Genomic DNA, 139,752 nt, shown 5'->3' with positions numbered 1-139,752 from the left:
GCAAGCCAACTATAGTTCTGTAAATAAAGTTAGTTTTCTGTTTAAATAATAGCTTGTCAATTTCCTTTTAAGACAACGGGACCCTCCTGATTCATTAAGGGAAGCCAGTTGATGGAATCTTTTAGGATTCCAGCAAAGCTTTCCAGACTATCTCTCCCAGGATCCTTCAGGACAAACTGTCCGGCCCCAGCTGGATAAACGCCTTGTGATGGGTGACAATGGGCTCAGGGGTCGGGCACAAGGGGTGACAGTGACTAGGGTAGAATCGGGCTGGCACTGGTCACTAGTGGGGTTCTGCAGGGCTCCATCCTCGGCCCTGTGCTGCTCAACCTCTCCATAAATGACTTGGACACAGGACTGAAAGAGATACTGAGCAATTCACAGCCAATACAAAGTGGGAAGAGCTGTTGCCTCCCTGGAAGGTCTGAAGGCCCTTGGAGAGACCTGGACATAGGGGAGAGAAATGGACAATCACCAACCATGTGGAGCCCAACAAACACAAGCGATGGATTCTGCCCCTGGGATGGGGCAAGCCAGGATGTACGGACAGACTGTGGAAAGCTCAGCCATCCTGGACCATGGCCAGTTGGATCTGAGTCAGCACTGCCCTGGCAACTTCCTCCTGAGGGGCAGCTCGGATCTCTGCTCTCTGGGACCAGGAACAGGACCCAAGGCAACGGCTGGAGCTGTGCCATCGAGGGTTATGTTGGATATCAGGAACAGGTTCTGTTCTTTGGGAAGCTGGCAAAGCTGTTTCCTATCAGAGGTGCTGAGGAGGTCCCTCTGCACTCGGAGCAGCCTGAGGAAAGGGACCCACTCTGGAGAAGTTGGTGGAGAACTGTCTGCCGTGGGAGGGATCCCAGGCTGGGGCAGGGCAAGGACTCCCGACTGCTCTCCCTGGCAGCAGCAGGAGAGGATGGTGCTACGGTCCGCTTATTAAAATTTTTGGAGAGATGCCTCTGCCTGAACTGAGGTACAACTGAGACCATAAGCCAAAGTCAGTAGTATGGATTTTATTTAACAGTAAATGAGAGAGAGAGAGAGAGAGAGACAGCGGGGGAGGAATAGAAAGTGAGGTGGAGGAGGAAAAGTGAGTGACAAGAGGCAGATTAAGTAAAAAATCTCACCACTCCATAGATCCCAAGGGCATCCCGTTGCTCCTTTCCATCTGGTCATCTGGGTGGTGAGGGTTCCCCCATGAGTTCAATGGATTAATATACGTTTTGGCCATGTGGGAATGCCCAGGTACCTCCCGGGGGAGTGAGGGCGGGAGCAGCAAGTTCGACGCCGTCTCTCACAACAGGCTCTGGATCTGTTGCATCACATGCAGTGCTCTGGTGGAAGGCCTCAGGAAATGAGTCTGAGGAGCTCTGGGGGTCTTTGATGGTTTCTGACCCCTCTTCAGCTGCTCCTCACATGAATGTCCCATGTGTGTGGCCTTCCTGAGGTGGGGGTTTTTACAAGTGAGCCGTTTTGTGTAACGGAGGATGGGTGTTCACTGCCTCTGACCAGAAGTTGTGGCAGACACCGAAAACCTCTCCTCCAACCCTTTGGCTGGGGGGGAGCATGTGCAAACCTCAGCAAACTGGGTCTGTGGGTCGTGGCCTCTGCCACCCCAAATGCAACCAGAGCTGATTTTCAGGACAGTTGCTGGGTTTGGCTTTCTGGGGGGATGCTTTCTTCTCCCTCAGCCTTGTTTACTTCTCTCTAGGCCTCAGATAATTGAACAAGAGTGTCACCTTTCTGTTATCTCAGGTTCCCTTAGGCGGTGTAACTCACAGTCCGAAGTTCCCCTGAGGAGGCATCCTCAGGGAGGGGTGGGCTTCGGTGGTCGCAGCTTCTTCATAGAGTTTTGCCGTAATGGGCAAAAACTCCTTCAGAGCAAAGTTTAAGCCATTAAGCACAATGTTTCAGTCTCTCACGGGTGGGAACGGAGGGCGGTGGGGGTGCAAGGCGTTGGCGGCGGATGTGGGCGGATCGCGGCGGCAGCTCCTCCCGGCCCGCCGCGGGCGGGTGTCCCTTGCAGCGGAAGCGGCGGCGGGAGCGGCCGCGTGGTGCGGGACGGGCCCGGGGGCAGGTGGGGAGGCCGGGAGGGGTCGCGGGGCGTCTCGTTGCTGGCAGGGGCCGTGGGCGGGGAGCGGCGGGGCCCGCGGGCACGGAGCCCCCGCGGGTGCCGGTGCCGGGACTGTGCAAGGGGCCGCTCCAAGGGCGCGGTGCCGCAGCCGCTGCCCCGAGCGCGGCGCCGCCGGAACGGCGCGGCCCAGAGCGGAGCGGCCGGGCCGGGGAGGCGGCGGCGGGAGGATCGTGAGGCCGCTGCCGGCGCCGCCGAGCCGGGGCCGCGGGAAGGGCCGTGCCGGGGCGGCGGCGGGGGCGTTTTGGCTGCGGCCGGCGGCGCTGGCTCCAGCGCCGTGCCAAGGGCTGCGCTGCCGGGGCACGGCTGCGGCCGGAGGGAGCGGCCCGCGCTGCGAACAGCGGCGCTCGGCTGGGAGGGGAGGGCCGGGCCGGGCCGGGCCGGAGGAGGCACTTCCCGGGCCCGGGATGAGCGCTGGCATGTATTATCTGAGCGGAGCTGATGTCTCTCACCGCTTTAGCTCTAGAATTACTCTGAGGCCCGGGAAGCTCCCGATCCCTCCGGCAGTGGAGCTTTTTCCCATTGTGGGATCGAGTCCCCGTGCCAGACCTGGACCCAGCTTGAGGAGAGGGGGGCCCGGGTTGGGATCTGCCCCATCGCCGCGTGGGGCAGGTGCAGTTGTGGGCCGAGTCGTGCGTTTTGTGTCCACGAGGGGCTCTCACCTCGCCCGAAAGCCATGGTTTGGCAGTTGGTGGCCAGGTGCACGTGGGAGCGTTGACTGGGGGCGTCCCTGAGCCCCCGTGTGCCGGCTGAGCTGTGCACGTTCCGCCTGCGCAGCTGGGCTGCTGCAGCTCCGGGTGGGAGTGCACAGGAGGGAACTGGCACCTCTGGCCAGGCTGGCCCTAAACCTGGAATGTTTTGTGCTTGTCGCAGGTCTCCGCTTGAGCCCGGGACGTTCCGGCCAGCCCAGAGGTGTGATCCGGACACACCACCTGATCCTGTCCGGGGCTGGGGTTGGATCCAGCTGCTCCCAGCCTCCCATCAGGCATTTGGAAAACCGGGGCATCCCTCCTGCACTCCGTGACCCAATGGAAGGGGCTTCCCCATAAACCTTGTCCACAACTTCCTGGGGAGCTGGGAATGCACAGCACGGGGTGTCACCCACTCCTGGGGAGCTGCCAGCTGAGTCCCTGGGGCAGAACTGGGAACAGCTCTTGCTCCAGGGACAAGCTGTGGGATGGCTCACATCCCACTGATCCTGGGAGCTCTTGGATCTACCCCTGCACCCCTGGAAAGCTTTCCCTTGCAGTCAGCCCCACTTGATTTTGGGTGTTTGTGCTTCATGTGCACTCCACCCACACCCTGGGGTGCCTTGGGATCCACCTACGCTCTGAGGGGCTCTGGGGTGCCCTGGCTTGTGCTGGGGATGCAAGGGAAGCAGAGGGTCCTTGGGGAAGGTGCCCCCAGTGAGAAATGGGGAACAGGAGCTTGTGTGGCTGTGCCCAGAAAGCTGGGAGGGGTCTTGGGAAAGGGGTGATGGTACCAAGAGACCAGTAGAACCCTTCCAGGGAGGAAACAGGTTGGACATTCCATAGGGAAGCTGGGCCCTGGCACCAGCGCATCAGGTGCGGAGGGTGAAGGAAGCAGGCAGAGCTGCTCTTCTGCGGATCCTGCTGCATGGGATGTGACAGTGGCCATCCCATGGGATCAGCACTGGGGAATAGCAGCTGGGGAGAGGAGTCAGGGCCAGTGCTGCTCCTTTGGGCTTCCCTTGTCTCCCTCCTGGGACAGGAGTAGGATTTGGAAGGGATGTGGAGCTCCAGCTCTGCTCCATGCCTTGCACAGCTGGGAATTGCAGTACAGGTGCTTCACTGCCCTTGGAATCACCTTCTCTTGTTACCACATGAGCCACATGGCTCCTCCTCCAGCCCCAGCTCCTGCCAGGCCTCCTCCAGCCCCTCTCTGTCCCTTGCCAGCTGCTCCTCTTTGGCTTTCAGCATGTGGCACTGGAATTTCAGCTCTGCCTTTCCCAGGGATGGGCTGGGAAACCCAGTATGTCCCCTGCCCTGTCCTGGACACTCTCATGACATCCCAGGGTTTGGGATCCTCAAACAGGGATCTTGCCCTCCCCCACCTGGGATTTTGGCCTCTCAAACTGAAGGTTGGGATCCTCAGACTGGGGGTTGGGACCGTCAACCTCTTGTCTTGAGAGCTCATTCCCCAGGCACCAGTTTCCACCCTAAACTGAGGGATTTCTATTTTTCATTCCAGTTTCTCAGGGAGGAGCTGGGGGTGTCTGCAAAAGGCCGATCCTGGTCCCGACCAGCAGAACTGGCGCTGGTTTGGAGTAGGGGGTCAATGGGTCGGTGATCACGACCCCCCGTTTTGTTGGTTATAAAGCGGCTGGTTTTGCGCTCGATGGTGGATTTTGGGGGGTGACACCCCGATAAAACTGGGGGGATGTGTAGGGGAGGGCTTTATTTGAGGGCACAGAGAGAAAAGGGGTGTGGGGCACCCCAGGGTGGGTTTGGGATCTCCCTTCGGTGGGGGAGGGGGTTGGAGGGAGCCCAGCTCGAGCTTTGGCGTCTTCAGGGGGGGTTTGGCATCTGAGGTGGTGGCGCCACCTGGCGGCTGCAGGGACCCACGGCCAGATTGGGGGTCCGGAGGGGCTTGGGGGGTCCCTCCCAAGTGGGGGATGCGCTGCGAGGACCTTGGAGACCCCAGGATGTAGATTTGGGGTTCCCAGGATGGGGGTGGGCCGCTGGGAGTGGGGTCTCTCAGGCACTGGGGCCTCCTGGTGACTGGGAGGACCCAGCGCTGGGGTTCCCAGTCCTCCTCACCGGGGCTGCGGCTGGGGACTCCCAGCCTGGGGTTTGAGGCTTCCAAGGGTGGATTTTGGGGATGCCCAGGACATATTTGGGGGTTCAAGGGTGGGTTTTGGGGGTCCTGGGATGGATTTTAGGGTTCCAGCACCCTCAGTGCGAAGTCCAGAGCTGGGGCGCTGTGGGTCAGACACCCCATGGACACCACGTCGATGTGGGGCCCCAAGAACTGGGGGAGGGTCCCCAAAACGATCCCCCCGCTGGCCTCCACGGTCACCCCGGGGTGAGCGGCCTTGACCTGCGCCGCCACCGCGTGCAGCTCCTGGGGAGAACACCCTGTTAGCAGGGAGCACCCCCTCCCCAAAACTGCAGGGGGTGCAGGGGAGAATCCCCCACCAAATTGGGATTTCTCTGCCCAAATCTGCCTGATTTGGGTCCCCCCCATAAGAAACTACCAATTCACGGATTACTCCACCCCTTGACCTCCAAAATTGGGGGGTCCACCCCCAAACTCTCCAAATCAAGAGTTATCCCCCTTAAACCAGAAACCCCACAAAACTGGGGGTTTGCCACCCAACATCTGCTCAGTTGGGTGCCCCAGCCACCCACTGACCTCCAGAACAACCCCAAATTTGGGCTCTCCAACCCAGAACTCTGGAAAATTGCAGTCCCCCCACCTAAACGCCTCAAGTCAAGGGTCCCTCCACCCAAAACCCCCCCAAATTGGGATTACCCAACCCTTTGACCCCCCCCAAAACTGGCATTCCGGCACTTATCTTTGGGGCTGTCCCACATTTACAGCAGATTCCCATTTTACTAGTCCAGCCTCACACCTGGGGGGTCCTCCCATTCTTAGGGGCCCCTCCCAGATTTTGGGAGCTCACTTGGTAGGGACAGAGGTCAAATCTATGGCATTACCCACCTTTTTTGGGAGATCTGTGCCCCATTTTTGGGGTTTATCCCCATTTTGAAAATCCAACCTCCCATTTTTGGGATCCAGCCCCACACCTGGGGTCTCCCCATTGTTGCCCCCCCCCCCCCCATTTTGGGGCTCACCTGCGGGGCCAGGTTGTCCAGCAGGACGATGTCAGCCCCCGCCCCCGCAGCCGCCAGTGCCTCAGCCGCGCTCGAGCACTCGACCCCCAAGCGGCGGGTGAAGCCCCCGGCCCGGCGCACCCCCCAGATCATCTGGGGAAGAGGGCGTCAGGGGGAACCCCAGAGCGACGCCCAATCCCTCAGACCCAATACGGGGCGGGGTAAAATGGGGGGAGGGGCACTAATTGACTTAAAATAAACCCCCCATCGCCCCCCCACACTGATCCCTCAAATTGGGGTCCTCTCCCCAGATCCCCCCAATTCAAGGGCGTCCCCCGACCCCAAAACTGGGGTTGCCCCACCTACAAACACCCAAATTTAGGGTTCCCCAACATAGGGCCCACCCCCATTCAGGGGTTACCCCCCAACTTCCCTCCCAAACAGGGACCCCTCCCATGCATCCCAGACTGGGTCCTCCCACATCAGCCCACCCCCAGAATACCCCAGTCCAAGGGTCTGTCCCAAAATTGGTACCCCCTTCAAGTATTGGTGCTTCCCCATCACCCCATCACTCCCTCCAAAATCGAGCCCCCTCCACCAAAATCCCCCATTTCCTCCAAACCTCGTGTTCCCCCCCCCCCAAGACCCCCAAATTTGGGGTTGTCACGCCTGCCGCCCAGAGCCCGCCAATTCAAGGGTGCCCCCCCACCCACCTCCCCCACAAACTGGGGCCCTGCCCCCCCAATCTCGGGGTTCCCCCGCCTCGCACCCCACACTCCAGCGGTCCTGCCGCCATTACCGCCCAAATTCTGGAGTCCCCCCACACCCAGAAGCCCCCAACTCAAGGCCCCCCCCGCCACCGCCCCCCCCAATTTCGGCGTCCCCACCTGCTCGAGCCCCCCCGCTGCCGCCGCCAGCGCTCGGTGATTGTCCTTGAGCAGGAGGAGTCCCCCCAGACCTCCCCGGTGGGGGTCGGCGCCCCCCACCCCCAGCGCGTATTTCTCCGCCAAGCGGAAGCCGGGCGTGGTTTTCCGGGTGCCCGCCACGACCCCCGCCCAGCCCTGTGCCCGGGCCACCCCCACGGCCCTCGCGGCCATCGAGGCCACCCCGCTGCAGCGCCCCAAAATATTGAGGGCGACCCTCTCCCCGCCCAGCACCCCCGCGGCCGGACCCTCCACCTCGGCCACCAGCGCCCGCCCGGGGGGCAGCGCCGCCCCCTCGGGCACCCGCCAGGTGACCCGGCACCCCGACACCCCGAAAACGGCCTCGGCGAAGGGGGCCCCCGCCAGGACGCCCCCCGAGCCCCCCCCGCCCTTGCTGAGCAGCTGCGCGCGGGTCGCGGCGTCCCCCGCGGCCGCCACGGCGGCGTCCGGCCAGGGCGCGTCCTCGTCCAGCCACGCGCGCGCCAGGGAGCGCAGGCGGTGCGGGGGCGCCGGGGGGGCCCAGCCCCGGCCGGGGGGCGCGGAGCGGGGCGGGGGCGAGCGGGCCATGCTCCGGGGGCCTGGGCAGGGCGACAGGGGCGTCACTGGGGGCCTGCGGAGAGGGATTTGGGGCCCTGGGGAGGGGTCTTGGGGGGCTTATTGGGGTCCTAGGCGCCTCCCGGAGAGGATACTGGGGTCCGCGGGGGGGGGGTTTCAGGGATATATTTGGGTCTGGAGGGGATCTGGGGAGTTACTGGGGTGTTGAGGGGGAAATTTGGGTTGGTCTTGGGGTGGGGGGGGGGGAGTTGGGGGATGCGGGGATCCTTGTGGGGAATTTTGAGGGGATGCTGGGGTGCTTGAGGGTCCCAGGAGGGTCCTTGAGGGGAGGCGGCTCCGGGGAGGACTTTCAGGGAGACACTTGGGTCGGGAGGGGATTTGGGGGGTTATTGAGGTGCTGAAGGGGAAATCTGGGGCGGTCTTGAGGGGCTGTGGGGGATATTGGGGTCCCTGGGGGAATTTTGGGAGGGGTCCTTGTGGCTCCTTAGTAAGATTTTGGGGGGGATCTTCAGGGGTTTTGAGGGTCCCAGGAAGGTCCTTGAGGAGATATGGGGGTCCTGGGGAGGGGTTCTTGGGGCCGTTTGGGAGGTTATTGGATCCTGGGAAGGGGATTTTGGGCGAGTCCTGGAGGAAGCCTGGAGGTCCTAGGAAGGTCCTGGAGGGGATATTGGGGTCCTAAGGGGGTTTTGGAGAAGAGTTTTGGGTGCAGGGGGGATTTTGGGGGTTATTGGGGTCCTGGGGTGGATTTGGGAGCCCAGGAAGGAGATCAAATGTGGGTCCCCCTGCCCCCGAATGTGGGTCCCCCCTGCCCCCCTCGTGCCCCTTCCCCCCAGCTCAGGGGGTTCAAAGTCCGGCCCGGACGGGCCACATCACCCGCCCCTCCCCCCTTCCCTTCCCGAGACCCCCAACTGGGGGAGGGGAGCCTCACTGACCTGTCGAGAGTTGGAGGCGACTGAGGCCCGTCTTGGGGGTCGGGGGGGTTCTTACCTGGGGGGGCGTGGCCCGCCTCGCCCCAACACCTCCTCCGGGCTGTGATTGGCTGCCCCAGGGGCGCCCACCCCCCAAAAAATCCCCCAGGCGGTTTGGGGTGGGGGAGGGGAAATTCCCTTGATTGACAATAACTGAGCGAGGCCGGGGGGCACGGGGGGGCTTTGGGGGACACTTGGAGAGGCGCCCCATGACCGGGGGGCACTGGGGGGGTGGTCACATCAGGTGACACCGGGTGACAACCTGGCCCCCCCATTCAGCCCCTCCCCCACCCCATCGCTGTCACGCGGGGGGGGTTACGGTGGCGTCGGGGGGTGCCTGACACATGGGGGTGACAGGAGGTGACAGGGGCAGGGGTGTTCCTGTGGGCGGGGCCGGGGCCGAGGGGCGGGACAAGGTTGGGCTGAGGAGAGAAGATGGAGATGGGGGGGGAGAGGGGACCAAAGGGATACGGGGTGGGGGGGACAGGGAGGAGATGGAGGTGACCAGGCTGTGGTGGAGGGGGCAGCAGAGGGGACATGGAGATGACAGTGGGGACAGGGACAAGATGGGACCCGGACATGGAGCTGGGGACATGGAGAGGACATGGAGATGGTGGTGGGGTCATGGGGATGGGGGTGGTAACCAGCAGGAGATGGTCACGGTGACAGCAGGTCATGGAGGTGACACAGAGGTGGTCAATGTCACCTGGAGGTGGTGGTGGGGACATGGGGACAGTGGTGGGATGAGGGGTCAGATGGTTGAGGGGACCAGGAAATGATGAGGGGAGCAGGGACGGAGGAGACAGGGTCAAGGACACCTGGAGATTGTGGAGGTGACCAGGACATGGTGATGGCACATGTGGAGGGGACAGGGAGGAGGTGGAGGAGACAGGAAGATGGAACTGAGGACGTGGAGATGGTCGGTGTCATGTGCAGAGGGTGGTGGGGACGTGAGGAGGACATGAAGGGGGGATATGGGGATGTTCAAGGTGAACAGGACGTGGTGGTGGGACATGAGGAGGGGACAGGGAGATGGTGGTGGGGACATGGAGATGGTCAAGACCAGCTGGAGGTGATCAAAGGGACACAGGAAGGGAGTGAGAGAGGACAGGGAGGAGATGGAGGTGACCATGGAGGTGACCCATGAGCAGAAGGCAGGGTTCGGGTGGGACACAGGGCCATGGGAACGGGGGGATTGGGGATGGTGGGACACGGGGCTGTGGGGACATGGGGACACGTCCTGCCCCTCCCCTCCCCTTCCAGGTACTTCCTGGCGATGAACTTGAGGGTCTTGCCCAGGAGGATGATGGCGAACGAGAGCTTGAGCACCATCAGCCAATGTGGCATCAGCGACAGCGGCGTCAGCTTGAGCATCATCTGGGGGGACATCGGGGGACAAAGGGTGGAACCCCTTGGCCAGCAACCCAAACCCCATGGCCACCAAACCCAATGGCCACCACCCCAATATCCATGGCCACAGACTCCACACTCATGGCCACTAGACCCATGTTCAGCACCCCTGTGGCCACCAACCCCCACCCCTTCCCTGGCCACCAGACACCATGGCCACCAGCCTTATGGCCACAAACTCCACAGCCACCAACTCTGATGGTAGCCAGCCCCTCCATGGCCACCGCCACAATCCCTATAGCCACCAACTCCCCATGGCCACCAGACCCACATCTTGATGCCCACCAGCCCCATGATGACCTCCCCAAAGGCCATCAACCGTCTCTCCATGGCCACCATCTTGGTGGCCACCAACCCCTATGACCATAATTATTGATGGCCACCAGCCCCCCCAAGGCCATCAATCTCCCCATGACCGTCGTCTTGATGACCACCAACCCCATGGCCACCAGCCCCACGGCCACCGTCCTGGTGGCCATCCTGCCCCATGTCCCTCCTGTGTCTCCCTCTGACACGCAGGGGGTCAACGGAGAGGACGAGGAAGGGCAGGGACGTGGAGAGGCAGATGGAGCCCATCAGCCAGATGTTCACCCAGCGTGGCATCCAGGCCAGTGACTGGTTCTCTGACAGGCTGTGGGGGACATGGGGACATTGGGGGATCACCATGGGGGGAGCGATTGGGAGGTCATCATGGGGAGGGACGTGGGGGGACACGGTGGGAACAGAGGACGGATGGAGCCCATCAGCCGGATGTTTACCCAGGGCAGCATCTGATTCTCTGACAGGTTGGGAGGGACATTAAGCGGTCGGTCACCCTGGGGGGGAACAGGGGGATGAGGGACACCACCAGGACACAGGGGGACATGGTGGTGGGAGACATCTGGGCCGGGGATTGGTTCTCCCAAGAGGCTGGGGGGTACATCAGGGACATCTGGGGGTCACCATGGGGGTGGGGCACACAGCGGGACATGGACAGGGGATGGAAGGTGGGAGAGAAGGGTGGGTCACCATGGGTGAGGACATGGGGGGACACATTGAGGGAACATAGGGGCATCATGGAAGGGATGGTGGTGATGGTGATGGTGGTGGTGGTAGTCGCGTGATGATAACGATGGAGTTGGGTGATGAAGATGGTGGTGGTGGTGGTGATCATGGTGTTGAGTGATGAAATGTTGATGAAGATGATGATGGGTGATGATAATGGAGGTGACGGTGGCGTGTGGATGATAGTAATGACGATGATGGTGACAGTGGTGGTGATGATGATGGTGTTGTCAGTGTCATGGTGATGGTGTTTATTGTGTTGAGTGGTGATGGTTGTGTTGGAGCTGACGGTGGTGATGATGGTGTTGGTGATGGAGTTCACCATAGCGTGGCTGACAGCATGAGTGATGAAGATGAGGTACGTGGTGGTGATGATGGCCATGATGATGGTGTGAGTAGTGTCATGGTGATGGTGTCAATGGTGTGGGTGATGAAGAGGAAGGTGATGATGAAGAAGATGACAGTGATGATGGTGCTGTTGGTGTTGTGGTGGTGTTGATGGTGTTGGGTGATGATGATGGAGGTGTGGGTGATGATGCTGCTGATGATGTGGGGGATGAGGGTGACGGTGTGGGTGGCGGTGGTGATGAAGATGATGGTGATGACGAAGGCCTCCCCCACTACTTGTTGAGGGCATTGCACATCTCGATGGGGACCAGCACCGACAGCGCCGTCGGCACCGGAGCCTCAAAGATGTCGCAGTCCAGACCCTCAAAGACCACGTTGTGCCCTGGGACCTGCATGAAGTGGGGCTGGGGGGTCGCCAGGGGGCCCCTGGGGGGAGGAAGCCTTGGGGACACCCAGAGGGCTGGGGAGGCTCCACTGGTGTCGGGATTAAGGAGCAGCAGCTGCCCGTCCCAAACACTGTCACCGCAGGAGGACTTTGCCATGAGACGAGTGCAGGACGGAGCACAGGAAGGCGCTGACTCCAGGCCTGGCAGAGGTGAGATCTGGTCGGCACATCCTGGGAAATACATCCCCACAAAAATTCCCACTGTGGCACAGCACGTAAAGAAGCAGCTGCTCGTGCACGTCAGCGGTCACACAAAGCTCACCTGGGTTATGGCACAGGCGCTGCTGCCACCACCGAAGCCCCCCGCAACCCTGCCTCGGCCCACAGCTGGACCTTGGGCGGGAAGTTCAGCCCCCGGGGTGGGAAGCTAAGATAAGATCAAGGTGGGACAATTGTCCGGGGATTATCCCAGACCTCGGGGGAGGTAAACAAAGCTGCGGGAGCAGAATGGATCCCTGGTGGTGGGCAAGGAAAGGCAACCCGGCACTCGTGCTGGAATCATCTCCAGCTGGGTCAAAGGGAATTCCAGAGGGGCAGATGGCGACCACCAACTCCCGGCCACCGGCCCCAGAAACCTCCGGCTGAGGAGAAGAGACAGCCTGAGCTGGGACTAATTAGCACCCGAGGCCATTGTTTAACCAATGGCATTAGAGAGCTGTGTAGCCCATGAGCACTCATTCCTCAGTTTGCCGAAATGGATAAACAGGGAGAAGTTCAGAATGACCTCAGGACCCCCCACTACCGAGAAGCGCCGGGGGAAGAAGGACCAACAATGCCTCTGGATCCACGGGTGGTGCTGACCTTCTGACTGATCTCTCTCCCTCCCTTCTCCCTCTCTGCCCACCCTTCCTCCTTTCTCTCCCTCACATTTTATTTTTCGGTAAATTCCATACTATTGACTTTGGCACATGGGCCCATTTGCCCCTAAATTTGGGCAGAGGCACCTCAATAATGGGATCTGAACAGCCGGGGATCCTTTAAGCGGCCTTAACCCCCTCATTCCCAAAGCCATGTGCCCAGGAGTGCTGACCCTTGGGCAGGGGAGCGCTGTCGCTCCCAGACGGACCAGAGGACCCAGGGCTCCAGGCCCCTGTCCGTGATCCACTCCTGCCCTGACCCCAACCTGTGCTCCCTGGGGATTGGGCTCCCAGAGCCCTGGGCAGAACCTGTTTCCCGCTGTGCCCCAAACCCTGGGGGCTCCAGAGGCTGCCCTGGCTGCCCCTTGTCCCTCCCAGCTCCAGGGGGACATTCCGGGGTGTCCCACCCTGCTCTGCCCAGGGCACATGGCGGGGGCAAGGGGATCTCCTGTGCAGAGACCCCTGGGAGCCCCCGGAGTCACTCTGTTCATGGCAGGGGAGGGACCGGAGACTCCCAGGTTGAGAGAGGGACACGGGAACACACACAGGGACACGGGAACACACAGGGATACGGGAACACACACAGGGACACGGGAACACACAGGGACACGGGAACACACACATGGACACGGGAACACGCACATGGACACGGGAACACGCACATGGACACGGGAACACGCAGGGACACGGGAACACACACGTGGACACGGGAACACGCACATGGACACGGGAACACACACATGGACACGGGAACACACAGGGACACGGGAACACACACATGGACACGGGAACACACACATGGACATGGGAAAACACACAGGGACACGGGAACACACACATAGGGACACGGGAGCACGCACAGGGACATGGGAACACACACATGGACACGGGAACACACACACATGGACATGGGAACACACACAGGGACACGGGAACACACACATAGGGACACGGGAGCACGCACAGGGACACACAGAGTTGCTTTGCTGTAGGGGTTTATTGATTACTCCAGGGAAATTCCCAGGGCTCCCAGGGGATCAGGGGGGGTTATCCAGGGATGATCATCTCCTCATGCTGCTGGAGGGGGACAGGACGCGAGTGTCACCACCAATTCCAGTCCTGAAAGACAGAGCCCAAATCATGACCCCCAGTGTCCACTGGGACACAAGAGGGGCCTTGTCCCCACCCCTCTCTCTGCAGGGACCTGCGGCAGGAGAAGGGATTTGGAGCCCCGGATGTACCTGGGACAGGACTTGGCTCCTGAGATCCTTGTGGCTCCCAGAGCCCCTCACCCTGGAATTCCCCAAAACCTCCCAGAGCCCTCCCTGCTCCCACAGGGACACTGGGTGTCCCCAGAGCCCCCCAGTGCAAGGAAGCCTTGGGGACAGCTCTGTCCACCTAACCCTGGGACACGGATCAGGGACAGCCGCTGCCACGCCCCTCTGCCATCCTCAAGCTCTGCCCACCCCAGAGGGCTCAGGGATCCGCCCTGGCCCCCGAGGATCTTTTGTGGGGCTGGAGACCCCCCGAGACTTCTCACCAGGGCATCCAGAGGGGCAGCCGGGCATCACTCCCGCAGAAGCTCCACCTGCTCAGCCACGGGGGGCTGGGGAGAAAGACGGGGTTAGAGCAGCACCGGAGGATACTGGGGCATGTTGGGAGATACTGGCACATGCCGGGGTGTACTGAGGCACAGTGGGGTGTACTGGCGTGCACTGGGATGCCCTGGAGGGTCATGACCATGACAGGGGAGGCTCTGGGCCCAGCAGAACTCTGGGTACCCACCTCAGACCGCTTCACTCGCTGGGTGCCCTTCTTTACCTGTAGAGATGAGGAGATGTCACTGGTCACTGGAGTGTCCCTGGTCCCAGCAAGGCATGGGGGGACCCAACTGGCCCCCAGTTCCCACACTGGTGCCCCAGTTCCAGGACTTACCTCAATGCATCCACCTCGGCCTCCTACTACGCTTATCTGCAGAAGCAGAACAAAGGTTTCGTCTGGATTGGCCCTTGTGGGGCTCGGGGGGTCACAGGTGTCCCCAAGCCCCCGGTCTGAGGGGGAAAATCCCTTCTGCTCCCCCCCCAGTCCCACTCCGGCCATTCTCACCTGATCCCTGTTCCTGCAGGGACCACGGTGGGGATGGAGATAAGGAGAGCGAGGGGAATTCGGGGCCTCCAAGGACGAGGGGAACGGAGTGGGACTTGGGGGCCCCAAAGACAGTGAACTGGGGGGAACTGGGGGCCCCAAGGGATGGGGCTGGGGAGTGTGGGTGGGGAGGCAGAATTCCAGTGGGGGGGGACATGGGGGCTGAAGTGAGGGGTGGGTGGGGGCAGGAGAAAGCGGGGACAGAGGACCAAAAGTGATGGGTTTGGGAGTGGGAGTCAAGGAGGGGGACTTGGGGATACCACTGTCATGGACGAAGAGAAAGGGAAAGCACTGGAGGGAAAAAGGAGAGGAAATGGGCTGGGCATGATGCTCTTTGGGGTTGACTGGGGTGCACTGAGAAGGGTGGGAATGCAATGGGCACCCTGGGGAAGGTGCAGCCTTGGGAAGCTCTGTGGTGTACTGGCATGCACTGGGGTGCACTGGGATGCCCATGGCCATGAGAGGGGAGGGCCTGGGCCCAGCAGAAGAACTCAGGGTACCCACCATTCCATTGCTAAAGCCACCAACTTCCTGTGGAGAGACCATGAGATGTCACCGGTCACTGGGTTGTCCCCAGTCCTAGTAAAGGCTGGGGGCGACCAAACTGCCCCCCAGTTCCCACACTGGTGCACCCAGCTCCAGCACTTACCCCGGCACATATAGTTCCACCACTGCCATCAAAGGTGGCCTGGGGAAGGAGAGCAAAACGTTGGTCAGGATTGGCCCTTGTGGGGCTGGGGAGGGACACAGGTGTCCCCAGCCCCCCCGGTGCATGGCTGTCCCCTGCTCTGAGCAGGGGTTGCCAGGGGATTTGGGGACACACTGCAGGGTGAAAGGCAGTGGACTGAGGGGAAACACTGGATAGAAGACCCTGGGAATCATCCGGGGCGGGGTGGGGAAGAATTTCCCAGTTGGTGCCAGTTCAGCCTGGCTTGGGACTGGACCAGTCCAGCCCAGTTTGGCCAAGTTCAGCCTATTCTGTGCTTTAATGAGTTTGGACCTCTTGGTCCCACTTCAGCCTAGTTTGGGGTTGGCCTTTGTCCTTGGGCGGGAAACAGAGGAGATGCTGGGGAGATGCCCAAGGGGACCGAGAGGATGGGATGGGATGGGATGGGATGGGATGGGATGGGATGGGATGGGATGGGATGGGATGGGATGGGGGACACGGAACGGGGTTTGGGGGGAGCCGGCCGGGAAAGCGGTGGGGCCGTCCCAGGGAGGAGCCGAGTCCGACCATCCCGTGGGGAAGCCGGGCTCTGGCACCAGGAGTTTACTTGCGGGAAGGGGAAGGACAGAGGGAATCGTGGGAAGGAGAAAGCGGCACCGCCCGGGGCCGGGGAGCCCGGCGGAGCCCCTGGATTGGGAAGAGCCCCCAGCCCCGAGCCCACCCCGTGGCCTTGGAGCCTCACCTTGGCCTGTGCCGGGAGGCACAGCAGGATGGAGAAGAGCAGGGCCACACTGAGCACAGCCACCTTCATCTTCCTCTCGCACTGGGCAGCGCTGGCTGAGGCTGCACCGGGCCAGGAGCACCTTTATCCCTGCCGGGACTCCTCCCTGCACCCTCCCCGACAGCCCCCAGGCCAAAGCCCGGCTTGGCACAGCCCCCAGCCCTGGCCACAAGCCCGGCCCTGGCACAGAGTCCATCCCACCTGCGGCACGCATCCAGCCCCTTTGCCCGGCATCCCTCCAGCTTCCTGCACGGGGCAGCTGCCCCTGGAAGGGCCCAGGCCCCTGCGGGGGCCAAGGGGGGCGGGCTGGGAGCCAAAGGCAGCTGGGGACCCTGTGGGGACAACCCCCACTCCAACACCATCCATCCTCCTGCAGCCCCCACAGCCAGAACCCCCGCTGCCCCTTCCCTTCCAGAGCTTTCCCTGTGGGACAGCCCAGAGCTGAGCCCAGCCCCAAACCCGGCACGTGGCAGAGCAGAATTGTCCCTCTTCCCACTCCAGCCCCTTGGCTGAACGGGGGGCTGGACTGACCCCTCTGCCTGGGGCACCAGGAGCCCGGGATCAGGGCAAACAGGGAGGTGGGAGGGCAGCGGGGTCACAGGCAATGGGAACAGCCCGGTGGCTGGGATCTGCAGGCTCTGGAGGCTCTGGGGAGTGCTGGGGAATGGTGGCCCTGGGACACCAGGACTGGGCTTGGGGCAGTGCTGGGGTGGCCGCAGTGCCCGGCTCCAGCCCATTCCCGGCACTGCAGCCCCAAACTGCTCCAGGCCCCCAAGGGAGGATCCCCTGCCTGGCCCCCCCGTCCCACCCAGGGCCACCGTGTCCTGCTGGATCCCCCCCATCCCGCTCTGCTGAGCTGTCCCACACGGGGGTCCCAGGGGCTCTGCCCCCAGCAGGGCTCTGGCTCCAGACTGGGCTGGCACTGGGACACAGCTCCTGCAGCGCCCTGGCACCAGGGATGGCCCTGTCCTGCCCTCGGCCCAGCGCCGGCCCTGAGCTGGGGCTGACCTTCCCAGCCGAGGGTCCCTCGCTCCCGTCCCTGCTCAGAGGCCCCTGTCAGGGTCACCCCCGAGGACACAGAGCAGGGACAGTCCCTGCCCGGGGCTCCCGGGAGCTGCCGGGGCCTCCATTCTCCACTGACACCTGTGACATTTGCAGGAGATGTTCCCTCCTCACGGGACACTGACCACACAGAAGGGACCTGTTGTGAGGCACCTGGGAAAACACTTCAGACACCTGCCCTGACTGTTTGCGTTGGATTTTCCCAAGGAGCCAGCAGTGACCTGGAAGATTTTCCTTTTGCCTGTTTGTGCTTTGTGCCTCCTTTGTTGGGGAATTGAGGAGCGTTGACCCTGGAGAGGCCCCGGGACATTTCCAGCCCCTGGACACCAAAGGTGCTGTTCCAGATGATCCCAGCCATGGTTTCATGGGCTCTGCACAGATGTGCTCCTGTTTCCAGATCAGCAGCCTGTTGGCACATGAATATGTTCCTGGTTTGGTGTCTGACAGAGAGATGGGTTCGAGAAGTGACCAGGGGGGTCTGAGGTGCAGCTGATCCGTCCTGGACTGTGCCCCTTCCTCTCCCTGAGCTGGACTGCACGGACCTTGGGAACTTTCTGGTTTTCCTGTCATCCTTTCCATGGGATTTTTTCCACACTTGGGTTCCAAATCAATTTCTGGCCTGGCCATTCTCCTCAGGCTGTGACCACAGGGAGGTGGGTCACAGGGGGAAAAGAGGACCCTGTTCTCCCCACATTTTACATCTCCTTTCCAAATTTCCCAGAGCCCTCCAGTTCCCAGGGTCCCTCAGTAGCTGCAGTGTGGGGGAGAGGGGAGGAGACAGGACAGGAGCAGGGGGTCTCAGTCCTGTTGCACTGCTTTGGCTGGGATAACTGGCTGGTGAACAGTTGCTGGCCATAGCAGTGCCTTGCCAGGTCTCCCCACCAGTTTCTATGGTTGTGCCATGTTCCTGTTCCTGCTGGAATCGTGAAGGTTGGGTTTGGGCTGCAGTGGCTGTGCTCAGTGGGGGCTTCTGGGAAGTGCTGTAAAATCCTGTCCTTGGTCTTCCTCAGGAGTTGGAGCTCTGTGCTGGGCCATCCCTCTGCTTTGGGGATGGAGACAATTCCCAATTTCACTTTTTGCCTTTTGTCCTCCAAGATGTTTTCAGCAGAGGACACAGAGAATGGCACCGGCCCCACCTGTGCCTCCATCGTAGGTGTGCTCTCCCTGATTCCAACAATTCTTCAGTCTTGAACGTCCTTGTGAAACTACAATCCTCCTGGTGTTGCTTCTCAAGATGAGTTTCGCAGCTTTTCCTAAGTTTCACCAACTCTTCAGGAAGATCCCCCAGGGATTTGCCCCACCCCAAAGCAGTGTAGTCGTGGCCGGCAAGGTGGGGAAACACAGGCAGGTCCCTCTGAAGGTTGTCACTTCCAACAGCCTGGGACTTCAACCTGAGTGAGTTCAGGAGGGAGGGAGTGTCATGAGGTTTGAACCAAGGGAGCTCCAGCCCCAGCTCTGCCCATCCTGTCCCTGCTCCACATCCAGGGAGGGGAAGAGGGCAGCTTTGCATCTCCAGACACACAAACACCAGACCATGCACTGGCTGCCCTGGAGCCAGGAAGGATCCATGGAAACACAGGCTAACTTGGGAGAGATGCAAAAGGATTTCAGCCACTCTCTAGGAGAAAACCTCAGCGGGTTACTCCAATGCTGGATACTGGGGCCATGGGTAAGGAATTTGAGGGTATGGAGCCCAGCTGGGGATTCCTTGCTGGGGATATGGGTATTGACGGTGGGATTGGGAATGGGGCAGCAGTCCTCAGCCTCTGGAAGCAGCTCCTGCTCACTGGGAAGGACAGGAATCTCTTTGAGGAAGATTTTGCAAGCTCCTGGTGAGGGATGTACCCAGGATCCAAGGGAATCACCTATGGGGGAGGCAATTTACAGCAACCTGGAGAACAATCAGCCATCCCAATACCTGGATGGAATCCAGCAGATGCTCTCCATGCAGAGAGAGTTTGTGCAAAGTGCACTGATGTTGTTCACCAGGAGAGTGGAGATAATGAGCTGGACAGGCCACCCAGCTCCAGGAACTGGGAATGTCACTGCCTCCCTCGGGAATGTGTCCCATCTGTGGAGAAATTGTCCCTACAGTTATCCCAGCTTTTAAGGAAGGATTTTTTTCCTGCTCCTGTTGACTGCTGTCTCATCTATGAAGAGTTTCTGTTCAAGGGAGGGGCACCGTTGGCACAGCCCGTGTGTCACCCCATGGTTCTGTCTGTGGGACAGGGGGTTGGACATGAGGCAGTGGGACGGGGAACCTCCCTGGGGACTGGAAGCTTGAGTACAGAACCTCAAAGGGGAAAAAAAGTCAAAAAGCATTTTTCCAGGACAGTCCCAGAATCCCAGGATTGCTGCAGTTGGAAAAGCACTCCAAGACCATCAAGTCCAAGTTGTGCCCGATCTCCATCTTGTAACCAGCCCAGAGCCCTGCGTGCCACATCCAGACCTTCCTTGGACTCCTCCAGGGATGGGTACTCCAAACCTCCCTGGGCAGCTCCTGCAAAGGCCTGACCACCCTTTTCAAGAAGAGATCCATCCCAATGTCCAACCTAAAACTGCCCTGGCCCAGCCTGAGGCCATTCCCTCTTCTCCTGTCCCTGTTCCCTGGGAGCAGAGCCTGACCCACCACCTCCCCCCCAGCTGCCCCCTCCTGTCAGAGAGTTGTGCAGAGCCACAAGGTCCCCCCTGAGCCTCCTTTGCTCCAGGCTGAGCCCCTTTCCAGCTCCCTCAGCCGCTCCTGGGGCTCCAGACCCTTCCCAGGCCATGCTCCAGCCCCTCAAGGCCTCTCTGGCCATGAGGACCCAGAATGGCATACAGCCATCAAGGGGCCTCAGCAGTACCAGCACAGGGACTGTCACTGCCCTGGTCCTGCTGCCACCCCATGGCTGGGACAGCGCAGGTGCCCTTGGCCTCTTGCCCACCTGGGCACACCTGTGCTCATGTTCAGCCACTGTCACCAGCACCCACAGGGTCTTTTCCAGTTTTCCAGCCCATCTGCCCCAATCTGGAGCATTCCATAGAGTTGTTGTGACCCCAGTGAGAGACCCAGCACCTTGCTGTTTTGACCATCACACCTTTGGCCTCAGCCCATCAATCCATCTGGCCCAGATCCATCTGAGGAGCCTTCGTGCCCTGCAGCAGATCCACAGTCCCACCCAGCTTGGTGTTTTCCATTAATTTGGTACTGGTAGACTATATCAGCCTAAACCCTGTTCCAATGTAGAGGAGATTTGGAAACAGGAGCCCATGAACCCATGGCTGGGGTCATCTGGAACAGCACCTTTGGTGTCCAGGGGCTGGAAATGCCTCTGCTGAGCAGCTTCACCTCCCTTTGGCCTCTCCAGGGTCAACGCTCCTCAATTCCCCAACAAAGGAGGCACAAAGCACAAACAGGCAAAAGGAAAATCTTCCAGGTCACTGCTGGCTCCTTGGGAAAATCCAACGCAAACAGTCAGGGCAGGTGTCTGAAGTGTTTTCCCAGGTGCCTCACAACAGGTCCCTTCTGTGTGGTCAGTGTCCCGTGAGGAGGGAACATCTCCTGCAAATGTCACAGGTGTCAGTGGAGAATGGAGGCCCCGGCAGCTCCCGGGAGCCCCGGGCAGGGACTGTCCCTGCTCTGTGTCCTCGGGGGTGACCCTGACAGGGGCCTCTGAGCGGGGACGGGAGCGAGGGACCCTCGGCTGGGAAGGTCAGCCCCAGCTCAGGGCCGGCGCTGGGCCGAGGGCAGGACAGGGCCATCCCTGGTGCCAGGGCGCTGCAGGAGCTGTGTCCCAGTGCCAGCCCAGTCTGGAGCCAGAGCCCTGCTGGGGGCAGAGCCCCTGGGACCCCCGTGTGGGACAGCTCAGCAGAGCGGGATGGGGGGGATCCAGCAGGACACGGTGGCCCTGGGTGGGACGGGGGGGCCAGGCAGGGGATCCTCCCCTGGGGGCCTGGAGCAGTTTGGGGCTGCAGTGCCGGGAATGGGCTGGAGCCGGGCACTGCGGCCACCCCAGCACTGCCCCAAGCCCAGTCCTGGTGTCCCAGGGCCACCATTCCCCAGCACTCCCCAGAGCCTCCAGAGCCTGCAGATCCCAGCCACCGGGCTGTTCCCATTGCCTGTGACCCCGCTGCCCTCCCACCTCCCTGTTTGCCCTGATCCCGGGCTCCTGGTGCCCCAGGCAGAGGGGTCAGTCCAGCCCCCCGTTCAGCCAAGGGGCTGGAGTGGGAAGAGGGACAATTCTGCTCTGCCACGTGCCGGGTTTGGGGCTGGGCTCAGCTCTGGGCTGTCCCACAGGGAAAGCTCTGGAAGGGAAGGGGCAGCGGGGGTTCTGGCTGTGGGGGCTGCAGGAGGATGGATGGTGTTGGAGTGGGGGTTGTCCCCACAGGGTCCCCAGCTGCCTTTGGCTCCCAGCCCGCCCCCCTTGGCCCCCGCAGGGGCCTGGGCCCTTCCAGGGGCAGCTGCCCCGTGCAGGAAGCTGGAGGGATGCCGGGCAAAGGGGCTGGATGCGTGCCGCAGGTGGGATGGACTCTGTGCCAGGGCCGGGCTTGTGGCCAGGGCTGGGGGCTGTGCCAAGCCGGGCTTTGGCCTGGGGGCTGTCGGGGAGGGTGCAGGGAGGAGTCCCGGCAGGGATAAAGGTGCTCCTGGCCCGGTGCAGCCTCAGCCAGCGCTGCCCAGTGCGAGAGGAAGATGAAGGTGGCTGTGCTCAGCGTGGCCCTGCTCCTCTCCATCCTGCTGTGCCTCCCAGCACAGACCGAGGTGAGGCTCCAAGGCCACGGGGTGGGCTCGGGGCTGGGGGCTCTTCCCAATCCAGGGGCTCCGCCGGGCTCCCCGGCCCCGGGCGGTGCCGCTTTCTCCTTCCCACGATTCCCTCTGTCCTTCCCCTTCCCGCAAGTAAACTCCTGGTGCCAGAGCCCGGCTTCCCCACGGGATGGTCGGACTCGGCTCCTCCCTGGGACGGCCCCACCGCTTTCCCGGCCGGCTCCCCCCAAACCCCGTTCCGTGTCCCCCATCCCATCCCATCCCATCCCATCCCATCCCATCCCATCCCATCCCATCCCATCCCATCCCATCCCATCCCATCCTCTCGGTCCCCTTGGGCATCTCCCCAGCATCTCCTCTGTTTCCCGCCCAAGGACAAAGGCCAACCCCAAACTAGGCTGAAGTGGGACCAAGAGGTCCAAACTCATTAAAGCACAGAATAGGCTGAACTTGGCCAAACTGGGCTGGACTGGTCCAGTCCCAAGCCAGGCTGAACTGGCACCAACTGGGAAATTCTTCCCCACCCCGCCCCGGATGATTCCCAGGGTCTTCTATCCAGTGTTTCCCCTCAGTCCACTGCCTTTCACCCTGCAGTGTGTCCCCAAATCCCCTGGCAACCCCTGCTCAGAGCAGGGGACAGCCATGCACCGGGGGGGCTGGGGACACCTGTGTCCCTCCCCAGCCCCACAAGGGCCAATCCTGACCAACGTTTTGCTCTCCTTCCCCAGGCCACCTTTGATGGCAGTGGTGGAACTATATGTGCCGGGGTAAGTGCTGGAGCTGGGTGCACCAGTGTGGGAACTGGGGGGCAGTTTGGTCGCCCCCAGCCTTTACTAGGACTGGGGACAACCCAGTGACCGGTGACATCTCATGGTCTCTCCACAGGCAGCTGGTGGCTTTAGCAATGGAATGGTGGGTACCCTGAGTTCTTCTGCTGGGCCCAGGCCCTCCCCTCTCATGGCCATGGGCATCCCAGTGCACCCCAGTGCATGCCAGTACACCACAGAGCTTCCCAAGGCTGCACCTTCCCCAGGGTGCCCATTGCATTCCCACCCTTCTCAGTGCACCCCAGTCAACCCTAAAGAGCATCATGCCCAGCCCATTTCCTCTCCTTTTTCCCTCCAGTGCTTTCCCTTTCTCTTCGTCCATGACAGTGGTATCCCCAAGTCCCCCTCCTTGACTCCCACTCCCAAACCCATCACTTTTGGTCCTCTGTCCCCGCTTTCTCCTGCCCCCACCCACCCCTCACTTCAGCCCCCATGTCCCCCCCCACTGGAATTCTGCCTCCCCACCCACACTCCCCAGCCCCATCCCTTGGGGCCCCCAGTTCCCCCCAGTTCACTGTCTTTGGGGCCCCCAAGTCCCACTCCGTTCCCCTCGTCCTTGGAGGCCCCGAATTCCCCTCGCTCTCCTTATCTCCATCCCCACCGTGGTCCCTGCAGGAACAGGGATCAGGTGAGAATGGCCGGAGTGGGACTGGGGGGGGAGCAGAAGGGATTTTCCCCCTCAGACCGGGGGCTTGGGGACACCTGTGACCCCCCGAGCCCCACAAGGGCCAATCCAGACGAAACCTTTGTTCTGCTTCTGCAGATAAGCGTAGTAGGAGGCCGAGGTGGATGCATTGAGGTAAGTCCTGGAACTGGGGCACCAGTGTGGGAACTGGGGGCCAGTTGGGTCCCCCCATGCCTTGCTGGGACCAGGGACACTCCAGTGACCAGTGACATCTCCTCATCTCTACAGGTAAAGAAAGGCACCCAGCGAGTGAAGCGGTCTGAGGTGGGTACCCAGAGTTCTGCTGGGCCCAGAGCCTCCCCTGTCATGGTCATGACCCTCCAGGGCATCCCAGTGCACGCCAGTACACCCCACTGTGCCTCAGTACACCCCGGCATGTGCCAGTATCTCCCAACATGCCCCAGTATCCTCCGGTGCTGCTCTAACCCCGTCTTTCTCCCCAGCCCCCCGTGGCTGAGCAGGTGGAGCTTCTGCGGGAGTGATGCCCGGCTGCCCCTCTGGATGCCCTGGTGAGAAGTCTCGGGGGGTCTCCAGCCCCACAAAAGATCCTCGGGGGCCAGGGCGGATCCCTGAGCCCTCTGGGGTGGGCAGAGCTTGAGGATGGCAGAGGGGCGTGGCAGCGGCTGTCCCTGATCCGTGTCCCAGGGTTAGGTGGACAGAGCTGTCCCCAAGGCTTCCTTGCACTGGGGGGCTCTGGGGACACCCAGTGTCCCTGTGGGAGCAGGGAGGGCTCTGGGAGGTTTTGGGGAATTCCAGGGTGAGGGGCTCTGGGAGCCACAAGGATCTCAGGAGCCAAGTCCTGTCCCAGGTACATCCGGGGCTCCAAATCCCTTCTCCTGCCGCAGGTCCCTGCAGAGAGAGGGGTGGGGACAAGGCCCCTCTTGTGTCCCAGTGGACACTGGGGGTCATGATTTGGGCTCTGTCTTTCAGGACTGGAATTGGTGGTGACACTCGCGTCCTGTCCCCCTCCAGCAGCATGAGGAGATGATCATCCCTGGATAACCCCCCCTGATCCCCTGGGAGCCCTGGGAATTTCCCTGGAGTAATCAATAAACCCCTACAGCAAAGCAACTCTGTGTGTCCCTGTGCGTGCTCCCGTGTCCCTATGTGTGTGTTCCCGTGTCCCTGTGTGTGTTCCCGTGTCCCTGTGTGTGTTCCCATGTCCATGTGTGTGTGTTCCCGTGTCCATGTGTGTGTTCCCGTGTCCCTGTGCGTGCTCCCGTGTCCCTATGTGTGTGTTCCCGTGTCCCTGTGTGTTTTCCCATGTCCATGTGTGTGTTCCCGTGTCCCTGTGTGTTCCCGTGTCCATGTGTGTGTTCCCGTGTCCATGTGCGTGTTCCCGTGTCCACGTGTGTGTTCCCGTGTCCCTGCGTGTTCCCGTGTCCATGTGCGTGTTCCCGTGTCCATGTGCGTGTTCCCGTGTCCATGTGTGTGTTCCCGTGTCCCTGTGTGTTCCCGTGTCCCTGTGTGTGTTCCCGTATCCCTGTGTGTTCCCGTGTCCCTGTGTGTGTTCCCGTGTCCCTCTCTCAACCTGGGAGTCTCCGGTCCCTCCCCTGCCATGAACAGAGTGACTCCGGGGGCTCCCAGGGGTCTCTGCACAGGAGATCCCCTTGCCCCCGCCATGTGCCCTGGGCAGAGCAGGGTGGGACACCCCGGAATGTCCCCCTGGAGCTGGGAGGGACAAGGGGCAGCCAGGGCAGCCTCTGGAGCCCCCAGGGTTTGGGGCACAGCGGGAAACAGGTTCTGCCCAGGGCTCTGGGAGCCCAATCCCCAGGGAGCACAGGTTGGGGTCAGGGCAGGAGTGGATCACGGACAGGGGCCTGGAGCCCTGGGTCCTCTGGTCCGTCTGGGAGCGACAGCGCTCCCCTGCCCAAGGGTCAGCACTCCTGGGCACATGGCTTTGGGAATGAGGGGGTTAAGGCCGCTTAAAGGATCCCCGGCTGTTCAGATCCCATTATTGAGGTGCCTCTGCCCAAATTTAGGGGCAAATGGGCCCATGTGCCAAAGTCAATAGTATGGAATTTACCGAAAAATAAAATGTGAGGGAGAGAAAGGAGGAAGGGTGGGCAGAGAGGGAGAAGGGAGGGAGAGAGATCAGTCAGAAGGTCAGCACCACCCGTGGATCCAGAGGCATTGTTGGTCCTTCTTCCCCCGGCGCTTCTCGGTAGTGGGGGGTCCTGAGGTCATTCTGAACTTCTCCCTGTTTATCCATTTCGGCAAACTGAGGAATGAGTGCTCATGGGCTACACAGCTCTCTAATGCCATTGGTTAAACAATGGCCTCGGGTGCTAATTAGTCCCAGCTCAGGCTGTCTCTTCTCCTCAGCCGGAGGTTTCTGGGGCCGGTGGCCGGGAGTTGGTGGTCGCCATCTGCCCCTCTGGAATTCCCTTTGACCCAGCTGGAGATGATTCCAGCACGAGTGCCGGGTTGCCTTTCCTTGCCCACCACCAGGGATCCATTCTGCTCCCGCAGCTTTGTTTACCTCCCCCGAGGTCTGGGATAATCCCCGGACAATTGTCCCACCTTGATCTTATCTTAGCTTCCCACCCCGGGGGCTGAACTTCCCGCCCAAGGTCCAGCTGTGGGCCGAGGCAGGGTTGCGGGGGGCTTCGGTGGTGGCAGCAGCGCCTGTGCCATAACCCAGGTGAGCTTTGTGTGACCGCTGACGTGCACGAGCAGCTGCTTCTTTACGTGCTGTGCCACAGTGGGAATTTTTGTGGGGATGTATTTCCCAGGATGTGCCGACCAGATCTCACCTCTGCCAGGCCTGGAGTCAGCGCCTTCCTGTGCTCCGTCCTGCACTCGTCTCATGGCAAAGTCCTCCTGCGGTGACAGTGTTTGGGACGGGCAGCTGCTGCTCCTTAATCCCGACACCAGTGGAGCCTCCCCAGCCCTCTGGGTGTCCCCAAGGCTTCCTCCCCCCAGGGGCCCCCTGGCGACCCCCCAGCCCCACTTCATGCAGGTCCCAGGGCACAACGTGGTCTTTGAGGGTCTGGACTGCGACATCTTTGAGGCTCCGGTGCCGACGGCGCTGTCGGTGCTGGTCCCCATCGAGATGTGCAATGCCCTCAACAAGTAGTGGGGGAGGCCTTCGTCATCACCATCATCTTCATCACCACCGCCACCCACACCGTCACCCTCATCCCCCACATCATCAGCAGCATCATCACCCACACCTCCATCATCATCACCCAACACCATCAACACCACCACAACACCAACAGCACCATCATCACTGTCATCTTCTTCATCATCACCTTCCTCTTCATCACCCACACCATTGACACCATCACCATGACACTACTCACACCATCATCATGGCCATCATCACCACCACGTACCTCATCTTCATCACTCATGCTGTCAGCCACGCTATGGTGAACTCCATCACCAACACCATCATCACCACCGTCAGCTCCAACACAACCATCACCACTCAACACAATAAACACCATCACCATGACACTGACAACACCATCATCATCACCACCACTGTCACCATCATCGTCATTACTATCATCCACACGCCACCGTCACCTCCATTATCATCACCCATCATCATCTTCATCAACATTTCATCACTCAACACCATGATCACCACCACCACCACCATCTTCATCACCCAACTCCATCGTTATCATCACGCGACTACCACCACCACCATCACCATCACCACCATCCCTTCCATGATGCCCCTATGTTCCCTCAATGTGTCCCCCCATGTCCTCACCCATGGTGACCCACCCTTCTCTCCCACCTTCCATCCCCTGTCCATGTCCCGCTGTGTGCCCCACCCCCATGGTGACCCCCAGATGTCCCTGATGTACCCCCCAGCCTCTTGGGAGAACCAATCCCCGGCCCAGATGTCTCCCACCACCATGTCCCCCTGTGTCCTGGTGGTGTCCCTCATCCCCCTGTTCCCCCCCAGGGTGACCGACCGCTTAATGTCCCTCCCAACCTGTCAGAGAATCAGATGCTGCCCTGGGTAAACATCCGGCTGATGGGCTCCATCCGTCCTCTGTTCCCACCGTGTCCCCCCACGTCCCTCCCCATGATGACCTCCCAATCGCTCCCCCCATGGTGATCCCCCAATGTCCCCATGTCCCCCACAGCCTGTCAGAGAACCAGTCACTGGCCTGGATGCCACGCTGGGTGAACATCTGGCTGATGGGCTCCATCTGCCTCTCCACGTCCCTGCCCTTCCTCGTCCTCTCCGTTGACCCCCTGCGTGTCAGAGGGAGACACAGGAGGGACATGGGGCAGGATGGCCACCAGGACGGTGGCCGTGGGGCTGGTGGCCATGGGGTTGGTGGTCATCAAGACGACGGTCATGGGGAGATTGATGGCCTTGGGGGGGCTGGTGGCCATCAATAATTATGGTCATAGGGGTTGGTGGCCACCAAGATGGTGGCCATGGAGAGACGGTTGATGGCCTTTGGGGAGGTCATCATGGGGCTGGTGGGCATCAAGATGTGGGTCTGGTGGCCATGGGGAGTTGGTGGCTATAGGGATTGTGGCGGTGGCCATGGAGGGGCTGGCTACCATCAGAGTTGGTGGCTGTGGAGTTTGTGGCCATAAGGCTGGTGGCCATGGTGTCTGGTGGCCAGGGAAGGGGTGGGGGTTGGTGGCCACAGGGGTGCTGAACATGGGTCTAGTGGCCATGAGTGTGGAGTCTGTGGCCATGGATATTGGGGTGGTGGCCATTGGGTTTGGTGGCCATGGGGTTTGGGTTGCTGGCCAAGGGGTTCCACCCTTTGTCCCCCGATGTCCCCCCAGATGATGCTCAAGCTGACGCCGCTGTCGCTGATGCCACATTGGCTGATGGTGCTCAAGCTCTCGTTCGCCATCATCCTCCTGGGCAAGACCCTCAAGTTCATCGCCAGGAAGTACCTGGAAGGGGAGGGGAGGGGCAGGACGTGTCCCCATGTCCCCACAGCCCCGTGTCCCACCATCCCCAATCCCCCCGTTCCCATGGCCCTGTGTCCCACCCGAACCCTGCCTTCTGCTCATGGGTCACCTCCATGGTCACCTCCATCTCCTCCCTGTCCTCTCTCACTCCCTTCCTGTGTCCCTTTGATCACCTCCAGCTGGTCTTGACCATCTCCATGTCCCCACCACCATCTCCCTGTCCCCTCCTCATGTCCCACCACCACGTCCTGTTCACCTTGAACATCCCCATATCCCCCCTTCATGTCCTCCTCACGTCCCCACCACCCTCTGCACATGACACCGACCATCTCCACGTCCTCAGTTCCATCTTCCTGTCTCCTCCACCTCCTCCCTGTCCCCTCCACATGTGCCATCACCATGTCCTGGTCACCTCCACAATCTCCAGGTGTCCTTGACCCTGTCTCCTCCGTCCCTGCTCCCCTCATCATTTCCTGGTCCCCTCAACCATCTGACCCCTCATCCCACCACTGTCCCCATGTCCCCACCACCACCTCCAGGTGACATTGACCACCTCTGTGTCACCTCCATGACCTGCTGTCACCGTGACCATCTCCTGCTGGTTACCACCCCCATCCCCATGACCCCACCACCATCTCCATGTCCTCTCCATGTCCCCAGCTCCATGTCCGGGTCCCATCTTGTCCCTGTCCCCACTGTCATCTCCATGTCCCCTCTGCTGCCCCCTCCACCACAGCCTGGTCACCTCCATCTCCTCCCTGTCCCCCCCACCCCGTATCCCTTTGGTCCCCTCTCCCCCCCCATCTCCATCTTCTCTCCTCAGCCCAACCTTGTCCCGCCCCTCGGCCCCGGCCCCGCCCACAGGAACACCCCTGCCCCTGTCACCTCCTGTCACCCCCATGTGTCAGGCACCCCCCGACGCCACCGTAACCCCCCCCGCGTGACAGCGATGGGGTGGGGGAGGGGCTGAATGGGGGGGCCAGGTTGTCACCCGGTGTCACCTGATGTGACCACCCCCCCAGTGCCCCCCGGTCATGGGGCGCCTCTCCAAGTGTCCCCCAAAGCCCCCCCGTGCCCCCCGGCCTCGCTCAGTTATTGTCAATCAAGGGAATTTCCCCTCCCCCACCCCAAACCGCCTGGGGGATTTTTTGGGGGGTGGGCGCCCCTGGGGCAGCCAATCACAGCCCGGAGGAGGTGTTGGGGCGAGGCGGGCCACGCCCCCCCAGGTAAGAACCCCCCCGACCCCCAAGACGGGCCTCAGTCGCCTCCAACTCTCGACAGGTCAGTGAGGCTCCCCTCCCCCAGTTGGGGGTCTCGGGAAGGGAAGGGGGGAGGGGCGGGTGATGTGGCCCGTCCGGGCCGGACTTTGAACCCCCTGAGCTGGGGGGAAGGGGCACGAGGGGGGCAGGGGGGACCCACATTCGGGGGCAGGGGGACCCACATTTGATCTCCTTCCTGGGCTCCCAAATCCACCCCAGGACCCCAATAACCCCCAAAATCCCCCCTGCACCCAAAACTCTTCTCCAAAACCCCCTTAGGACCCCAATATCCCCTCCAGGACCTTCCTAGGACCTCCAGGCTTCCTCCAGGACTCGCCCAAAATCCCCTTCCCAGGATCCAATAACCTCCCAAACGGCCCCAAGAACCCCTCCCCAGGACCCCCATATCTCCTCAAGGACCTTCCTGGGACCCTCAAAACCCCTGAAGATCCCCCCCAAAATCTTACTAAGGAGCCACAAGGACCCCTCCCAAAATTCCCCCAGGGACCCCAATATCCCCCACAGCCCCTCAAGACCGCCCCAGATTTCCCCTTCAGCACCTCAATAACCCCCCAAATCCCCTCCCGACCCAAGTGTCTCCCTGAAAGTCCTCCCCGGAGCCGCCTCCCCTCAAGGACCCTCCTGGGACCCTCAAGCACCCCAGCATCCCCTCAAAATTCCCCACAAGGATCCCCGCATCCCCCAACTCCCCCCCCCCCACCCCAAGACCAACCCAAATTTCCCCCTCAACACCCCAGTAACTCCCCAGATCCCCTCCAGACCCAAATATATCCCTGAAACCCCCCCCCCGCGGACCCCAGTATCCTCTCCGGGAGGCGCCTAGGACCCCAATAAGCCCCCCAAGACCCCTCCCCAGGGCCCCAAATCCCTCTCCGCAGGCCCCCAGTGACGCCCCTGTCGCCCTGCCCAGGCCCCCGGAGCATGGCCCGCTCGCCCCCGCCCCGCTCCGCGCCCCCCGGCCGGGGCTGGGCCCCCCCGGCGCCCCCGCACCGCCTGCGCTCCCTGGCGCGCGCGTGGCTGGACGAGGACGCGCCCTGGCCGGACGCCGCCGTGGCGGCCGCGGGGGACGCCGCGACCCGCGCGCAGCTGCTCAGCAAGGGCGGGGGGGGCTCGGGGGGCGTCCTGGCGGGGGCCCCCTTCGCCGAGGCCGTTTTCGGGGTGTCGGGGTGCCGGGTCACCTGGCGGGTGCCCGAGGGGGCGGCGCTGCCCCCCGGGCGGGCGCTGGTGGCCGAGGTGGAGGGTCCGGCCGCGGGGGTGCTGGGCGGGGAGAGGGTCGCCCTCAATATTTTGGGGCGCTGCAGCGGGGTGGCCTCGATGGCCGCGAGGGCCGTGGGGGTGGCCCGGGCACAGGGCTGGGCGGGGGTCGTGGCGGGCACCCGGAAAACCACGCCCGGCTTCCGCTTGGCGGAGAAATACGCGCTGGGGGTGGGGGGCGCCGACCCCCACCGGGGAGGTCTGGGGGGACTCCTCCTGCTCAAGGACAATCACCGAGCGCTGGCGGCGGCAGCGGGGGGGCTCGAGCAGGTGGGGACGCCGAAATTGGGGGGGGCGGTGGCGGGGGGGGCCTTGAGTTGGGGGCTTCTGGGTGTGGGGGGACTCCAGAATTTGGGCGGTAATGGCGGCAGGACCGCTGGAGTGTGGGGTGCGAGGCGGGGGAACCCCGAGATTGGGGGGGCAGGGCCCCAGTTTGTGGGGGAGGTGGGTGGGGGGGCACCCTTGAATTGGCGGGCTCTGGGCGGCAGGCGTGACAACCCCAAATTTGGGGGTCTTGGGGGGGGGGGAACACGAGGTTTGGAGGAAATGGGGGATTTTGGTGGAGGGGGCTCGATTTTGGAGGGAGTGATGGGGTGATGGGGAAGCACCAATACTTGAAGGGGGTACCAATTTTGGGACAGACCCTTGGACTGGGGTATTCTGGGGGTGGGCTGATGTGGGAGGACCCAGTCTGGGATGCATGGGAGGGGTCCCTGTTTGGGAGGGAAGTTGGGGGGTAACCCCTGAATGGGGGTGGGCCCTATGTTGGGGAACCCTAAATTTGGGTGTTTGTAGGTGGGGCAACCCCAGTTTTGGGGTCGGGGGACGCCCTTGAATTGGGGGGATCTGGGGAGAGGACCCCAATTTGAGGGATCAGTGTGGGGGGGCGATGGGGGGTTTATTTTAAGTCAATTAGTGCCCCTCCCCCCATTTTACCCCGCCCCGTATTGGGTCTGAGGGATTGGGCGTCGCTCTGGGGTTCCCCCTGACGCCCTCTTCCCCAGATGATCTGGGGGGTGCGCCGGGCCGGGGGCTTCACCCGCCGCTTGGGGGTCGAGTGCTCGAGCGCGGCTGAGGCACTGGCGGCTGCGGGGGCGGGGGCTGACATCGTCCTGCTGGACAACCTGGCCCCGCAGGTGAGCCCCAAAATGGGGGGGGGGGGGGCAACAATGGGGAGACCCCAGGTGTGGGGCTGGATCCCAAAAATGGGAGGTTGGATTTTCAAAATGGGGATAAACCCCAAAAATGGGGCACAGATCTCCCAAAAAAGGTGGGTAATGCCATAGATTTGACCTCTGTCCCTACCAAGTGAGCTCCCAAAATCTGGGAGGGGCCCCTAAGAATGGGAGGACCCCCCAGGTGTGAGGCTGGACTAGTAAAATGGGAATCTGCTGTAAATGTGGGACAGCCCCAAAGATAAGTGCCGGAATGCCAGTTTTGGGGGGGGTCAAAGGGTTGGGTAATCCCAATTTGGGGGGGTTTTGGGTGGAGGGACCCTTGACTTGAGGCGTTTAGGTGGGGGGACTGCAATTTTCCAGAGTTCTGGGTTGGAGAGCCCAAATTTGGGGTTGTTCTGGAGGTCAGTGGGTGGCTGGGGCACCCAACTGAGCAGATGTTGGGTGGCAAACCCCCAGTTTTGTGGGGTTTCTGGTTTAAGGGGGATAACTCTTGATTTGGAGAGTTTGGGGGTGGACCCCCCAATTTTGGAGGTCAAGGGGTGGAGTAATCCGTGAATTGGTAGTTTCTTATGGGGGGGACCCAAATCAGGCAGATTTGGGCAGAGAAATCCCAATTTGGTGGGGGATTCTCCCCTGCACCCCCTGCAGTTTTGGGGAGGGGGTGCTCCCTGCTAACAGGGTGTTCTCCCCAGGAGCTGCACGCGGTGGCGGCGCAGGTCAAGGCCGCTCACCCCGGGGTGACCGTGGAGGCCAGCGGGGGGATCGTTTTGGGGACCCTCCCCCAGTTCTTGGGGCCCCACATCGACGTGGTGTCCATGGGGTGTCTGACCCACAGCGCCCCAGCTCTGGACTTCGCACTGAGGGTGCTGGAACCCTAAAATCCATCCCAGGACCCCCAAAACCCACCCTTGAACCCCCAAATATGTCCTGGGCATCCCCAAAATCCACCCTTGGAAGCCTCAAACCCCAGGCTGGGAGTCCCCAGCCGCAGCCCCGGTGAGGAGGACTGGGAACCCCAGCGCTGGGTCCTCCCAGTCACCAGGAGGCCCCAGTGCCTGAGAGACCCCACTCCCAGCGGCCCACCCCCATCCTGGGAACCCCAAATCTACATCCTGGGGTCTCCAAGGTCCTCGCAGCGCATCCCCCACTTGGGAGGGACCCCCCAAGCCCCTCCGGACCCCCAATCTGGCCGTGGGTCCCTGCAGCCGCCAGGTGGCGCCACCACCTCAGATGCCAAACCCCCCCTGAAGACGCCAAAGCTCGAGCTGGGCTCCCTCCAACCCCCTCCCCCACCGAAGGGAGATCCCAAACCCACCCTGGGGTGCCCCACACCCCTTTTCTCTCTGTGCCCTCAAATAAAGCCCTCCCCTACACATCCCCCCAGTTTTATCGGGGTGTCACCCCCCAAAATCCACCATCGAGCGCAAAACCAGCCGCTTTATAACCAACAAAACGGGGGGTCGTGATCACCGACCCATTGACCCCCTACTCCAAACCAGCGCCAGTTCTGCTGGTCGGGACCAGGATCGGCCTTTTGCAGACACCCCCAGCTCCTCCCTGAGAAACTGGAATGAAAAATAGAAATCCCTCAGTTTAGGGTGGAAACTGGTGCCTGGGGAATGAGCTCTCAAGACAAGAGGTTGACGGTCCCAACCCCCAGTCTGAGGATCCCAACCTTCAGTTTGAGAGGCCAAAATCCCAGGTGGGGGAGGGCAAGATCCCTGTTTGAGGATCCCAAACCCTGGGATGTCATGAGAGTGTCCAGGACAGGGCAGGGGACATACTGGGTTTCCCAGCCCATCCCTGGGAAAGGCAGAGCTGAAATTCCAGTGCCACATGCTGAAAGCCAAAGAGGAGCAGCTGGCAAGGGACAGAGAGGGGCTGGAGGAGGCCTGGCAGGAGCTGGGGCTGGAGGAGGAGCCATGTGGCTCATGTGGTAACAAGAGAAGGTGATTCCAAGGGCAGTGAAGCACCTGTACTGCAATTCCCAGCTGTGCAAGGCATGGAGCAGAGCTGGAGCTCCACATCCCTTCCAAATCCTACTCCTGTCCCAGGAGGGAGACAAGGGAAGCCCAAAGGAGCAGCACTGGCCCTGACTCCTCTCCCCAGCTGCTATTCCCCAGTGCTGATCCCATGGGATGGCCACTGTCACATCCCATGCAGCAGGATCCGCAGAAGAGCAGCTCTGCCTGCTTCCTTCACCCTCCGCACCTGATGCGCTGGTGCCAGGGCCCAGCTTCCCTATGGAATGTCCAACCTGTTTCCTCCCTGGAAGGGTTCTACTGGTCTCTTGGTACCATCACCCCTTTCCCAAGACCCCTCCCAGCTTTCTGGGCACAGCCACACAAGCTCCTGTTCCCCATTTCTCACTGGGGGCACCTTCCCCAAGGACCCTCTGCTTCCCTTGCATCCCCAGCACAAGCCAGGGCACCCCAGAGCCCCTCAGAGCGTAGGTGGATCCCAAGGCACCCCAGGGTGTGGGTGGAGTGCACATGAAGCACAAACACCCAAAATCAAGTGGGGCTGACTGCAAGGGAAAGCTTTCCAGGGGTGCAGGGGTAGATCCAAGAGCTCCCAGGATCAGTGGGATGTGAGCCATCCCACAGCTTGTCCCTGGAGCAAGAGCTGTTCCCAGTTCTGCCCCAGGGACTCAGCTGGCAGCTCCCCAGGAGTGGGTGACACCCCGTGCTGTGCATTCCCAGCTCCCCAGGAAGTTGTGGACAAGGTTTATGGGGAAGCCCCTTCCATTGGGTCACGGAGTGCAGGAGGGATGCCCCGGTTTTCCAAATGCCTGATGGGAGGCTGGGAGCAGCTGGATCCAACCCCAGCCCCGGACAGGATCAGGTGGTGTGTCCGGATCACACCTCTGGGCTGGCCGGAACGTCCCGGGCTCAAGCGGAGACCTGCGACAAGCACAAAACATTCCAGGTTTAGGGCCAGCCTGGCCAGAGGTGCCAGTTCCCTCCTGCGCACTCCCACCCGGAGCTGCAGCAGCCCAGCTGCGCAGGCGGAACGTGCACAGCTCAGCCGGCACACGGGGGCTCAGGGACGCCCCCAGTCAACGCTCCCACGTGCACCTGGCCACCAACTGCCAAACCATGGCTTTCGGGCGAGGTGAGAGCCCCTCGTGGACACAAAACGCACGACTCGGCCCACAACTGCACCTGCCCCACGCGGCGATGGGGCAGATCCCAACCCGGGCCCCCCTCTCCTCAAGCTGGGTCCAGGTCTGGCACGGGGACTCGATCCCACAATGGGAAAAAGCTCCACTGCCGGAGGGATCGGGAGCTTCCCGGGCCTCAGAGTAATTCTAGAGCTAAAGCGGTGAGAGACATCAGCTCCGCTCAGATAATACATGCCAGCGCTCATCCCGGGCCCGGGAAGTGCCTCCTCCGGCCCGGCCCGGCCCGGCCCTCCCCTCCCAGCCGAGCGCCGCTGTTCGCAGCGCGGGCCGCTCCCTCCGGCCGCAGCCGTGCCCCGGCAGCGCAGCCCTTGGCACGGCGCTGGAGCCAGCGCCGCCGGCCGCAGCCAAAACGCCCCCGCCGCCGCCCCGGCACGGCCCTTCCCGCGGCCCCGGCTCGGCGGCGCCGGCAGCGGCCTCACGATCCTCCCGCCGCCGCCTCCCCGGCCCGGCCGCTCCGCTCTGGGCCGCGCCGTTCCGGCGGCGCCGCGCTCGGGGCAGCGGCTGCGGCACCGCGCCCTTGGAGCGGCCCCTTCCACAGCCCCGGCACCGGCACCCGCGGGGGCTCCGTGCCCGCGGGCCCCGCCGCTCCCCGCCCACGGCCCCTGCCAGCAACGAGACGCCCCGCGACCCCTCCCGGCCTCCCCACCTGCCCCCGGGCCCGTCCCGCACCACGCGGCCGCTCCCGCCGCCGCTTCCGCTGCAAGGGACACCCGCCCGCGGCGGGCCGGGAGGAGCTGCCGCCGCGATCCTCTTCCATGCGCCCCCACTGGCCTGCATTCCCATCTCAACCACCTCCATCTGCTCCCATCCACCTCTGGTCATCCATCCCCATCCCATCGGCCTCGTTCTCCCTTTATCGCCCTCCATGCCCATACCATCCCCATTCATCCGCCTCCATCCCCATCTCAACCGCGTCTGTCCCTATCCACCTCCATTCCCATCGCAACCTTCTCCACCCTAGCCGGCTCGATTCAAGTTGCCTTCATCCCCATCCCAATTGCTTTCCTCCTGATAGGAGAAATGGGTGCTAATGTCTTTACGAAGGACTCGGTGTGGAAGAATGGGTGCAGGGTTCTTCACTACTTTTTGCACGTAGGTAAAACCTTATACAATGAAGGCTTTGTTGCTTTTGTGAAATCATGGATCATGCCTGTTACTTCCGCTAAGTAGAAAACGACTCTAGGAAGGAGACACAGCTGAATTAAGGGTAGAAAAACATGTGCCAATTTGAACAAATTTGGAGGAAAATATCTTTTGATAGAAGGCAGGCTACAACCATCCCTTCCCCACCAGGTTCAGGGAAAAAAAATTTTTCCTCCAGCAAAAGTGAAAGAGATTAAAAACTATTTAACCAACACACAGGAAAAAGATAATAATGCTAAATAATAAAACCTCTCACTGTGGAGAGAAACCTCGGAATATTTCAGAGTCCTTCTGTAGGTGTGGTCTCTTTCCTCCTCCTAGGAGCTGGCTCGGTGTGGGCTCACCTCCGGGGCCTCGGTGGAAAATTCCCCGATGTGTTCTGATGTTGAAACAGTCCAGAAGAGAAGGGAAAAACTGAAATCCCAGGAAAACAAAGTTCAACTGTCTGTCTCCCTCTGGAGAAAAGGAGTCGAAAGCTGGCTGAAAAGCAAGAAGGGCACTTCCTCTGCTCTTGTTATCACAACAGGAGAACATAGAGGAGTGCGTATCTGTGTTCTTGAACTACTGTTTTGAAAAGTTCATTCGGTTTTTTCTCTTCCCTCTCTCGGGCTCAGTTTAAAGGCACAGAATGGCACAGAATTAATTTCTGGGCATAGAGCAGCGATACGGTGAAGGGGCAGTCAATAACTATCTCATGTAAGCACAAGTTAACTATTGGGAGACAGCAAATGTTAGTTCAGACAGAAGATGTTAATTACAAAGCCTGAGAAGCCGAATTCACCCTAATCTTGTCAAGATAGAGGGGACAAGGATTATCTCAGAGACCGCTGAATCATTCCTCAAAGGACTACGCATGCCCAGGGAGAAAGGTGAAAAGTTCATGAGAGGATGACTACTGGCCTTCATCAGAAAAGACCCCCGAGGAAGAGGAGAGGTCTTCCTCAGCACGACCACCAGGACACACAGCGCATGTGTGGCCCATATGCTAATGACTGCTGATAAATAATTTGTATAACCACGCCTGTCCCAAGGAATGTGATGAATATTCATAATTTAGCCCATAATACTGTGTTGTAGGGAGCACCGGTGTGTGTGTGTTTGGAGGAGCGATCCCCACACACCCGGCACGCCAAATAAAGCAAATACCCACTTCTCTGACTCTGTCTCTGAAGTGTCTCCTAGCCCGGTTGTGGCATGATTCAACGGGATACACATCATAAAGTCATCCCAGGACTTTGACCATAACGTGTTCACATCGTGGTGTATGGTGGTTGGTTGAATTATGTTTGTTGTGCTTTAAAACTATGTAAACTGATAACTGGCTAACTGCTTAAAAACACCAGGTTTTTGCAATAAAGTGGCTCTCCTTTGCACCTGCCTGGGGACTCTGCATCACTTCTTATCACAACAGCTACTGTCTTAGAAACGAGCATTAATGTCTTTGAAATGGGTCTTAATATCCCTATGAACATCCACTTGCTTAAGTTTGTTACAGCACTCAGGTGGTTTGACAGTTTGAGCTCCTGAACTTCAGGGTAATAGGACAAACGGGTCTGCACAAAGTCTCTTGCAGATGGTCTGAACTTCAGGGGAAAACGGCGGCACATGTTCAAGGGGGGATATGGGGTCAGTGGTTCGGGAAGGCTGTGCCTTCCTGGTACCTCAACCGATGGGGAAAGGAAGAGAGCAACATGCGGCCGGGAGTTTAGGATAAAAGGAGGCTGCGTCCTCCAAAACCGAGAGAGAGACCCCACGGGCGTGTGCCCCAGTGGACTCTCTCCCTTTATTCGAGCAAAGTTGCAGGACTCCTCTGTCTCCTTTGTGGACACTGGCTTTTCACAGTGTGGCTTTTCGGCACAGCGCCCATCCACTTCCATCCCTATTCCATCCTTCCCTGTCCATTCCCAGCCCACCCCAGTCCCACCCACCAGCCTGTCCCACACTGAGACTGGCACATGGCAGTGGATCCCACCAGTGTGCGAGGAGTGCGAGATCAGCCGCCCCTGCCCTGTCAACACTGACAGCTTTTGTTGGGGCCTGGCAATCATTCCAGAACAGGACTTTTCCAGGGAAATCCTCTGTGCTGCACAAGTCTTGTTCCTGGCCTGCATCAGGGCATCAGGGCGAGGCCCAGCTCAGCCCACAATGCGATGCCCAAACCCAGCCCATTTCCTGCACACTTTTCCACTAGATCAGTTCATTCAGGTTCCCATTGCCTCATCCCACTCCTTTCCTCCCAGGACACATGCATCCCCTCTCACACACCATCATTACCACTCACCCATAACAAGGAATTCTGGCTCAAGGCATGAGAAACATGGATTCACTTTAGTTTTTATTTAGATCTGGCTGTTGAAAGGCTCCAAACCCACAGTGTTTCCTATGGATGTTGGGAACTGGGGCCCTGGAGTCTAAGTGCCAAAGCCAGCTGGGCCCCTCCACAGGAGGAAAAGTCAGGTTTTTTAAGTTCCCTGAGGTTGATCCAGTTGCTATCACCCAAGCCCCGGGAATAAACAAAGAGAGCCTATCCGTGCCATTAAAAACATGGAAACACCCCAAATCCGACTCCTGGGATGTGCTGTATTTTTGCTCTCACTGTTAAAAATAAATTTTAAAAAATGAGAATTTGTTTCACTCTTTGCTCATCCAGGTTTGCTGGGGAAAGGTTTTGTCTCCTTTGCTGCTGAAAGCCAAAGGTTGATTTGGGGAGAGCGATATGATCCCTATGGGATTTAGGGATATTTGAGATATTCAATCAGTGGGATGGGCTCAGGGGATGGGTGGGGTCCCAGCGCCTGTGCTGGATCAGGCACCAGAACAGGAGTTTGACCGAAAAGGGGTTTTCCCATGTTTTTCTAATGGAGAAATGCAGCACAATCCCTTTCCCTGGAATACTAGGCCTGGAGCTGTTGCATCCCTCAGGCCTTGTACCTGCCCAGATGCTCACGGGCGATGATCACCCGCTGGATCTGTGCCGTGCCCTCGTAGATCTGTGGGGAGAACCAGAGATGGGTGAGCCAGGAGCTGGGAAAGGTGTTTGACCAGAGTCTGCACACCTGTGACCCCTCCCTGCACTAAGCCGGGGGCAGGAAGAGGGAAAACTGGGAAAAATTAGTGTGACAATGACCCATAGCAGGCAATAAGCACATACAGGTGTGTGTGTTCAGTGCAGCAGGGATCCAGGGACTCCCCAGGTATCCAAACACCCGTGTGTGCCTGGCACAGGAGAGATCCAGGGATTCCCCAGTTACAGCCCAGGGCAGCTTCAGGACAGTAGAATTTGGGCATTTCAGTGTTTCAGCTCCCAATCCTGCCCAAAGTTGCTTTGGCAAATCACTCCCACACCTGCAAATCCACTTTCTTTGCAGTCACAAAATCAGGGTAATACTCCCCAAACTGCACAAAGCTTCTCCAAGTAGAGCTGCTGGAATTGTAAGGTCCAACCCCTTTCCCAGGTTCTTGCAGGGATGGAGTGGAACAGGAAAAACACCTCAAATTTCACACTAAATCAGAGTAATTTGAACAATTTCAAAACCTCAGCATGCCTGGCCATGCATTGATGATGGAACTGTGTGATGGAGGATCTTGGTGGAAAACAACCCCAGAACAGGAAAAGAGCCCGATTCTGACAAAGTCTCATAGCTTGTTCAGTCCCTTCCTGGCAGGACTGAAATCAGGACTGAGAACTTCTCAGTTCCAAACATCTGCTTTCTGTCCTTGGAGAAGGAAAAATTCCTGGCTGGTGAGAACAGTTGGAATTTTAAAGTCAGCTGTAAATGGAATGTCAACCACCTGGAATCTCAGCAGCTGTGGTCACTTGGTGACAGGTCAGGGCCATATATGTTCCCTGAGACCTGTTTGGATCAGTTCCAGTCAATCATGGTTAATGTTGGAAAGAGGGAAAAGGTGAAGGTCGCTGGGTTTCCTAATGAAATTAATTCATTCCTGCTGAATAACAAACTGGAACCAACAGAGGAATTCTGGCATGGAATAATTTCTTGGCAATAACACTGCAGAAAAAGCACTGGGGATTAGGGATGTCTGTGGGCTGAAAATGAGGAAATATGACTGTGTTTTGTTCTTTTGGAAAAGAAACCAATAAATAAATATCTGAAGAAGTGAATCACCATGGGCTGCGCCTCATGGCTGTTTCTGCAGCACACAGAGGGTAATTAATGCTAATTAGTTATTTCATGGACCTCAGTGCTGGTGACATCTCAGCCAAAGTACCTGCCCAACGAGTGGTAACTTGAGAACTTCCCTGATTTAACGCCTTTCAGTCTCCAAATATTTTTAGCCTGTGTCCATCCTGATTGCAATTAATCACAATTAATTACTTTGTACTGAGTGCCCGCATTGCCATGGAGACCCCTCACTCTGTTGCACTCACCTGATAGATTTTGGCATCCCTCATGAGCTTCTCCACAGGATATTCTGTGTTGAAGCCATTGCCCCCAAAAATCTGCACAGCATCAGTGGCCACCTGGTTGGCGACGTCCCCAGCGAAGGCCTTGGCAATGGAGGCGTAGAAGGTGTTGCGGCGGCCAGCATCCACCTCCCAGGCTGCACGCTGGTACCCCAGCCGGGCCAGCTCCACCTTCATGGCCATCTCTGCCAGCAGGAATGCCACGGCCTGGTGCTGGGAGAGTGGAGATCCACCACGTGAGCCTCAGAGGGCTGCGACACCGCAGGGCAAGGAGCCTTCTGCTTGGGATCATGGAATTGTCGGGGTTGGACACGACTGTTAAGATCATCAAGGCCAAGCCTCACCCCGGCACCAACATGGTCATCACTAAACTGTGTCCCCAAGTGCCACAAAGATGGGGACTCCACCACAGCCAGGCCTTTCTGGGAATAAATCTTCCCTAATATATAATTTTATCTTCATTTCTTCATTTGCAAATTCAACACATTTGGGAAGTTGTGCTCAAGGAGTTTTATGGAACTGGGATCTGTGTTGGATCAGACTTTCCCATGTGTAACTCTAAAGCTCTTGGACGCACCTCCACAATGGGTTTCCCGAAGGTTTTCCTCTCCAGCGCGTACCTCGTGGCCTCGTCAAGTGCTCGCCTCGCCAGCCCCACAGCCCCCGCTGCCACCTGGGGAGGCACAGTGCAGGATGAGCAGCAGAAATTCCTGTTAGTTTTGTGAACAGCCCATTCCTGCCACTCACCGGGGGCCTGGTCTTGTCAAAGGCGCCCATGGCGATCTTGAAGCCGGCGCCCTCTGCGATCAGCACGTTCTCTTTGGGGACTCGCACATCCTCAAAGACGATCCCACGCGTGTCCGAGCAGCGCTGGCCCATGTTGAGCTCCTGGAAAAGGGAGGTGCCACTGAATCAGCTTCTTCCCAGGTACAACCAGTTCCATCCTTTAGTTCACTTAAACAATAAAGGAAGCTTTTTTCCCTTAAAAAGCCACTTCAGTTTTAACTAAAACCCACCAGAGACAAGAAATACTAGTTTGGCCTCCCCAGCCCAGTGAGTCCCTGACCTGTCACACCTGAGCAGGTTACTGCCTCCATGTGGGAGATCAGTTCTGAGGCTGGAATCCCTCCTTTGGCTTTTTCTGGTTCAATTTATCCTCTGGAGGATTCAATTCGACATATAATTCAAATCTATCCTCTCATATGGGAGAGAAAACAGTCAAGAACCCACTTGGAGCAGCTGCGAGACACAGCTGTGCTGCCAAAAGACAAATTCATAAGTAAATCAGGTTTTCAGGTTCCAAATATAAGCAGAGTGAGAAAATCAGGACCTCCATGGTGCCTTACTTGGGCAGGAGGAGCTGAAATTGCAGCAGACGGCTGGTTTTGGGGAAAGTTCTGCCAACACCTTCACTCCCCCTGGACATTAATTGGTTCTCGGCAATTCCATGTTCTTAAAGGTTCTTTTGCAGCTGGGCAAAATTATCTGCTTTAGGCCCTTCTGAGTAATTCTTTATCTGAATTCATACAATTATAATTCTATCATCATTGTATCTAATTATATATATTACATATAATTGTATATTATATAATTATCTTACATATATTATGCATATATAATTCCATTAAAAATATATCTACATAAATATAATTATTAAATGTGTCTTATGAACAGTTTCTGGGCACTGTGAGAATTCCAATATCCCTGTCTATGAGCCCTGACAAGGCTCAGCCATTTCCCTTTCATGGCAATTCATTGTGTTATTGGTTCAGGAAGGAGCAGTAATTCCTGATGATCACCTTCCTGCCAATCTGGATCCCAGGGCTGTCGGCCTCCACGATGAAGCCCGTGAAGGCTTTGCTGGCTGGGGCCCGGTGGTCAGGATCGGTGCGGGCAAGCAGGAAGTACCTGGGGAGGACAGAGATGGGGGCTCAACTCATCCCCAACAATCAGATACTTCATGGCAAAAATGCCAAGTGGTTTTGTCCATATTTGTACTGTACAGGAAATAGAGTGGGAAGGTAACAACCCTTTTTAATTGGCCCTTCCAAAAAAAACCCAAATGAGGGGGAGGGAGTGCGAGGAATGTCAGTGTTGTCTAAACATCTCTTCCTGCAAAATCAAGATTTAATGAAATTCCCTCAGGTAAACCTGCAAAGCTTCTCCACCTTTTCCATGTGTCTGTAAGTCTCAATATCCCACTCAGCCTCCCAAATAGCCCAAAATAAGCCAATTCCCAGCACAACTCTAAGCATTATTGTACAGGGAATGCGGCATTGTGTGCAAGGCCTTTTCCTCTTGATTGCAAATATTTCCATTTTACTCTTCCCACTATCATTTGCAAATGAGGTTTTTGTATCAGCAATTGCTGTAAATCCCATTTAGGGGGGTCAGGAATGTGCTGGCAAAGTCTCTGTGATGGTTCTGCCTCGGGCAAGAAATAAAACAGTGAGAAATCCCAACTTTCATAGATAAATGTATAAAGTTTTTCCTCTTGAACTGAGAAGAGTTTGTGTGTTGGGGTGGGGAGAGTGTAAGCCCCGAGGAAGGGTCTGTACTGCCCTCCTCAGACCCTGCAGCACAGCCTGGGCTCTGGGACTCCTTGGAAATGTATTACCTTAAGGCAATTACATCCCAGAGTTTTTCTGTTTTCCCGATGAGTGGAAGGCATTCCCGGCTGAGTCAGAAGCAGCTGATCCCTGTCTGGGAGCCAGGTCAGGGCTTGGTAACCTGAGCATTTTGGAGTTGAGCCTGAGTAACTCGCTGTCCCAAAGGGAAAGCAGAGGGAATTGTGTCTGGTTTCAGCCCAAATGAGCGGCATTCTGAGCGAAGCTGTGACAGCATCGAGCTCTGAGGTCATTAGCCCGTTCCCTCTTTGGGCACCCCGCAGCACTGGGGCCACTGGTGCCTCTTCCTGATGAACTGGTGGCACACTGGAACACCCTGGCTTGTGACAGGCCCTTAAAGAAACCCCAGTATAGACCAGTATGCCCACAGAGGGAACGCACCAGTTGGCCTTCCCACCATTGGTGATCCACATCTTCTGCCCATTGATGATGTACTCATCCCCCTTCCGCTCCGCCCGAGTTCTGATCCCGGCCACATCCGAGCCCGCGCCTGGCTCCGTCACACAGTAAGCCTGGAAGAACAGCCCCCAGATCCCAAGGAATTTACATTCTGGGTTTGGGAAACCACAAAATCATTGTGGAATTGTGGGCAATGACCGACCTCGGTCACACAAACATCAGAGGCTCGTCATTAATTAACTACGTTAAATAATGGGATTCCCCAATCAAACACACATCAGGGGTTCCTCTGTCATTAATTAATTAATCAATGGGATTCCCTGGTCACACTCACACACATCAGGGGCTCCTCTGTCATTCTGCCCAAGTATTTTTTCTGCTGCTGCTCGTTCCCAGCGATGATCACAGGCATTTGCTGGAAGGGAATGTTCAGAGCATTAACCCATCACCTCAAGGGCCCAGAGCCCAGTTTGGAGGACCCAGAGGCCAGCCTGGAGGACACAGAGCCCAGTTAACGGCCCTAGCCCCAGTTCCGGACAGGTGCAGGACTCACCCCCAGCGAATTGGCCTCGATGGCCGTCTGCACCCCGGTGCATCCGTACGCCAGCTCCTCCGTGATCAGACATGCCTCGAAGGTGCCCAGCCCCAGCCCACCTGTGGGGGGACAGGAGGAGACTCAGAGGGGTCTCAAGTGCAGAATATTAATGATTTACAAGCATTTATTATGCCAAATGTCCCCCATGGGCACCGAGTTCCATCAGATGTTCTCCCTTGGGAACGCCTTGGGAAATAGCATGCTGCCAGATTGATAATTTTGTTATTTGTTTCTTTTCATTGCAATCAGATGATTTAAAAATCCCATTTCACCACTCTCAGGGGGGTTAATTTTGTGCTCAAGGTGGGACAAGTGGCACAAAATGGCCAAAAGGTGCCACCAGGATCTGCCACTACTTTACATCTGAGCATTCCCTGGCTCTTGGGAGGCAGAAAAGGGCCACATGGGCTCTGATGTCTCACAAAACTATCAATTGTATCCCTCAAATCCCTTTTTCCAGAGGCAGGCAGACACCATTTTACCTGGGAAGTTTGAATCACTTCATGCCTTTCCTGTGTCCATCTCTTTTCCGATTTTGAATTTCATTTGAACATTCAGTTCAAATGACCTTCTCCCACAGCTCCTCACACCAGCCTCAATATTTCCACACCCACCATTAGTCTCATCAATACCTCGTTTTTCAGGCTATATAAGGATATCCAGCCAAATTGTGCTGATGATTTCCCACTATGAAACTTGATGGCTTTTCAAATTCATTCCTGAATTTTGAGTGTTTTGCACCCACCCGGCCCCTCACTCTCGCTACTGGGGGTCGGACAAGGGGACCTCTAAAGGCCACTCTTGATTCAAACCTTCCTATGATTCTCAGGCTTTGCTGCAGAAACTCAGTTTTTGATACCAGATACACCAAATCAGTCAAAAAAACCCCATCAGGGCCTGCTCTGGACACTTCCCAACTCCACTTTCATGTAGAACAGGGAATCTGAAATGTAACATTTTTATCCATGGCTACGCACCTGCTGCACCTCGGCTAAACTGGTAACTGATCCTCAGGAATGAGCCCTTAAATTGCTACAGCCTGAGGCAGGATCAAAGTAAATCCTTGAATTCTTGACATGGGAATCATGGGAACGGGGATCGTGGGAGAAAATCCAGCCATAAGTTACTACATCAGGATCTAATTCCTCGCCTGATCCCAGCCAGCCTCATCACACCCATGTGGGTCAACCTGCCCACAAATTGCTTTGGGATTACTCCAGTGTGCAACAGGTAATTTTTTATGTAATCCATAATTTCACACCTCAGTCTCCTCCAAGGCCTTTTCTTTGGTTTATTTTAGGGATTAAAAGGGATCACACTCACCACAGCTCTCTGGGATGTGGGAATTCATCAGCCCAAGCTCCCAGGCCCGTTTGATGAGTGGCACAGGATACTGAAACAGGGAAAATCACGGTTGATTATCAGAGGTAACATTTCAAATTTTGCGTAAAGAGAAAAATCTGTTTTTTCCCTCCTGTGGGGTGGATTTACCTCTCCAGTCCTGTCGTACTGTGCAGCAACAGGAATAATCTCCTCCAGAGCAAATTTCCGGGCAGTAGCTTGGAATTCCTTCTGTTCATCTGTCAGTTCTGTTGAAAAAATAAGGCAAAAAAGTCATAAAGAAGCTCAACTTCCTCCTTCCGTCTGAACTGCCCTGAGCTCTGAGCAATGCCCACAACACCATTAGTTACAAAATTATTCAAAAACAACTGGAAATGGAGCAGAAAGTGCCAGGTAACAAAATGTTTTTACCAAAAACATCTGTCAAGCACATGCTGCTGTCCCGGAGAATTTGCTGTAATAGCCCAGGTATGGAGAAATTTCTGTGTCACATCCCTGGATGCACCATGTTGCCCTGGTGCTGCTCATGGTTAATGTACTGTTTAAAAGCGAATGGGGGATCATCGCTCAATGCTGAGGCTATTTGGGCAATAAAAAAAGCTCAAGATGGTTACAAAAAAGAAGAAAGTCTCTGAAATATCACCCCCTGCCCTGGCTGTCTTGAACTGGACAGAAAAAGGGCTTTTGGTTTTCCAATAGTTTTTATAAAAAGAATAGAAATCTATTCCAAATAAACACCTGTCTGGAAAATTCCTCCTGAACTGCAGTACTGTTGTTTGGTTTTTTGGTCAGTTGTTTTGTTGGGGTTTGGGTTGGGATTTGTCTGGTTTTTTTGGTCCTTTTTTTGCTTCTTTTCCCCCCGCACTGCCTTTTGTCCCTCCCTGTTCCCTCCCTTCCCACACCTGCTGCACTCACCGAAGCTGAACCCATTCCCAGGTTTGCTCAGGTGCACATTTTGGGCAGGTTTGCTGGAGTGCAACCTCCAGCCAGGCCAAACCAGGGTTCGGAGCAGCTGCAGCAGGAAAGGACCATGAGAATGAGGGAATATCCTGGACCAGAATGAGGGGCCTGTCCTAAAGGTGCCAGCGCAGCCCCACAGCACAGCAAGGGACAGGGGCTGTGACAGGTGGCGCACAGGGAAAAAAGGTACTGTCAGAGAATACGGAAAATATCTGTAAAGCCAAAAGGTGAACTGTGGGGAGAGCTGGGATCAAGCATGGAATGCTGAGCTGCTGAGACAGTGCTTATGCACAGCTTGGGGGTGTCCCCAAGGTAAAGTTTTATCTGCGGGGTTTTCGCAAGACACAAGTTTTGCAAAACTGTCCTTTCTCGTCCAGGTTTTCCCTTCTTGCCTGAGCTTTCTTACCAAACTGCTGCCACAGGTGTGCAAGGAAAACAAAACAACACCAGGAAACAACCCTCCCAAGTGTTTTAGACCTTGTTTGAAGTATAACTGACAAAAAAAAAAAAAAACAAGTATAAAAAAAGACAGGGTATTGTAGTCATGGGGGGTTTACTTGTTTGGGCTTTGGTTTAGTTTTGGTTTTGCTGGTTTTTCTCTTAAGGATGATCCAGTCCTATGCAGCTTCTCCACCAAAACATTTAGACAAAACTAGGAAAAGCCTAGGATTCTCAACAAGGCTGAAGGTGACACACACACACACACACACACACACCCACACACCGAAGGAGCTGCCAAGTTTGTGTTTGAGATGTTCAGTCTCATGGTTCTCTTGCTCCCTGGGGCTGGGCAAGGTCAAGGGCATCACTGAGGTGACTCTGGACACATCAACACCCCTGGAAGGCTGAAGGTGAGGGATGGGCAGGGGAATCTCCCCGGGGGAAACACAGAGTGACAAGAGACCAAAGTTCTCACACAGGGATGAGGCACTGGAGCCATGGGGGTGCCCCATCGCTGGGAGTGTTCCCAGTCAGGTGGGATAGCACCAGGGAGCAACCTGATGTAGCTGCTCCAAGTTGGCAGTGGGGTGGGACTGGGTGGTCTCTTAGATCCCTTCCCACCCAAACCAGTCTGAGATTCTGTGTAAGGATCTGGGCAAGCACCTGCCTATTCCATCAGCCTCGCTATCCTCTCCACGCTGCGACCCAGCTCCTCGTGCCTTCCACCTGCTCTGCCCGCACTGAACCTCAAATCCCGGTGCCAGGAATATCATCCATGAGATCCCCTGCCCTCGGGCACAGTCGCCCCCGTCGCTCCTGCTGTCACCGTGACACTTGGGGCAGGTGGCCACATCCCACCGGGGGACACTGGAGGGACACTGGATGGACACGGCAGAGCCGGCGACCTTCACCTTTCCCCTAATTCAGGAATGACGGGGAGAACTGGAAGTGCCGACGCAGTTCCCGGGGAGGGCGACCGATAGATCCCGATATAAGTAATGTTCCCAATTCCCAACGGGGCGGGCACCGACCCCGGGGGGAGAAACGGAGCGGCGCGGGAGGAGCAGCGCGCACCGATCCCGAGTCGGGACCCCCGGGATTGAGGTTGGCAGCACCGCCTCAGCCCCAGCACGACCCCGGCCCCGTCCCTCCTCCCCTGGCTCCCCCCGTGCCCCCCCGTGCCCCGCTCACCCGGCCGGCGCTGAGCGCGGACATCGCTGCGGCGGCTGCAGCGCTGCGGGGCGGCCGCACCATCCCCGCCCCCGAACAGGGCGGTGCTCCCCGAACAGGGCGGTGCGGGGTCTCCTCCGCGCCCCTTCCCCTCCTCTGCCCCGTTTTGTCGATGACAGAGAATCGGCTTTTATTTCCCTTTTGCTGTGTGAAATTTCCCCCGAGATGGGTTCGGGTCCCGCTCGCGGGTTTCTCACGGAGAGTTTGGGTTAACGCGGCAGAAACGGGCCCGGGTCCCTGCCTTGGGCAGACACTTCTTGGGTTAAACCAGCAGGTTAAAAAAAAACTGATCGTGGTCTCACACAGGCTTTGCTCCGACCGCGGCTGGCTTTTCACTCCGGTATCGGTGGAATGGCGTGTTCAGAGACGGGAACGGAGCCGAGGCAGTGGCTGGAGCCTCAGGAGAGGCTGAGGGAGCTGGGAAAGGGGCTCAGCCTGGAGAAAAGGAGACTCGGGGGGACCTTGTGGCTCTGCACAGCTCTCTGACAGGAGGGGGCAGCCGGGGGGATCGGGCTCTGCTCCCAGGAGACAAGGGACAGAACAAGGGGAAACGTCCTCAAGCTGTGTCAGGGGAGTTTTAGGTTGGACATCAGGAAGAATTCCTTCATGGAAAGGATTGTCAGGCCTTGGAAGCGGCTGTCCAGGGAGGTGGTGGAGTCTCCATCCCTGGAGGTGTTCGAGGGTATGGCACTCAGTGCTCTGGCTGAGTGACAAGGTGGTGTTTGGTCAAAGGCTGGACTCACTGATCTTGGAGGTCTTTTCCAACCTTAGTGATCTGAAGATTCTGTGACTTTTTCTCCCTGTAGTTAAGTAAAAGTTAATTTGTAACTTTATGTTATTCCAATGTTTAATGAAGATTTTAACGTGTTCTTTCTGTTTTAAATCCAGTCTCAAGCCCACAGGATGTGTGGATTTGGGGCTGTTAAACACTCCCTATCCAGCACCACAGGTTCTGATCCACAGGTCACATTCCTGACTGCAACTGGGAGATCCGGAGCAGCCCAACTTCTGTCCATGGATTATTTATCCCTTACTTGTACAATTCCTGCACACTCCTACGGTTCCTCAATGCTCCTCAGGTGATTTGTCATCACAACAGCCCCGGGATGCAGAGACATTTCTCCATCGCATTAAAGAGAAAGGTTCAGGTGGGTTTTCTGATGAGCAGGGTGGGTTTCACTGGAGTTCACGAACCAGGATCACACTCCCCAGAATCACAGAGGCAGGTAGGGAGCTTCTGTATCCCTATGGAAAGGGGCACAGGTAATATCTTCTCTCCTGGGTCACAAACAGCTGCAGCTGCTTCAGGTGCCTGAACAATGTAGGGACACCCCCACCCAGGATGTTCCTGATGCAGGAAGGAATTTCTGGACAACATGGGCAGAATTGAGATGCTATTTCCAGGTGCCTTCAAGACCGGTATCAATAGCCTTCTGGAAGGAACGAGCTCCTGAGATTTGCAACCCAGATACAAGCTGGTACGGAGGGGTTCGAGGCACTCCAGGTGCAGAAGGCATTAATGTAGCTGGAAGCAGGAATGCAGGTCCCAGTGTGGATAAGGGATCATGGTCACAGGATGGAGGCTGGTCTCAGGATCAGGCATCACATCCACGGGGTGGGTGCTGATCCTGGCATAGGGGATTGCCATCATGGGGTAGACACTGATGTGGGATGGGGGTCCTGTGCAGGGGAGCTGTGGGTGACTGCCTTGCTGGTGGCAGGTGAGTATCTGTCTGTCCTGTGCCTGTCTGTGTGTCCTGTGAGTATCTGTCTGTCCTGTGCCTGTCTGTGTGTCCGCGTGGCTCTGAGACACCTGCTCACCACAGCAGGTTGAACCTGCTGGGGGAGAGGCTGCAGCCATACTGGGCTGGATTTGCTGGCAGCTCCGGACACCCACTCTGCAGCTCCCTCACCCCCACCCGGGTGCCTGGACCCAGCTCCTGTGGGGCAGGATCATCTCCCCTGCTCACCTGTGATTAGTTCTGGCTTTGCTGAGCAGTTTTTCAGTGGTTCTGCTCCCCAATCCCACATTGGATGGAACACTGATACTCTTCTCCAGGCATCCAGAGAGAAAAACAGCCCAGGCAGAGCATTCCACAGGGAATGGCCCTCTGTAATGTCTGCTTCTTCTCTCTGAAGCAGCCGAGGTGGCACAGAGGTGGCTCAGAGGTGGTAGCTGTGACTCCTGGAGTTTGGAGGGGACAGTGATGGGCTATGATCCCATGACCCCAGAGCAGTCCCCATGCAGAGACTGACCATCATATTTCCTCTCCAAATTTACCTTCCCACACATCATGCCCAGACTGTCCTTCTGAGTCCTCTGTCCCCTCCGTAGTGGACTAAGGGTTCCTTGGGTCCTTCCCAAAGCCATAACTGAGCCCCCCCAGCCTGCACCACCTGCCCCAGCCACAGCCCCTTGGATCTCCTTGTTCCTGCACAGCTGGAAAATGTCCTGTGTCACAGTGTCCCGCAGTGGTAGGGAGGAGAAGAGAGATCCAACAGGCAGGAATTGTGCAGCAACATTGATTTATTTAATTATTTTACAACTCTCTTATAGACTTTTTTCTTCAGTCTAATTGGTCAAAGGATCAGCCATCCCTTGGGGTGATTGGCTAAAATCCTAAAACATCCATTGTCAAAATATTTTTCTACTGTACCATAAACAAAGCTTTGCAAGGTCACAGGTGTTCATAGTTTATAGAACTCTACAAATATCTTCTGTGAGAGAGAAAAGTCTCTCACGGGACTTAAAAGAAGCAAGAAAAATTCTTGCTAGCAGCATATTTGTATCCACAGTCCTGTTCCCATGGATATGAGCAGGGTCCTCCTCTGTATCCTCCTGCATGTGACCGTGGCTCTCCCACCAGGAGCTCAACCACAGCAGTGGCCCAGGACATCTCTCTCTCCCTCCCCAGAGATTCCTCAGGCCAAGGCATGTGCTCAGACTGGCCAAAGTCCCAGACACACACCCCAGCCTCCAATAGACCCTGGGGAGGCCACTGGAAGTGACTTTGGCTGTGACTGAGCTGGTGCCGGGCACATCCATCCCAGTGTGGTCATTGTCTCCCCAGCCATGAGAACGGGCTTGGAGATGCCCATCTGCAGGGGCAGGGAATGCAAGATCCCCACTGCTCCCACTGACTCCTTCTCCATGGCTTTTGAAGCAGAGGGTGGGGAGTGGCTGCAGAGGATGGTGTTGGATCCCACGTGTGCAGGGCAGCAGGGCTGAGTGTCCACCCTCTTAAGCTGTGCTCCAGGAGATCACAATCCATGGCAGCCAGCTGTGGCTCTCTTCCCACCAGGTGCTCAGCTGGAACAGACCCAGACCATGGACCAGCACATCCCCACCCCCACACTGCCAGGAGCACAATCCCATTTTGGACTGACCAGCACATCTGCCCTGGCACTGTCCGGAGCACAGCCCCATTTTGGACTGACCAGCACATCTCCCCTGGCACTGCCCAGAGCACGGCCCCATCCCAGGGTAGGGGCACGTCCATGGTGCTGCAGGAAGGGACAGCCTCTCTGGTCCTGAGAGAGGGGGTGTTATGTAACACAGAATAGAAATTTTCAGTTCTCCTGAAATTGCTGGATAGAGCTTAAAGACTAACTAGCAAAAAAGATAAAAGGATGTAAAGGTGTGCACACAGGATAATAAATGTGGATGGAACCAGTGGAGAAATAGATAATGAGGAACACAGTGGGGTTTTTGGCAAGATTATGTAATAAGAAGCAACAGTTCCTTCTCCTGTGCCCCCATCCCTTTGAGAAGGGTGAGGGAAGGAGCAGCTGGAGTGTGTCTGGCCAACACCATTGTACCTGAGCCATAAGAATACAGACTGTGGATCTGAGCAATGCTGGGATAAAGGTGTGGCTGGGCCACACCATAGAGCTGGGATGTATTCAAAGGGAACAAACTGGGTTTAGGGGGCTCTTGACCATAAAAGGATACTTTGAGGAATGGGATGTTCCCCAAACAACCACCAGACACCACTGAGAGACCCCCTACTCTGATGTAAGTGAATTTTCAGAAGTGATTAAATATGTACGTGAATTTGTGGGAATGTTTAGCAAATATGTGTTGAGTTCGGGAAGTGGGATGAACACGTATTAGTGACATAGATACCAACTGGTGTGTGAGATAGCTGGGGGTGGGTGATCCCAGCGCCAAAATAAAGCTAGACATGCTTTTAATATAGAAATTATAGTGTTCGAAAGTTTTTCCCGATGGTTTGGTGACAGGAGTGCTGAGGAACAGGGAGACCACGGCCAGGTGAGTGAGGCACATGGAAGAGGCTTGGTGCTAAAAGGGGATCTTCAGCAAGGGCCTGGAGAGCTGCATGTGGAAGAAAGGGATGAAAAATAAACATCTCACGGAGTGCTTGGACATGGACCCACCGGGCACGGCCCATGCCGCGACTGTCGAAGGTGCCGCCCTCCATCGACGGAGGGGAAGGGAGGTGGGGTGGGGGGGATGGGATGGGGATGAGGAGATGGCAGCGGATGTGGGCGGATCGCGGCGGCAGCTCCTCCCGGCCCGCCGCGGGCGGGTGTCCCTTGCAGCGGAAGCGGCGGCGGGAGCGGCCGCGTGGTGCGGGACGGGCCCGGGGGCAGGTGGGGAGGCCGGGAGGGGTCGCGGGGCGTCTCGTTGCTGGCAGGGGCCGTGGGCGGGGAGCGGCGGGGCCCGCGGGCACGGAGCCCCCGCGGGTGCCGGTGCCGGGGCTGTGCAAGGGGCCGCTCCAAGGGCGCGGTGCCGCAGCCGCTGCCCCGAGCGCGGCGCTGCCGGAACGGCGCGGCCCAGAGCGGAGCGGCCGGGCCGGGGAGGCGGCGGCGGGAGGATCGTGAGGCCGCTGCCGGCGCCGCCGAGCCGGGGCCGCGGGAAGGGCCGTGCCGGGGCGGCGGCGGGGGCGTTTTGGCTGCGGCCGGCGGCGCTGGCTCCAGCGCCGTGCCAAGGGCTGCGCTGCCGGGGCACGGCTGCGGCCGGAGGGAGCGGCCCGCGCTGCGAACAGCGGCGCTCGGCTGGGAGGGGAGGGGAGGGCCGGGCCGGGCCGGGCCGGAGGAGGCACTTCCCGGGCCCGGGATGAGCGCTGGCATGTATTATCTGAGCGGAGCTGATGTCTCTCACCGCTTTAGCTCTAGAATTACTCTGAGGCCCGGGAAGCTCCCGATCCCTCCGGCAGTGGAGCTTTTTCCCATTGTGGGATCGAGTCCCCGTGCCAGACCTGGACCCAGCTTGAGGAGAGGGGGGCCCGGGTTGGGATCTGCCCCATCGCCGCGTGGGGCAGGTGCAGTTGTGGGCCGAGTCGTGCGTTTTGTGTCCACGAGGGGCTCTCACCTCGCCCGAAAGCCATGGTTTGGCAGTTGGTGGCCAGGTGCACGTGGGAGCGTTGACTGGGGGCGTCCCTGAGCCCCCGTGTGCCGGCTGAGCTGTGCACGTTCCGCCTGCGCAGCTGGGCTGCTGCAGCTCCGGGTGGGAGTGCGCAGGAGGGAACTGGCACCTCTGGCCAGGCTGGCCCTAAACCTGGAATGTTTTGTGCTTCTCGCAGGTCTCCGCTTGAGCCCGGGACGTTCTGGCCAGCCCAGATCTATGATCCAGCATTTTGGAGTGTCCCCAGGGCTGCAGGTCCCCGTGGGGTGTGACAGGTGAGGTTTGGGGTGAGCCAGGTGCTGGCGAGGTCCCTGTTCCCAGGGCTTTGGATGTGCAGTCAGATCTGCAGCCCCTGGGAAGGTGTTGCTGGGTGTGTGCTCAGGCTCCCTGTGGCTCTCCTGGGCTCCTGTCAGCTGCAGAGGCATTGATGCGTGGGGAGGGAAAGGATAGGGACCGGGGCCTCTTGTTAGTTGGGGTCCTTTTGTGTCTGCAAAACGTGGGTTGGGCATTTGTTGCTGTGTTTTGCAAGGGAATGCGGCCCTTTTTTTCCTGTTCTATAGCTATTCTTTGTTTTGTTTCTACTTCCTGGGAGACACAGTGATCCTCATCCTGACTTAGACCGGGAAAAGTCCCTGCGCCTCGGGTCACTGCAGGGAGGAGGTGGTGCCGAGGGGGAGGGTCTCAGGGGCTTCACCAGGGTTTCACATGGGTGTCACAGGGTTGTATCCGTAGTGATGGTGTTCCCTGTTCCTTCCCTTGTGGCACGGGTCCTGTGTCACACAGGAGGTGTTGGTCCCAGCCCCTGCTGATGGGTGTCCCCTGTCCCGCAGGGGGTGCTGGTCCCATGCTGGTGTTCTTTGAGGCCCCGTCCCTGTTTCCCACCCCCCCCTTCCTTGCAGTGAGTGAACAAACAGGCACAGAGACTTGAGCAGCTGGGGGGGGCACTGGGGGGAAACCAAAGCCAACCTATGGATATTCCTAATCCAGAGGAGACAGCCTTTATTCTTCCCACCCTGTAAAGGTCTGGAAGTCTCTGCTCTTTGGGAAGCTGGCAAAGCTGTTTCCTATCAGAGGTGCTGAGGAGGTCCCTCTGCACTCGGAGCAGCCTGAGGAAAGGGACCCACTCTGGAGAAGTTGGTGGAGAACTGTCTGCCGTGGGAGGGATCCCAGGCTGGGGCAGGGCAAGGACTCCCGACTGCTCTCCCTGGCAGCAGCAGGAGAGGATGGTGCTACGGTCCGCTTATTAAAATTTTTGGAGAGATGCCTCTGCCTGAACTGAGGTACAACTGAGACCATAAGCCAAAGTCAGTAGTATGGATTTTATTTAACAGTAAATGAGAGAGAGAGAGAGAGACAGCGGGGGAGGAATAGAAAGTGAGGTGGAGGAGGAAAAGTGAGTGACAAGAGGCAGATTAAGTAAAAAATCTCACCACTCCATAGATCCCAAGGGCATCCCGTTGCTCCTTTCCATCTGGTCATCTGGGTGGTGAGGGTCCCCCCATGAGTTCAATGGATTAATATACGTTTTGGCCATGTGGGAATGCCCAGGTACCTCCCGGGGGAGTGAGGGCGGGAGCAGCAAGTTCGACGCCGTCTCTCACAACAGGCTCTGGATCTGTTGCATCACATGCAGTGCTCTGGTGGAAGGCCTCAGGAAATGAGTCTGAGGAGCTCTGGGGGTCTTTGATGGTTTCCTGACCCCTCTTCAGCTGCTCCTCACATGAATGTCCCATGTGTGTGGCCTTCCTGAGGTGGGGGTTTTTACAAGTGAGCCGTTTTGTGTAACGGAGGATGGGTGTTCACTGCCTCTGACCAGAAGTTGTGGCAGACACCGAAAACCTCTCCTCCAACCCTTTGGCTGGGGGGGAGCATGTGCAAACCTCAGCAAACTGGGTCTGTGGGTCGTGGCCTCTGCCACCCCAAATGCAACCAGAGCTGATTTTCAGGACAGTTGCTGGGTTTGGCTTTCTGGGGGGATGCTTTCTTCTCCCTCAGCCTTGTTTACTTCTCTCTAGGCCTCAGATAATTGAACAAGAGTGTCACCTTTCTGTTATCTCAGGTTCCCTTAGGCGGTGTAACTCACAGTCCGAAGTTCCCCTGAGGAGGCATCCTCAGGGAGGGGTGGGCTTCGGTGGTCGCAGCTTCTTCATAGAGTTTTGCCGTAATGGGCAAAAACTCCTTCAGAGCAAAGTTTAAGCCATTAAGCACAATGTTTCAGTCTCTCACGGGTGGGAACGGAGGGCGGTGGGGGTGCAAGGCGTTGGCGGCGGATGTGGGCGGATCGCGGCGGCAGCTCCTCCCGGCCCGCCGCGGGCGGGTGTCCCTTGCAGCGGAAGCGGCGGCGGGAGCGGCCGCGTGGTGCGGGACGGGCCCGGGGGCAGGTGGGGAGGCCGGGAGGGGTCGCGGGGCGTCTCGTTGCTGGCAGGGGCCGTGGGCGGGGAGCGGCGGGGCCCGCGGGCACGGAGCCCCCGCGGGTGCCGGTGCCGGGGCTGTGCAAGGGGCCGCTCCAAGGGCGCGGTGCCGCAGCCGCTGCCCCGAGCGCGGCGCCGCCGGAACGGCGCGGCCCAGAGCGGAGCGGCCGGGCCGGGGAGGCGGCGGCGGGAGGATCGTGAGGCCGCTGCCGGCGCCGCCGAGCCGGGGCCGCGGGAAGGGCCGTGCCGGGGCGGCGGCGGGGGCGTTTTGGCTGCGGCTGGCGGCGCTGGCTCCAGCGCCGTGCCAAGGGCTGCGCTGCCGGGGCACGGCTGCGGCCGGAGGGAGCGGCCCGCGCTGCGAACAGCGGCGCTCGGCTGGGAGGGGAGGGGAGGCCCGGGCCGGGCCGGGCCGGGCCGGAGGAGGCATTTCCCGGGCCCGGGATGAGCGCTGGCATGTATTATCTGAGCGGAGCTGATGTCTCTCACCGCTTTAGCTCTAGAATTACTCTGAGGCCCGGGAAGCTCCCGATCCCTCCGGCAGTGGAGCTTTTTCCCATTGTGGGATCGAGTCCCCGTGCCAGACCTGGACCCAGCTTGAGGAGAGGGGGGCCCGGGTTGGGATCTGCCCCATCGCCGCGTGGGGCAGGTGCAGTTGTGGGCCGAGTCGTGCGTTTTGTGTCCACGAGGGGCTCTCACCTCGCCCGAAAGCCATGGTTTGGCAGTTGGTGGCCAGGTGCACGTGGGAGCGTTGACTGGGGGCGTCCCTGAGCCCCCGTGTGCCGGCTGAGCTGTGCACGTTCCGCCTGCGCAGCTGGGCTGCTGCAGCTCCGGGTGGGAGTGCGCAGGAGGGAACTGGCACCTCTGGCCAGGCTGGCCCTAAACCTGGAATGTTTTGTGCTTGTCGCAGGTCTCCGCTTGAGCCCGGGACGTTCCGGCCAGCCCAGATCTATGATCCAGCATTTTGGAGTGTCCCCAGGGCTGCAGGTCCCCGTGGGGTGTGACAGGTGAGGTTTGGGGTGAGCCAGGTGCTGGCGAGGTCCCTGTTCCCAGGGCTTTGGATGTGCAGTCAGATCTGCAGCCCCTGGGAAGGTGTTGCTGGGTGTGTGCTCAGGCTCCCTGTGGCTCTCCTGGGCTCCTGTCAGCTGCAGAGGCATTGATGTGTGGGGCTCTTGTTAGTTTGTGACCTTTTGTGTCTCAAAAATCCAGGTTTTTGTTTTGTTGCTGTATTTTCTGCTGGTAATTGAGCGTTCCTTTATTAAAACTCTTTTTTGTTTCATTTCTCTCTTCTGCGTTGGCAGAATGATCATCATGTGGGGAGGAGGGAGAGCTCGGGAAGGATGGAGGTGTAGGGAGAAGGTGCTTGTAAGACTTGTTTTACTTCTCAATATCCTCTGACTTTTTTGGCAATAACTTCAGTTAACTTTCCCAAGTCGAGTCTGTTTTCCCAGGTATCAGTGAGGGATTTCTCCCCATCCCCAAAAGGCATGAGCCTTTCCTTATATTTTCTCTCCATGTTGAGAAGAGCAGTACTAAAGCAGTTTTCCTGGGTACCTGGCATCCAGCCAGTGACAGATCACAAGAGGGACCCTGACACACTGTGGCTTTGTGGTTTTGTATCTCTTGTGATAATGAGGCAGGCAAGGCAAAATAGGGGCTCCTGAGCCTCTAGATCCAAAATATTCCCATCTAAATATGGGTGTGTCCCTGCTAACAGAGGTACCATGTGTTCCCTCTATTCCCGGGTTCACGTGAATCCTTTCAGAAGTGCTGACACCACCAGGCAGGACCCCTGTGGACCCTTCCCAAATTCAACCACCTTCTGCATGGAGCAGCTTTTCCTGGAAGGGATGAGGCTCTGGGGATGTCTTGGGTTGAGGAAACCAGCCCTGAGCACTGGCCAAGCTGCGCTGGTGAGCCCACAGCTCCAACAGCTCCCAGAGGCAGATCCCCCCATCTCCAAGCCCCCTCCAGCTCCCAGTGCAGCCTTCCACTCCAGAATTCCCCTGGAGCTGACCCCAGCCTCAAACCCAATATCTCCAGGTGTCACTCTTGACTCCTGTCAGATCCTTTGGCTGAATGGGGGGCTGGACTGACCCCTCTGCCTGGGGCACCAGGAGCCCGGGATCAGGGCAAACAGGGAGGTGGGAGGGCAGCGAGGTCACAGGCAATGGGAACAGCCCGGTGGCTGGGATCTGCAGGCTCTGGAGGCTCTGGAGGCTCTGGGGAATGGTGGCCCTGGGACACCAGGGCTGGGCTTGGGGCAGTGCTGGGGTGGCCACAGTGCCCGGCTCCAGCCCGTTCCTGGCACTGCAGCCCCAAACTGCTCCAGGCCCCCAGGGGAGGATCCCCTGCCTGGCCCCCCCATCCCACCCAGGGCTACCGTGTCCTGCTGGATCCCCCCCATCCCGCTCTGCTGAGCTGTCCCACACGGGGGTCCCAGGGGCTCTGCCTCCAGCAGGGCTCTGGCTCCAGACTGGGCTGGCACTGGGACACAGCTCCCGCAGCGCCCTGGCACCAGGGATGGCCCTGTCCTGCCCTCGGCCCAGCGCCGGCCCTGAGCAGGGTGTGACCCTCAGGCTGGGGCCAGGCTGGAGCCCAGTTCAAGATCCCTCCTGGAGCAGGAACCCGTCAGGACATGGGGTCCCTATAAGGGTTGGGCACAGATGCAGCTGTGGCTGCCTGGGACCTGTGCCAGCATCTTTCCAAGCAGATTCCATCCCTGCCTCTGGAACAGTGCTGGTGGGACCCCAGGCCGTGCACTCCAGTGAGATTTGGCTGCTTATGGAGCCCCAACTGCTGGAGCCTTTCCTGATGTCACAAGAGTTGAGGGCATGTCTCTTCATCTGGGATAAAAGACCCCAGAAATCCTGAGGTGCTGGAAGGGATCCATGACCCTGGGACAGAAAGTGGCTGTGCATGGACAGAACCCCCACACCTCGGTCAGGGATTGAATTCCCTCGCCAGGTCAGGAGCTGAATGACCTTGAGATGACCATGACCATTAAATGAGTGTGACATGATAGTGATAAGAAGATGACCATGGGATCGTGACATGAGATGACTACGACACAACCATGAGATGCCTGTGACAATGAGATGACCACAACATGACCATGACCAGGAGACGAGCATGGCATGACCACGATCCGAATCCACCTCTGAGTCTTGGGAGGTCACCCAGGGTGCTCCAGTTCCAGGGACTTGCTTTGCCTGACTCAATGACCTCTATTTTTGGCTTCCCTGGATGAGCCACCCCACCCCATCCTTGCCCACAAGTTCATGTTGCCCAGGCTGGGACATCTCGCCATCTCCAGGGCCAGTGGGGAGATCAGGTCCAGCACTTCAGTGGACACTGGGACCAGAACCACAAGGACCGTTTGGAGCTGCCCTGCCCCTAGTCGCCCTGGGAATGACCTTGACCCTGGAATGACCTTGGCCTGACTCCCTTCTCTCTCCCACCCCAGTTCACCACAGGACAGGGGAGTCACCATCAGCTTTTATTACCCCCCAATAAAAAAGTTTCACCTTTGAGCCTCCCCAGGTCCCATCTGGGACCCCCCAGCACCCAGAGAGCCCCCCAGACCCTGGGACCCCCCAGCACCCAGGGGCCCCCCCTAGACCCTGGGACCCCCTAGCACTCAGGGGACCCCCTCAACCACGCTGTGGCCGCAGCTTCATCTCGGTGAAGGGGATGGAGACGTCAAAGCCTTTCCAAGGGAACCAGTGGATGCCCTGTGGGGAGGGGGGTCAGGACCCCTGTAGACTTCCAGAGACTCCGGTAAGGCCCCACAGACCCACACAGACCTCTACAAACCCTATGCATCCCTATAGACCCTACAGACCCTATAGAACCCCACAGACCTTCATAGACTCCTATGGGCACTCATGAACCCTCACAGATCTCCATAGACCCCCCAGAGACCATATAGATCCCCACGGACCCTGTATCCCACAGAGCCTTATGAAACCCTACAGACTCCCATAGACCCCCACAGGCACCTATGGACCCTTAGAGACCTCCATAGAACCCCCACAGGTGCCCTCATATATCCCCTGCCCCCCCAAAGGCCCCCTAGACCTCCCTATCCACTCCCATAGCCCCCCAAGACTCCTACAGCCCCCTAAAAACGCCCAATAGCACCTTGCAAAGGCCCCCCAGACCCTCCATACCCCCAATCCCCTACTCCATGGCACCCCCTCCCCCGGTACCTGGTGGTCTCGGGGGGTCCCGTAGCGCCCGTTCAGGTTGGCGTAGTGGCAGTTGCGGTACCACCAGGCGCCCCCGTAGGCCACGGCGCAGGGGGGTGGCCGGGGGCGCCCCAAGGGGTCGCGGCGGTCCCGAGGGTCCCGAGAGTCCCGGTCCCTTGTCGAGAAGGGGCTGCCCGAGTGGTAGGAGAGGGCGTCCCCTGCGGGGGACGCTGTCAGCGCCCTCAGGGACCCCCAAACCCACCAGGAACCACCAAAACCCACCAGAAGCCCCGAGACCCCCAGGGACTCCAAAACACCCCAGAGACCCCCACCAGGGACCCCCAGATCCGCCAGGGACTCCACAGACCCCTGCCAGCCAGTGGGCCCCAAAACCCCCAGGGATCCAAAATCCCACCAGGACCCACAGACCCCCCCCAACGTCCCAGGGACCCCCGAGCCCCGCCCCGCGCACCGGCGGTGCCGCTGAACGCCCCCACTCTGAGCCGATATCGCTCCTCGGCGCCGCCGACAGCGAAGTCGCGATAGAGCGCGAAGGCGGAGTCGCGGGCGGTGCGCAGGTCAACGCGCAGCTCCGTGGGGCCCGCGGCCGTCAGCTCATGCAGCGCCTCGTTCCCTGCGCCCCAAAATCGTCCGGCACCCCCAGAACACTTGGGGACCCCTCAAGCGCCCCCCGGACCCCTCGAGCCCCCCCCCCCCCGGAGCTCCTGGACGCCCCTTCCCTCCCGAAACTCCTGGAGACTCTCCAAGTCCTTCCAGGACCTTTTGGGCCCCAGAACCTCCTGGGACCCCCCTGAATGACCTCCCCCCGAGTCTTTCCAGACCCCTGGGCGAACCCCCCCCGGATTCCTGAGTCAGTGCCTCGTTCCCTGCACTCCAAAACCTGCTTCCCAACTGCCTGGACCTCCCCGGGGTCCTACGAGTCCCCCCCTCGGATTCCTGGGGAGCCCCCATGTTCTGGGGACCCACCGAGTCCCCCTAGTGCTCCCCCCAGGAGCTGGCTCTTCTCAAAGTTCTCTCCACCCCCCAAAACCCTCGGAGTGCCTCCGCTGGCCCCACGTCCCCTCGAATTTTTATGGATGTCCCTTGAGCCCCAGTGTCCCCCCAACCACCCAGGGTTCCCCAGGCCCTCCCTCACCGAGCCAGAACTCGCCGCTGACGTTGCCGAAGCCGCGGGCATACGACTCCCACCCCCGCCAAAAGTCGGTTCCTCCGTCCTGGCGGCGCTGGAACACCTGAGGGGAAGTCAGGGGCACCCCAAAACGCCCCTGACGCCCCCATACCCCCATTTCCCTCCCATAAACCCTACAGAAGGCCCCCAGCCCCTCCCAGTACCTCCCCATCACCCCTCAACCTTCCCAATGCCCCCCAACACCCCCGGTTCTCCTGCAGGACCCCCTATTGCCCCCAAAGCCCCTCATTTCCCCCCCAGAACTCCCTATAGCCTCCTATAACTCCCTGTAGAAGCTCCTCCCCCTAGAGCCCCCGGTGCTCCCAGTCCCACCAGCCAGCCGCCGCCGTCCGTCTCCATGTCACAGAAGACCCTGAGGGGCCGGGCCGGGTCCCCGCGGAGGAAGATGAGGGTCTCCCGCGAGGGGCCCGGCCCGTTCAGCTGCTCCTCGGTGCAGTCCCGGGGGTGCGGGTGCGGGAGGGGGGCTGGGGGGGCACGGGGGGACCCCTCAGACACTGCAGAGGCTTCTGGGGATTCAGGGGTGCCGGTGCCCCCTCCCCGAAAGGACCCAGAACCCCCGACTCAGTAACAGCCCCACCCCTATCCAGGGACCCAGGGGGCCGGGTGCCCCACCCAAAGACTCAGCCCCCCCGCAAAAGCACCCAGGGGTCGGGTGTTCCCCACCCAGTAACCGCCCCGCCAGGACCCAGCCCGCATCCCCAGTGTTCACCCCCCACAAAGGACCCAACCCTCACAAAAGGACACAGGCACCCTCCAATGCCTCCCTTCGAAACTCAGGTGTCTTGGTGCCACCCCCCAGGATCTCAGTTGCCCCCAGATGATCCAGGGGTCCAGCTGTCCCCCCAAAGGACACAGTTCCCCCCAAAAGAGAACCCAGGAGTACAGGTGAGCCCCTGAGTCCCCACAATGAGTTTCCCCCTCCTCAGTGACCCAGATGTCCGTGTCCCAGCCCCCCCCCCCAAATGACATCCCCTTCCCCAAGGACCCAGCCCCCGCAAACGGACTCAGGTAACCGCGTGCCTCTCTCAAGGACCCACCCCTGCCCATCAACCCAACCCCCCACCCAAAGGACCCGGGCCCCCCCCCAGGTAACCCCCTCAAAGGACCCAGATATCCAGGTGCCCCCTCACTCCAGGACACCAATATCCAAAAAGTGTCCGGTTGTGTACCCCCCCAAATAACCCCCCCTCCTCCAAAAGGACTCAGGCGCTTGGGTGCCCCTCCCACATAACCCAACCCTGCCCCCGGGTGTGCCCCTCCCACGGAACCACCCGTTCCCCCCAAAAGCACCCGGGGGTCCAGGTGTCCCTCAAAGCTCCAGGCCTCCCTCCAAGGGACTCACCTTCCCCTGCCAATAACCCCACCCCCCACACAAGGACCCGGGGTTCCAGGTGCACCCCCCCAATGATCCCTCCCCAGCCCCCCCAGCTCCCCCCACTCACGAGTGTCGAACGTGGCCTCGAGGGGGGCGGTTTGGGGGTCTCCCCCTCGGCCCCACAGGCGCACCCCATAGCGTCCCGCTGGCTCTAGCCCCCACAGCTGCTGTGACGTAGCCTCGGGAGGCAGCCACAGGGTCTGGGGACACGAGGGATATTGGGGTACCCCAGAGGGATAGTGGAGTCCCCGGGGAGGCATTGATGTGCCCAAAAGCATTACTGGGGTCCCCCGGAAGTGTATTGGGGTGCCCAAAGGAGGGTAATGGGATACCCTGAGGTGTTATTGGGGTCCCCAGGGGTGTTACTGGGATACCTGAGGGAGTATTGGGGTTCCCAGGGAGGTACTGGGATCCCCCAAGGAGATACTGGGGGGACACCCCGAGTGTTCCCCGGGTTTTTAGGCTCCTTTGGGAGGCTGTTACCTGCTGGGGCCCCCCGGGCGGACCGTACTCCAGCTCATAGCCATCAGGGGGGGCGTGTGGGGGGTCCCAGTGCAGCCAGGCACTGCGGGGCCACACAGAGCCCACCCAGAGGGTCCCTGGGGCGCCTGGGAAAGGACACACTGCTGACACCCCAAGCGGCCCAGCTGACACCCCAAAATCCCCCACTGATACCCCAAAAGCCACTGCTGCCACCCCAACCCCCTGCCCACTGCCACCCCAAACCCTCCCGCGGGCCCCTCGGCCCCGCCCACACATTGTGCCCAATGGAGATGTCCCAGCTCCCCCCCGTTTTCCCCAGATTCCTAAGACTCTGTCCCCCCAGTCCCCTTCAGTTCCCCGTTTCCCCCAATGCCTGCCAGACCTGCTTCCTCCAGTCCCTCCCAATCCCCAGATCCCCCCAGTTTCCCCCAGTTCTCGCCAGTCCCTAGCTCCACCCTAGTCCCCAATCCCACCCCCCGGACCCAGTTTCCCTCCATTCTCCAATTTCCCCCCATCACCCCCATTCCCAGTTCTCAATCTCCCCCAGATCTGTTTCCCCCTGTCCCTTCAGCTCCTCCCAGACCCAGTTCCCCCAGTGCCTCACAGTCCCCTCCCAGTTGCCCCCCAGGCCTCTGAGTCCCCAGTTGCCCTCAGTTCACCCCAGTCTTCTGTTTCCCCCAGTTCCCCACACCCCTTAGTTGTCCCAAGTTGTCCCCAGTTCCACCAGTTCCCTGAGTCCCCAGTTCTCCTGACAGTTGCTCTCAGTGCTACATTGCCCCTTATCTCCAGTTCCGCAGTCCTCTGGCTACCCCCAGCTCCCAGTTTCCCCCATTTCTCCCCATTACCCTCAGCCCCCAGTTGCTCCCACTCCCCCTCTAGTCCCAGGTCCCCACTGTTCTCCCTAGTCCCCACTGAGCTGTCCCAATCCCCCCAGCTCCCAAACTGCCCCCAGTCATCCCAATCACTAATCCCCATGTTCCTCCAGTTCCCCCAAGTCCCCAGTCCTTCCCAGTTCACAGATCCCCACAGCTATCCCGAGTACCCCTCAAATTCTCTCCAGTGCCCAGTTTCCCCGAGTCTTTGCCAGTCCTCAGCTCCACCCCAGCCGCAGTTCGCCCCAGTTCCCCCCATTCCCCAGTTCTGCCCTGTTTCACCCAGGCCCCAGATTACCCCAGACCCCCATTACCCCAGTTCTAGCCAGTCCCCCTACTTGTTCCCAGTTCCTCCCAGTCCTCAGCTGATCAGTCACTCCAGGTGTTGCACTCTTCCTAATCTCCAGTCCCCTCCAATCCATGGTTGCCTCCAGCTCCCACTTTCCCCTGAATTCCCCAGTCTTCAGTGCCCCCGGCCCCCTGAGCTTCCTAGTTCCCCCCCATTTCTCTGGCTCCCCCAGTACAGCCCAGTTCCCCAGTTCTTCCTAGCTCCCCCTGGGCCCCACTCCCAGCCCTGTCCCCACTCCAGCTCTGTTCCCTGAGTGGTCCTGGGGGAATCCCTGCAGCCCCTCACCAGTGATGGCTTCAGTGGAGACACGGTCAATCCTCTTCCCACTCTGCAGCCCGTAGAGGTGGAAGCGGTACCGATGGGATGGGGACAGCCCCGGCACCATCACCGAGTGGGACCCGCCATCGATGGGCAGGGCCTGGGGCTGGCCCCGGGCATCCCGGTACTGCAGCATGAAGGACTCAAAGGAGCCCTCAGGGACACTCCACTGCAGCTGCACAGAGTTGGGTGTGACACTGGAGACCCTCAGCTCTCCCAGCACCGCCCGTGCCTCAGATGCGGGGACCTCAGTTTGGGGGTCTTTTGCTTTGGGGTCGTCAGGTTGGGGCTCCTCTGAGGGCAGGGGCAGCTCCTCTGGCTTGGCTGTGGCTGCAATGGAGAGGGAATGATGACAGGTGTGAGAATCCATGTGTCTATCCAAATGTCCATCCATCCATCCATCCAATCACATTTCTCCCATGCAACTTTTCCTTCAATGGGTTCTTTAAACTCTCCCTCCATTGGATCATCCAACCACCCAACCACTAACCTGATCCACCAAACCACCAACTGCCCCAACACACATCTTGCATCATCCATCTTCATCCATCCATTATTCATCCATCATCCATCTTCATCCATTCATCATCTACTCATTATCCGTCATCCATTCACCATCCATCCATTCATCCATCCTTCTTCCTTTCACTAAAGTCCTTGAAACCAAACCTCCATCTACCCCCTCACTCCCACATCCCTACACTCATCTCCTCCCTCACCCAAGGAACAAACCAGCCATGGGCTCAGCCACACATGTACCTGTCCAGCCACATGTCCATCCATCATCCATCCTTCCATCCCACCCAGGAGCTCCTTATCCATCAATCCATCATACGTCACCATCCATGCATCATCCCTCCCTCCCTACCACTCCAGAGCCTCCATCCATCCATCCATCCATCTAGCCCTCCACCATCCACTGACCAACCAACCAAACAGTTCAGGAGCCCTCCATGCATCATCCATTCGTCAATTGATCCATCCTCCATCCACTCACTCCTGTACCTCTCTATACCTTCCTTCACCCACATGTTCCTCCACCACTTGATCCCTCCATCCATCATCCTTCATCCCTTCATTCACCTACCCTCACCCCTCTGACCTTCCCCCACACCTGTGATGGTGTCAGTGGAGACGTGGTCAATCCTTTTGCCTCCACGCAGCCCATAGAGGTGGAAGCGGTACCGATGGGATGGGGACAGCCCCGGCACCGTCACTGAGCGGGACCCACCATCGATGGGCAGGGCCTGGGGCTGGCCCTGGGCATCCCGATATTGCAGCATAAAGGAGTCGAAGGAGCCCTTGGGGACAGTCCACTGCAGCCCCACAGAGCTGGGCGTGACACTGGAGATTCTCAGCTCCCGCAACACTGCCCGTGCCAAGGGAGTGTCAGTTGAGGGGGACTCAACTGGGGGATCTTTAGGTTGGGGGTCCTCAGGTTGGAGCTCCTCTGAAGGTATGGCTGGCTCATCCAAGTTGGCTGCAGCTGCAATGAAGAGTGATGGGCATCCACATGTCCATCCAAATGTGCATTCATCATCCACAAAATGAGCAATCATTCATCATCCATCCTTCCATCCATCCATCCATCCATCCATCCATCCATCCACTCATCTATCTATGTCTCCATCCATCTCACCACCCACCCAACATGCAACCCAATGCCCCAACCAATCCCACAGTCATCTCTCCGACTCTTTCTCTCTACATCCACTTAAGCCTTCACCTCTCCCACCCCCCATTTTCCATGGACAATATTCCATCCTTCAGGACATCCAACCTGCTACAAGGAATGCACCATCCATTTCTATTTCCCCAAATTCCATCCAACCACTCATTCACCTCTCCACCTTCTTCCATCAACCTGGGAAGAAATCCACTCACAGTGCAATCCAGAATCCATTCAACCATTCAGTTCTTCATGATGGAAGATGATAATAATGATGGTGATGATGATGGATGACAGATAAAGAGGATGATGACAATGATAGTGGAGGATGGCAGGTGCTGGTCAATAGGTTGGTAGAAGCATTGATGATTGATTGGATGGTACTGGGATCTGTGGGTAATCGATGGCAGGTAGAGATGAGATGGTCATGATCCCTCAATCTATTCATACCATGAATGTTCATCTGTTCCTCTGACCATCCCCCTCACCTGTAACAGCTTCAGTGGAGGTATGGTAGACCTTCTTCCTGCCCCGCAGCCCATAGAGGTGGAAGCGGTACTGGTGAGATGGGGACAGCCCTGGCACTGTCACTGAGCGGGACCCACCATCAATGGGCAGGGCCTGGGGCTGGCCCTGGGCATCCCAGTACTGCAGCATGAAGGAGTCAAAAGGGCCCTCAGGGACGCTCCACTGCAGTCCCACAGAGTCAGGGGTGATGCTGGAGACTCTCAGCTCCTCCAGCACTGCCCACGCCGGGGGGGTTGCAGATGGGGGGGCCTCAGTTTGGTGTTCCTCATCTTGGGGTTCCTCTGATGGCAGAGGCAGCTCCTCTGGCACTGCTGCAGCTGCAGTGGAGAGCAGATGGTGATGGGCATGGGCATCCAAACATCCATCCATCCATCCACCCATCCATCCATCCATTTTCATCTACCCATCCATCCATCCATCCACCCTCAACCCTCTGACCTTCCCTGTCAGCTGTGACAATGTCAGTGGAGACACGGTCGATCTTCTTCCTGCCCCGCAACCCATAGAGGTGGAAGCGGTACCGGCGAGACGGGGACAGCCCCGGCACCATCACTGAGTGGGACTCTCCATCGATGGGCAGGGCCTGGGGCTGGCCCCGGGCATCCCGGTACTGCAGCATGAAGGACTCAAAGCGGCCCTCAGGGACACTCCACTGCAGCTGCACAGAGTTGGGTGTGACACTGGAGACCTTCAGCTCTCCCAGCACTGCCTGTGCTGACGGGGCCTCAGATGGGGGGCCCTTGGCTTGGGGATGTGCAATTTGGTGATCCTCAGTTGTGGAGGCCTCAGTTGTGGAGTCCACTGAGGGTGAGGGCAGATCCTCTGGGTCAGCTGCAGCAACGACAGAGAAGGGACAATGACGGGTATGGGCATCGGTTTGTCCATCCATATGTCCATCCATCATCCACCCAACTATCCATTATCCATCATGCATCATTTCCTCCCAGTCCCTTCTCACTATTCCCTCCTCACCTGTCACTGAGCACCCATTGACCCCAGCCCCATCCAATCAACCAGTGACTCTTCCATGGACTTACTGACCAGCATCTGCCATCATCCACCATCTTCATCATCGTCACAATCAACGTTATCCATCATCTTGATTTATCCAATATCTACCATCATCCATCCATCCATCCATCCATCCATCCATCCATCCATCCATCCATCCCTTCATCACTCTACCCTCCCATGGTCCCAGCCATGTCTCCACCTCCAAGCTGTCTCCAGTTTCCCTGCCCAATTCCACCCATCTCTCCTTCCCCTCCACATCACCATCCACCATTGAGCAGTCACAAATCCCAGAAAACATCCAATGATTGATACTTCCTGCCTGCCTATTGACAAATAACCCCCATCATTTATCACCCATGTACCCAGCCCTCCGTCCATCCTTTCACTATCCATTTCTTCAGGCATCCAAGGATGTTCATATCCATCCTTCTGCTCGTGAGTCCATCCAACCCTCCAGGCATCCATACATAATCCACCTTTTACTCCATCTTTCCATCAGTCTCTCTATCCCTACTTCCATCTCCCCAACCCTTACACCCACTGAACTTCCTCCTCACCTGTGACAACATCGATGGAGACGCGATCAGTCCTCTTCCTGTCCTGCAGCCCATAGAGGTGGAAGCGGTACCGGTGTGATGGGGCCAGCCCTGGCACCGTCACTGAGCGAGACCCACCATCAACAGCCAGGGCCTGGGGCTGGCCTTGGGCATCCCGGTACTGCAGCGTGAAGGAGTCGAAGGAGCCCTTAGGGACACTCCACTGCAGCTGCACAGAGTTGGGTGTAACACTGGAGATTCTCAGCTCCCCCAGCGCCACCTGTTCCAGGTCAGCCCCGGTTTGGGGATGCTCAGTTTGCGGCTGCTCAGGTTTGTGGTCTTCAGGTTGGGGCTCCTCTGACGGTAAGGGCAGCTCCTCTGGCACTGCTGCATCTGTGATGGAGAGGGGATGATGATGGGTGTGAGAATCCACGTGTCCATTGAACCATCCATCACACCATCCATCACACCATCCATCCATCACTCCATCCATCCACACTTTCATCTCCTGGACCATTCATTCCAGCATCCATCATCCACCCATCCAGTCCAACCACATGGCTTTCAATGTGGCTTTTCCCACAACTGATTCTTTAGCTTCTCCCTCCATTGCATCATTCAGTAATCAGACCATTGATTGGATCTGTCAAACCACCTGCCCCAACACCTGTCATCATCATAATCTCATCCACCCATCCTCCATCCATTATTCTTCCATCCTTCACCCATCCTTTTTCCTTCAGTCAGTCCTTAAATATGTTCCTCCATCCCCCTTAACTGCCCTTACCTCCCAACCCCCACCCCAACCCCCCCACCCTTACCCAGGGCACAAACCAGCCACAGGCTTAACCACACATGTGTCCATCTGGCCACCTGTGCATTCATCATCAATCCATCCAAGCCACCCAGGAGCTCCCATCCACTGATCCATCACCCCTCCATCCTCATCATCCATCACCCATTTCCATCACTCCAACCCTGAGCTGCTTCCAATTCCCCACCTCTGGGGTGGAGGATGGGTGGGAGTGTGGGAGGGAGGAGAGATGGATGATGGATGTCAGATGGATGATGGATGTCAGATGGATGGCGGAGCCATGATGGATGATGATGATGATGGAGGATGACAGAGTCACTATGTCATTACAAAGGTCAGTGGTTGATTTGATGATGCCAGTGTCAGTGTTTACTCAATAGCAGGTTGGAATGGGATGGTGGGAAGGAGCAATTGGTGCAATCATGCAGGGAAATGTGGGGATGTATGGATGGAGCTGAGATGGAGGGAGGACCAAAGGTGGGATGTAGATAGGGTGTGTGGATGCAGGGAATGAGAAGGACAGGGATGGGGGAAGGGAGGAAGGGAGGAAGGAAGGGAGGGAGGAAGGGAGGGAAAGGGAGGGAAAGGGAGGGAAAGGGAGGGAAAGGGAGGGAAAGGGAGGGAAAGGGAGGGAAAGGGAGGGAAAGGGAGGGAAAGGGAGGGAAAGGGAGGGAAAGGGAGGGAAAGGGAGGGAAAGGGAGGGAAAGGGAGGGAAAGGGAGGGAAAGGGAGGGAAAGGGAGGGAGGGATGTCCAAATAGGGACCGGAAGGAGATGGTTGCTTTGGGTGATGGTTGAACACTTGAAAGGGTGATGAATGGATGGACAGAGGAATGTCTGAGAGAAAAAATAAATGGATGGATGGATGGATGGATGGATGGATGGATGGATGGATGGATGGAGCATCTGTTCAGCCATTGATCCTTCCACCAACCTATCCACCAAGAACGCACCATCATCTATCATCCATCATCAACCATCATCCATCCATGGGTCCACACATCCCTCTACTCTCCATCCCTCTGGCCTCCACAGTCCCACCCCCATCTCAAGCCCCGTAAACACTTCCCAGACTCCCCAAGCTTGAAGGGCCATCTAAGGGCTCGGAAGCACCACAGGTGCGGATGGGGTCTGAGCCCCCCTTCACCTGTGGCAACATCGGTGGACATGTGGTCAATCCTTTTTCCACCCTGCAACCCGTAGAGGTGGAAGCGATACCGATGGGATGGGGACAGCCCCAGCACTGTCACTGAGCGGGACCTGCCATCGATGGGCAGGGCCTGGGGCTGGCCTTGGGCATCCCAGTACTGCAGCATGAAGGACTCAAAGGGGCTCTCAGGGACACTCCACTGTAGCTGCACAGAGTTGGGTGTGACACTGGAGACCCTCAGCTCTCCCAGCACTGCCCGTGCTGGGGGGACCTCAGAATGGGGGTGCTCAGGTTGATTGTCCTCAGTTGGCAGGGTTTCAGTTTTGGGATCCTCTGAGGGCAAGGGTGGCTCCTCTGGCTTGTCTGTGGCTGCAATGCACAGGGGACAGTAATGCGTGTGGCTGTCCATGTGTTCATCCATACACCCATCCATCACCTACCCAACCATCCCCCTACCCACTGTCCATCACTGCCATCCATCCATCACCCATCCATCCCACCACCCACCCAACAACCAACCCAACCCTCCACCCAACACCATATTCATCTGTCTCTTTCCCTCCACATTCCCCCATTACCTCCACACCTCCCAGCCCCCATTTCCCATGGACAATCTTCTGTCTATTAAGACAGGCATCTGGACAGCAGGAACCCTCCATCCATCCATCCATCCATCCATCCATCCATCCATCCATCCCTCTACCCTCTCATGGTCCCAGCCATGTTTCCACCTCCAAGCTGTCTCCAGTTTCCCTGCCCAATTCCACCCATCTCTCCTTCCCCTTCACATCACCATCCACCATTGTGAGCAGTCACAAATCCCAGAAAACATCTGCTCAATGATTGATACTTCCTGCCTGCCTATTGACCAACAACCCCCATCAGCCATGTATCCATCCATGCATCCATCTCTCTCAAACCCAGTGTTCATAGTGAAATCTCACAGTCCATCCATCCAGATTTCTTCAACCACCCACCCATTCATCAGTGTGTTTGTTCAGTTGCCAGCCAGCCAGCCAGCCAGCCATGCACCCAACCCTCCATTCATCACACCATGATCCAGTTCTCCAGGCTTCCAATAATCTTCATGTTGATTTGTTGGTCCTTCTACCCATGACGCCACAAAACCCTACGTGAATGCATCCATCATCCATCTCTCCATCCAGCCCCATGTCAATCTCTCCCCTTCTACAACCATGTCTTCAACCCTTCTCCCCTCTAAGATTTCTCCTTACCTGTGATGACGTCGGTGGAGACACGGTCAATCCTTTTACTGCCCCGCAGCCCATAGAGGTGGAAGCGGTACCGATGGGATGGGGACAGCCCCGGCACTGTCACCGAGCGAGACCCGCCATCGATGGGCAGGGCCTGGGGCTGGCCTTGGGCATCCCGATATTGCAGCATAAAGGAGTCAAAGGAGCCCTTGGGGACAGTCCACTGCAGCCCCACGGAGCTGGGGGTGATGGTGGAGACCCTCAGCTCCTCCAGCACTGCCCGTGCTGGAGTGGCCTCAGTTGCAGGGGCCTCAGTTTGGGGTTTCTCATGCTGCGGTTCCTCTGAGGGCAGGGGCACCTCCTCTGGCTCTTCTGCAGCTGCAATGGAGAGGGGATGGTGATGGGCATGGGAATGCCTGTGTCCATCCAAACATCCAACCCACCACCAACTGCACCCATCCATCCATCCATCCGTCCTTTCATCTCCTAGACAATTCATTTTTGCACCCATTTTCTACCCACCCATCCATTCATCCATTCATTTATAGTTCAAGTCATCCATCCATCCATTCATCCATCCATCCATCCATTCATCCATTCCTCCTCCACTCCATCCCTTCCTCCACTCTCCATTTCCTCCATCCCTTCCTCCAGTCCCCATTTCCTCCATCCCTTGATGCCTCCACCTCTCCATATATCCATCATTCTTTATCCAGACATCCACCCAACCTTCCTCCCCCTGACCTTTCCCCCTTACCTGTCAGGACCTCGGTGGAGATGTGGTCAATCTTTTTCCTGCCCCGCAACCCATAGAGGTGGAAGCGGTACTGGCGAGACGGGGACAGCCCCGGCACCGTCACCGAGTGGGACCCGCCATCGATGGGCAGGGCCTGGGGCTGGCCCTGGGCATCCCGGTACTGCAGCATGAAGGACTCAAAGGAGCCCTCAGGGACACTCCACTGCAGCTGCACAGAGTTGGGTGTGACACTGGAGACCCTCAGTTCTCCCAGCACTGCTCGTGCTGGGAGTGCCTCAGATGTTGGGAACTCAGTTACCAGCTTCTCCTGTTGGGGCTCTTCTGAGGGCAAGGGTTCTTTGCTGGCTGCATTGGAGGGGGAAAATGGTGATGGCCATGAGCATCCAACTCTCACTCCAAATATCCATCCCACCACCCAGCAACCAATCCATCCATCCATCCATCCATCCATCCATCCATCCATCCATCCATCCATCCATCCATTCTTCCCATCACAAGCCCAACATCCAACACAACCCCCTAGGCAATTCCACATCCATCTCACTGGCTCTCTCTTAAACATCCCTTCAGGCCTTAACCTTCCCACCCCCATTTCCCATGGAAAATCTTGCACTCATCCATCACTTAATCCATCCTTGATGGATAGAGGATGAGGGAAGCATGGAAGGATAGATGGATGCATGAAGATTGATGGATGATGATGATGGTGATATACGGTAGATGAAGACAATGGATGACGATGGATAACTGATGGTTGCTGCTGCTGATGGTAGATGATGGATGATGGAAGGTGTTAGTCAATAGGTCTGTGGAAGGGCTGATGGTTCATCAGATGGTGCCAAGTCAATGGCTGCTCATTGGTGGGTGCATATGGGATGGGCATGGAACCTGCTGATGCTTCCAATTCTTGATCTTTCCATCCCTTCCACCTTCTGCCTTACCTGTGACGACATCGGTGGAGACACGGTCAATCCTTTTACTGCCCCGCAGCCCATAGAGGTGGAAGCGGTACCGATGGGATGGGGACAGCCCCGGCACTGCCACCGAGCGAGACCCGCCATCGATGGGCAGGGCCTGGGGCTGGCCTTGGGCATCCCGATATTGCAGCATAAAGGAGTCAAAGGAGCCCTTGGGGACAGTCCACTGCAGCCCCACGGAGCTGGGGGTGATGGTGGAGACCCTCAGCTCCTCCAGCACTGCCCGTGCTGGAGTGGCCTCAGTTGCAGGGGCCTCAGTTTGGGGTTTCTCATGCTGCGGTTCCTCTGAGGGCAGGGGCACCTCCTCTGGCTCTTCTGCAGCTGCAATGGAGAGAGGATGGTGATGGGTCCGTCCATCCAAGCATCCATCCACCACCTACCAACAAAGCCATCCATCCACACTTCCATATTCTGCATCATTCATTCTGGCAACCATCATCCATCCATCCATGCATTCATCTATCCATGCATTCATCCATTCCTCCATCACTCCATCCCTTGATCCCCCTATTTCTCCATAGATCCATCATTTTTTATCCAAACATCCACCCACCCTTCCTCCCCCTGACCTTCCCCCTTACCTGTCAGGACCTCAGTGGAGACGTGGTCAATCTTCTTCCTGCCCCGCAACCCATAGAGGTGGAAGCGGTACCGGCGAGACGGGGACAGCCCCGGCACCGTCACCGAGTGGGACCCGCCATCGATGGGCAGGGCCTGGGGCTGGCCCCGGGCATCCCGGTACTGCAGCATGAAGGACTCAAAGGAGCCCTCAGGGACACTCCACTGCAGCTGCACAGAGTTGGGTGTGACACTGGAGACCCTCAGTTCTCCCAGCACCGCTCGTGCTGGGAGTGCCTCAGATGCTGGGAACTCAGTTACCAGATTCTCCTGTTGGGGCTCCTCAGTGGGTAAGGGTTCTTTGCTGGCTGCATTGGAGGGGGAATGGTGATGGCCATGAGCATCCAACTCTCATTTCAAATGTCCATCCTACCACCCACCAACCAATCCATCCATCCATCCATCCATCCATCCATCCATCACACACCCAAAATCCAAAACAACCCCCTAGGCAATCCCACATCCATCTCGCTGGCTCTCTCTTAAACATCCCTTCAGGCCTTATCCTTCCCACCCCCATTTCCCATGGAAAATCTTCCATTCATCCATCACTTAATCCATCCTTGATGGATAGAGGATGAGGGAAGCATGGAAGGATAGATGGATGCATGAAGATTGATGGATGATGATGACGATGATGGTGATACACGGTAGATGAAGACAATGGATGACGATGGATAATTGATGGTTGCTGCTGATGAAGGTGGATGATGGATGATGGAAGGTGTCAGTCAATAGGTCCGTGGAAGGGCTGATGGTTCATCAGATGGTGCCAAGTCAATGGCTGCTCATTGGTGGGTGCATATGGGATGAGCATGGAACCTGCTGATGCCTCCATTTCTTGATCTCTCTCTCCCTTCCACCTTCTGCCTTACCTGTGATGACGTCGGTGGAGACACGGTCAATCCTTTTACTGCCCCGCAGCCCATAGAGGTGGAAGCGGTACCGATGGGATGGGGACAGCCCTGGCACCGTCACCGAGCGAGACCCGCCATCGATGGGCAGGGCCTGGGGCTGGCCTTGGGCATCCCGATATTGCAGCATAAAGGAGTCAAAGGAGCCCTTGGGGACAGTCCACTGCAGCCCCACGGAGCTGGGGGTGATGGTGGAGACCCTCAGCTCCTCCAGCACTGCCCGTGCTGGAGTGGCCTCAGTTGCAGGGGCCTCAGTTTGGGGTTTCTCATGCTGCGGTTCCTCTGAGGGCAGGGGCACCTCCTCTGGCTCTTCTGCAGCTGCGATAGAGAGGGGATGGTGATGGGCATGGGAATGCCTGTGTCCATCCAAACATCCAACCCACCACCAACTCCATCCATCCATCCATCCATCCATCCATCCATCCATCCATCCATCCTTTCATCTCCTAGACAATTCATTTTTGCACCCATTTTCTACCCACCCATCCATTCATCCATTCATTTATAGTTCAAGTCATCCATCCATGCATTCATCCATCCATCCATTCCTCCATTCCTCCTCCACTCCATCCCTTCCTCCAGTCCCCCATTCCTCCATCCCTTCATGCCTCCACCTCTCCATATATCCATCATTCTTTATCCAGACATCCACCCACCCTTCCTCCCCCTGACCTTCCCCCTTACCTGTCAGGACCTCAGTGGAGACGTGGTCAATCTTTTTCCTGCCCCGCAACCCATAGAGGTGGAAGCGGTACCGGCGAGACGGGGACAGCCCCGGCACCGTCACTGAGTGGGACCCACCATCGATGGGCAGGGCCTGGGGCTGGCCCCGGGCATCCCGGTACTGCAGCATGAAGGACTCAAAGGAGCCCTCAGGGACACTCCACTGCAGCTGCACAGAGTTGGGTGTGACACTGGAGACCCTCAGTTCTCCCAGCACCACTCGTGCTGGGAGTGCCTCAGATGCTGGGAACTCAGTTACCAGACTCTCCTTTTGGGGATCTTCTGAGGGCAAGGGTTCTTTGCTGGCTGCATTGGAGGGGGAATGGTGATGGCCGTGGGCTTCTAACTGTCCCTCCAAATGTCCATCCTACCACCCACCAACCAATCTATCCATCCATCCATCCATCCATGTCTCCATCCATCCATCCATCCATCCATCCATCCATCCATCCATTCTTCCCATCACACACCCAACATCCAAAACAACCCCCTAGGCAATTCCACATCCATCTCGCTGGCTCTCTCTTAAACATCCCTTCAGGCCTTATCCTTCCCACCCCCATTTCCCATGGAAAATCTTCCATTCATCCATCAATTAATCCATCCTTGATGGATAGAGGATGAGGGAAGCATGGAAGGACAGATGGATGCATGAAGATTGATGGATGATGATGATGATGATGATGGTGATACATGGTAGATGAAGACAATGGATGACGATGGATAATTGATGGTTGCTGCTGATGAAGGTGGATGATGGATGATGGAAGGTGTTAGTCAATAAGTCCGTGGAAGGGCTGATGGTTCATCAGATGGTGCCAAGTCAATGGCTGCTCATTGGTGGGTGCATATGGGATGAGCACGGGACCTGCTGATGCCTCCATTTCTTGATCTCTCTCTCCCTTCCACCTTCTGCCTTACCTGTGATGACATCAGTGGAGACACGGTCAATCCTTTTACTGCCCCGCAGCCCATAGAGATGGAAGCGGTACCGATGGGATGGGGACAGCCCCGGCACTGCCACCGAGCGAGACCCGCCATCGATGGGCAGGGCCTGGGGCTGGCCTTGGGCATCCTGATATTGCAGCATGAAGGAGTCAAAGGAGCCCTTGGGGACAGTCCACTGCAGCCCCACGGAGCTGGGGGTGATGGTGGAGACCCTCAGCTCCTCCAGCACTGCCCGTGCTGGAGTGGCCTCAGTTGCAGGGGCCTCAGTTTGGGGTTTCTCATGCTGCGGTTCCTCTGAGGGCAGGGGCACCTCCTCTGGCTCTTCTGCAGCTGCGATAGAGAGAGGATGGTGATGGGTCTGTCCATCCAAGCATCTATCCACCACCTACCAACAAAGCCATCCATCCACACTTCCATATTCTGCATCATTCATTCTGGCAACCATCAACCATCCATCCATGCATTCATCCATCCATGCATTCATCCATTCCTCCATCACTCCATCCCTTGATCCCCCTATTTCTCCATATATCCATCATGTTTTATCCATACGTCCACCCACCCTTCCTCCCCCTGACCTTCCCCCTTACCTGTCAGGACCTCGGTGGAGACGTGGTCAACCTTCTTCCTGCCCTGCAATCCACAGAGGTGGAAGCGGTACTGGCGAGACGGGGACAGCCCCGGCACCGTCACCGAGTGGGACCCGCCATCGATGGGCAGGGCCTGGGGCTGGCCCCGGGCATCCCGGTACTGCAGCATGAAGGACTCAAAGGAGCCCTCAGGGACACTCCACTGCAGCTGCACAGAGTTGGGTGTGACACTGGAGACCCTCAGTTCTCCCAGCACCGCTCGTGCTGGGAGTGCCTCAGATGCTGGGAACTCAGTTACCAGCTTCTCCTGTTGGGGCTCTTCTGAGGGCAAGGGTTCTTTGCTGGCTGCATTGGAGGGGGAAAATGGTGATGGCCATGAGCATCCAACTCTCATTTCAAATGTCCATCCTACCACCCACCAACCAATCCATCCACCCATGCTTCCCATCACACACCCAACATCCAACACAACCCCCTAGGCAATTCCACATCCATCTCACTGGCTCTCTCTTAAACATCTCTTCAGGCCTTATCCTTCCCACCCCCATTTCCCATGGAAAATCTTCCATTCATCCATCACTTAATCCATCCTTGATGGATAGAGGATGAGGGAAGCATGGAAGGACAGATGGATGCATGAAGATTGATGGATGATGACGATGATGATGGTGATACACGGTAGATGAAGACAATGGATGACGATGGATAATTGATGGTTGCTGCTGATGAAGGTGGATGATGGATGATGGAAGGTGTTAGTCAATAGGTCTGTGGAAGGGCTGATGGTTCATCAGATGGTGCCAAGTCAATGGCTGCTCATTGGTGGGTGCATATGTGATGAGCATGGGACCCGCTGATGCCTCCATTTCTTGATCTTTCCATCCCTTCCACCTTCTGCCTTACCTGTGACAACATCGGTGGAGACACGGTCAATCCTTTTACTGCCCCGCAGCCCATAGAGGTGGAAGCGGTACCGATGGGATGGGGACAGCCCCGGCACTGCCACCGAGCGAGACCCGCCATCGATGGGCAGGGCCTGGGGCTGGCCTTGGGCATCCCGATATTGCAGCATAAAGGAGTCAAAGGAGCCTGTGGGGACAGTCCACTGCAGCCCCACGGAGCTGGGGGTGATGGTGGAGACCCTCAGCTCCTCCAGCACTGCCCGTACTGGAGTGGCCTCAGTTGCAGGGGCCTCAGTTTGGGGTTTCTCATGCTGCGGTTCCTCTGAGGGCAGGGGCACCTCCTCTGGCTCTTCTGCAGCTGCAATGGAGAGAGGATGGTGATGGGTCCGTCCATCCAAGCCACCTACCAACCAAGCCATCCATCCACACTTCCATATTCTGCATCATTCATTCTGGCAACCATCAACCATCCATCCATGCATTCATCCATTCCTCCATCACTCCATCCCTTGATCCCCCTATTTCTCCATATATCCATCATTTTTTATCCAAACATCCACCCACCCTTCCTCCCCCTGACCTTCCCCCTTACCTGTCAGGACCTCAGTGGAGACGTGGTCAATCTTCTTCCTGCCCCGCAACCCATAGAGGTGGAAGCGGTACCGGCGAGACGGGGACAGCCCCGGCACCGTCACCGAGTGGGACCCGCCATCGATGGGCAGGGCCTGGGGCTGGCCCCGGGCATCCCGGTACTGCAGCATGAAGGACTCAAAGGAGCCCTCAGGGACACTCCACTGCAGCTGCACAGAGTTGGGTGTGACACTGGAGACCCTCAGTTCTCCCAGCACCACTCGTGCTGGGAGTGCCTCAGATGCTGGGAACTCAGTTACCAGATTCTCCTGTTGGGGCTCCTCAGTGGGTAAGGGTTCTTTGCTGGCTGCATTGGAGGGGGAAAATGGTGATGGCCATGAGCATCCAACTCTCATTTCAAATGTCCATCCTACCAGCCACCAACCAATCTATCCATTCATCCATCCATTCTTCCCATCACAAGCCCAACATCCAGCACAACCCCCTAGGCAATTCCACATCCATCTCGCTGGCTCTCTCTTAAACATCCCTTCAGGCCTTATCCTTCCCACCCCCATTTCCCATGGAAAATCTTCCATTCATCCATCACTTAATCCATCCTTGATAGATAGAGGATGAGCGAAGCATGGAAGGACAGATGGATGCATGAAGATTGATGGATGATGACGATGATGATGGTGATACACGGTAGATGAAGACAATGGATGACGATGGATAACTGATGGTTGCTGCTGATGAAGGTGGATGATGGATGATGGAAGGTGTTAGTCAATAGGTCTGTGGAAGGGCTGATGGTTCATCAGATGGCGCCAAGTCAATGGCTGCTCATTGGTGGGTGCTTATGGGATGAGCATGGAACCTGCTGATGCTTCCATTTCTTGATCTCTCTCTCCCTTCCACCTTCTGCCTTACCTGTGACGACGTCGGTGGAGACACGGTCAATCCTTTTACTGCCCCACAGCCCATAGAGGTGGAAGCGGTACCGATGGGATGGGGACAGCCCCGGCACTGCCACCGAGCGAGACCCGCCATCGATGGGCAGGGCCTGGGGCTGGCCTTGGGCATCCCGATATTGCAGCATAAAGGAGTCAAAGGAGCCCTTGGGGACAGTCCACTGCAGCCCCACGGAGCTGGGGGTGATGGTGGAGACCCTCAGCTCCTCCAGCACTGCCCGTGCTGGAGTGGCCTCAGTTGCAGGGGCCTCAGTTTGGGGTTTCTCATGCTGCGGTTCCTCTGAGGGCAGGGGCACCTCCTCTGGCTCTTCTGCAGCTGCGATAGAGAGGGGATGGTGATGGGCATGGGAATGCCTGTGTCCATCCAAACATCCAACCCACCACCAACTCCATCCATCCATCCATCCATCCATCCATCCATCCATCCATCCATCCTTTCATCTCCTAGACAATTCATTTTTGCACCCATTTTCTACCCACCCATCCATTCATCCATTCATTTATAGTTCAAGTCATCCATCCATGCATTCATCCATCCATCCATTCCTCCATTCCTCCTCCACTCCATCCCTTCCTCCACTCCCCCATTCCTCCATCCCTTCATGCCTCCACTTCTCCATATATCCATCATTCTTTATCCAGACATCCACCCAACCTTCCTCCCCCTGACCTTCCCCCTTACCTGTCAGGACCTCAGTGGAGACGTGGTCAATCTTTTTCCTGCCCCGCAACCCATAGAGGTGGAAGCGGTACCGGCGAGACGGGGACAGCCCCGGCACCGTCACCGAGTGGGACCTGCCATCGATGGGCAGGGCCTGGGGCTGGCCCCGGGCATCCCGGTACTGCAGCATGAAGGACTCAAAGGAGCCCTCAGGGACACTCCACTGCAGCTGCACAGAGTTGGGTGTGACACTGGAGACCCTCAGTTCTCCCAGCACCGCTCGTGCTGGGAGTGCCTCAGATGTTGGGAACTCAGTTACCAGACTCTCCTTTTGGGGATCTTCTGAGGGCAAGGGTTCTTTGCTGGCTGCATTGGAGGGGGAATGGTGATGGCCGTGGGCTTCTAACTGTCCCTCCATATGCCCATCCTACCACCCACCAACCAATCTATCCATTCATCCATCCATCCATCCATCCATCCATCCATCCATCCATCCATCCATCCATCCATTCTTCCCATCACACACCCAACATCCAGCACAACCCCCTAGGCAATTCCACATCCATCTCACTGGCTCTCTCTTAAACATCTCTTCAGGCCTTATCCCTTCCCACCCCCATTTCCCATGGAAAATCTTCCATTCATCCATCACTTAATCCATCCTTGATGGATAGAGGATGAGGGAAGCATGGAAAGATAGATGGATGCATGAAGATTGATGGATGATGATGACGATGATGGTGATACACGGTAGATGAAGACAATGGATGACGATGGATAATTGATGGTTGCTGCTGCTGATGGTGGATGATGGATGATGGAAGGTGTCAGTCAATAGGTCCGTGGAAGGGCTGATGGTTCATCAGATGGTGCCAAGTCAATGGCTGCTCATTGGTGGGTGCATATGGGATGAGCATGGGACCTGCAGATGCCTCCATTTCTTGATGTTTCCATCCCTTCCACCTTCTGCCTTACCTGTGACGACATCGGTGGAGACACGGTCAATCCTTTTACTGCCCCGCAGCCCATAGAGGTGGAAGCGGTACCGATGGGATGGGGACAGCCCCGGCACTGCCACCGAGCGAGACCCGCCATCGATGGGCAGGGCCTGGGGCTGGCCTTGGGCATCCCGATATTGCAGCATAAAGGAGTCAAAGGAGCCCTTGGGGACAGTCCACTGCAGCCCCACGGAGCTGGGGGTGATGGTGGAGACCCTCAGCTCCTCCAGCACTGCCCGTGCTGGAGTGGCCTCAGTTGCAGGGGCCTCAGTTTGGGGTTTCTCATGCTGCGGTTCCTCTGAGGGCAGGGGCACCTCCTCTGGCTCTTCTACAGCTGCGATGGAGAGAGGATGGTGATGGGCATGGGAATGCCTGTGTCCATCCAAACATCCAACCCACCAACAACTCCATCCGTCCGTCCATCCATCCATCCATCCTTTCATCTCCTAGACAATTCATTTTTGCACCCATTTTCTACCCACCCATCCATTCATCCATTCATTTATAGTTCAAGTCATCCATCCATCCATTCATCCATCCATGCATTCATCCATTCCTCCTCCACTCCATCCCTTCCTCCACTCTCCATTTCCTCCATCCCTTCCTCCAGTCCCCATTTCCTCCATCCCTTGATGCCTCCACCCCTTGATGCCTCCACCTCTCCATATATCCATCATTCTTTATCCAGACATCCACCCAACCTTCCTCCCCCTGACCTTCCCCCTTACCTGTCAGGACCTCAGTGGAGACGTGGTCAATCTTTTTCCTGCCCCGCAACCCATAGAGGTGGAAGCGGTACCGGCGAGACGGGGACAGCCCCGGCACCGTCACTGAGTGGGACCCGCCATCAATGGGCAGGGCCTGGGGCTGGCCCTGGGCATCCCGGTACTGCAGCATGAAGGACTCAAAGGAGCCCTCAGGGACACTCCACTGCAGCTGCACAGAGTTGGGTGTGACACTGGAGACCCTCAGTTCTCCCAGCACCGCTCGTGCTGGGAGTGCCTCAGATGTTGGGAACTCAGTTACCAGACTCTCCTTTTGGGGATCTTCTGAGGGCAAGGGTTCTTTGCTGGCTGCATTGGAGGGGGAATGGTGATGGCCGTGGGCTTCTAACTGTCCCTCCATATGCCCATCCCACCACCCACCAACCAATCTATCCATCCATCCATCCATCCATCCATCCATCCATCCATCCATCCATCCATCCATTCTTCCCATCACACACCCAACATCCAGCACAACCCCCTAGGCAATTCCACATCCATCTCACTGGCTCTCTCTTAAACATCTCTTCAGGCCTTATCCCTTCCCACCCCCATTTCCCATGGAAAATCTTCCATTCATCCATCACTTAATCCATCCTTGATGGATAGAGGATGAGGGAAGCATGGAAAGATAGATGGATGCATGAAGATTGATGGATGATGATGACGATGATGGTGATACACGGTAGATGAAGACAATGGATGACGATGGATAATTGATGGTTGCTGCTGCTGATGGTAGATGATGGATGATGGAAGGTGTTAGTCAATAGGTCTGTGGAAGGGCTGATGGTTCATCAGATGGTGCCAAGTCAATGGCTGCTCATTGGTGGGTGCATATGGGATGAGCATGGGACCTGCAGATGCCTCCATTTCTTGATGTTTCCATCCCTTCCACCTTCTGCCTTACCTGTGACGACATCGGTGGAGACACGGTCAATCCTTTTACTGCCCCGCAGCCCATAGAGGTGGAAGCGGTACCGATGGGATGGGGACAGCCCCGGCACTGCCACCGAGCGAGACCCGCCATCGATGGGCAGGGCCTGGGGCTGGCCTTGGGCATCCCGATACTGCAGCATAAAGGAGTCAAAGGAGCCCTTGGGGACAGTCCACTGCAGCCCCACGGAGCTGGGGGTGATGGTGGAGACCCTCAGCTCCTCCAGCACTGCCCGTGCTGGAGTGGCCTCAGTTGCAGGGGCCTCAGTTTGGGGCTTCTCATGCTGAGGTTCCTCTGAGGGCAGGGGCACCTCCTCTGGCTCTTCTACAGCTGCGATGGAGAGAGGATGGTGATGGGCATGGGAATGCCTGTGTCCATCCAAACATCCAACCCACCAACAACTCCATCCGTCCGTCCATCCATCCATCCATCCATCCTTTCATCTCCTAGACAATTCATTTTTGCACCCATCAGCTTCCCACCCATCCATTCATTTATAGTTCAAGTCATCCATCCATGCATTCATCCATCCATGCATTCATCCATTCCTCCTCCACTCCATCCCTTCCTCCAGTCCCCATTTCCTCCATCCCTTGATGCCTCCACCCCTTGATGCCTCCACCTCTCCATATATCCATCATTCTTTATCCAGACATCCACCCACCCTTCCTCCCCCTGACCTTCCCCCTTACCTGTCAGGACCTCGGTGGAGACGTGGTCAATCTTCTTCCTGCCCCACAACCCATAGAGGTGGAAGCGGTACCGGCGAGACGGGGACAGCCCCGGCACCGTCACTGAGTGGGACCCACCATCGATGGGCAGGGCCTGGGGCTGGCCCCGGGCATCCCGGTACTGCAGCATGAAGGACTCAAAGGAGCCCTCAGGGACACTCCACTGCAGCTGCACAGAGTTGGGTGTGACACTGGAGACCCTCAGTTCTCCCAGCACCGCTCGTGCTGGGAGTGCCTCAGATGCTGGGAACTCAGTTACCAGCTTCTCCTGTTGGGGCTCCTCAGTGGGTAAGGGTTCTTTGCTGGCTGCATTGGAGGGGGAATGGTGATGGCCATGAGCATCCAACTCTCATTTCAAATGTCCATCCTACCACCCACCAACCAATCCATCCATCCATCCATCCATCAATCCATCCATCCATCACACACCCAAAATCCAAAACAACCCCCTAGGCAATCCCACATCCATCTCGCTGGCTCTCTCTTAAACATCCCTTCAGGCCTTATCCTTCCCACCCCCATTTCCCATGGAAAATCTTCCATTCATCCATCACTTAATCCATCCTTGATGGATAGAGGATGAGGGAAGCATGGAAGGACAGATGGATGCATGAAGATTGATGGATGATGACGATGATGATGGTGATACACGGTAGATGAAGACAATGGATGACGATGGATAATTGATGGTTGCTGCTGATGAAGGTGGATGATGGATGATGGAAGGTGTTAGTCAATAGGTCTGTGGAAGGGCTGATGGTTCATCAGATGGTGCCAAGTCAATGGCTGCTCATTGGTGGGTGCATATGGGATGGGCATGGGACCTGCTGATGCCTCCATTTCTTGATCTTTCCATCCCTTCCACCTTCTGCCTTACCTGTGACGACATCGGTGGAGACACGGTCAATCCTTTTACTGCCCCGCAGCCCATAGAGGTGGAAGCGGTACCGATGGGATGGGGACAGCCCCGGCACTGCCACCGAGCGAGACCCGCCATCGATGGGCAGGGCCTGGGGCTGGCCTTGGGCATCCCGATATTGCAGCATAAAGGAGTCAAAGGAGCCCTTGGGGACAGTCCACTGCAGCCCCACAGAGCTGGAGGTGATGGTGGAGACCCTCAGCTCCTCCAGCACTGCCCTCACCAGGGGTCCCTCAGATGGGTGGGATTTCGTTTCAGGCTTCTCATGTTGGTGCTCCTCTGTTGGCAGGGGCAGCTCCCCTTGCTCTGCTGCAGGTGTGATGGAGAGGGGATGGTGACAGGTTTGGAAATGCCTGTTTCCATCCAATCATTCATCCCACCACTTAGCAACCAATCCATCCATCCATCCATCCATCCATCCATCCATCCATCCACCCATCCACCCATCCACCATCTCCTGGACCATTCATTCCAGCACCCATTATCTACTCATCTATCTAACCATGGGTCATACCACACGCCTTATCATTCAACTCCTTTAATCTCACCTTGCACTGGGTCATCCAACTACCCAACCACTGATCTGACATGTCAAACCACCAACAAAAAACCCCCAACAACAATCATGCATCATCCATCTGTCATCTTTCCATCCATCCATGTCTCTAATCATCCATCCACACATGTACATTCGTCCATCCATCCATCCAAGACAACCCCCACCCAATTCCATATCCATCTCTGGTTCTTTCTTCCCACATCCCTCCAGGCCTCTGTGCCTCCCAACCCCATTTCCCATAGACAATCTTCAATTCATCCCTCCATCCTTGATGGATGAAGGGTGATGAATGGGTGTATGGAAGAAGGGATGGAAGGTGATTGATGAATGATGATGATGATGATGGTGATACATGGTAGATGTATATGATGGATGATAATGATGGATAATAGATGGATTATGATGATGATTCTGGATGGCAGATGCTGGTGACCAGGTCAGTGGAAAGGTCAATGGTTGATTGGGTGGTGCTCAAGTCAGTGGGTGCTGACTGGTGGATGGGGATGGAATGGGGGTGGGATCTCTTGATCCATCCACCTCTCCATCCATCCACCTCTCCATCCATCCATCCATCCATCCATCCATCCATCCATCCATCCATCCCCCTGACCTTCCATCTCACCTGTGCTAATACCAATAGAGACATGGTCAGTCTTCTTCCTGCCCTGCAACCCGTAGAGGTGGAAGTGGTAACGGTGGGATGGGGACAGCCCCAGCACCGTCACTGAGTGGGACCTTCCATCAATGGGCAGGGCCTGGGGCTGGTCTTGGGCATCCCGGTACTGCAGCTTGAAGGAATCAAAGGAGCCCTCAGGGACACTCCACTGTAGCTGCACAGAGTTGGGTGTGACACTGGAGACCCTCAGCTCTCCCAGCATTGCCCGCACTGGGGGAGCATCAGATGGAGGGGCCTCAGTTTGGAGTTTCTCATGTTTTTGCTCCTCTGAGGGCAGGGGCAGCTCCTCTTGCTCTTCTGTGCCTGCAATGGATGATGGCATGGGAATGCCTGTGTCCATCCAATCATTCATCCCACCACCCACCAATCAATGCATACATCCTTCCATTTACACTATCTGCATGACTGTTCATTCCAGCACCCATCATCTACCCATCCATCTAACTACAGATCATACTATGCACCTTTTCTTTCAGCTCCTTCTTTAATCTCACCCTGCATTGAGTCATTGATCTGACATATCAAACCATTGACAAACTGCCCCAACAGCAATCACCCATTATTCATCTTCATCCATTCATCCATCTTCTTCCATCCATCCATCCATCCATCCATCCATGCATCCAGTTTCCTTCAGTCAGTCCTTGAATACAATCCTCCATCCACTCTCCTACCCCTATTCCCCTACACTCACCCCCTCACTCAGAGCAAAATCCAACCACAGGCTCAGCCACACGTGTTAGCTGTGCAGACACGTGTCCATCCAGCATTCATTCATCCAACCCACACAGGAGGCCCCCCTCCATTGATACATCATCCATCACCATTCATGCATTCTCCTCCATCCCCCCATCCTTCAATCTACCCAACCAACTAACCCACCCAGGAGCCATCATCCATTTTCAATCATTCATCCATTCCTCATCTCTTCCTCTGTCCATCCATTGATCTATCCATCAATGCATCCATCTCTCACCTTAACCGTGCATGTATCCATCTATTCATGCAACCCTCCAGTCATCACCCATCCATCCATCCACCCATCCATCCATCCATCTTTCTGCTCCTGCACCTCTGTATCCCTTCCTTCACCCACCATTCCCTCATCCCTTAATCCCTCCCTCTCTCCCTCTATCCATGCACCCTCACCCCCCTAACCTTCCCCCTCACCTGTCACAGCCTCAGTGGAGACATGGTCAATCTTCTTCCTGCCCTGCAACCCATAGAGGTGGAAGCGGTACCGGCGAGATGGGGACAGCCCCGGCACCGTCACTGAGTGGGACCCGCCATCGATGGGCAGGGCCTGGGGCTGGCCCCGGGCATCCCGGTACTGCAGCATGAAGGACTCAAAGGAACCCTCAGGGACACTCCACTGCAGCTGCACAGAGTTGGGTGTGACACTGGAGACCCTCAGCTCCTCCAGCACTGCCCACACCAGGGGTGCCTCGGATGTGGGGGACTCAGTTTGGCGTTTCTCATCTTGAGGTTCCTCTGAGGGCAGGAGGAGCTCCTCTGGCTGTGTTGCAGCTGTGGTGGAGAGGGGATGGTGATGGGCGTGGAAATGCCTGTGTCCATCCAAACATCCATCCCACCACCTACCAACCAACCCATCCATTCATTCATGGGGTATACCATGCCCCTCTTCCTTCAACTCCTTCTTTAATCTCACCTTGCACTGGGTCATCCAACCACCCAACCACTGATCTGATTTGTCAAACCACCAACAAAATGTCCCCAACAATAGTCATGCATCATCCATCCATCCATCTATCCATTCACCCATCCATTCACCCATCCATCCACCCACCCACCCTTCCATGCTCTTACCCATCTTCCACCCCTGAGCTGGGGAACTTGGGACTGGGGTAAACTAGGGACAGCTTGGGTGGAAGGATAGGGGATGGGGAAAGGGTGATGGATGATGATGGTAACAATGATGATAGGTGATGATGATGGTGGATGACAGCAGGCAGATCAACAGGTCAGTGGAAGTGTTGGTTGACCAGATGATGCTAGGGTGAGCGAGTGCTTGATAGTGAGTGGGGATGGGATATGTTGATCCTTCCATCCACCCTCACCTGTGATGACATCAATGGAGACGCGGTCAATCCTCTTCCCACCCCGCAACCCATAGAGGTGGAAGCGGTACCGGCGAGACGGGGACAGCCCCGGCACCGTCACTGAGCGAGACCCACCATCAATGGGCAGGGCCTGGGGCTGGCCCTGGGCATCCCGGTACTGCAGCATGAAGGAGTCAAAGGAGTCCTTGGGGACACTCCACTGCAGCCGCATGGAGCTGGGGGTGACACTGGTGACACTGAGGTCACCCAGGACTGGCCGGGATGGATGCAGCTCCTCTGGCTCGGCTTTGACTGCAGTGGAGTGGCAACAGTGTGGGCACAGGCATTTATGTGTCCATTCAAATGGCCATCCACATCTCCAGCCCTCCCTCCATCTCTCCATCCATCCCCTCCTCCATTCATGTCTCCATTCATAAATCTCTCCATCCCTCTATCCATGTGCCATCCATCACAGCATCCATCTATCCCTGCTCTCTCCATCCTAGGTATCACAGAATCACAGAATCACAGAATCTTCTGAATTGGAAGGGACCCACAAGGATCATCAAGTCCAACACCTGAGCTAATCCCATCCCTCACCCCCCCATCAGTACCTGTTTTCCCCATGTTCTTCCATGGCTCCATCGGCTCCATCCCATCCATGTCCCCCCATTCCAGCACCGGCTCCTGGTTTCCACCCTCCCCTGCCCCCAGAGCATGTGTTACAGGACATCCCTTCCACACCATCTCCCTCATTCCCCTACCCAAGATGTTCCTCCCCTTGTTCCCAGTCACCTTACTCCTTCTCAGGATGTCCCTTCCACCCATCCTCCCCATCCTCCCTGTTCCCCTTCCCTCATCCCCTCCATCCCACACTCTCTGGAATGTCCCTTCCCTGTCCTGTCCCACTCCCCACTCCTGCCATTCCCCCACCCCCTCCCTGCATTCCCCCCACTGTGATATTCCTTTCCCGCCATCCCCCCTGTTCGGCTCTCCAGGATGTCCCTCCTCTTGTACACCCCATCCCTGATGCACCCTTTTCCCCCATCCCCCCTCCCCAACGGCCCCGCCGTGACATCCACCTGTGGGTTCCTGTCCTCTCCCCAGGGCTGGGTGCCGGCGCAGGATGTAGGCCAGGATGGCACGGGCCACCCCTGGCACTGTCTGATTGCCACGGAGAGGGAAGTTGGTAGCCCGAAGGTGGCTCTCAAGACGCTGGAGCAGGGATCCACTGTACGGGGACAGCCGGGCCACCAGGTCCTGCAGGGAGGGGATGCCTGGGGACAGTGGGGCCCACGGGGACAGTGGGGACCACGGGGGTGGAGGGGACCCTGGGAACACTGGGGACTCTGGGGATCCTGGCAATTCTGGGAACTCTGGAGACACTGGGGACTCTGGGGACACTGGTGACACTGAGAAATCTGGTGACACTGATGACCCTGGGAATTCTGGTGATGCTGGTGACTCTGGGGATTCTGGTGACACTGATGACCTTGGGGGTGCTGGGGATCCCAGGGACCCTCGAGCCACAGGGGATGCTGGAACCTTGGGGGATGCTGGTGACCCCAAAGACCCAGGTGACCCCAAGAACACGTCTGGTGATATGGGTGACACCAGTGACCCTGGGGACCCCAGTGACCCTGAGGATCCTGTGGACTCTGGGGACCCTCGGGCTGATGGTGCCACTGCTGGGGACCCCAGGGAGCCTTGAGGCGATTCCGGGGACACTTCATGGTGGGGCACAGCCGGGATGAGCGCTGCAGAGCAAAGGGGACCCATGTCACCAGTCTGTCCCAGAGAGTCTGTGGGGGACATCCCTGTCCCAGCCCTGTCCCCATCCCTGGGCCATCCCCACTCCTGTACCCATGCCCATGCTACCCCTACTCCTGTTCCCCTGGCATCCCTTGTCCCCACCCCTTTGGCCATGCTATCGCTGTCCCAAACCCCATCCTTGTCCCATCCCATCTCTATTCAGTGCCACACTGTCACCATGCTGTCCCCATCCCTGTGCCATTCCTGACCATGTGTCTGGGCTGCCCCTTAACTGTGACACTGTACCATCACTGTTCCCATCCCTCTCGTCCCTATCCCCATGCTTATGCCAGCCCCAACCCCTATCCCTGTCCCTATGGTGACCCCATGTCATCACTGTCCCCATCCCTGTGTCAACCCTGCTGCCCTGCCTGTGTTGTCCCCATGCCTGGGCCATCTCCCATCCTTGTCCCCATCCCTCTGCTGATATCACCCTGTACCCATCCCTGTGCCATCCCCATTCCCATCCCTGTCCCAATACTACCCTGTCCCTATGCCACCCTCTGTCCCCACTCCTGTCCCTCCATCCCCACCCTCAGTCCTGTCCCTGCTGTGTCCCCAACTCCACCTCTGTGCCCCCCTGCCTTGTCCCCAGGTGTCCCCACCTGTGCACAGGTGCAGGACCCCAAGCCCTCTCCATCCTCATCCTCATGCCATTCCCACCTTCACCCCTGTCCCTGTTGCTCCACCCCCTTCCCTGTTCCCTCGCTGTTCCCAGGTGTCCCTGTGGTGTCCCCAAGTGTCCTCACCTGTGCGCAGACGCAGGACCCCGGGTGCCCCCAGATGCGGCCCCCGCCGGGCTTGGACCAGCAGCTCAAAGGGGCGGCCTGGGGACAGCCCTGTCACTGAGAAGGCGACAGCAGAGCTGGGCAGTTCGTGCGTTGTCATGGCCACAGGGTCATCCTGGGGATAGGGGCAGTGTGAGGGGGTGCGGGGGAAACCATAGGGAGACACTGGGGACACATTGAGGACATACTGGGGACACCTTAGGAACATGTTGGGAACTTCAGGCGCATATTGAGAACACAGTGTGGCGAATCACCAGGGATGTGCTGGGGGATACATTGGGGACACCATGGGGACACATTGGGAACATGGTGAGGACACAATAGGGAACACTGGGGACACACTGGACACAGGTTGAGGACACCATGGGGACATGCTGGGGGGATGCATTGGAGGCACTTGTTTGGGACACATTGGGGGGGCTCATGGGAGACATATTTAGGACATATAGGGGATACCATTGAGGACATTATGGGGATACGTGGGGATGATCTGGGGACATATTGGGGCCATCCCATTGTGGCCACATGGGTGGCACTGGGGTCTTGCCCCTTCCATGTCCCTGTTCCCCTCTGTGCCCCCTCCTGTCCCTGTCCCCTCCCCATGCCCCCACCTCCCATGTCCCGTCTCCCCACTCACCAGGGGGACAAGTGTCACCCGGTAGCCATCAGGGGGAACGAGGGGCTGGGGCCAGGTGATGCGCAGGGACGTTGGGGTGCGGGAGGCCAACCGTGGTGTTACCCAGGGCACCTCTGAGGGGAGAGTGCAGGGCCACCATGGGGACATCAGGGGACACCCATGGGATGGGGATGCCCTGGGATGGGGAAACGCTGGGGACACCACAGGGATACTCTGGGATGGGGCATCAAGGGGATGGGGACACCATGAGAGCATTCTAAGACATGCTGGGGACACACTGGGAACACAATGGGATGGGGACACTCAGGAATGGGAGGCACTGAGGGGCACTGGGAGTGGCAGATGGGGACCCTTGGGGACCCACTGAGGTGGCATGAGAACCCCCATAGATGGGGAGAGAAGTGGGGGTGTACCGGGAGCACTGGGATGGGAGCACTGGAGGAACTGAGGGGCACTGGAGAACAGCTGGGTATGCACTGGTGTCACAGTAGGGCCCCCCCAGGATGGGAGCGAAGGAAGGGGGGTATAGGGAGCGCTGAGGTGGGGACACTGGGAAGTCACCGGGGAAACACTGGGGACCACCGGGAGCACTGGGGAGCCACCGACGCCGCAGCAGATTTCCCTCCCATCCAGGGGTACACGCGGGGGTGCCGCAGCGGGAGCGCCGAGGGGCACCGAGGGGGGGAAGCTGGCAGGTCACCGGGGGCATTGGGACGCACCGATGTCGCAGCGGGCCCCGCCCCAGCCCGGGGCGCAGGCGGGCGTGGCGCAGTCGGGGCCGCCCCATCCCGGGAAGCAGCGGCAGCGGCCGCGCTCGCAGCGGCCCTGGTCACTGCAGCCGCGCGGGCACGCGGGGGGCGGCGCCGGGGCCGGGGGCGCGCCCGAGGGGGCGGGGCAGGCGCAGCCGCCGCCGGCAGGGGGCGCACAGAGCTGCACCGACCGGCCTGGGGGGACACGGACACCGGCGTGACCCCCCGGCTATCTCCCTCCTGACCCCCCAGTGACACCCCAGCTATCTCCTTACTGATCCCCACTGACCCCCCAGTGACCCCCCAGTGACCCCCCGGCTATCTCCCTACTGACCCCCCAGTGACCCCCCAGTGACCCCCCGGCTATCTCCCCACTGAGCCCCTAGTGACCCCCCCCCAATGACCACAGGGACCATCATGACCCCAATGTCGCCACAAATAACCACCTCAGTGACCCCCCCAATGACCCTTCAATGACTCCCCAGTGACCCCCCAGTGCCCCTCTATGTCTCCCCGTCTCCATTCTCCCCTGTCCCCTGTGATCCCTCCATGTCACCAATCTCTGTTACCTGTCCCAGCCTAGGGTTCCCCCATGTTCCCTCACTGTGCCTGTGAGCCCCATGCTCCCCCATGTCCCCTATGTCCCCCTGCCCTCCCTGTGTTCTCCTGTCCCAGCCTGGGGCTCTCTGTGTTCCCCCTCCTTGTCCCCTGTTACCTGTCCCGGCCTGGGGTCCCCCCGTGTCCCCACAGTGTCCCCTCAGTGCCTGCACGTGTCCCTCGAGCTCCTTCAGCCGCCTCAGCACATCCGCCAGCGCTGCCCCACACGTCTCGGAGGGGGACTCAGGGGGGGACATGGCAGGGGACACTGAGGGGGACACTGAGGGGGACGCTGCCTCCCCCCGCAGCGCCAGTGCCAGCAGCAGAAGCCGCAGTTCCAGGGTCACCGGCATCGTCCTGGGGGAAGACAGGGGGACATGGGGATACCCAGAGGCACCCACGGGGGAACAGGGACATCGTGGAGAGGCACAGGCACAACTGTGGGGACACCAGCACATGTGGCGGGGACACAGGGACACCTATGGGGACAGCTAGGGCACACAGGCACATGGCATGGGGATGCAGGGACATCCATGGGGACACCCATGGGGACACCCAGGCACCAATAAAGGACATAGGGACATGCGGGGACGTTCAAGGGAAACAACCCACGGGGGGGATGTGGAGACACCCTGGGGTCACACAAGGGACACACATGAAGCACAGGGAACACCCATGGAAGGGACGCAGGGAGACAGTGACATCGTGGGGGACACCCACGGTGACACAGAGGAGGAAGAGGAACACCCATAGGGGACACCCAGGGGACACAGGGAACACACAGACTCATGGGACACCACTGGGGACATCTCCAAGGATACATGTGTACCAGTAGGGCACACAGGAACATCTCTGGGGACATGAGGGACACACACACGGGGGGGGGGGGGTGGGCACAGAGAGACCCATGGCACAGGCAGACACAGGGACAGTTGTGGGGACATGGGGGACACATGGGGGACATTCCTGGAGACACACAGACACCCCAAACCACAGCACCTCCCAGTAACCCCCAGCGACTCTTCAGTAACCACCAGTGACTCCCAGTGGCCCCCAGTCCCCCTCAGTCCCCCAATCTCCCCCGTTCCCCCAGAAGTGCTAGTGCCCCCCGTTCCCCCCAGTGCACACCAATTCCTCCAGTCTCCCACAGTGCCCCCCAGGTCTCCCCAGTACCTTCCCACTCCGCCCCACATCCCCCAGTCCCTCATGTTCCCACAGTGCCTCCAGTTCCCCCTCCGTCCCTCCCAGTCCCTCTCAGTTCTCCCAATAGTCCCCAGTCCCTCCCAGTGCCCTCAATTCTCCCCAGTTTCTTCCAGTTCTCTCAGTGCCCCCCAGTCCTGCCCAGTTCTCCCAAGCCCCGCCCAGTCACCCCCTCGTTCCCCCAGTCCCTCCTGTGCCCCCCAGCGACCCTCCCAGTCCCCCCAGTTGCCCCAGTACCTCCGGCCGGTCCCGCTGCGCTCTCGCTCTGGGTCGGGCGGGGTGGACATCGGGGGCGGGGCCGGGGCGGGGCCTGGGCCCCTCCCTCCCTCCCCACCACCCCCAGGGGAGCCGCCCCCGCCCGTGTTTGGGGCGTCGCCGTGGCAACCAAACAACCGAGCGGGAAGGACTCCCAGTGCTCCCAGTGACACCAGTAACGTGCCTCAGACTGACCCCCAACTCACAGGAACCCCAATATAGTCCATCCCCGTGTTCCCAGTGACACCACTAACACAGGAGAGCACATCCCAGTGCTCCCACTAGCGTAGCACAGCTCATCCCAGTCCTGCCAGTAACACGGGACACCTCATCCCAGTGCTCCCAGTAACACCAGTAACAGTTGTTCAGCACAGTTCAGCCCAGTGCTCCCAACAGCAGCAGTAACCCCGGTGCCACCTGCCGTCCAGCCCCAGTGCTCCCAGTAATATGGCATAGCATGACCCATGGCTCCCAGCACCACCAGTAAGGCCCATCCCAGTGACACCAGTAACATGGGAGAGCCCATCCCAGGAACCCCAGTATAGTCGGTCCCAGTGCACCCAGTAACACCATTACGACCTATCCTCGTGCTCCCGGTTAACACCACCAACATCAGTATCGTTTGTCTCACAGCTCCCAGTAACACCAGTAATGCAGCACAGCCCCTCCCAGTTTCAGTAACACCAGCAACCCAAGTGCCACTTGCCTCGCGTCTCCCAGTGTTCCCAGTGACACCAGTATGGCCTGTCCTAGTGCTCCCAGTGACACCAGTAACATGGCACAGCCCACCCCAGTCCTCCCAGTAACACCAGTATGGCCCATTCCAGTGACATCAGTAACCCCAAAACCCCCAGTAAGCCTAACCCACAACTCCCAGTAACACCAATATGGCCCATCCTGATGTTCCCAGTGACACCAGTAACACGGCACAGCCCACCCTAGTCCTCCCAGTTACACCAGTATAGTCTGTCCAAACGCTCTCAGTAACACCAGTAATGTGGCACAGCCCAACCCATGGCTCCCAGTAACACCAGAATAGCTCGTCCCAGTGCTCCCAGTGCCCCAGCACAACCCCTCCCAGTGCTCCCAGTCCGGGCGTGGCCGTGACTCACTGCCCCGGCAGCAACAACAACAGCGGGGGGGGGCTCCTGGGACCCCCCAAAAGGCCGGGCTGGGGGACGGACGTGGGTGGGAGCAGAGTGGGGGGAGCACCCGTGTCCACCCGATGTCCCCCCGAGTCCTCCCCCTTTTCTCCCCTCCGCGTTCCCCCCCCCCCCCACCGCGTGCCCCCCCCGCCCCCGCCAAGGAATTTTCTCCAAAAACACGATGAGCTCATGGGGGGGGAGGGGCGGCGGGGCCCCGCCGGGGGGGGTCCCGGCCCCAGCCCCACTCCCGCCACGCTTATTATTTGATTTATCGATTTGTTGATGTACAGGTTTGTAGATTTATTGATTGATTTCACACTCGGTCGCTGCCACAGCCCTGGCCCCGAAGTCACCCTCTCCCCCACGGTGTCCCCATCCTTGTTCCCCATGTCTCCACTGCCCCTCCCCCTCCAGCGCCCCCATCCCTGTTCCCATTGTCTCCATCCCCAGTGTCCCCCTCCTAGCCCTGGTCGTCCCCCTCCCCATCCCCGGTGTCCCCCTCTGTCCCCCACGCGAGGGTCCTTAGCTCCCCGGGGGTCCCCAGCTCCCGCAGCCGGCCCCCCTCCAGCAGGGCCACCCTCGGCGCCCGTTGGGCCAGGGCCACCCGCCCTGTCACCAGCAGCACTGCCGGCCCCTCCCCTGTCCCGGGACCGCCGGGACACAGCAGCTCCTGCTCCACCTGCGGGGACACGGCAGGGTCAGGGCACAGGGGGACACGGGGGGATGTGGTGGAGATGGGGCACATGGGGGTGTCAGGGGATCCCAGGGTGGGGAGCACAAGTGAGGGACCTGGGGAGTGGGGACATGTGGACCCAGAGGACATCGGGTCCAAGGGGACTCTGGCTTTGGGGTCATGTGGGACCCAAGCGATACGAGGATGTATTTGGCGACATTGGGACCAAGGGGACACAGGGGCAGGGTCCAGGGAATTTGGTGACCCAGGGGACCCCAGGAGACATGGGAGACAGCAATCAAGGGGACACAGGGAGTGAGAACAGAGGGGACATGGGGCACAGGGGAGACACAAGGATTGAGGACCCAAAGGACATGGGGAGCAGGAACCCAGAGGACATGGGGGCAAGGAAGGGACCCAGGGGATACGCAGGGACCAAAGGGACACAGGGGCAGGGATCCAGGGAATTTGGTGACCTAGGAGACCCCAGGGGACATGGGGGACAGCAATCAAGGGGACATGGGGAGTGGGGACCCAGGGGACACATGGAGGACATAAGGATTGGGGACCCAGGGGACACAGGGAGTGGGGACCCAGAGGACATGGGGGATGGGGCCATGTAACACGGACAGGGCTGTGACCCACCTGGTGCCGGGTCACAGGGTCGAGTGCCCGCGTGGGCTCATCCAGCACCAGCACTCGGGGGGTCCTGAGCAGGGCCCGGGCCAGCGCCACCCCTTGCGCCTGCCCCCCTGAAAGCTGCATCCCCCGCGGGCCCACCTCTGGGGACAAAGGGAACACCATGGGAACGCCACAAGGACACGGTGGGGACACCACGGGGACATCGTGTGGACACATTGGGGAGCCGCACCCACTGTGCACCCACGTTTTGGGAGACAGGGAGGGGACAGGGAGGATGCAGAGAGGGGATACCGAGGCGACACCAAGGGGAATTGGGAGCAGGCAGAGAGCAGGCAGTGAGAGGACAACAACGGGACACAGTGGTGGCAGCATGGGGACACTGAGGGGACACCATGGAGACACATTTGGGACACAAAGGGGAGACACTAGGGATATGTTAGGAAGCTACACCCCCTGCACCCTTAGCTCTGGGGTGCACAGGGAGAACAAAGACAGGACAGAGAAGGGACAGTGAGGAAACAGAGAGGACATGGACGGGACAGCATGGGGAGACCATGGGGACACTGTGGGGACAGTCAGAGAATAGTGAGGGGACAGAAGGAACATGGTGGGGAGACTGTGGGGACATTACAGACACCTTGGGGATGGTGAGGCAACACCATGGGAACAGCAAGGGACACTGTGGGGACACTATGGGAACATCGTGGGGTCACGATGGGGACACATTGGGGAAACTGGGGAGATCAAGAGGACACCTTGGACACATTACTGGGACACCTTCAGGACATCTTTGGGACACATTGGGGACACTACAGGGGGACCATGGGGGCACTTGCTGTACCTGTGTTGTAGCCATGAGGCAGCTGTGCGGCCCAAGTGTGCACTCCCACCCGCTGCGCTGCTGCCATCACCTGTGTCCACTCCTTGTGCCCCCAGCCCAGCGTGATGTTGGCACTGAGGGAGCGAGACAGGAGGGACGGGCACTGCAGGACACCGGCCACCTGCAGGGACAGGGAACATGGGAGGACATGGGATCACAAAGGGATTTGGCAGGGACAAGGAGGGGACATCTGGAGACATGAGGTGGTGGCAGGGTCATGGTGAGGCTGGCTGATGACATGGGGATCGCTGTGGAGAACTGTGGGGGACACAGGAGTGACCCAGGGGTGGCAGTGGGGATGTGTTGAGGACACAGGGTGACATGGTAGTCATGGCTGTTGGGATAATGGGTGACCTGGGGGTGGCCATAGTAACCCACTGGTGACACAGGGGTGGAATTGGGGACCCAGGGGGTGGCACTGATGCACCCACTGGTGACCTTGGGGCGGCAGTAGGGACCCATTTGAGGCACAGGAGTGACCTGGGGGTAGCAGTGGGGACTTGTTGAGGACCGGGTGTAGACCCACAGGTGGCTCTGGCGACATGTTGGGGACAACAAGTTGCCCGGGGTGGCCATGGGAACACATTGGAGAGGTTTGGTGACAGGGGGATGGCAGCAGGGGATGGATGGTGACCCAGGGGTGGCCCGTGTGTGTCACCTGTTGCCGCAGAGCGGGGTCTGCGCGGGGGGTCAGGGGGGTCCCGTCCAGCAGCACCGTCCCGCCCGCCAGGGGGCGCAGCCCCAGCGCCGCCGCCACGAGGGAGCTCTTCCCGCCGCCAGGGGGCGCCAGCACGGCCACGACCTCCCCGGGGCGCAGCGACAGCGACACCCCCTGGCGGCGGGAACAGGGATGGCACCGACACCCCCGGCCCACCCCGGCCCAAATCCCCCCGTGTGCCCCCCGCGGTCCCCGTGTGCCCCCCGCGGCCCCAACACCCCCGGCCCACCCCGGCCCAAATCCCCCCGTGTGCCCCCCGCGGCCCCAACACCCCCGGCCCACCCCGGCCCAAATCTCCCCGTGTGCCCCCCGCGGCCCCAACACCCCCGGCCCACCCCGGCCCAAATCTCCCCGTGTGCCCCCCGCGGCCCCAACACCCCCGGCCCACCCCGGCCCAAATCCCCCCGTGTGCCCCCCGCGGTCCCCGTGTGCCCCCCGCGGCCCCAACACCCCCGGCCCACCCAGGCCCAAATCCCCCCGTGTGCCCCCCACAGCCCAAACACCCCCTGTCCCACCATGTCCCATGTTCCTCCATGTTCACAACACCCCTATGTCCCCCCATGCCCCTATGTCACCCATCACCTTGAGGACTGGCTCGGACTGCCTGGGGTACGTCATCCAGACATCCTTGAGGCACAGGCCTTGAGTCTGTATGGTCTCCTGGGCCCGGGGGGTGACAGGTGATGGTGGCCCTGTGGGTGCCACCATCCTGGCCTGCTCCAGCAGCTCCAGGAGTGTCTCAGAGGAGCCAACGGCCTTGGCCAGAGTCGGAAGATACAGGAGCACGCCCTGGGAACATGGGGGACATTGCGGACATGAGAGACACAGGGACATGGGGAGGACACATGGAGACATAAGGTGACACGTAGCAGCTATGGCATGGCCTGGAGACATGGGAGGACTTGGGGGATGCAAGGGACATTGGGGACAAAGAAGACAGTAGGACATGGCAGGACATGGGGGGACATTGGGGACATGACAGAGCCTGGGGACAAAGGGGAGCATGGGGGAACATGGGGACAGGGAGAGGCACAGCCAGGTGCGGATGGGGCTTGGGGACATGGAGGGGACACAGCAACATCATGTTGGAGACTGGGGGGAAACATGGCTGGGACAGGCTGGGGACATGGATGGGGATGTAGGGACCTGGTGGGAACATGGCAGGTGCACACTGGGACATAAGTGAGGGAACATGGGGACATGGAAGGCACACAAGGAGGGGCTGGGGACACAGGACACAGGGATGGGAACATGGTCAAGAGGACATGGGGATATCACTGGGAGGATGTAGGGACATAGGGACATGGTGGGAGGACATAGGACACAGTGACTCGGGGAATGGGGTTGGGGGCAGGAGAGGACACACTGGGGACATGTAGGAGACACACCCATCACCTCCACAGCCCTCGTGAAGTGCAGCTGGCACATGAGGACAGTAACCAGCTCCCCACGGGTGACAGTCCCTGCGGCCACCAAGTATCCCCCCAAGAGGAGCAGCGCCAGCTTCAGGGCCAGTGCAGGGAACTGGGGACACAGGGACACAGGGTGTCAGCCCAGCCCTATGTCACTGTGTCCCCCAGCCCCATGCCACCATGTCCCCTTCCCAGGCCACCCATCTCATGCCCCTCAGCCCCAGGCCACCATGTTTTCATGTCCCCTGTTCCCACACTGCTGGTCCCCATGTCCTGCCACCCCGATGCCACTGTCTCCCTGTGTCCCCTGGCCCATTTCCACTGTGTCCCTGTGTCCCCCAGCCCCTGTCACCACGTCTCCCATCCCTGTGCCACCATCTCTGTATCCCCATGTCCCCTGTTCCCATGTCTTCATCCCCTTGCCACCACATCCAATGTGGCCTCCTGCTGCCATGTCCCCATGTCCCCTATTCCAATGCCACCACATTCCCATGTCTCCCAGCCCTCTGCCACCATGTGCCCTTGCCCCCAGCCATGTGCCAACATATCCCCCATTCCCACACCACTGTTCCTTATCCCCCTGTGCCCCCAAGGTCCCCATGTCCCCATACTCCACTGGCCCAGCGCCCAGCTGCATAGGCCAGCGCCTCCATCTGCTCCAACTGGTGTTCCTGGGCGAGGCGCTGCCGGACGCGCGCCGTGACACCAGCCTCATGCCCAAAGGCCCGGACAGTCTTCATGGCCCTCAGTGACTCCAGGGCCACTGCAGTGGTGCTGGCTTGTGCTGCCCGCACCTGCCGTGCCAGGTCCTGGGGACACAGGGGACAGGGGGTCACCTCGGGGTCACAGCGGAAACAAGGAGGTCACCATGGGGACACAGAGGGGCCACCACAAGGATGGATGGGGACAGGGGGTCAGCACAGGGTCACCGTGGGGTCACAGAGGGGACAGGGGGTCAGCACAGGGTCACCATGGGGCCATGAGGGGACAGGGAAATCACCTCATGGTCACCATGGGGATGGGGGGTGGGGGGACAGGGAGGGGACAGGGGACAGGAGGAGGTGACAGTGGGCATAGGGAAGTGACAACAGGCACAGGGAGGGGACAGAAAGGACTTGGAGAGAACTCAGGGTGCAGGTAAGTGATAAGGGGCCCAGGAAGATGACAAGGGGACAGGGAGGTGACAGTGGGGACAGGGAGGTGACAAGGCACATGGGGAGGTGACAAGGGCCCCTCACACCCCATGTCCCCTCAGTACCTGTTCGATGCGCCCGACGATGCGTGGCAGCAGCAGGAAGAGGGGCAGTGCCAGGAGGGTGAGCAGGCCCAGCACCGGGGACAGCCAGGCCACCGTGGCCAGCAGTGACACAGCCCGTGTCAGCGCCCACAGCCCCGGCACCAGCGCGTCACCCAGTGCCGAGTGCGCCGCCTCGGCGTCCCCTGTCACCCGCTCGGCCACCGCGCCTGGCGTGTCCCCCAGGCTGCCCCCCGGACCGGGCAAGTCCCCACGCAGCACCGCGGCCACCGCACCGCGCTGGAGCCGGTCCCGCGCCCGTGTCAGCGCCACAGCTGCCATGCTGTCACAGACCAGCTCGGTGATGGCACTGCAGGGACAGCAGGGTCACGGGGGCACGGGGTCACTGGCACCTCGGGGTGTCCCCGTGACTCCGGTGTCACCCACCTGCCGAGCCCCACCAGCACCAGGGGCCACACGGCTGCCATTGCGTCCTCCTGTGTCACCTGGTCGGTGACACGGCCCGTGAAGTATGGGGCAGCCACCTCACCTGTGGGGACATAGCATCAGGGTAGGGGTCTCGAAACGCCCCAAAACTGCGTGGTGACCCCAGAACTGGGGGCTAAGGCCCGAAAATTGGATCCTGACCACTCCCAGAATTGTGTGTTGAGTCCCAAAACTGGATCCTAATTCCCCAAATTCGGTCCTGACTCACATATTAGTTTCTGACCTTCCTCAAATTGGGTCCTGTCTCCCCCAGATTGGGTCCTGACCCCTCATATTGGCCTTACAACCCCCCATCGGGTCCTGCCCCCCCCTCCCGCCAGTCACGTCCCCACCCTTCACCCAATCGGATCCCGAAGCCCCTCAAAGGGGTCCTGCCCCCCACCAGGTCGGGGTCCCCGCGTACCGAGGGCCGAGGCCGACATCAGCCCCCCCACCAGCATCCAGCGCCCGCGCTCGGGGCCCAGCAGGGCCAGGAGCCGGCGTGTGGAGGGAGGCAACATCGGGTGTAGGGGACCGGTGGGTCCTGCTGGGTCCTGGTTCTGCTCCCACTGGGTTCTGGTGGGATCCCGGTTGGTTCCAGTGGATCCCAGACGGTCCGTGTAGGTCCCGGTCCTGCTCCCAGCGTGTCCCAGTCTGGTCCTTTTGGGTCCCGGAGGGTGCTGCTATGACTGATGCCGCCCCGCTCCGGCCCGGTCTCTTCCCAGCTGCCGCCGCGATTTCCCGGAAAGCCAAAAGGGGGCGGGGCGGGGCCGGCGGGAATCCCCTGGAATCCCAGCCTGACCCGCCCACGCTTGTATCGGCGTCTCTGATTGGTCAGTGTGGAGGTGACATCATCGGTTGCCGGGCAGAGGGAGCCGGAGCAGGTTGTGAGCAGGAGGAGGCGGTGCCGGGAGGGGGCGGGGTCTGGGCGGGGTTTGGGCGGGGTCTGGGCGGGGTCTGGGCGGGGAGGGGGCGGGGAAGGGGCGGGGAGAGGGTGGAGGAGGCGGGGCCAGAGCGGAACGGGCGGGGCTCGAAAGCGAAACCTCAACGGACCTTTCTGGGAGCTACTGGGGGGCTGAGCTGGGGGCACTGGTGTGGTCTGGTGAGTGCCCAAGCTGGACTGGAAACACTGATGTGGGCTGGGGAGCTGAGAGGGCTGGACTGGGAGCACTGGTGTGGACTGGGGAGCAACCCAGTCTCCACTGGGAGCACTGGGGTGGACTGGCGAGCGCCCCGTCTGGACTGGGAGCACTGGTGTGGACTGCTGAGCTCAGGGGGCTAGACTGGTAGCACCGTAGTCTAGAGTGGGACCACTGGTGTGGACAGGGGAGCACCCCAGTCCTAACTGGTTTTAACTGGTGAGTTCACAGGCTGCTGATCCTTCCCCGAGGGCCACCTAGGGAGCACTGGTCTGCACGGGTCCCGCCATGGCGCTGCCGTCCGCAGCTCTCCTGCCCGGCCTTCTGCTGGTGGCCGATGCCGTGGCGCTGGTGCTGCTGGTGCCGCTGGTGCCGCTGCTGGCTCCGCTGGGCGTGGCGGGCGCGTGGCTCGAGGCCGCCCTGCGCCTGCCCGTCCTGGCCGCGGCCACGCGGCTGCTGCCCCCGCGCCGTCCCTGCGGAGCCACCGCGGCCGCCGTCACCGTCGCCGCCACCCCCGCGGCCTTCGGAACATTCCGGCACCTCCTGGGGCCGCCCGGGGCTGGCTCGGGGCTGTTGGCGGCCGCCGCGCCCGCCTGGCTCGGGGTCACCCACGCGGCCGCCGCACTTGCCCTGCTGGCCTGGGCCACGCCCCCGGCCCCCGGCGGTGTCCCTGAGACCCTCGGCGACGTTCCCAAGGCTCGTGGCACCGTCTGGCGCGTTCTGCAATTGACCTGGGAGGAGCAGAACGTCGTTGGAGCTGCCTTCCTCTGCCTCGTGCTGGCAGCCATTGGTGGGTGACGTGTGGTGGCAGGTGCTAACACCCCAAATTTAGGTTCTGCAGTCCCAAATTGAGAAACCCCCCCCCAGTTTGGGAACTCCCCCCAAATTGGGTGCTGGCCCCTAAAAATTTTGTGCTGAGCCCCTAAATAGGTGATGACCACCCTAAAATTGAGTGGTGACCCCCCTAAATTGGGAGTTGACCCCTTCAGTTGGGTGCTCACCCTCCAAATTGGGTTCTGACCTTGCAAACTCGACTGTTGATCCCCCAAAATTGGGTGCTCACCCTCAAACTTAGGATATGATGCCCAAAAATGGATATTGACCCCCAAGACATTGGGCCCTGATTTCCCATTCTTAGGTTCTGACCCCTAAAATTGTGTGCTGAGCCCCCAAAAATTGGTACTGACCCCCTAAACTGGGTCTCAAACCCCTAAATTTGGCACTAAAACCCCAAAATTGGGTCCTGATCTCTCTAAATTTTCTCCTGCCCAAATTGTGTCTTGCCTCCCCAAAATTAGGTCCTGATTCCTCAGATTGGGTCCTGCCCCTCCCAAATCAGGGTCCCCCTGTGTCAGTGGTCACACCTATGGTGACATGGCCTTGGTGACACCCAGGGGAGACGATGGGACCATACGTCACTGGGAAGGTGCTGGATGCCATCGGGAGTGGGGATGGACTCACCGCTGGAGCCGTCGGGATGGTGGTGGCTGCCGGAGCTGCCAGGTGGGTCACAGCATTCCCGGGGCCTGTCCCCATGTCCCCAGCATCCCTGATGTCACCATGTCTCCATGTCCCCCCAGTGTGCTGTTTTCCGGGTGCCGTGGGGGGCTCTTCATGCTGTTGAAAGCGCGTCTCCATCAGAGCCTGAGCCTCCGGCTCTTCTCTCACTTGGTGCGCCAAGACCTGGACTTCTTCCAGGGAACCCCGGCAGGTAGTGGGGCACAGCCCAGCCCCAGCCCACCTGTCCCATCCCATCCCAACTATCCTGTCACCCCAGTCCCCATCCCAGCATTCCATCCTGTCCCCACCATCCTACCTCCATCCCATCTTATCCCATCTGTCTGTTATCCCATCCCCATCCCATCCCATCTTCCTGGCTTCATTCTACCCCAATGTCCCATCCTGTCCCAATCCCACTTTCCTATTCTATCCATTGTCCCATCCCCATTATTTTCATTCCGATGCCTCTCTCCCATTGCATCTTCCCACCTGCATCTCACCATCGCCGTCATCCCATCCCACCATCTCCATTCCCACCATCCCATCTCCACTGTCCCATCCCACTTTACCCTGACCATCCCCATACCCATTGCCATCATCCCATCCCCCTGGTCCCCATCACATTATTCCCATCCTGTCCCCATCCACCATGATCCCAGTCTCTTTTCCTGCCCTGCAGCTGAGCTCGTGGCTCAGTTTTCCATGGAAGTGCCACGGGTGTGCATGGCAGCACCAAGTGGAGCCAACCTGCTGTTCCGAAGCCTGGGAATGGCGCTGGTGGTGGGGGCGTTCATGGTGGGGCTGGCACCGGGGCTGGCGCTGCTGGCGCTGCTGCAGCTGCCCCTTGAAATCGCCACCCACCGCATCCAGAGTGCCCGGAAACAGGTCAGGAATACAGGAGGGAAACAGTGGGAAGGAGACACAGAGATGGGATAAGTGGGTGGGAATGCTGGAGATGGGATGGAGGCCAGGGGAATGGGATGGTGGGAATGCTGGCATGGGGATAGAATGGAATGGTGGAGATTGGAATGGTGTGGATGGGAAGGGAAGGATGGGATAAGGCGAGATGGTGGGGAAGAGACAGGATGGTATGGGATGGGATGGTGTGATAAAACAAGGACAGGGGTTGGGATGGGGTGGTTGGATGGGGACCGGGGAGATGGGAGTGGGGATGAGGACCAGAGGAATGGAATACTGAGAATGAGGATGGTGGGGATGGGAATGAGTGGGGATGGGAATGGTGGGATTAGGACTGAAAGGATGGATGGGAATGGTGGGGATGGGAGAGAGGGGTGTAGGATGGTGGGAATGCAATAGTGGGGATTCAGTGGGTGTGGTGGGATGGGAATGCTCAGGACAGGATGTGGATGGTGGGCCAGGAAGGTGACCTGGGAAAGTTGGAGATGCCCCAATGCTGCCACAGGCACTTCAGCGATCCATGCTGGAAGCATCCGCCCGGACAGCCTCGGGGGTGCAGGAATCTGTTGCCGCCATCGAGACAATCCGTATGTTTTCGGCGGAAGAGGAAGAGGAGGAGCGGCACAGATGGAACCTGGCCAAGGAGCTGAGGCTGAAGGAGCAGATGGAGCTGGAGCTGGCACTCTTCACCCTTGTCGAGAGGGTATGGGGGGACTGGGAATGGGAATGAGGACACCAGGATCAGGGATGAGGACACTGGGAATGGGGATACTAGGAATGGCGACACTGGGACCAGGAATGGGAAACCAGCAGCTGAGATAGGGGCACTGAGAGCAGAGTGGAGACACCAGGCATGGGGACACCAGAACAGGGACACTGGGATCAGGAATGGGCATGCCAGGAATGGGAATGGTGACATTAGAAGCAGGATGGGGACACTGGGACAAAGGTTGGGAACATTGGAATCAGGAATGGGGACATCAAGATTGGGACGGGGACACCAGGAAGAGGAATAAAGACACCAGGAGCGGAATGGGGACACCAGGAGCGGGATGGGGACACCAGTATCCATGTTCCCACCCACAGATGCTCCAGCTGGCCATCCGGGTCCTGGTGCTCTTGCGGAGCCACCAGCAGCTCCGTGATGGATACATCACTCCTGGGGTCCTCGTCACCTTCCTGCTGTACCAGGACACAGTTGGCAGCCATATCAAGGTGATCCCATGGAATCCACATCTGTCTATCCATCCATGCTTTTGTCCATCCTGGTGCCACCCCCTTCGTTGTCCCCAGGTGCTGCTCTACGGCTTCAATGAATTCCTGAACAAAGCGGCTGCCGGACAGAAGATCTGGGAATACCTGGATCGGAAACCCACAGGGGATGTCGGGGGGACGAGGGAGCCCCCTGAGCTTCAGGGCCACGTCACTTTTCAGAAGGTTTCCTTTGCATATCCTGGGAATCCAGAGCACCCTGTGCTGAAGGTGGGTCTGGGGGGAGGTGAGGTTTCCCAGGGGTGGGAATTCTGACGTCATTCCACAGGACACATTCTTTGAGGCAGATGCAGTGGAAGATTGTGCATTCCCAAGGGTGGGAATTCCAGCATCATCCTGTCCGTCCCACAGGATGTGTACTTTGAGGTGCATCCCAGGGAGGGTGGGATTCCAGGGGGTGGAAATTCTGGCATCACCTGTCCCCATCCCACAGGATGTAACCTTTGAGGTGCGTTCCGGGGAGGTGACAGCGCTGGCGGGGCCCAATGGAAGTGGGAAGAGCACGGCTGTGGCACTGCTGGAGCGGCTGTGGGATCCTGGGAGTGGGAGGGTGCTGCTGGATGGGATCCCGCTGCCAGAATATGAACACCAGTACCTGCACCGGAAGGTAGGGACAGCAGAGACACTGAGAACACTGGGAATGGAATGGGGACAGGGATGGGGACACTGAAATGGAATTGGGACCTGGGAAGCATGGGTGGGGCCATCAGGAGCAGGAATGGGGACACTGGGAAGAGGGATGGGGACACTGAAGCAGGATGAGCACAACAGGAAATGGGATGGGAACACTGGGAAGCGGGGTGGGGATGACAGAGATGGGGATGGGGAAAATGGGAAGTCAGGGATGGGGACACTGGGGACACAGATGGGGACAGTGGGATCAGGGATGGAGACTATGGGGACACCAAGGTAGGATGGGGCTGTGGAAGGGATGGGGACACCAGGAGCCAAGACGGCATCACAGAGCTCAGGGCTGGGGCAGGTGGTGCTGGTGGAGCAGGATCCCGTCCTGTTTTCCGGAACGATCCGTGAGAACGTCCTGCTGGGGCTGGAGCACTGTGAAGAGTCAGAGCTGCGGGAGGCTGCCACTGCTGCCGGAGCCATGGACTTCATCCAGGGGCTGGAGCGGGGCTGGGACACCGGTGAGAGCCAGGGGGATCCCAGGATCCTCTGGCAAAGATGGGAGAGCATGGTGGGTGGCAGATGGTGGGGTGTGGGGGGATCCCTGAGGTCAGATCCCACTGATCCCATGGGATTGCTCCCACAGTGGTGAGGGAGTGTGGGGGATACGTGAAAATGGGGGGACCCCTCTCAGGCTGGGATCCCACTGATCCCAGGATCCCCCCCAGAGGTGGGGGAGCACAGGGGGTGAGGAGAAGAGGGGGAACCCCGGGGCTGGATCCCACTGATCCCAAGGGATTGCTCCTGCAGAGGTGGGGGAGCACGGGGGGCAGCTGGCGGCAGGGGAGCGGCGCTGCATAGCCCTGGCCCGGGCTCTGCTCCGGCGTCCGGCCGTCCTCATCCTCGACGAGGCACTGGATGATGGAGATGAGGGGGCGGTGAGTGGGGTGGGATGGAGGGGGTTGGTCGGGATAGGGGTGCAATTGCTGAAAATGGGGTGTGATGGTATGGGCATGGAGAGGTGGGATGGCTGGAATGGGATGGTGGGATGGGGACTGGAGAGACGGGATGGTGCGAATAAGGGATAATGGGGTGGAATGGGAATGATGTGATGAAGACAGGTATTGGATTGGGTGGCATGGTTCAACAAGGTGGGGAAATGGGACAGGATGGTAGGATGGGAATGGTGAGGATGGGATGGAGACCAGGGGTGTAGGATGGCAGGAAAGTAGAATGAAGGGATGAAAACAAAGAGATGTGATAGGGTGGGATGGGATGGAGTAGGAATGGAGGGGATGGGAATGCTGGGATGAGGACAGAGACATGGAATGCAATGGGAAGGGTTGGGGTGGTGGGAGTGGGGTGGAATGGAACAGTCAGGATGGGGATAGTGTGGACAGGATGGCACAATGGGCATGGGAGGTGGGAGATAGGATGATGGGGATAGGGTGGGACTGAGAGGAATGGGACAGTGGGGTGGGATTGGATGGTTGGGATTGGGTGGGACCAGGTGGGACTGGGTAGGACTGAGTTGGATGGGATGGGATGAGAGTTCTTCAGCCCCAGGCACAGCGCTGGGTGCGCACTGGGCTGGCCCGGACCGTGCTGGTCGTGTCCCACCGGCCACGGGTGCTGGATGCGGCCGATCGCCTCGTGGTGCTGGAGCGCGGAGCCGTGGTGGAGACGGGAACGCCAGCAGAGCTGCGGGAATGCTGTGGGGCCTACAGCCGCCTCCTCCTTGGCAGAGGCCCCCAGGATGGGCAGTGAGAAGGGGGCTGCGTCCGGCCGGTAATAAAGGGGAATCGGCCCCAGTGTCCCCATTCCTGGTGTTTCTGTCCCCAACCAGCTCCTGGTGTCCCCAGTCACAATGTCCTGTGAATCCCTTATCCCCATGTCCTCTGGATCCCAACTCCCTGTGTCGCCTTGGTCCCTGTGTCCCCAACATGTCCCCTAGGTCCCCACATTCCCTGGATCTCTGTGTCTCCTGGATCTCCATTCCTCATGTCTCCTGTATCTCCATTCCTCATGTCTCCTGTATCCATCCCTGTATCCCACACGTGCAGATTACCTCTATCCAAGCCCCACCATGTCCCCGTGATCCTTGGTCCCCATGTCCCCCATGTCTGCTCCTGGACACGGGACACCGAATGGGAAACAAATCCCAAAGGATGGGTCTGGGTATGTGTGTCTGTTATGATCCAGTTTAAACCCAGAAGAGCAAAGAAAATTAAGTCTCCATGTATAAACCAGAAAAAACTTTGAAGGTTCAAAATATACCCAAAAATGAGATTAAAACCAAACGGGGTTAGATGTTGGTGCCAAAAAATTGGTATGTTTTATTTAGTAGTAAAAGAGGCAAACTGAAAGTAAGAAAGAAAGACAAAAAGAAAAAAGAAAAACAAAAAAAATGAAAGAAATAGAGAAAGAAGTGTGCATGGGCACTAGGGGGACAGGGAGAGAGTGACAGGGGTTAGGTAGAAGCATATCACCCATCCAAGGGTCCCAGCTTTGTCTCGTTGCTCCCCTCCATCTGGTCTGCTGGTGGTGAGGGTCCATGCCACGCTGCCGCACACCAAAGAGTGCAGAATCCCGTGGACTAATACACACTTTGGGCAGGTGGGAACGCCCACGTGCCTCCCTTGCAGGGGCCAGCTTGACACACTGTCCCTTGCAACACTGAGGGTGTGTTGCATCATCTCTGGTGCAGGGTCTGGGGGGGGCCTTTGATGGGCCTTATCACCCCCTCTGTTCTTCATGTGGATGCAGCTTCTCCCTGGGTGAGGACCCCTCAGCTGGGTTCCTTTGCACAGTGGAGGATGGGCAGTCACTGCGCCTCTGACCAGAGCCTTTTCCAACACACATCCAGAGCCTCTCTCCCTGCCACCCTTTGGTGCAAGGGTCTGTGCGAGCCAAGCAGCTGATAGCCCTGGGACTGTGTCCTCCACCCCAAAGGTGCTAAGCTTGATCCGTCTGAATTTATTCTTCTCCCCCAGCCCAGACCTGAGTCGATTTTATCTTACCTTCATCAGTGAGCAGTGTGTAGGGCCTCTCAGAGCCTCATTCAGGGTGTGGTAGTCTTCTCTGCAGCTTTTGTAATACAGTTTTGAAAGTCTTTCATTAAAATGTTTAAGCCATAAACTATATTTCAGTTTCTGACAGTGTCATATCTTCATCCCACTCCTGCTGTCCCCACTCCGAGTTCCTGGTGTCCCCAGTCCTCTCCCAGTGTCCCCCTCCCTATCCCCAGCGTCTTCATCCGAGTCCCCCATGTCCCCTTTTCTGTTCCTGGTTCTCAGAGAGGAACTGCTGGGCACTGCAGGAGGGAACCGGGATTTATTGCCCCAAACGAGGGTATTTTCACACCAGAATTAAAACATTTGGAATAATTGTGATTCTTGTGTTTAAAACATGGGAAAACAGGAAGTCAAGCTGTTGGGAAGAGCTGCTGCATGGTGGGTGGGAGCAGCAGGATGAGCTCTGCCAGCAATTTGTGGCTTTCTGCAGCGAGAGGGAAGGGGTTGGATCTGGCAGCATGGATCATTCAAGTGGTGATTCCTGCCGGCATGAGAGTGAGGGTTGGTGTCACCCTGTCCCTGTCCCCATCCTGCAGGCTGGATCTGGCGGAAGAGCCCATAGAGAGCAGGAACTACTCTGGAATCCCACCAGATCCTACTGTATCCATTCTGCCCCAATTGTCCTCCATCAATACCACCCAATCTGCTTTGGAATCCCCCCGATCCTGTTCTGGAATCCCACTTCGATGCTGCCCCAACCATCCCAACTGATCCTCCTCTGGAATCCAGCCCAGATACACTCTAGAATTCTGCTTGATCCCAATCTGGAATCATGCCCTGGTCTGGAATCCCACCCTATATTCCTTCTGGAATCCCTCACAGATGCTGCTGTGTACCTGCAGTCAAGCAAGCAATTGGTTTCTCTGCCTGTTTCTGCAGAATGAGAAGATCCATGAGATTCCAGCATGGATCACACACTGGGATTTATCTGCATGGAGGGGATCCAGAGCTGGATCTGCCACTGGTACTCAACTGGCCACTGCGTTGTAGCCATTCCTCTCCCTTTTCCCTATGGAATTAAAGTGTGATCAGCAGGCACAGCACAGGATCCCCAGAATGCTGTTGGGCAGATCGGTGCTCGTCCCCAACCAACGTCCCACGTTACCAAATTGGACCTTCCAGATGCTGAATCCAATGAGGATCATGACACAGCAATGACGGACACAGCGACCATCACCGAGATAAGATTCCAGCATGATTCCAGCTCTGGGAAGCACAAGATGGTGAGAAGGGGAAGGGGAACCCCCACCCTGCTGCTTTGCATTCCCAAATTCCTCATTCCCAAATTCCCAATTAACAGATTCTGCATTCCCGGCTTTACCCCAGATGAACATCCCAGGCTCCAGCATTCTGGGATGCTCCACCTGGCACTGGTACTGCTCCCACTCCCTTGGCAGTGCCTCCGTCCTGGCCCAGGTGTGGAAGGTGCCATTGCTGTTGGGAATGATTCCACCCCCCTCATTCTCCTGATCCTGGATTTCCTTTCCTCTTCATCCAGCTGATCCTGATGGTCCTGGGGCAGAATCCGTACACGTGGCAGGACAACACTAGGATCCCATGTTCCACTTTTCTGTACACATGGATGTCAGGGGGTTCTGGGAATGGGATAATGGAGAAATCCATCCATGAAATTCTGATGGGAATGGGACAATGGTGAGATCCACCTATGGAATTTCAATGGGAATGGGATGGAGGTGAAATCCATTCACAGAATTCCCATAGGAATGGGATGAGTGTGAGATCCATCCATGGGATTCCCGTGGAATTCCCGTGTTCCTGAATTCTGCCCTCCCAAATTCTACATTCCCCTGGGAATTCCACCCCCATATTTGCACCCCAGTACTAATGTACTGTACAGTACCAATATCCAATGTATTTCTAAAGTCATTCCACATAGATGTGCTCTAGGTAATTCATGCTGTTGTCAGCCACAACCCCTTCAGATTCCCAGCACCCCCAGGTGATCCAGGCAGCACCGTCAGCCACCACCAAACTCCTGCATCTCAGCTTGAAGATGAAAACCCACCCATCATGGCCTTCCCCACGGATTCCATGGATGTTCCCATTGAACAGGAGGTTGCAGCTGCAAACCTGCTGCAAATGCACTGCACTGTGTGGAGATCTGGAGAGGTGGATCAGACCCATGGAGACCCACGGAGTTGCGTCCCAGCCCCAGGGAGCCCCATCCCAGCCCTATGGAGCTCCAGAGTCTGATGGAGACCCACAGATCGCATCCCAGCCTCACAGATTCCGCCAGACCCTTGCTCCACCCTCCCACCCCCACTGTGGTTATCTCAGGCCCACAGCATCTCCAGGTTGCCGACAGCCACACACTGGTTCCCCTTGGCAATCCAGGTCTGGGTGTCCCAATATTCCATCATCCACGGCACCTTTGGCTCCATCCATGCCCTGCTCACTCAAAAGGGTTCCTGTCCATGTACCCCATGGCCACGTATGGGGAAACCCCAAGCTGGGCTCTGACACTGGACAGGAATCACAGGGTGTGGAGAACTGGGGGGACACAAAGGTTGGGGGGTCCCAGGGGGCCTCATGGATCAAGGAAAGGGAAACGGTGTAATAAATAACAGAGAATAGAAATTCTCAGTTCCCCTGAAGTTGCTGGATAGAACTTCAAGACTGACTGGCAAAAAAGATAAAAGGATGTAAAGGTGTGCACCACAGGATGATAATTGTGGCTGGAACCAGTGAAGAAACAGATAAAAGACTACAGTGGGTTTTTTGGCAAGTTACATAACAAGGAGCAACAGTGCATGCCCAAGGAAAAAGTTCCAGGAAAGGTCACCTTTAATATCAAAGCATTTAGTGAATATGACCACCAGAGTCTCCTTTAGATGACCCTCCAGGACCATAAAACAACTTCCAGTAGGAGGCAGATGCATGCAAATGAGTTCTAGGAAAGTGATGTTTCTGTATTTAGCTAGGAGATACATTGTAATGAATACGTATGATTATGATGCATAAATATCTGGTTGTAAAGTCTCACCTCAAACACTGAATAAGGAGATATCCTCCATGTGTCCTGCACAGACAATGCCTGCTCTCTAATGCTTCAGATTGTGTTAGAAAGTTTATTTTCCAGCAGATTTCGGTATCAGGGAAAGCTGGGAAAGCCAGAAAAGGGATGTGGGGATCCCAAGATCAAGGAAAGGTGGGCGCAGGGGCTCCCAGTGTCAAGGAAATGGGGAGAGCAGGGATGGCTGGAAGGTAGGTCCAGAGGGTCCCTGGTACTGAGGAAAGAGGGGGTATGGGGGATGAGAAAGGCAGGAATGGGGGTCGAGGGGCTCCCAAGGTGAAGGAAAAAGGGGAATATGGGGTCTGTGAGCGGCGGGGTGGCCGGGAAAGGGGATGCAGGGTGTTACTGGTACAAAATAAGGGGATGCAGGGTGTTACTGGTACAAAATAAGGGGGTGCAGGCGTCTTCCAGTGTTGAGGAGTGGCCAGAGGGGTCCGGGTACCGGGAAAGCGAGCTCAGGGAGGTCCCAGTGCCCGGGAATGGCAGCTCAGGGGGTCCCTATACCGGGGGTCCCACTCACCCCCCGCCACCCCCCCAGACCCAGCGCTGCCGCCCCGGCCCCGCCCCCAGGGCGCCTCGGGCCGCGATTGACAGCCCTGCTGGCCAATGGAAGGCCGCGTCTGCAGTGACGTCACGGCGGCTCGGGCGGGGCGTGAGCGGCACCGGGAGCGCGGCGGGGCGAGGGCTGCGGGTCGCCAAAAAATCACCGGCCAGAGCATCGCTGAAAAGCAGATTTAATGTAAGCGACAAGATGACAAGGCTCGTTGGCAAGGTTCGCTGTACGGCTACAGACAGTTAAGGGAGACCGAGGGGAAAAGAAAGAAAACAACAACAACAAAATCCAGTCAATCAAAACAGAAATTAACTGTCCGTGTGTGTGTGTGTGTGTGTGTGTGTGTGTGTGTGTGTGTGTGTGTGTGTGTGTGTGTTTAGGTGCGTGTGACAAAGGATAGAAAGGGCAAGGATAAAAAGGAATGTGGCCCAAAAGCTTGACAGCTCTCAAACTGAACAGTACTTATATCTTAACAATTTGATGTCAAGTTGTATTCCTTTATTAAATTGTTAACATATAACTTAAAATAAACTTACATACAGGCCTAACTTAGTTAGATATCTAAGGTACTTTAACACCTAAGACAGCATAATTTCTCCCAAATTTGCTATGGCATGTGCACACAAGAAAGCACACAGATACAAAGAGTCAGTACAAGGTACCTGTGAAAAATTCCCCTCCAAGGCACTGAAATACTCCCTGCAGATGCCTTGGCATCTTCTCACCAAAGGGAAAAGGCTGAGGCCTCCAGGACTGGGGGCGTCGGCAGCCCAGGAGCCGTCGTCCTTCAGGGATCCCCCGAGTGCAGCCAACGGGAGAGTTCCTGGCTCACAGGGGCCCCACTCACAGGGACTTTGCTGCTCACCGCTGCTGCGGCCCAGCACAGCTCCAGGGGGCTCCTTTGGCACCCTGGGCTGGCCTTTAGTCACAACAAGGTTTCATCCTGGCCCCCTTTGGGTTGGCAGCTTTCATTCAAAGTGTGAGGACAAGGATGTTGTCTAATTAAGGCAAGAAAAATAGTTACCAAGGGTGTTCATGAAGCAATCAGGAGCTCCCTACGCAGCGGCACTGCCTGGAAGTTCAAGAGGAGCTTGGCCCGGGTGAGGTTCATCAAGGCTGAGGCCTAATGAGCATTTCTCAGATCATGGTGCAGCCTGGAAAAGGCAGGGGGCAAATGCACCACCACAGGGAATCCCTGGGGATTTACCTGGATCCCCCTGGGAAACTCCTGGGGAATGCATGGGACCCCCTGGATCTTCCTGGGACTCTTCCCATGACCCCCAGTTACAGTGTACCACAGTCCTTGTGCCTTGCATTTCCAGTGCCCCCTTTCTCAGTGTCTCCCATACTGCTATTCCCCATTCCTGATGTCTCTCTTTCCCAGTGTTCTCCATTCCCAGAGTTCCCCATTCCTGGTGAGCCCTGTTACCAATGTCCCTCATTCCTGGTGTCCCCCTGCTTACGGTGGTCTTGCATCCTAGTGTCCCCAGTTCTAGGTGTCCACTTGTGGTTTGACACTGGCCCGACGCCAGGCACCCACAAGAGCCACTCGCTCACCCTCCCCTGCCACAGCTGGGCAGAGGAGAGACGGAAAAAAAGAGAACAAAGGCTTCATGAGTTGAGATAAGCACCAGGAGAAAACACTTCAAGGGCAAAACAGTCTTAACTTAAAAGTTACAAAGTGAATTTATTGCTAACAGAATCAGAGGAGGATAATGAGAAATAAAATACGCCCTTATAAACACCTTTTCCCCCCCCAGCCCCTCCCTCCTTCCCACCGACAGCACAGGTCACGATCGTGTCAGTTGTGCTCATCTCATGGTCACCTCATGGTCACAGTTATGGACATATCATGGTCATCTCTTGGTCACAGTAATCTCAAGATCTCATGTCAGTCAACTGATTGACATCTCTGTTGATTTCCACTGCTGAGGCACCACAACACAAGCCCATGGCTGGTCCCTGATGCGGGTGGAGCAGATGCCAAGGGTTGGTGCCATGTGTTCCAGCAGATGAACATTGGCTGGAGTTGCTCTGCAAGGATCTCATCGTGTTGTGATCCCATTATTAAAAGTTTTAGAGAGATGCCTCTCTCTGAATTAAGGTCCAAAGAAGATCATGTGACAAAGCTAATAGTATGTTTTTTATTTAACAGTAAATGAGAGAGAAGGAGAAAGAGAAAGAAATAGAAAAAGAGGTGGGTGGAAAGAAAGAGAGTGACAGAAAAAAATATCACCACTCTGTGGATCCCAACAGCATCCCACTGGGCCTGTTACAAATGAGACGGGAGAGCTTAGACAAGTCTCTGCCTTTGCCCAGGTTTCTGGCAGTAGGCACCAGCTTTATTGAGGCAGCCAGCACCATGGAACCCACTCTCGCTCACAAGTTCTTAAAAATGACCGATCAGGCCTATTACAACTTCAATTATTTATTGAATAGACAAAAGGAAAAAACCAGGCATGAGACTTTGACAGGCTTACTTACTACACAGGATAAACAAAAGAAACACTACTGGTAGGTTTATAAGACAGTGCATGATAATAAAGGTACCTATGTTACAGCTAGTGAAGAAATAGTATAGATTAGGAGCCAATGTCACTTACCAACAAATGATAGTGGGGTGCAGAAGTCTCTTTCCTCTCAATCCCCAGGGGAAGTAACTCGATACTGACATCTCCGCGTTGAGGAGAACTCTACACACACTCAGAGTGTATAAGAGATTTCTGATTTTATGAAAATTGCAGTGCTCTTGTACAAGGCCTTAAAAACTGTCCTGTGTGTGTGGCTTTCTCAGAGTGCGAGGCTTTACAACTGAGCCGTTATGTGTAACAGAGGATGGGTGTTCACTGCCTCTGACCAGAGGTTACATTGCACCCCCAAAATTCTCCACCTCCCTCCTTGGCTGGGGGGGTGTGTACAAGCCTGGCCTCAGTAGATGAACCTGTGGGCTATGGCTGCCCCACCCCAAATGCAACCAGAGCTGATTTTCAGGACAGTTGCTGGGTTTGGCTTTCTGGGGGGATGCTTTCTTCTCCCTCAGCCTTGTTTACTTCTCTCTAGGCCTCAGATAATTGAACAAGAGTGTCACCTTTCTGTTATCTCAGGTTCCCTTAGGCGGTGTAACTCACAGTCCGAAGTTCCCCTGAGGAGGCATCCTCAGGGAGGGGTGGGCTTCGGTGGTCGCAGCTTCTTCATAGAGTTTTGCCGTAATGGGCAAAAACTCCTTCAGAGCAAAGTTTAAGCCATTAAGCACAATGTTTCAGTCTCTGACACACCAACACCATGAAGTATCTCGAGGCTTGTCCCTGATCCCAACAGGACAGGTGGGAACAAGTCGCCTGGAGAGGTTGTGGCTGCGCCATCCTTGGAGCTGCTCCAGGCCAGGTGGGGCGGAGTTTGGAACAAGCCCGGGACGTGCCCGCACGCGGCCCCCGCCGCAGCCGCCACGGCCGGGACAGCGCGGCAGAGCCCGGCCTGGGCGCCCCCCACCTCCCCCCTGCCCACGCTCCCCTCCCGGGGGCCGCCGGGGGCGAGGGGGGCGCAGGTGGGATCCAGGTGGGCACTGAGGGAGCTGAGGGTTCTCCTGGCAACTGATGAGTCAGCGTGCCCTGATTGACTGAGGATTTTTGGGGGTTATTTCAGGCCCGCCTGGTTGCTGGGCTTCAGGGACGCGCGCCCTGATCGGCTGATGCCTGTCGGGGGCTGTAGCCGCGGGTACGGGGCGTCCTGGGTGGATCGTGGGCTGCTGGGTCTGGGGGCACGGCGGGGGTGGACCCGCTCAGACCCATCAAGACTCAGATAACAGAGAGATTTCAACCCCCTCCACAGCCCCCTCCAACACCCTCACAGCCCGACCAGGATCACCCCAACCCCCTCAAAACCTCCCAGTCACCCCGTTCTGCCCCGCCCGTGTCACCAGGGGTGCAGAGGAACCGATGACACAGAGTTGGGGGTGCCAGGACCTCTACAACTCCTTTACTGCTGCTCCAAAGCGCCCCCAAAATTCGGGGAGCCAGATCCCTGGGCTGGGGGTGTGCGGGAGGTTCAGAGGGCCCCGATGGGGTGCAGCGAGGCTGGGGTGGGGGTCACTGGGACACAGCGGGAGTGGGGATGGGGCGCTCTGGTCTGGCCCAGAGCAGAGAGTGAGGGGCTGAGGTTGCAGCAGGAGCACAGGAGCCCTATGGGGAGAAAAAAGGGGGTGACAGTGGGATGCGGGGGTCCCATCCCCGGGGAGGGCGCACATCCAACATGGCCGTGGCCCCTCTGGCAGCAGTGGGGGGACCCCACCCTGCGTGGGGCAGAGGGGCCACGGCCATCACCTGCAGCCTGGTGAACATGGTGCCCTCAAACAGAGAGCCCCGTGAGGACTCCGTGAGGACCCCCGCTCCAAATCCCCCCTCACCTTCTCCCGCAGGTAGAAGCTAAGCCCCAGCGCCAGGAAGAAATCCCCAATCCCTGCCAGCATCTTGCAATGTCCAGAGGTATCTCTGGGATGCAAGGGGGTCAGGATGGGGGTTCAGCACCTCCACAACTCCCCTCACAAACCCTCCAGGATCCCCCAAACCACCTCTCAGCCCACCCCAGGACTCTTAAAACCACCTCACAGCCCCATAAAAGCCTGTAAGACCCCTAAACTCTCTCCCAGTTACCCCCAAGACCCTCCAAACATTCTCTCAGCCTCTCCCTAAAACCCCCCAAAACCATTCCACAGTCCTCCCAAAGGACTCTCCAAAGCCCCACATATGTCACCCAGAATAGCCCTAAACCTCATCCCAGCTCCTCCAAGACCATCTCAGGACCCTCCTCATAGACTAACAGCCCAATCCAGGACCTGCCAAACTCCTTCTCAGGTTCCCCCACACCCCCCAAACCCTCTCACAGCCTCTATCAGCACCCCTCAAATCCCCCACTGAGTGTCACAGCTTTCCCAGGACCACCCCACGCACCCTCCATCCCGGGGGGAAAGTCAGTACGGGAGGGTCAGGGATCCTCCCTCTCTCTCCCCGGCACCGTGCCGGCTCAGAGGGTGCTCCAGGCTGACGTGCTCCACCTGGCAGGGGAAGGTGACCCCGCACCGGGAGAGGAGTTTCCAACAGTTCTCCCCCCACCCTCCCCGCTCACCCGAGAGCTCCTCACCCGCAGCCGGAAGGACTCCCAGCACCACCAATACGGCCCCAACGCCAGGGCAGGTGTTGACACCCCAAAAGCAGCGGCGCTGTGACGCGGGAAGGTCCCCAGAGCGGCCCCGCCCCGCACGGCCCTGGGAGCACCAGTCCGGACCAGTGCGGAGCGCGGGCGGGCGGCATCAGCCGTGCCCGGGCAGGGCCGGGCCCCGCGGGGCTCCCGCCCGCACTCGGCCCCCGCCGGGACAGCGCGGGGGGGCCCGGCCTGGCCGCCCCCACCTCCCCCTCCCCAAATTCCGCTCCGGGGGGTGCTGGTGGGGCCCAGGCGAGCCGCACTGGGAGATGCGGATCTGCCCGGCAACTGATGAGTCATCGCCGAGACGCGCTCTGATTGGCTGAGGGCTGCCGGGGGGTCTCTGAGGGCCCTTGGGGTACTCGGGCCCGCGAGCCCACCCGGTAACTGCTGACTCCTCCCGTGGCGCGCTCTGATTGGCTGAGCGCTGCTGGGCGGGGCCGCGGGGACCCCCCGGCTGCTCCTGGGGTGCCAGCACCTGCCCGGCGCTGGGGATGGGGGTGCTGCGGGGACCTGGGAGCCTCCCCGACTGCGGGTGAGGAGCTCTCGAGTGAGATGGGACCCCAAATTGAGAGGGGAAGTGGGCTGTGGATTGGGGGAACGATGGGAAAGGGCTGGGAGAAGGGGGGAGAAGAGGAAGCTGAGACCCCTAACAGAGCAGGAGGGGGAGTGGGACCTCCCAAACTGAGTTGGGAAGGGTGTGGGGATTGGGGGCATGATAGGAAAATTCTCAACACTAAACATCTCAGTTGTCCTCCCACATCTTCCAGTTACTCCCCAGCCCTCCCACTGAGCTACCACTTGCTCCCCATTTCACAGAATCATGGAATCGCTGAGACTGGAAAATCCCTCCAGGACCACCAAGTTCAACCAGATACCCACCCCTCCCTTGCCACCAAGTGCCACATCAAGTTGTTCCTTGAACACCTCCAAGGGATGGGGACACCTTCCTGGGCAGCCCCTTCCAATGTCTGACAACACTTTTCATGGAAAAATTCCTCCTGATGTCCAGCCTGAACTTGCCCTGGCACAGCTTGGGGCTGTTCCCTCTCCTCCTGTCCCTGTTCCCTGGGAGCAGAACCCGACCCCCCCGGCTGCCCCCTCCTGTCAGGGAGTTGTGCAGAGCCACAAGGGCCCCCCTGAGCCTCCTTTGCTCCAGCCTGAGCCCCTTTCCCAGCTCCCTCAGCCGCTCCTGGGGCTCCAGACCCTTCCCAGCTCCATTCCCAGTTCTGGGCACATGTAAAGCCTTGATCCCTGCTCAGCAAGTTTATTGTAAAGGTACTTTACATTTAAGGTACTATTTTTTGCTGAGGTGGCACAAAGAACTCAACAAAAATTCCCAGGAGTTTAAAAAAACAACTTTACTAGCAAACTTTAGAAGATCAGGAATTTGGCAACATTTAAAACCAACATTCAATCCAAATAACGCATTTCACAGAACACTGACTGGGCAAACTCTACCCATCCAACCTCAATTACCCATGCTTCAAGAAGAGGAAATAGGGAGTAGAAAAGGAGAAGAGAGAAAAAGGAAAAGAGAAAACCAAGATACAGCTACTGCCTTGGATCCAGCATGGGCTCAGCTGCTGTAAAATTCAACGACAACAGGGACATACCCACAGGTTTCTGGGGCAAGGGGTTTTATCTGCTCTGGCCTCCTGTGGCCACCTCTCCCCCCAGGTGGGGCTTCTGGTCATCTGGTCACTCTGGGGGGTCGATTGGGGTCCAGGGCTGGCTGTGGGGCAGTGCTTATCCCTCACTCCAGCCCCTCCATGTCTTTTTCGGTAGAGAGGTTAATTAGACAGAAGTGAAGGACGGGTGCTTAAAGAGCCATCGGTGCAGGGCCTCCCCAATTCATTAACCCTGGAGGGGTTAACGAGCTTCCGAGGGGGGTAACCCCACCTTGTTGGGGTTAATTAGCCCTGGGGGGGTTAATGAGCTGGGGACGTTAATTAGCCCAGTAGGGTATAATTTGTCCCAGGGGAGTTAATTGCGTCCCTACTGGGAGGGGGTGGGGCCTGCACTGCTACCTGTACACCCTGGGCCCCTCCCCCACTGCTGACCCCTTCCCCCTCAAAGGCCCACAAGAGAGGGCAGGAGGCTCCTCTCCCACGTCCAGGCCCCTTTTGGAGAGGCGGAGGGTCAGGGTGATCGATCTGCCCCTTCCCCCACGCTTTTCTCAGGGCTTTCCAGTAAAAGCAGCGAAGAAAACCAGGCAGAGTCGTTATGGTGGGGGAGGGGCTTTAGAACGTTTTATTGGGGTGGGGGATGGGTTTGAAACCCCTTCGGAGGGGAGGGAAGGGGCCCAGAACCAGAACGCTTTCCAGGCTGGGAGAGGGAAGGGGCAGGTCAGGAGGGTGGGTCTCCCCCTTCGGGGGTTTCCCCACTTGGGGGGCTCCCTTCTCCCTCCCGCTGCCCTCTCCCTTCCTCCTCCTCTTCTCCCTCCCGCTCCCCCTCCTGCTCCATCCGCTCCCGGTAGTTCCTCCTGAAGAAGCCGCACTGTGGAGGAGGGGTGGGTAAGAATGGGGGAGGGACCCCAAGAGTGGGGTTCACCCCTCCCCCCATCGCAAAACTCCCCCCCACCTTGGCGAGGCCGAGGGAGATGAGGAGGAGGAGGAGGAGCCCCCCCACCCCTCCTCCCATGTAGACGGGGAGGGGATCGACTTCCCACAGCAGCTCCACCTTGGTCACTCCCTAAAACGAGCGGGCGTGGGGGAGGGGCTGTCCCAACTTCCAGGGCAGCCGCCCCCCACCCATTACCGGCACACGCCAGAGGTGGGGCGTGGCCTCCACACACGGCCCCCTTCCCCCTGCCCATCCCAGAGCCCGCCCCCCGCCCCATTACCTGCGCTCGGAGGAGTTGGGGCGCGGCCGCCAGAAGGGGCAGGGGCAGCGTGAGCCAGAGGGCGGAGCAAAACTGGGAGTGGGCGGGTCCCTGCGGTGGGGGAGGGGTCAGAGGGGGGGGGCTCTGGGAGTGGGGGAAGGGCTACAGGAGGACGGACGGGCGGGGAGGGGTACCTGGCTGTGGGGGAGGGGCTGCAGGACAGCGCTGACCGTGATCCTTGCGGGGTTCGCCGGGGTCAAGAGGGTCGGAGGGCAGCGGAACAGCTGCAGGTGGGGCGTGGAACAGGCCTGGGGGAGGGAGGGGTGGGGCCCTGAGTCAGAACCCAGCCAGTGCCCCACAAGTGCCGGGCCGCCAGAGCACCTCCACTGGATCCCCCTGCCCCTGAGCATCCCCCCGCACCCTGCGATCAGAGTCCCCAGCCTCCCCCCTCACCTGGGCGATGCTCCTGTTCAGCTCCTGACCCACAGAGTCTCCCAGCTCCAGCTCCACAGCCACACAGGGGCTCCCTGGTTCCTGTGGGGCAGTGGGTGAGTTTGGGGATAGGGGATCACTAGGGACAGGGGGGAGTGGGGGGATAGGGGGTCATTTGAGGGCAGGAGGTATTTTTGGGGCAGGAGGTCATTTAGGGGGTGGGGGGGTCACAGGGGGCAGGAGGGAGAGTGGGAATCAGAAGGGAGTTCTGCCCCCTGTATTTGGGGGAAGGACTCTGGGGAGTGCTATTGGGCAGAGGCCCCCACTCACCACTCGCACTTGGGAGGCAGCCATGGCCATGCCGTGGGGCAGCACACGGGGCAGGAGGACAAAGGGTGTCACCTGTGGTTTGGGGCTGCCCTGGGGGGGTGGCCAGAGAAGCTCCACCTGTGGGGCAGAACTGGGGGTCAGGGCTGTGGGGGCAGCAGGATGGGGGGGAGTCACTTAGGGGGTTCACCTGATAGTGGTGCTGCACCGTCTTGTTGTGGGGCTGGGGAGGGGTGAAGTTTAGGTGGTGGGTGGAATCTTCTTGCCTGTGTGTGGGGCAGGGGGGATCAGTGGGGCCCGGCTGCCTGGGTCCCCTCTGAATCCATGGAGCAGGAATGTGTGGGGCTTACCAGGAGGCCACAAGGTCAAGGGCAAAGTGGACAGGGATGTCCCAGGAGTCCGTGTTGTCCCCAAGGGTGATGTTGGGTTCATTATTGCTGTGGGGCAGGTGAGATCCACAGACATCACCTCCCTGCCCAACAGTGCCCCACAGACCCCTCCCCACCCCAAGGACCCCACCTGCTCACAGTTGCGGTCAGCCCCAGGGATTGTCCCCATGAGGCATTTTGCTGAAGGTCAAAGGTCACCTCCACCAGCACCTGACACGGAGCAGAGTTGGGGTGTCTTGGGGGGCTGTCCCATAGCGACCCCTGCCCCCCAGCGCTGCCCCCCAGCTCTTACCTGCCAGCCAGAGCGGAGGACGGGGCAGCTGAGGTTGCAGGTGAGGCCCCATGGCTGCCCCTCGAAGCCCTGGGAGTCCCAGCAGTGGATGGGCATTGGCACCAGAGTCGAGGCCTGGGGGAGATATGGGGCTGGGATCTGAGGGGCCTGAACACCTGTGTCCTTCCCCATCCCATATTTTGGGGTCCCACATACCTGGCTGGCTCGGGCCCGCCGGAAAGAGACCCCCAGGAGGTGGTTCACTTGTAGGGCCACCCCATAGGCATCTTCCCCCCTGTTCTTCACAATCAACAGAACCCCCAGTTCGGCACTAGGGACCCCCAAAACAGCTGCACCCCTTGGCAGCACCTTGACCCCCAAGTCGGCTTCGCACACCTCGTCAGCCCCACAGTTCTGCTCAAAGGGGATCTATGGGGCAGGGAAGAAAGGGGACATGTTAATTTTGGGGGACCCCACCACCCTCCCATTGCATCCCACATCCCAGCCCCACTGTGGTGTTACCTCAGCCCAGGTGGGGGGGGCACTGCTGGGGTGCAGGATGTGCCCTGGTGGGTCCCTATGGGGCAAGGTGATGGTGACAGTGACACGGATTGGGGTGACGAAGTCCTCAAGGCAGGGCTGGAGCACAAGCGACAGAAGGTTGGAGGGCACCCCAGAAGTGGGGACAGCACCCCCAGCCACACCCCAGAAGTGTCAGTCCCCCACCCCCAAGGGTATGTCCCACCCCCCCAAGTGCTGGTTCCCCTCTGCCCCCCAAGTGTGGGTTCTGGCCCCTTCCCAAAGGTGGATCCCACCCCCTAAGTGTCGGTCCTACCCCCACCACAAAATTGGATCCCACCCCCCAAGTGTGGGTCCTGCCCCATGTGGGTCCCTACCAGCACCCTCAGCGCCTCCTGCTGGCAGCTCTGCCCTGGCTGCATCTCCCCGGCCCAGCTCTGCTGCCCCTCCCCAAAATGCCCCCGACCTTGTGCCCGCTGGGGGTCAACGTCCGCCTGGAACATCACCGGGGTCACCAGGTCACCTAGAGATCAAGAGCGAGGCAAAAGGTCAGCGGCTGCCGCAGCACCTCCTGGAGGCCCTCGCGTGCACCCCTCCCCGGACCTGGGGGGCGCAGGCAGAGGCGGAGGGTCACAGTGCTGGCGGTGACATTGGAACAGTCGACCCAGGGGGTCGGGATCACAGGGGGTTCAAAGGTCAGGTGGGGGGTGACCCTCAGCACTGGGCGGGACCTGCAAGGGAAAAGACGTGAGGGAGGGGACACATCGGGGTGGCACTGGTTGTGTCACCACCTCCCTCTCCCCCCATGTCCCCCGGTGTCCCTCCCTCTGGACCCACCCCCAAGTTCTCATCCCCACTCCCATGTCCCCATCTCTGCCCCATCTACCCATGTCCCTGTTCCCACCCCATCTCCATGTCCCCATCTCCACCCCTAATGTACCCATCCCCATGTTCCTGTCCCCATCACCTTCCCTGTTTCCACCCCAATGTTCTCATCTTTGACTGTGTCCCCATCCCATCATCACCATCCATGTCCCCATGACTCCATCCCTTGTCTCCACCCCCATATTCCCATCTCCATCTGTGTCCCCACCCACAATGTCCCTTCCCGACTCCTTCTCCATACTCACATCCTCATCACTGTCTTTGTGTCCCCACCCATGTCCTCCTTTCCATCCCTATGTTCTTGTCCCCAAGCCTGGGCCCCCATCACTCTTCCCACAACTTCAACCTCATGTCCCCATCACCATCCCTGTCCCTACCCACATATCCCCATTTCCTCACCCTCACCCCTGTGTCCCCCATGACCCCCCATGTCACCTCATTACCACGACGTGTCCCTCCATCCCCACTGCCATATCTACCAGTCCATCCCCTGTGAGGTCCAGGCCACCAGCAACCGCCTGCCCGAAAAAACGCCCCAGGGCCACCACTTTCCCCTGCAACCTCTGGGGGGGAGGGGACACTCTTAGCCACCTGATGTCCCCTCTCCCGCAGGGGGCAGGTCTGCTCCCCCTCATTCCCCAGGTCCTACCTGTCGGGGGAAGGGCTTCACTCCCCCAGGGCACCCCGAAAAGATGTAGACAGCCCCACATTCCTCGTCCTCCAGGGGGGCTCCCACGGCCACCTCGGGCAGGTTGTCACCATCCAGGTCTCCCAGAGTGGCCAAGGATGCCCCAAAACGGCCCAAGGGGTGACCTGAGGCACCCCAAAGCTCCCCAGAGGGATGCAGGGCATCCTGGGGGAACAAGGATATTGTGGGAGTCAACCCCAGTCCCATGGACCTCAGACTGGACCTGGCCCCCACCTTTAGGTTACCCTGCATCACCCCTGTTCCACGGACCTTGGTCAGGGTCACCATAGTCACCCTATGACCTTGAGTTTCGGTCATTCTGGTCACCCCATTGTCCCCAAGCTGGTGGCACCATGTTGACCCCATGCTTTTGGTTTGGGGTCACCCTGGCCACCTCATGACCCTGGTAACTCTGGGTTGGTGTCACCACTGGTCACTCCAGTCCCATGTCCCTAAGACTGGGGTGACCAGGGTGTCACCCTGGTCAGCCCCATCCCATGGTCCTTGGCTTGAGGCCACCATGGTCACCCAATATCCCTGGGTTGGCGTCCCCCTATAGCAACGTGCCCCCCACTTTTTGTGTTCCCAGGGTTGGTGGTGGCCCCAGGGGTGGTGCCCCCCTTACCTCCTTCCACGTGTACACGTGCACCCGTCCTCCCCGCTGCCCATCATAGTGGCTGGGGGCCCCCACTAGCAATGCCACTGTCACCCCACCCTGGTCCAGCGTGCAGAGGGTGGCCCCAAAATAGGACCCCACCTGTGGGGAGACATCTGTGTCACTGGGTAGGCACATCCATGGGGACCTCCCCAAAGTAGGACCCCACCTGCAGGGTGACATGTGTTGCCTGGGAGAGGGTGGGGACACCCATGGGACCCCTCCCCCACGGCACAGAGGGTTGCCCTGAATTAGGACCTCACCTGTGCGAGGACATCTGTGTCACATGGGGGAAGTGGGGACACTCAAGGAACCCTGTCCCCACCATACCTGCTCCCCAACGAGGGTCTGCAGCACTTGCCAGTCCCCAGTAGCTCTGGACACCTCGAAGAGGACCATCCCCCCCACGTGGAGGTGACGGGGTGCCCCTGCAGCCACCAGTACCCGGGCAGGGATGTGCAGCCCAACCACCGAGTAGCCTGGGGGAGGGGGGGTTACCAGGGTCACCAGGGTCAACCTGGTTCCAAAGGTGGGGGACACCTTGGCCACCCCATGTCCCTGGATTGGGGTCACCAGGGTCAAGGTGGTCACCAAGGTGTGCTGACCTGGTCACTCTGTGCTTTGGGATGGAGTCACCATGGTCACCCTGGGTTGGGGTCACCATGATGACCTGGTTCTCAAGCTGGGGTCACCTGAGTCTCCCCACAGCCCTGAGATGCCACCATAGTCAACCTGGTCCGTGGTTGGGTCCTGACCCACCACCATGATTCCACCCAGGTTGCCCCCCTCCCCCCACTAACTCCTCTGCCCCTCATCTATTATCCCTCCTCCATCCATGTAACCCCTCCCCCCTAATTAACACTTCTCACCTAGGTATCCCTCAGAACCGCTCTTGTTCAGGTGGGGGTTGGGCACGAAGGTCTCATTCTCTTGCAGCTCCAGCAGCCCCCCCGCCCCGTTATCGGCCCCCACCGCCCCCGTCACCCGCCGGCCCTGGGGGGAGGGAGGACCACATGAGCACGAGGAACCCCCACCCCCACCCTGACCCTCAACCGCCTCGCCCCCTTCCCACCTGGATGACATCAACACTGATCCCGCTGGAGCACATCTCCAGGTGAAAGCTGTGCAGCTGGGTGGTACCTGGGGGGGAGAGGCGAGAGAGGACTGGGAGTGTTGGAGATGGATGTGGGGGAGGTATTAATTAGGGTGAGGGAGGGGTTAATTGGGGTGGGGTGCATGCCCCAGCTGGTTTTGGGTCCCCTCCATGTCACAGCTGTGTTACTGGGGGGGGAGGCATTAATTTGGGGTGGAAGCAGGGTGGGGTGTCAGGTACCCTGAATGTTGGCTGGTTGGGGTGGGGGAGGGGTGGTGTTGGGGTACCCTCGATGTCATAGAGCCGCGCCTGCAGCTCCTGGAAGAGGCTCTGGAGCTGCTCGAAGCTCTTGAGCACCTGCACGAAGCCAGGCCCGGAGGCAAATTGCTGCAGGTACAGCTGCGTGTTGGGGCTGTTGAAGTTATTCCCCACCTGGCCGGGGGAGACACCGGGTGTTACTGGGACAGGGGGGCCATTGCACATTCCCTCCATCTGCCACCCCCTCAGGATGAGCAGCCATGGCCGCGCCCACCCAGGGCCGTGCCCACCGTGACACCCCCCCAAGAGCCATTCTGCCACACCCAAACCCTCAAATGGCCACGCCCATAACCCACACCCGCCTACACCCACTCATGACCACGCCCCCTCCAGCCACACCCACCATTACAACCCATTGCCACTCCCACCACTGGTCGTGCCCCCCGTGACCACCCTGTGAGCACGCCCGGCCCCCCCACACCTACTCACGGTAACGCCCACCCGTGACCACATCCGCACGACGGCCACGCCCGCACCACCACCAGCCCCACCATGACCGCGCCCGCCATGCCCCGCTCTGCCCTGCCTGGCCACGCCCACCCCCTCATGGCCACGCCCACCCCGATGACGTAGCGGTGGATGCCGCGCTCCTCGGCCGCGCGCACGCTGCTCTTCGTGTCGCTGTCGGTGGCGTCGCCGTCCGTGATCAGCACCAGCACCCGCCGCGCCGCCGGCCGCGCCCCCCCCTGCTCTGAGAACAGCGTGTGCCTGCACAGAGCGCCGTGGGTGCTGCATGTGGGGCTGGGGGGCCACCGGCGGGCGCAGGGGGTCATTCTGGGAGCCCGGGGGGTAGCGGGGGTGAAGAGGGTGCAGCAGAGGAACAGTGGGGTGCTGGGTGCTGGTGGGGAGCAGCTCAGGGTCAACAGTGGGGCACATGTGGGTGCTGGAGGGTGGCAGTGGGGTGCAGGGGGCACAAGGGTGGTTCCGGGGGGCAGAGTGGGGTGCTATGAGTGTGGTGCCCTGCTGTGGGGTGGCAGTGGGGCACAGGGGTGGCATTAGGAGGGCACTAGGGTGGCAGTAGGGTGGCAGGGGATTCAGTGGGGCAGCTGGGGTGCTGGAGGGTGGTGAGCAGGAGCAGAGGATGGTGTGGGGCAGCTGAGGGGCAGCTATGGGGTGCAGTGGGGCAGGCCATGTCTCACACAACGAAGCCGATGGCAGCAAAGGTGTCAGTGAGGCCCCCACGCTGTCTCAGCCCCCGCAGCAGCTCCCGAGGCCGCGGCTTGGCCACAAATTCCTCCAGCGTGAACACAGTCTGCACCCCATCCGAGAACTGCACTGCCCCGAACTGCCCACGTGGAGCACTGTCAGCGCCCACCCTGCTGGGGCCGTGGGCCCAGAACCCCCGATAGCCTCCTACTGCCCCTGAACCCCTATAGTGTTCCCTATAGCCCCCCACGGTCCCCATTCCCCCATAATGTTCCCTATAGCCCCTAGCCCCCTATAGTGCCCCCATGGCCCCCATCCCCCACAGTGTTCCCTATAGCCCTCATCTCCCATAGTGCCCCTACAGCCCCTGTACTCCTCCCACTTCCCCCTCTGTAACACCCCCAGAACTCCCACCCCCCTGCACCCTCCACAGCCCTCCCGGGCGTACGTGGATGGAGGTGTTCTGTAGCTTCTCCATCACGTCCACCATGAAGTCCCGGATGGCCCCAAACTGGGAGGGGCTCATGCTGCTGGAGCCGTCGAACAGGAACACCAGGTCCACCGGGGCCCGCTGGCAGCCTGGGGTCATGGGGGGGTCACTGGGGGCGTCACCACTGGGGGGGGGGGGGGCAGGGACATGGGGAATGGCTCAATGGCCCCAGCAGTCAGCCAGGGCCATCCTGGGTCCATGATGGCCTTCATGGGTCAACCATGGTCTCTATGTGTCAATCCTGGGTCAGCCATGGGTCAAGCCCCAAGGTCAATCATCATGGCCACCATGGGTCAGCCATGGGTTCACCACACTCTCCATGGGTTGGGGGCCATCTCTGGGGTGGCCCCTCACCTTGACGTCCGGGCATCAGCTCCTGCCGCAGTCTCAGCTGAGGGTCGAGCAGGAGGCAGACCCCGCTCACGTACATGTTGCGGTCGCACACGTGGGTGAAACCCGGGCCACAGGCCTGGGGAGCGGCGAGAAAGGAGCAGAGGGTGGGGCTGAGAGGGGAAGGGGCGGGGTGGGGCTGAGGGTGGGGCTGAGAGGGGAAGGGGCGGGAGGACTGTTGGACTCACGATGGTGCCGTCGCCATCCCGGGCCAAGGCCATTCCGATGTGTGTCCGGGTGCTATTCCCTGGGGACAGCTCTTAATCCTAATCCCACCCCAACCGCACCCTAACCCTGCCTTGATCCTGCCCTAATCCCACCCTTCTCCATTTTAAATCACACCCCATGCAATCCCAGATCCAGCACCCATTCTAACCCTACTCTAATCTCACACTAATCTTGCTCCCACTCTAATCCTGCTCTCACTCTAATCCCACCCCTAAAACCACCCTACCCTCCACCCACACCCACCCCTACCACCATCTCACCCTAATTCCACCTCCATTCTAATCCCGTCCCCAAATCCTTTCCACCCCAACCCTAATTCCATCCCAATCCCACCCTAATCCCACCCCACTCCCACTTCACCCCAATCCCATCCCAATCATGCCCTAATCCCACCCCTAAAATACACCTGCACTCCCACCCACCCTTACCCTAATCTCAATCAAATCCACCCTAATTCCACTTCAATCCTACTTCTAATCCTACTGCATCCCTACTTCTAATTCCACCCTATGCCCACCCCTACTTCCACCCCAGTCCCTCCTAATCCCTCCATTCCCACCTTCCAGCTCCACCTCCCGGCACTCTCCACTCTGCACCACACACTGGAACAGTCGCCCCCCATCTCCGACATCTGATGGGGCCCCCACCAGCACCCTGGGGAGAGAGGGTTATTTCAGCCCCTCGGGATCCCCAGGTGCTGAAATATCCCAGGGCCCTGGGAGGGGCCCCACAATTGGGGTGACTCAGATGTCCAGGGCCCCCATCTCCTACCGGGCCCCGTCCAGCGGCAGCACTTGGTGCCCAAAGCTCCGGCTCCCACCAGTGGTCAGGACCCGATGTGGGGCCGGGTGGATGCTGAAGGCTCCGATGTGGGGCAGCTCTATAGGGCAGAGAGGGGGATGGGTGAGAGACAGCCCCTTGCCCCACACAGTTCCCCCAGACTGACACAGCGAGGGGACCTAGGTGTCCAGGACCCACGAGTGGGGGGACCCAAGTCTGGGACCCATAAATTAAGGGTCCCAGGTCTCTGAGCCCCACAAGGTGAGGGGAACCCAGCATCCGCTTCTCATGGCGCCAATATGGGGCCCTACTTCCTTCCTCGAGCGTGGGAAGGATCTGGGCATGCAAGTGCTCCTCCCCCACCCGCAGTTGGTCAGGGACCTTCGTCTCCCACCTGCTGTGGGACAGGAACCCCCTTTCCCCCCCTCCATGGGTCAGGGCCCCAAGTCCCCCCATACCGGCCACCAGAGCCCCGATGATGATGCCAACGAGGTGCCCCAGAGCCGCCATGCTGTCACCACTCTGGTGTCACTGCACGCCCCGGATTTCCTGTGACAAATGAGTGAAAAACATCCCACACAGAACCCCGGGCCCCAGGCAGACAGAGCTCGGGGGGGGGACGGGATGGGAGACAGAAACGGGGGGGAGACAGAAATGGGGGGGGCAGGCATCTGAGACCCAGAACTGGGGGTCCCCAGGCTGCCAGGACTTACCTGTCACCACTGGGGGGGTCAGCAAGGGCTGTTGCTGTAGGGGGGGTTGGGTTGGGTTATGCCAGGGGTTGTATTGGGTGTTGGGATGGAGCTGGGGGTCACACTGGCGGTTGAGCTGGGAATGACTGGGGGTCATGCTGAGGGGTGTGAGGGGGGTTGGGGGCTTGTGGGGTGTGACCCTAGCCAGATGCCAGGTGCTCCCAAAATCAGTCTGTCACTCCCCTCCTCACTTGGACAAGGGAGAGAAAATAGAATGTGCATTCCAGTGCTGGGATGGGGAGGGAGGATTTGAGTTTGGGGTTGGGATATGTGGGGTGATAGAGGAGCAGGAATTGGGCTTTGAGAGAACAGGCCAGGCCGTGGGAAACTTCGAGGCATCAGCAAACTGTAAGGTAACCACAGACTGGTGTTTGAAGCAGCAACCAGTCAGGGCAGGAAGACATCAGTAAATCTTTGCACAACCTGTGGTCAGAGAGATTTGGGAAGCAGCAGATGGTTAAAGTGTGCAGAGAAACAGCACAAGCATAGGGCAGTGTAGGACAGTCTTTGGCAGGGACAACCAAGGGCCTTGGTGGGGCTGGGCACCGCCACATTTTCCAGCTGTAACAAGTACCTCTGACTCCTGCTTTACCAGAACCCAGGGATGGTCTCCTTTCCTGGTCATGGCCTCATTGGGCTCTTCAGCAATGACCCTGAGTGGGGCCAGTCAAACCCTCAGAGTCTTGGGGGTTGTTGCTGACTTTGACTTCTCAGGAGTTTCAGCTTCCCAAACGTGCAGTGCAGGGATTTGGCACCACAGGGTGCAGGAACATGCCAAGTGCCTGAACAAGCCTCAGCTCCAGGTGTGATTTCCTCAGTTCCCCAGTTCTTATGCAGTTAATTGGAGCAGTTTCACAAGTGCTGTCAGAGTGAAAAACTGTGAAATTACAAGAAAGCATTTTTCTAGTTTTTCTGCCTACAGAATATGTATTATCCAGAGCTTCTGATTGAAGCATTTCTTAATGAAGTATGAACATAGAGCAAAGACCAGAACTGTGGGGAGTTTTTAGTGTACCCCTTCAGGTGAATTGAACACATGTTTTTGCTGAAATATAAACCCAAAAAAGCTCTCCCACAGAGCTTTGGGCAGTATCCTACCACCGTAAGCCGTTCTCCAGGGACTCTGAACCGATGTGACCAGAGCTGACCTCTCACAGACAGCTGCACCAGCTCAAGGCAGCTGAGCCCAGCCTTGGGCCCAGCCCCCAGCCCAGCTCTGCCGCCTGAGATGGCACTCCCCACCCAGGGGGTGCTGTGGCTGTTCCTTATCACCAAGGGGATCTTCACTCCCTTACAGTCCTCCAGTCTGATAGGAAAGATGGGCACCCTTACAAATGACTCTGTGGTGAGTGTCTTTAGGAGGAATTGATATATGGAAAAGACTCCACTACTGGAATAAGCAGTAAAGTAGGTATGTTTGTTACAGCGCTGGGACGCATGGGGGATAATTCCTCCAAAGCCATGCGTGCAGCTTGGTATTTATCGGGTTACAAGCTCCATATTCATTAAGTTTCCCAATACACCTATACATATTCATTACCTGGCCCCGCCTAGCCTTGCCTCGTATTAAAATGAGCCCAAAAGTCATTTACATCCGCTTGCGCTTGCGCAGTGTTGTCTGGTGGTCGTGGGCAGTGGGCTCTGGGATGAAGTGAAGGGTCTCCTCACGCTGAACTTTTCACCTTTCCTCCCTGCGCATGCTCTTTATGTCCCTGGCCCAAGTCCAAACTTCAAGGCTGGTTTAAGTTAGTTTTAGGTTCGAAAACAGGATCTTTGGTCAAGAAGATCAATATTCCTTGCCTCTATCAATAGTCTCATATCTTCTCATTCTGCTTTGGCAGGCACAGTAAGTGTTGAGCAAGCTGTATGCATTGTTTTTAACAAACCGCTTCTTAGCAAATCATTTAACCTCTGCTTCCCCCTCCTCCCTCTGGTTCAGAATGGGTGTTAATGTCTTCAAAACGGGTCTTAATTTCTCTAGGAACATCAAGCTGCACAAGTTTGTTAAAGAGCCCAAAGAGTTTGGGCCAGACAGTTTGAGCTCCTGACCTTTAGGGTAATAGGACAAACGGGTCTGCACAAAATCTTTTGCAGAGCCCCGACAGCCTGGACTTCCAAACATTGGGGAAAACGGCGGCACATGTTCAAGGGGGGATATGGGGTCAGTGGTTCGGGAAGGCTGTGCCTTCCTGGTACCTCAGCCGATGGGGAAAGGAAGAGAGCAACATGCGGCCGGGAGTTTAGGATAAAAGGAGGCTGCGTCCTCCAAAACCGAGAGAGAGACCCCACGGGCGTGTGCCCCAGTGGACTCTCTCCCTTTATTCGAGCAAAGTTGCAGGACTCCTCTGTCTCCTTTGTGGACACTGGCTTTTCACAGTGTGGCTTCTCCGCACAAGTCTCTGGCATTTATAGTTATAGCCTGTTTAAGCCTTTCCTCAGCTGGGCCTTCTCCATTCCAGGTTATTCCTTGGTCCTAAACTACCACAGCTGAGCAGTTATAACCAGAATTTCCCCTTCAGGTGTCCTGGCACACCCTGCTGCAAAGGCCAGGATGTGGCAGGAAGGCTCACAGGGTCTCCTGACTGTGGAGAAGGACATGCTCCAGAGCAGGGCTTCTCTGTCGCACTGTCAGAGGGACAGGGCAGGACAGGGTGGCTCCTTCTCCCAGGGACAGCTGTGGAGTGTGAAGGTGGAAGTGCAGCCAGGGGTGCCCAGGGCTGTCCTGCAAAGCAGGGTCCCTGTGCTCCAAAGCTCTGTGTGCCAGGGCAGAAACTCTGCTGCATGCCAGGGGCAGCTCTCAGCTTCCCCAGGGAGATCCCCACAGCACTGCTGGGGAGAGGCTGAGAGGTCCAGATCACCTCAGCACATTTCCAGAGGGGCTTTTCAAGTAGCGTATCAAGGTCAGGGCTACCCCTAAGGAAATGTACTTTCAGAAAGGTACTTCCTGGGGGTCTGTGCTTTCATCTTCCTACTGTGGTTGGGCGGCAAAGAGTGGCTGGTGTGTCTGTCAGTGGGTGCAACCACCAGCAAACATCAAACCAAGCAGCCAGAGAGTATAAAAAGAGGTCTGATATCTAGTTAGTTTAGAGACCATAGGCCTGGATCAGATGTTGGAGAGCCCCAAGAGCCTGTGAGCTGGTTACTGGATGGACACTGTGGCCTAAACACTCCTGGAGAAACTGAGGAGTCCTGTGAGGCAGGTAATGGGAATGCCTTAGGTCTGGACCCGGGGGTGAAGTTCCCTTTGTGTGAGAGAGCAGCAGGAATGTCTGGGCACTGCTGGGATGGGCAGTGGGGCAGCCCACAGGAAACAGCAGCACAACAAGAGGGTTGGTGGGAGACATGCACTGCAGACTTCCTGGGCAGGAAGAAGTTGCTGGGGCCTTCTCCAACAACTGGGAGAAACCTCATGTTTCCAGGTGCTAGTCCTCATGGGAGGCCTAAACTATCCCAGTATCTGATGAAGGGGTAATACACCAAGCCAGCCAGGAGGCTTTTGGAGCTTATTTAGAGTTTTTCTGACAAGGGTGACTGAAGAGCCAGTGACGGAGGGTGTCCTGCAGGACATCACGCTTAGAAACAAGGTCAGGACTGTAACAGTCAGGGGTGAGGAAGCAAAGGTGAGGGCTCTGAGAGAATGGAAAAAGGCAGAGTGCAGGACTTCAGGAGAATAGGCTTCAGCCTGCTTGGTGACCTGCTAAGAAGAATTCCATGAGATACTGTCCTGCAGAGAAGAGGGAAGAACTATTTCAGGTTCAAAAATCTTGTCTTTGAGCTCCAGAATACCTTGCCTTGTCACTCAGGAATGTAAAAAACACTGTAGGAAGCTGGTATGGATGGGAAAGGAGCTGCTGACAAAAACCAAACATGAGGAGGAAGCACAGAAACAGTGGAAACAGCCTGCCAGCCTCAATGGTGCTGGAGAGAGTAATTTGTGTGTGTGTGTTTGTCTGTGCAAAGGGAACTGGAGGGGAGAGGGGATGCCAGGGACAGCTTCTGGATAGATTGAGAGCCCAAGATCAGCTCCTGGAGAGATCCACACTCCCTGTGTGCCTATATAGGCTTCTATTTTTCACCAACAAAAGCAGTCCAACCCTCACTTCTCCTTAGTCCACTGACAGTGGTTTTCCTTGGCCTACCGACCTGCTGAGGTCCCTTCCAGGTGAGATTCTCGAGAGCTGCCCTGCAGAGAGAAGTGTGGCTTTGGGCTGATGGCAATATATGTCACCAGTGTGTCCTGGCAGCCCAAACGGCCACTCTGTCCTTGGGGATCAGGCCCAGCGTCACCAGCCAGGCCAGGGAGGGGATTGTCCCTCTCTGCTCTGCACTGGGGCAGACCCACCTCCAATCCTGGGGGCAGTTTTGGGTGACGCAAGAAAAGGACATCAAAGTACTAGCATGCGTCCAGAGGAAAGTGATCAAGATGGTGAAATGCCTCAAGTGCAAAACTTAGGAGGCGCAGCTGAGGTCACCTGGTTTTGTTCTGCTTGGAGAAGGGAAGGACAAGGGGTGACCCCACTGCAGTCAAAGGGGGCAGTCCATGTGGCATGCTGGTCTCCTCTGGTCATCAGTGACAGGACACAAGGAAATGGAGTGAGATGGGGTCAGGCGAAGTTCAGAATGGACATTAGGGAAAGGTTCTTCACCCAGAGGCTGGTCAGGCACTGCAACAGACTTCCCAGAGAAAGGGGCCGGGCATCAAGCCTGCCAAGGCTCAAGCAGTGCACAGACAAGGCTCTTAGTCATATGATTTCATTTCAGGTTGTCCTGGAAGCAGCAGAGACTTAAGGATCTTTATGAGTCCCTTCCAAGGTGAGAGAGTCCTATGATCCTGTGATACTGGGTGCTATTGAAAGGACCAAGAAGGGCAAGGTAAACAACAGGCATAGTCAGCATGGGTTCACAAAGGGAAACTGCTGTTTACCAATTTGAGATATTCTATAATTCCCTGACTTGTTCCTTCAGATACCTCTCAGTTTGCCAGCTGTAGCAGGATGTTCTGCCCTGGAACATGGCCAAGTAACTCAGACAATGCCCTATTTACAAGACTCTCAGTGGTGGACTGAGAGGGGGTGTCATGCTGGTTTTGGTGTTGAATTATGCTAAATCCAGTCTGGCACATCAACCCCAAAATTAACATCCTGATAGTGAGGCAAAGATTTGGCAGGTAAGCTGCTAAACTGACCCAGACACACATGACTGTCAGCCAGTCCTTTACACCTTAAAAGTCCAGTCCTCTTTCATAAGGTAGGTTCTTCTGGAGCATGTGGAGGTCCCTCCTTTGGGTGGGGACATCCCTCAATGTCTGAGCGAATGTGATTTTGTCCACAGTCATTGGTCTGGGTGAGCTACATCAATCTCTGCTTTAATAGCTAGCTTTAATATAATTAATTTGACTGCTTTGATATAGTGAACTATCCTATCCTATCCTATCCTATCCTAGTATTTTTATCTTTTTTACTACTTATGTGTAGTAAATAATTCTCATAAAGATCTTTTTGTCTAATCATTTATCATAATAAATAATTTTTATATAAATATATCTGGTTTGCCATCCTTAATCCTGCAGCACAGAGTTGTACACAGGTTCAATCACACCCCTCTAATTCCTTAGATTTAAGGCATTGACAGCCTGGGGCTTGGATTGGATCTGGGAGGGCAACCTCCATCCCGCTGTTCTGCATTCCCAAAATCCTTGTTCCCAGTTTCCACCGTCCCTGACCACCAGATCCGCTCTGGGATCAGTTTCCCTGTGGGCACTTTCCTGCCCTCTCCCTGTGTTACTGGCACTGGAAATTGGGAATTTGGATCTTCATCCCATTTTCCCTTCCTTCTCCTCCCTATTATTATCGGGATCCCCTTTTCACCCTCTTTTCCCAGGCACTGGGACCTCCCTTTCTGGCCATCCCTGGTTTTCCAGCTCCTGCATCCCCCTTTCTTTGACTCCAGGACCCTCCTGCCCCACCTATCCTGGCCATCTTACCTCTCCCAGCCCCTGGATCCTCCCTTCCTTGACGCTGGGACCACCCTGAACCCCCATTCCCGGGAACTGAGACACCCTTGCGTGCGTCACTGCACTCCAAGTCCCCCCCCCTCAGGATTTCAGTACCCCAAAACCACTTCAGAAATGGGGATACCCCAAAATCCCCTCAGAAACTGGGTCCCCTGATGTCTTGAGAGGCCACTTAAAAACAGAGACTAGACAGGAGTAGGGGAATAAAGGTAGGTATTTATTTGAAAGGCCTTCAAAGGTACACCCTGGGGAGTCCAGAGGCTACTGCTGAGATGGACCCCAAGATGGACTGTGGGTCACAAGTTCTTCAGTCTTTTATAGGTTTGGTTCATTTGCATATCAGGGTGAATGCTCCAATTAAAGCTTCAGTTAATGATGTGTTTTCCCCAAGCTTGCCCCCCCTTTAGAGGCTTTGGTTTATACTTTTTGGGCCTAGGACGGTCTGGGTGTCCTTGAAGAGCAGGCCTGGAGAGGCTTTGTTACGTCTACCTAGCAGGAGAGAGCAGAAATTAACAGGCTACAAGAAACTTCAGAGTTACACACTAGGCAGTACAGGATTTGAAAAATATAAAAGTTAAAACCTAAGGCATCACCCCCTGACTTCATCACACCCAACCTTCAGCTTTTATTTCAGACCCCATCCTACCCCTCCCAATTCCCATCCCAGCCCTCCTTGCGGTTTTGGGGGTTGTGAGATCAAGTAATTTTGGGGTGAGATTGAGTCGTTTTGAGGTGGGATTGAGCCACTTTGGAGTGGGATTGAGTTGTTTAGAAGTGACGGGTCAATCCATCTTTGGCTTTTGGAGTGCAAAGTTATGGAGAAAAGTCCTCCAAATCCCAACAGAACACCTAAATCCTCCTGAGTATACTGCTGAAACCCAATTCCCCCCCAAATCCAAGTGAAATGGTGAGGCTTTACATGTCTTTGTTCAATCTCTTCATTTTTACCATAATTTTGGGTGTTTTTAAGGGATGAAGATGGTTCAAAAGAAAATCATGGCCAAAATAAAAGGATTTGTCGGCATACTTTGAGTATCCATGGGGTTGGGTTGGGTGGGTGGAAGAGCCTTTTTAGAGGGGTTTCCACCCCATTCTCTCCAAAATCTTGGTCTCTGCCCTAACCATCACCATTTGGCTGTGGAAGACACCAGTGGGCCAGAGAGAATTAAAATCATGGAACTATTAAGTTGGAAAAGACCTCGAAGATCATCCAGTGTTGCTGGATGTCACCAGAAGAAATGATTGGACAGAGCAGGTGAGATTTCTGGGGTCTAAAGTCAACAACTAACTTTTGGGGTATTTCCCATTTCTGAAAGGATTTTGGGATATCCCTGTTTCTGAGGTGGCTTTGGGGTACCCCCCAAATCTGAAAGGGGGGAACTAGGAGTGAGAAGACACCTGGCTCCTGTACTTGGGCATGCTTTGCTGGGGGGTTCTACAGAGGCGGTTTCAGTGAGAAGCTGCCATAATCTTCCTCCATGTCTGGCAGAGCCAATCCCTAGCAGCTCCAAAGATGGATGTGCTGCTGGTCAAGGCTGGGCCAGTTACAAATGGTGGTGACGCCTCTGTGATAACAGATGTAAGAAGGAAAAATAGTTGTTGCACAGCTGTAATTACAGCCAGAGAAAAGCAGGGTGAGGACATATGAGAGGAACACCAAGGGGCAGTGGAGAAGGAGGGGCAGGAGCTGCTCCACGTGCTGGAACTGAGATTCCCTGGAGTCCGTGGTGAAGCCCATGGTGAGGCAGCTGTGCCCCTGCAGCCCATGGAGGGCATGGGGGTGCAGGAATGCACCTGCAGCCCCTAAAAGAGCTCACACCAGAGCAGGGGGATGCCTGAGAGGAGGCTGTGACTGTGTGGGAAGTCATGCTGGAGCAGGGTCCTGGAAGGACTTGCGACCCTGTGGGGGACCCACATAGGAGCAGGCTGTGCCTGTAGGACTGACCTTGTGGAAGAGTGACCTACCTTGCAGCAGTTTATGGAGAACTGTTGCCCAAGCGATGGGCTCCTGCTGGAGAAGTTCATGGGGAACTGTCTCCTGTGGGATGGACCCTATGCTGGAGTGGGGGGCCCGCAGCAGGAACAATGTGTGATGAACCAATCATAAACCCCCATTTTCCGTCTCCCTTCTTGGGAAGAAGGGAGGGATGGGGAGAAGGTGTTTTTAAGATTTACTTCTCATGATCCTGTTCTGATTTTGTTAGTAATAACTTCAATTAGTATACCCAGTTTGCGTCTGTTTTTCCAGTAATTGATGAGGGATCTCTTCTGGTCCTTATCTCAACTCATGAACCTTTCACTGCGGTTTTTCTGCCCAGTGCAGTTGCAGAGGGCAGTGATAGAATGGCTTCGGTGGGTGCCTGGTGTGCTGTGTCAACCAACTACACACCCAGATCTTGGCCCCCAGAGCTGTAGGCAGCTCCCCGGGCCGGCTGAGAGCTACCTCTGGCAGGCAGCAGAGTCCCTGCCCTGGCACACAGAGCCCTGAAGCACAGGGATCCTACTCCGCAGGACAGTCCCTGAGCACCCCTGGCTACACCCTGAACGCCCTGGCTGCACAGCTATTCCAAACTTCCCCCCAACAGCCCCCTCCTCACAGATCCCATCAGCCGGGGCTGTGCCAGCTTTAGGAGATGCCTCCACGACCTGCCCCTGCATTGTCCTGCACCCACAGACTCGCCGTGTTCCGCACTGCAAAGGTTTGTCCTCCCTTGAGCTCTCTGGGCTTTGGCTTTCTCTGCTCTGGCTCCTTCCAGAGCTCTCAACGCTCCAGTGCCTGACACTTCCATCCACCGGCACTTCTGGGGGAGCGATTTACAACACTGGGGGGTCACCGGAGAACGGGGCTCCCCCATTTATTCCCTGTACAGGCGGGATTCCCCCTTCCCCGC

General features: G+C 58.2%; 6 protein-coding genes and 2 long non-coding RNA genes across 11 annotated transcripts; 3 read left to right on the top strand and 5 right to left on the bottom strand.

The window, feature by feature from the left end:
• Window positions 1-38,651: 38,651 nt before the first annotated feature.
• On the bottom strand, window positions 38,652-48,459 carry LOC309584250 (medium-chain specific acyl-CoA dehydrogenase, mitochondrial; the record flags this gene model as incomplete). 2 transcript variants are annotated; one of them, XM_082300209.1, is made up of 12 exons in its annotated part: window positions 38,652-39,323; window positions 40,724-40,972; window positions 41,337-41,432; window positions 41,507-41,647; window positions 42,559-42,667; window positions 43,768-43,898; window positions 44,120-44,200; window positions 44,339-44,439; window positions 45,704-45,773; window positions 45,872-45,969; window positions 46,637-46,733; window positions 48,314-48,459. In XM_082300209.1, the coding sequence occupies 12 exons, from the start codon at window positions 48,374-48,376 to the stop codon at window positions 39,252-39,254; spliced, it is 1,308 nt and encodes a 435-aa protein (XP_082156335.1). In that variant the 3' UTR covers window positions 38,652-39,251. The 2 variants fall into 2 exon arrangements, with proteins under 2 accessions (XP_082156335.1, XP_082156336.1); XM_082300210.1 differs by lacking the exons at window positions 44,120-44,200; window positions 44,339-44,439; window positions 45,704-45,773; ... (1 more) ...; window positions 46,637-46,733; window positions 48,314-48,459 and adding an exon at window positions 44,058-44,063.
• On the top strand, window positions 46,746-52,774 carry LOC309584251. Of its 2 annotated transcripts, none has more exons than XR_014227212.1 (3): window positions 46,746-48,226; window positions 49,241-49,500; window positions 51,655-52,774. It is a non-coding gene; the product is annotated as an uncharacterized lncRNA (long non-coding RNA). The 2 variants fall into 2 exon arrangements; XR_014227213.1 differs by having other exon boundaries at window positions 48,659-49,500.
• A 154-nt stretch (window positions 52,775-52,928) lies between these two features.
• LOC309584252 lies at window positions 52,929-57,329 on the top strand. Its single transcript, XR_014227214.1, has 3 exons — window positions 52,929-52,966; window positions 53,899-53,995; window positions 57,039-57,329. It is a non-coding gene; the product is annotated as an uncharacterized lncRNA (long non-coding RNA).
• A 2,425-nt stretch (window positions 57,330-59,754) lies between these two features.
• LOC309584247 (tenascin-X-like) lies at window positions 59,755-94,196 on the bottom strand (the record flags this gene model as incomplete). The annotated part of the gene is made up of 40 exons (XM_082300206.1): window positions 59,755-59,862; window positions 60,340-60,536; window positions 60,791-60,952; window positions 61,475-61,571; window positions 61,841-61,992; window positions 62,971-63,103; window positions 63,387-63,511; window positions 64,893-65,255; window positions 66,040-66,411; window positions 67,083-67,439; window positions 67,561-67,953; window positions 68,694-69,065; window positions 70,632-71,003; window positions 71,870-72,226; window positions 72,606-72,950; window positions 73,547-73,903; window positions 74,164-74,508; window positions 75,076-75,432; window positions 75,799-76,143; window positions 76,759-77,115; window positions 77,376-77,720; window positions 78,279-78,635; window positions 78,870-79,214; window positions 79,781-80,137; window positions 80,504-80,848; window positions 81,458-81,814; window positions 82,209-82,553; window positions 83,155-83,511; window positions 83,874-84,218; window positions 84,790-85,140; window positions 86,013-86,369; window positions 87,237-87,593; window positions 88,145-88,438; window positions 88,741-88,830; window positions 89,209-89,883; window positions 90,688-90,841; window positions 91,364-91,476; window positions 92,083-92,307; window positions 92,828-93,066; window positions 94,147-94,196. 40 exons carry the CDS (start codon window positions 94,194-94,196, stop codon window positions 59,782-59,784), a joined length of 11,697 nt encoding a protein of 3,898 aa, XP_082156332.1. The 3' UTR covers window positions 59,755-59,781.
• A 1,573-nt stretch (window positions 94,197-95,769) lies between these two features.
• On the bottom strand, window positions 95,770-102,090 carry LOC309584245 (antigen peptide transporter 1-like; the record flags this gene model as incomplete). The annotated part of the gene is made up of 10 exons (XM_082300204.1): window positions 101,779-102,090; window positions 101,316-101,418; window positions 100,893-101,238; window positions 100,246-100,443; window positions 99,618-99,746; window positions 98,805-99,011; window positions 98,163-98,336; window positions 97,466-97,625; window positions 96,628-96,764; window positions 95,770-95,988 (listed from the first exon to the last, which is right to left on the bottom strand). Exons 1-10 carry the CDS (start codon window positions 101,873-101,875, stop codon window positions 95,770-95,772), a joined length of 1,770 nt encoding a protein of 589 aa, XP_082156330.1. The 5' UTR covers window positions 101,876-102,090.
• A 288-nt stretch (window positions 102,091-102,378) lies between these two features.
• LOC309584249 (antigen peptide transporter 2-like) lies at window positions 102,379-109,947 on the top strand. Of its 2 annotated transcripts, none has more exons than XM_082300208.1 (12): window positions 102,379-102,456; window positions 102,725-103,283; window positions 103,888-103,996; window positions 104,074-104,204; window positions 104,673-104,878; window positions 105,417-105,614; window positions 105,998-106,126; window positions 106,205-106,393; window positions 106,617-106,790; window positions 107,166-107,325; window positions 107,615-107,742; window positions 108,371-109,947. In XM_082300208.1, exons 2-12 carry the CDS (start codon window positions 102,782-102,784, stop codon window positions 108,569-108,571), a joined length of 2,127 nt encoding a protein of 708 aa, XP_082156334.1. In that variant the 5' UTR covers window positions 102,379-102,456; window positions 102,725-102,781; the 3' UTR covers window positions 108,572-109,947. The 2 variants fall into 2 exon arrangements, with proteins under 2 accessions (XP_082156334.1, XP_082156333.1); XM_082300207.1 differs by having other exon boundaries at window positions 108,365-109,947.
• An 11,063-nt stretch (window positions 109,948-121,010) lies between these two features.
• On the bottom strand, window positions 121,011-127,835 carry LOC309584244 (integrin alpha-L-like; the record flags this gene model as incomplete). Its single annotated transcript, XM_082300203.1, has 21 exons — window positions 121,011-121,160; window positions 121,507-121,596; window positions 121,680-121,793; window positions 121,939-122,019; window positions 122,248-122,364; window positions 122,435-122,510; window positions 122,595-122,681; window positions 122,764-122,843; window positions 122,926-123,039; window positions 123,121-123,333; window positions 123,427-123,543; window positions 123,801-123,946; window positions 124,027-124,154; window positions 124,744-124,871; window positions 124,958-125,161; window positions 125,622-125,753; window positions 125,982-126,130; window positions 126,521-126,644; window positions 126,724-126,791; window positions 127,032-127,176; window positions 127,539-127,835. The coding sequence occupies 21 exons, from the start codon at window positions 127,833-127,835 to the stop codon at window positions 121,011-121,013; spliced, it is 2,760 nt and encodes a 919-aa protein (XP_082156329.1).
• Window positions 127,836-128,197: 362 nt separating this feature from the next.
• On the bottom strand, window positions 128,198-130,608 carry LOC309584243 (integrin alpha-L-like; the record flags this gene model as incomplete). Its single annotated transcript, XM_082300202.1, has 7 exons — window positions 130,555-130,608; window positions 130,088-130,196; window positions 129,876-129,970; window positions 129,277-129,335; window positions 129,053-129,167; window positions 128,657-128,787; window positions 128,198-128,347 (listed from the first exon to the last, which is right to left on the bottom strand). Exons 1-7 carry the CDS (start codon window positions 130,604-130,606, stop codon window positions 128,198-128,200), a joined length of 711 nt encoding a protein of 236 aa, XP_082156328.1. The 5' UTR covers window positions 130,607-130,608.
• Between the last annotated feature and the right edge of the window lie 9,144 nt (window positions 130,609-139,752).

The sequence above is a fragment of the Coloeus monedula genome, assembly GCF_965178545.1.
Source record: "Coloeus monedula genome assembly, chromosome: 38".
Taxonomy (NCBI): Eukaryota; Metazoa; Chordata; class Aves; order Passeriformes; family Corvidae; genus Coloeus; species Coloeus monedula.
The sequence above is the reverse complement of the archived record's forward strand: the minus strand, read 5'-3'. Positions and strand labels throughout refer to the sequence as shown.

Excerpts from the sequence above, each read along its gene's own strand:
- LOC309584249 (XM_082300207.1), top strand. The coding sequence starts at position 102,782 with ATGGCGCTGCCGTCCGCAGCTCTCCTGCCCGGCCTTCTGCTGGTGGCC. Across the intron at positions 105,615-105,997 it reads TCTTCACCCTTGTCGAGAGG|ATGCTCCAGCTGGCCATCCG; the intron begins GTATGGGGGGAC and ends TCCCACCCACAG. Across the intron at positions 106,127-106,204 it reads CAGTTGGCAGCCATATCAAG|GTGCTGCTCTACGGCTTCAA; the intron begins GTGATCCCATGG and ends CGTTGTCCCCAG.